At 53.9% G+C, this 130,829-nt stretch overlaps 21 protein-coding genes across 21 annotated transcripts in view; 9 read left to right on the top strand and 12 right to left on the bottom strand.

Annotated features, from left to right (window-relative positions):
• Positions 1-768: 768 nt before the first annotated feature.
• On the top strand, positions 769-6,563 carry LOC34621811 (probable myosin light chain kinase DDB_G0275057). The gene is made up of 15 exons (XM_026334761.1): positions 769-927; positions 1,302-1,528; positions 1,823-1,881; positions 2,043-2,116; positions 2,295-2,487; positions 2,752-2,808; positions 3,088-3,184; positions 3,303-3,365; positions 4,041-4,126; positions 4,516-4,628; positions 4,981-5,038; positions 5,335-5,424; positions 5,633-5,737; positions 5,914-5,983; positions 6,272-6,563. The coding sequence occupies exons 1-15, from the start codon at positions 769-771 to the stop codon at positions 6,561-6,563; spliced, it is 1,743 nt and encodes a 580-aa protein (XP_026190546.1).
• A 2,997-nt stretch (positions 6,564-9,560) lies between these two features.
• Positions 9,561-15,707, bottom strand: LOC34621810. The gene is made up of 7 exons (XM_026334762.1): positions 15,621-15,707; positions 14,235-14,785; positions 13,457-13,533; positions 12,858-13,231; positions 11,302-12,719; positions 10,100-11,268; positions 9,561-9,628 (listed from the first exon to the last, which is right to left on the bottom strand). Exons 1-7 carry the CDS (start codon positions 15,705-15,707, stop codon positions 9,561-9,563), a joined length of 3,744 nt encoding a protein of 1,247 aa, XP_026190547.1.
• Positions 15,708-15,768: 61 nt separating this feature from the next.
• On the top strand, positions 15,769-20,747 carry LOC34622656. The gene is made up of 4 exons (XM_026334763.1): positions 15,769-15,861; positions 17,130-17,447; positions 17,652-20,384; positions 20,598-20,747. The coding sequence occupies exons 1-4, from the start codon at positions 15,769-15,771 to the stop codon at positions 20,745-20,747; spliced, it is 3,294 nt and encodes a 1,097-aa protein (XP_026190548.1).
• A 2,641-nt stretch (positions 20,748-23,388) lies between these two features.
• Positions 23,389-31,118, top strand: LOC34622657 (the record flags this gene model as incomplete). The annotated part of the gene is made up of 10 exons (XM_026334765.1): positions 23,389-23,667; positions 24,625-24,927; positions 25,312-25,665; positions 25,810-26,011; positions 26,162-26,745; positions 27,806-27,905; positions 28,625-28,742; positions 29,044-29,131; positions 29,519-29,684; positions 30,121-31,118. Coding segments are annotated over 10 exons (3,192 nt in total), but the record flags the coding sequence as incomplete, so codon positions are not given.
• Positions 31,119-32,154: 1,036 nt separating this feature from the next.
• LOC34622658 (serine/threonine-protein kinase Nek1) lies at positions 32,155-34,683 on the bottom strand. The gene is made up of 8 exons (XM_026334766.1): positions 34,595-34,683; positions 34,328-34,400; positions 33,994-34,090; positions 33,610-33,744; positions 33,284-33,429; positions 32,878-32,958; positions 32,528-32,641; positions 32,155-32,334 (listed from the first exon to the last, which is right to left on the bottom strand). Exons 1-8 carry the CDS (start codon positions 34,681-34,683, stop codon positions 32,155-32,157), a joined length of 915 nt encoding a protein of 304 aa, XP_026190551.1.
• A 1,689-nt stretch (positions 34,684-36,372) lies between these two features.
• Positions 36,373-39,916, bottom strand: LOC34622659 (proline dehydrogenase 1, mitochondrial). The gene is made up of 7 exons (XM_026334767.1): positions 39,683-39,916; positions 39,292-39,592; positions 38,685-38,927; positions 37,953-38,209; positions 37,493-37,722; positions 37,068-37,294; positions 36,373-36,689 (listed from the first exon to the last, which is right to left on the bottom strand). Exons 1-7 carry the CDS (start codon positions 39,914-39,916, stop codon positions 36,373-36,375), a joined length of 1,809 nt encoding a protein of 602 aa, XP_026190552.1.
• Positions 39,917-46,638: 6,722 nt separating this feature from the next.
• LOC113146678 lies at positions 46,639-49,019 on the top strand. Its single transcript, XM_026334768.1, has 4 exons — positions 46,639-46,774; positions 46,970-47,080; positions 48,234-48,349; positions 48,921-49,019. The coding sequence occupies exons 1-4, from the start codon at positions 46,639-46,641 to the stop codon at positions 49,017-49,019; spliced, it is 462 nt and encodes a 153-aa protein (XP_026190553.1).
• Positions 49,020-52,165: 3,146 nt separating this feature from the next.
• Positions 52,166-55,421, top strand: LOC34624638. Its single transcript, XM_026334769.1, has 7 exons — positions 52,166-52,444; positions 52,640-53,670; positions 53,776-53,967; positions 54,061-54,371; positions 54,540-54,898; positions 55,031-55,219; positions 55,356-55,421. The coding sequence occupies exons 1-7, from the start codon at positions 52,166-52,168 to the stop codon at positions 55,419-55,421; spliced, it is 2,427 nt and encodes an 808-aa protein (XP_026190554.1).
• A 5,948-nt stretch (positions 55,422-61,369) lies between these two features.
• Positions 61,370-62,713, bottom strand: LOC113146679. Its single transcript, XM_026334770.1, has one exon. It carries the CDS (start codon positions 62,711-62,713, stop codon positions 61,370-61,372), a length of 1,344 nt encoding a protein of 447 aa, XP_026190555.1.
• Positions 62,714-64,663: 1,950 nt separating this feature from the next.
• Positions 64,664-69,780, bottom strand: LOC113146680 (serine-rich adhesin for platelets-like). Its single transcript, XM_026334771.1, has 5 exons — positions 69,576-69,780; positions 69,029-69,169; positions 68,576-68,713; positions 66,715-68,442; positions 64,664-66,261 (listed from the first exon to the last, which is right to left on the bottom strand). The coding sequence occupies exons 1-5, from the start codon at positions 69,778-69,780 to the stop codon at positions 64,664-64,666; spliced, it is 3,810 nt and encodes a 1,269-aa protein (XP_026190556.1).
• Positions 69,781-71,563: 1,783 nt separating this feature from the next.
• LOC113146681 lies at positions 71,564-72,736 on the bottom strand. Its single transcript, XM_026334772.1, has 2 exons — positions 72,649-72,736; positions 71,564-72,327 (listed from the first exon to the last, which is right to left on the bottom strand). Exons 1-2 carry the CDS (start codon positions 72,734-72,736, stop codon positions 71,564-71,566), a joined length of 852 nt encoding a protein of 283 aa, XP_026190557.1.
• Positions 72,737-74,180: 1,444 nt separating this feature from the next.
• LOC34619830 (60S acidic ribosomal protein P2) lies at positions 74,181-74,805 on the bottom strand. Its single transcript, XM_026334804.1, has 2 exons — positions 74,641-74,805; positions 74,181-74,354 (listed from the first exon to the last, which is right to left on the bottom strand). The coding sequence occupies exons 1-2, from the start codon at positions 74,803-74,805 to the stop codon at positions 74,181-74,183; spliced, it is 339 nt and encodes a 112-aa protein (XP_026190589.1).
• Positions 74,806-80,899: 6,094 nt separating this feature from the next.
• On the bottom strand, positions 80,900-87,424 carry LOC34619829. Its single transcript, XM_026334773.1, has 11 exons — positions 87,329-87,424; positions 87,091-87,135; positions 84,230-84,342; positions 83,848-84,045; positions 83,568-83,673; positions 83,106-83,257; positions 82,563-82,631; positions 82,064-82,146; positions 81,642-81,698; positions 81,262-81,343; positions 80,900-81,002 (listed from the first exon to the last, which is right to left on the bottom strand). The coding sequence occupies exons 1-11, from the start codon at positions 87,422-87,424 to the stop codon at positions 80,900-80,902; spliced, it is 1,104 nt and encodes a 367-aa protein (XP_026190558.1).
• A 15,442-nt stretch (positions 87,425-102,866) lies between these two features.
• On the bottom strand, positions 102,867-104,428 carry LOC34619827 (peptidyl-tRNA hydrolase 2, mitochondrial). Its single transcript, XM_026334740.1, has 5 exons — positions 104,407-104,428; positions 103,852-104,075; positions 103,478-103,552; positions 103,091-103,142; positions 102,867-102,916 (listed from the first exon to the last, which is right to left on the bottom strand). The coding sequence occupies exons 1-5, from the start codon at positions 104,426-104,428 to the stop codon at positions 102,867-102,869; spliced, it is 423 nt and encodes a 140-aa protein (XP_026190525.1).
• Positions 104,429-106,340: 1,912 nt separating this feature from the next.
• On the top strand, positions 106,341-108,271 carry LOC34619826. Its single transcript, XM_026334774.1, has 4 exons — positions 106,341-106,801; positions 106,913-106,958; positions 107,413-107,582; positions 107,962-108,271. The coding sequence occupies exons 1-4, from the start codon at positions 106,341-106,343 to the stop codon at positions 108,269-108,271; spliced, it is 987 nt and encodes a 328-aa protein (XP_026190559.1).
• A 695-nt stretch (positions 108,272-108,966) lies between these two features.
• LOC34619825 (dynein light chain roadblock-type 2) lies at positions 108,967-110,170 on the bottom strand. Its single transcript, XM_026334776.1, has 4 exons — positions 110,006-110,170; positions 109,633-109,704; positions 109,234-109,419; positions 108,967-109,092 (listed from the first exon to the last, which is right to left on the bottom strand). The coding sequence occupies exons 1-4, from the start codon at positions 110,168-110,170 to the stop codon at positions 108,967-108,969; spliced, it is 549 nt and encodes a 182-aa protein (XP_026190561.1).
• A 2,733-nt stretch (positions 110,171-112,903) lies between these two features.
• Positions 112,904-113,458, bottom strand: LOC34619823. The gene has a single exon (XM_022733098.1). The coding sequence runs from the start codon at positions 113,456-113,458 to the stop codon at positions 112,904-112,906; it is 555 nt and encodes a 184-aa protein (XP_022591495.1).
• Positions 113,459-113,982: 524 nt separating this feature from the next.
• On the top strand, positions 113,983-114,706 carry LOC34619822 (mitochondrial import inner membrane translocase subunit TIM14). Its single transcript, XM_022733097.1, has 3 exons — positions 113,983-114,251; positions 114,480-114,553; positions 114,648-114,706. Exons 1-3 carry the CDS (start codon positions 113,983-113,985, stop codon positions 114,704-114,706), a joined length of 402 nt encoding a protein of 133 aa, XP_022591494.1.
• Positions 114,707-118,963: 4,257 nt separating this feature from the next.
• Positions 118,964-122,372, top strand: LOC113146682 (mediator of RNA polymerase II transcription subunit 15-like). Its single transcript, XM_026334777.1, has 5 exons — positions 118,964-119,881; positions 120,709-120,756; positions 121,270-121,529; positions 121,872-122,179; positions 122,233-122,372. The coding sequence occupies exons 1-5, from the start codon at positions 118,964-118,966 to the stop codon at positions 122,370-122,372; spliced, it is 1,674 nt and encodes a 557-aa protein (XP_026190562.1).
• Positions 122,373-124,491: 2,119 nt separating this feature from the next.
• On the bottom strand, positions 124,492-126,933 carry LOC34620170. The gene is made up of 4 exons (XM_022733432.2): positions 125,482-126,933; positions 125,068-125,242; positions 124,781-124,947; positions 124,492-124,662 (listed from the first exon to the last, which is right to left on the bottom strand). The coding sequence occupies exons 1-4, from the start codon at positions 126,931-126,933 to the stop codon at positions 124,492-124,494; spliced, it is 1,965 nt and encodes a 654-aa protein (XP_022593444.2).
• Positions 126,934-127,788: 855 nt separating this feature from the next.
• LOC34620169 overlaps positions 127,789-130,829 on the top strand; it is a 7,654-nt gene continuing 4,613 nt past the window's right edge. The window contains exons 1-6 of the mRNA XM_026334778.1: positions 127,789-127,913; positions 128,159-128,237; positions 128,719-128,991; positions 129,261-129,578; positions 130,340-130,479; positions 130,809-130,829. The exon at positions 130,809-130,829 is cut by the window's right edge and continues 111 nt beyond it. Coding sequence (XP_026190563.1) covers positions 127,789-127,913; positions 128,159-128,237; positions 128,719-128,991; positions 129,261-129,578; positions 130,340-130,479; positions 130,809-130,829 — 956 coding nt within the window. The remainder of the gene's footprint in view (positions 127,914-128,158; positions 128,238-128,718; positions 128,992-129,260; positions 129,579-130,339; positions 130,480-130,808) is intronic.

Raw genomic sequence — 130,829 nt, forward strand, 5'->3', positions numbered from 1 at the left:
TAGTTGTTATGGCGAACCCAGACAGGCAAAGCGAAATGACCTGTTTCGCTTCGAGACACACTGCGACTTAAAATTTGCGGTCTTTATGCCTTCCGTGCAGATATGACCTTGTTAAAATATTTACCTCGTGTATTGTGAGAAACCAATTCGTATTCTTTTTGAATGGCCTGACTATTCACAGCCGTATCCAAGCACTACACTCATTGCATGCAGCGAGGAACACAGCGGCTAGCCATCTGGACGCCGTCTTTTCCGTGTTGTGTATTTGTACAGATATGATATTCGAAGCAATGTCTATCATTGCTATGAAGGAGCTCTAGTCCTCTGTAATCCACCCGTTTTTGAGGGAAACCAGCTCAGGAGGGTGACTCAGTGGCGGAGCGTGTCTCCCCTCGGTCCTTTTGCCTTCCTTCCTTCACTCTAAATTTTCTTTGGATAGCTGCACTCTTTGATAAGATCTGTTCCTGATGAAGACTAGGGAGGTTTGCAAAAGGCCCGGCAGTTCCCGAATGTCGGCTGCCCGCGGTACGGCTTGTGCAGTTTTTCCTTCTGTGCTAGACTACCTATAGCATCTCCTCTATTTTGTTTCCCTGGATTCAGAACTCCGGATCCCTACTTCTGCTACTTCCTTCGGCGGTTGTGCGGTCCCATGGTGGCTGTACACCAGACATCGTCCCTTGTCCGCACAATGCACTAGCACCTTCAGTTTGCACTTTGCGGAAGGCGCTGTAATAGGCCACACCCATTTGTTTCCAAAACAAAGGATAAATGGGGGCTAACCAATCGCTGCAGCACTTGAGGGGCCGAGAGGTGCCTTCTGCCAGTCTCTCGCGGATCAAGGGAACCCAAACAGAAACGAAGGCTTCTCAGACCCACACAACACTCATTAGTTACGTGACTCAACAGGTTCAAGAAAGCGTCATTAAGGTGAGGCAATTGCTGATGTTTGCAGCGGTGAGCCCTTAACTCAGTTACTGGGCAGCCGTAATCGATTCGCGATGGATCGCGTATTATGTTTGTCTGTATCTGTGTAGAACAGTATTTACAATCCTGAGAGCATGCATATACTCTTCCCTATATAAATGCAACTGCTCAGGATTATATATCTGGATAGGTTGGCTCTCTGGTACAGCGGACGATAGTTCGGCTTGCTTCTGTTGAGCTGTGATCGAGCCTTTTGGCGAGAAGCACAGTTCTTGCACACGACTGAAGGCAAGCAATCCAGTGCATGCGAACATGCTCGCTGTATTGCTTTCTTGACGATATGATTAACAGCGTGTGTCCCGTTATTGTGTATGCAGTATACAAGCCGGCTGATGAATGATAACATCGGGAATGCATACAACTTTGATTTCGTGTTCCTTCGGAGAGAAAATGCAGGAAGAGTGTGCAGAGTGACGTGCAGGCGCAGCGGACGCAAAGCGGAGGTTCTTTTGAAGCGGAAGCACCTTGAGGATCCTTCTCAGTTGGAATCTATAAAGAAGGAAGTAGAGATTTGGCTCTCCCTAGACCATCCTCACATTGCCAGGCACGTCATTTCAGTTTTAAATTGTGCTGAAGAAGGCTCCTACACACGCACTGTGTTGCCGCCCTTGGTCTTCCACAGAGCTTGAAATTGAGTAAATACTCTGCGAATCGCATGCTTCTGAGCTGCCTGCACACATGTGAAGAAAGCAGGCTTGCAACCGAATCTCTCCAGATACGACCATTCGGCACTTCGAGCGGCTGCTGTGGGGATCGCGGTACTAAATCGCCTTCCTTGGCCGTTAGTGGCGTGTGTTTATCGAGGACGGCAGTTGTGCTTGTGCCTGTGGCTGTGCAGGTTGTTGGATGTTTTCGAAGATGAAAGCGGGGTCTACCTGGTATCAGAGTTCTGCCCAGGTGAGAAGGCCTGTTCAGATGGCGAAGAATGGCGAGGCACTCGGTTGCACTTTGCGCGCTGTGCAGCTTCGGGAGAAACTGGGGGGCACGAAATCCTCACCTTGTTTAGTGTGAAGCCACCGATTCGATTTGGGGGGTGACGGAGCTCGCATGCGCCACAGGGGGCTCGCTGTATGATTACTTGGCTTCGCTGCAAAAGTGTCCGGAGGAGGTGTCTAGACAGCTGGTTCTACAGGTAGGTGACTGGTTTCTCAGTGCAGTAGCGGGTTCTTGACGAGGTACTCAGGAGTTGGCATGCAGATTCTACTTAAGAGCATGCAGATTCTACTCAAGAGCATGCAGATTCTACTTAAGAGCATGCAGAGCTGCTGCATTACTCTACGTCTTCGCCGGGGTGTTGCCGCCTGCTGCAGATGGTAAAGGCGATTGGCTTTCTCCAAGGACGCGGGATAGTCCACCGTGATCTCCGCCTCGAGAGTTGGCAGCTGACGAATTCCGGCGATCTCTCCTGCCTGAAGCTTTACGGCCTGAGTCACTGCACGCGCTGGCGCAATAAGGAGGGCCGTCTAAACGCAGCCTGTGGCATTCTAATATACACCAGTCCCGGTAAGCTGCTCGGCAAGTCGCCGCCATGCGCATGCACAGCGAGAAGGCTCAGCTGCGGGGCCCTAGGCGCATTCGTGCGGACCGCTGCGCTACCAGGGGGCGGTGGTGTGTGTGCGTAAGAGGCACATCTCCTCGCGACGGAGACAGGCTTCGATGTCTGCCCGCTGCGTATGCACCTGGGAGCGCTAATGAAGGGCTGCCTTCACCGTCATCGTCATCTTCGAGTGTCTCCACTGGGGAGCCTGTCTGCTCGGCACTCTGCAGATGTCCTTTTGGGACGCTACACCGAGGCTTGCGACATGTGGTCTTTGGGTGTTATTGGTGCGTTGGTGTAAACACCACTGCCGCTGAAATCGCCAGCTGAGCTGGTCACTGCAGAGTGCACTGCTCTTCGGGTCGTACGTGTGCAGCGTCTACCAGCATGCAGCAGCCATTCTCTAGGCAGGCAAAGCAGGCTTTCGAGAAGCTGATGAACAGTGTATACCGGCGAGAGTCCTCGCATCGACTTTCACGGCTTCGAACGATGCATGACTGTGGCTCATGAGCGACGTTGGGTGGAAAGCGCCTTCGTGCACTTGCACTGTTATGCCTGCCCCGCAGCCTACCAGCTCCTTTGTGGGCGACCTCCTTTCCAAGGTTCGCGGCAGGACATAATCCGCCAGATCCTCTCTGGTGCAGTCAACATGCAGCACCTTGAGTAAGCTCTGAGTGCGGAGAACACACAGGATCCTCTACCCTAGTCATCACATCGTTTGCTCCGGCAGGCCCTCTTTGCAGGCCTTGCCCATCGTCTGTGCTGCTTCTGGATTTCGTAGAAAAGCGGGAGTATCCGAGGAGGCGAGTTCCTTCGTGATGCAGCTGCTAACCATTAGTCCACAGTAAGGCTTCTTGGAGGGAGGGGAGGGCGTCTTCTTCTTCAGTTAGCGTTCATATAAAATACATATAGTGTATGTTACATATAACGCATGTACGCACACCTTACCTCCTTGCGTTTGCTGTGCATACGTTTCTCTCCGCAGCACTCGCCTCACCCCCCAACAGGCCTTGGAACACGTAAAATGTTGCTCTTCACCAACTAGGCACAGTCTCAGACTTTTAGAGCGATTTCTTTGGCACTTTGGGGGGACTCTAATGAATCAAAAACGCCTCCTTCAGGAGTTGCACAGTATTACAGGGGATAGCGCCTAGCAGGCGATTTGGGGCGATTTCTGTGTGTCTGTTGTAAATATTTGCAGCCTTGGCTCTTCGGGCAGATGCACGCCTACCAGTGCTTGCCCCCTGCATGCGTTGCAGGGTGAGCTCACAGGCCTTACAGGGCTGACACGAACGGGAAACTCATGCACGTGGGAGGCTAGCAATCCATGGACGCTGTTGAGTTTGCAGTGTGCGCGTCGGTTGGCAAAATCCGAACGTAACGAGGCGTGGCAATTGAAGGACGTGTTGCTGCTGCCTAGAGCCAATGTGCACTTCAGCAGGTCAAATCCGTGCATATATATATACATATGAACACACGTCTTCCTGGACCGGTGCGGTTGCTGCTGCGGTATCCTTAGGCTTCGGTGGTTTGCAAACAGTGGCGCCTTGCGTCGCGCATCGCTCTTGATGTGCGCGTATTGTCTGAACTCTGATCAATGCGAATGTAAGGCATCGCCAAAGTTGACACCTCCATTTTCCCTGCCGCGTCTGATCTTTTGTAAGACAAGGTCTCTTTTCTCTCTCTCTCTCGCTCGCTCTTTATCGCTCTCCCTCTTTATCTCTCTCACATGCTAAGTGTGTAAGAAGCCCCCGTTCGAGTGGCTATCAAGGAATCTCGGGAAAAGCAGTCAATCAGGTTGCTTGATTAGACTCTCTGTGATGGCAATTTACTCGGAGCACACGCCTAAGTCAACATCATGAGCGCTCACTCTCTCCCCTTGCCTCAAGGCAGCGCAGTGGAGGAGGCGCCATGTGTAGGCGTGTAGGCCTGCATTCGGGAGCAGTGCATTTACACAACTTGTATCCCTTTTATTCTGTCCCTTTCTTGCTCAGCTGTGGGGAAGCTGTTTGCGGCAGCATCCCACTCCAGCTCCGGATGCCTCACACTAGAAGACCTGAGGAGGACGCTCCAGAGAGCGCAGCTGGAGCCGCTTGTAGACGAAGAGGTATTGGATTTCCGATGTGTCTGAACATCTTCTGATTTTTTAGTTCGCGGTGAAGTTCAGCCTCGATATCTGCCATGTTGCATCACACTAGCAGTGGGAGTATGTAGCACGCACATGCGCCTTGATGCCGTGAATACCAAGAGCACGTAGATGTTTAGGACTGGGTAATCGGTTCATTGCTTGCGTATGTGCTGATGCTAATGTGCGGCATTTGGGATCGGGCAGGAGGGCCTCTCCTGACATCAACAAGGAGGGAGTGCAGTGTGTTTCTTGCCACCGACTCGCGCTTCTTCTGCAGTGGCAGATGGCATCGGCTGGAATGCTTCCGTTGTCGAGTTTCGTGCGTGACCAGGTAGAAGAAATATTTGAGGCCCTGGATATCAGCAAAGACTCAGAGATTACGTTTTCAGGTGAGTGGGCATGAGGCGGTTTGGATAGCGAAAAGGGTGTTGTGTTCTTCAGAAATCAACTTTAGCCTGCGAGATGTGGCAGTCAATGGACGGCGTCTCCACGCACGTTCAGATGCTCTTTTCCGCTTCGTCTGTATCGTAACAACAGAACTGCATGGCAGCGGTGTGCTTGCAAGTCCACTGACCTCCGACGGCCTCGTTCACGAAGACTGAATAACGCATGTGCTGCGAAGTCTGTGAGCTATGTGCTATGCCTGTTGGTGCTGCGATGACCCTTGCATGCATGGGCGACTCAGTATTCGCCGCTGCACAGATCGGTTCCTTAATCGAGCCGGAGGAATCTCTGTTAAAAGCGGCGTTCGCCAAGTTGGATGCTGACCGCGATGGTAGGGGAAATACACGTCGAGGTGGCTCTCGTCGAGGAATTACAATGAAATTTGAGGGGCCCCTGGGGCCGTCACCGCTCATTTTACGATTCAGCAGGAAGGGACGATATTGCAGTAGTAGACAAATCCCATTCGATTTGCGTAGCGAGTCGGCACGCGTGCAACGGCGTGATGTATGTTGCGTTTCGCTCCTCCCCTTTGGCCGCAGGGCGACTCTCCCTTGATGACTGCCGCAGGGCACTCGGAGACCCCCTATTTAGCCAGAGCATCGCGTCTGCTTTATCTCAGGAAGAGGACGAAGATGGACACCTTTGTGCGCTCTGGCTCCTGCCTACGGAAGCAGCTAATCCGCTTCGCGTGTCTAGCCACATATTTTATTGACCCTTCGAGGGAGCAGCCACACGATCATGCGGTTATATTTCGAATCCTCTATGAGTAGCACAGGCGAGCTCTTATTTGTGCTTCGTCTTGCCTTCCGGATGCTCACAGCCTACTCGAGTTTTGCCGCACTGATCCGCGAGAAGGACAAGCCTCCTCCGCACCGCGACTTCCGGTCTCGGTGCGTCGTTGCTTCCCTCGTCAAAGTCTGAATCGCTGCGTTCAAAAATCAGCGAAACAGCGTCGAACTGCTGTCGTTTCGGTGTATTCTAATGAGTCTGTGTAGACAGTAAGGAAGGCTCGCTTTCTGGAAAGCTCATGCATGCATGCATGCATGCTGCATGATGAACGAGCTAGGGCGGCAACAAGCCCTGCGGAGATCGAGGTCAATGCGTTTGCACTGAATTACGGGTACGCTCCCGTGGTGTTTCTGGATTTGCTTGCGGTACTGCAGCCTGAATTTCGAAAGCGGTCGCGACGTTCGATCCCCTGTCAGTGGCCGTTCTCCACAGGATCTCCCAATAAGCAAACGCGCGAGTGTCCATACAAGTGCCGACCTACAGTCTGCTGGAGCATTCTGCTCCAAACTGCACCACAATTCTTTTCCGCAACCAACCTCAGTGGGTGCGTCGTTTCTACATACACAGATCGCCGCGCAGAGCGATGAGGGAAACCAGCGGCACAGCGGGTTGCTCCGCACTGAAGGACCAAGGCTAACGACTGCACCAGCACGAGTCGCTTCTGGTCCCCCTGCTGTCTAACGCGAGCCTTCTGGCTCTTAGTGAAAGCAGGCTGCGGTGTCGCAAGGCTCAAAATTGCCCGCGTAAGGCTGGAGTGCATTGATGCCAGCCCCCGTTGCTTGTACTTCTTGGCTATGCTCCCTGGTCATGTGGCCAGTTGCCAGATCTTCGACGCAGACGAACGAAAACGAGTTCACGGGGATGCTCTTTGCTGCTCTTTCTTGCCACTGCACAGCGCGCCAGTCCTGTATTTGCCATATGATGCGTTATTACGGATCAGACAATGGTTGCTCACACACCAAATCTACTGCAGGAAAAACCCGCTTCAGCTTTTACTGGCTCACATAGTTTAAAATCTGTCAAAAATATTGGTCCAAGCAACTGAGCCTTACCTTGCATTGGGAGTTCAAAGTTTTTGCTCCGCTTCGCTTATTCTTATCTACCTTTCTAACTGCAGAGTACAGTGCTGAATGGTCCTTGGCACCCGTCCAGGTGCACAGCAAACTAGCGCAAGCCTCAGCAGGGCACACCTGGGCCCATGTGAGGCCAACTTTGTCCTCACACAGATAGCTGCCACTAGAATAATTAGCACTCCACTGGAAACTGTGTGAGGCTTGAGTGAAAGACTTGCTTTTCGAATGTCATTTGCTCTGAAGCAGGGATTTCTCCACGATTTGCTGACATATCCTGCATGCTTGTAATTGGGCATTTAGTGGCTGTATGCGACTGTGTGGTACTGTTTGGCCTGCCGAAAGGGTGTAGTACTTGCACCCTGGCTGTCGAATAGCAGGAAACCTGTTCGCTGAGGGTAACTGAAACGCCTCATCAGAGGTGCCCGTAGGGGAACATTTTCCTTCAGACTCTGCACACGCTTGATAGAAACCTCCCGAGTGGTTTCCAAAAGGGCATGCTTTTCACTGCTTGTGCCCTTCACAGTTTCCAACAAAGGGGGAGAAGAAAAGCTACGGATCGCGTAATGCACAAACTCCGAGCACTCGGAGTATTCACAGCTAGCTGCACACCGCCTGTAGAATTTATGCACAAAAGATTGTGTCTTCGTGTATTGAGCTAGTAGCACACTGCAATGAACAACATATATGAACCGAGGACCCCGAAGTCAATTAGTGGCACTCAGCCCTTTACAGCTAGACACTGCAGCTAAAGGTTTCGGAATAGTACACATTTCTTTGAAAAAGTCCAACCGCTTAAGCGTTTGGTGGTAATCTTTCGATGGAGATCCTGAAGGGAGGGTACCGCCGTGGAGGCGTCTCTGTTGCATTTGGAGGCACACTTGTACAGACAGTTTACGGCAAAGGGGGCATACTGGTAGTACACCTAGACAAAAAACTGAGATAGCCCAAGAACCCTGTATGTATACACCGATATGGCATTCTTGCACTGGTGGATTATCTGCGTTTCCTACTTAAATCAGTTTCGTAAGTGGGCAGAGCAAATATTATCACGAGCACATTACGAGATCTGACGAGAAAAATAGCAAAATGTAGGCCACCCCAGACATAAGAGCTTTTGAGCCAAATAAAACCTGGTTTCGTTGATGTGGGTGCATCACCAAATGTCGATAATTTGCAATTTGTGGGGTGGTGAATACGATGATGCAACACTTCGATGGAACCGAGCTAACGATGAGACAGTTGGGGAAATATGCAATGAAATCAAGCCGATGGGCACTGTGAAAGCATTGTATCATACTTGATGCCCCAAATCCTGACTATTAGCACAAATCAATAGACAGTTGCCGGTAGTTGGCAATACCTTCCGGTTCGCCAGACCCCTGGTCTTTATCGTCCTAGGTCTATTGCTACACGACATTACAAGAGCATCAACGTGAAGGCGATGCATACTCATTTTGTAGAAGCTTGAATACCTACGTTTCCTAGAGCACAGATTGAAAGGAAGTGCGCGGGTTTCGCATGAGATCCCCCAGCAATTTTCTTGCCGAGGCTACGCAAAAATTCAAGTATTTCTTAATATATTCCAAATTCTAATCTGCGTTGGACACTGCTAAGACAGTATTTCTTTTTAATGTGCCTTTTTGATGCTAACTGGATGCATGCACAGTGGCCAAATACGAAAGGCAGGGCAGATTGCATTCCGCTTTGTGCGGGGCGTATCGAATCCTCTGTGCATCTGCAGCGGCACATTAATATTGCACACCTTAGGATTGCGCCTTGGAATATCGGTCCTTACCTGTTGGTTGCACGGGAATACTACCTGTACAGAATGTCTTGGAAACTTGGTTTGCTTTACGAAACTTCAAATCCGCCATCGTTTTCAGCATCGAAGCTGATCTATCAGCAAATCATAACTGTGTTACACAAAAGGAAGACTTCTGCATCAACGCTAAAGGATCTTTATCGGTCGTCTCCTGTTCTGCCGAACACAAAGCTGTAGAGTTCTTTTCTCGTTTAAGATGCTAGACCATACCACCTACGCAGCTGCAGTGATTGAATTGCGGAGGGATTATCTGCTGCAGCGTTTGCAGTGTAGTGTCCCCACCGATGCGGAATTTCGCAATAGTTGCCAGAGAGTCTATGTAGATGAAAGACGGGAAGGGCTGACTCTACGCTGCAGGAAAATTGAATATTGCATTTGCTGTGTTCGAGAGGACCAATTTCTTGGAGGTTTGCGGGGAGTTCCTAGTACGAGGTTCTGGTTTGAGCGCTGCTGCACCATAGCCTGCTTTGCGCATTGTGGCTTTGCACTCTATGTATTTGACAGGGCATGGCGATAGAGACTCGGAGACGTCTCATTATGAGACTCCCACTCATGTTTTGCAAATGGAGGGATGCGGTGGTGTGTGCTTCTGGCACTGGGTGCAGCTGGCCGACAAGGACAGACGGGGAAGGTGTAACGCTCCAGCAAGCCTATGTGCCTGTTTGTAAAGCAGACGCGCATGGTTGAGGAACGTACAGCTGAATGTTCAGCTTGTTACTAGCCCAGGCAGCAGCATTCTATGATAAATCTATGATGGTGGCTCGCACATTGGGGCCCTGCTGCTCATGCACCACTGCATGTGGAAACTGGGAGCTGCCGCAACTCAATTTGCCAACCAGGTAGGCGGGGACCTCCGGGGGGCAAATGGAAAATCTGAGAATACAAAGGAGGGTTTATGGCAAGGTGGTTTCAAAAGAGCTCGCAACAGCAACAGCGCAAAGCTCGGACGAGAAGTCTGAGCTAGTCGCGTGGGGGACCGATACTGGGTGGCTGGTGCACAGACAGCTCGTGAAGAGCGCCTGTGGAAGCGGAAATTCCTTGAGGCCCTTCTGCTGTAGAAGAACCTCGCAGCATTTCGTTCTCATCAGCCCTTCGCCGCTTGCAGCGCACAGGGCACTGCTGCCACTGAGGCGGATCGGTGCTGAACTCGGCAACTGCCTCACTCGTGTAGCCGCAGCCACGCTTCTTGCCTGTTGGATTCGCTGCGTTCTGCTGCGGGTGTGTCTCTTGCAGCTGAGCCTCGTGCAGCGCAGACAGCAGCCCAGTAAACCTCTTTCGGATAGCCTCGTTCCGTCTCAGGTGCTCTGCAGTCATTTGCTCACCTTTCGACCTCGCTACTGCCTCGGCTGCCGCTTGTTGCAGTGTGAGAGCCACAGAGGTGAGGGAAGCCACCAGCATATCTCTCTGTCGCTTGCGCTGGAAGCTGCCCCTCCGCAAGCCCAGAGCCTGTTCATCTGCGTTCCACACCTTTCGAGCAGTTTCCGCGTGTGCTGCCGCCGCATGCAGCATCAGTTCTGCTGCTGTAGATGGGATTTTCGCTGTGGCGGTTCCCCCCCCCAATGTGTGCTCCTCCCATGCAGAGCCGCTGAAATTGCTGAACCTGAGTGCCTCCTTCGTGGGAGAGGCGTCTGGATGTAGGATCGCGGAAGACGAGGCAGGGCTGTCAGCTTCTGAGACTTGCTGCTGAAATCGCGGTGTCTCGGTGATCGTGCTCGTAGACTTCTGGCTGGCGCTTGTTAAGCGAGTCAGATCCTGGTGGTGCTGCTGCTGCAACAGCGCCGACCCCACATGGCAGCAGCACACTGCCTTCAAGTAAGACATCTCCGCTACCATCCGAGGCTCCCATCGCTCCACCAGATGGTGCTGCTGCAACAGCCGCTGCAGCAGCGGCAGCATCTGTATGGCCCTAGCAAACCGCCGCAGCAGCAATTCCACCATTGCAACTCGCAGCTGGAGCTGCATGTACAGTGTAGAGTTATGATGCAGCAAAGCCGCCGTCGCTTCTCTCTGCAGCTGCGCAAGCAGCTCGACACCCATGCTGCTGCCAATGCTGCTGGCACCCATGCTCGTTAGAGCATCAAGCTGCAGATCCAGTTGGAGCAGCAGCAGCACTTCTCTTTGGAAGGCTCCCTGGAAGCCGCACATGCATCCAGGAGCATCGGCGTCTACCGAGGCAACGACAAGCGCGGAAGGTTGCCGTTCTGGCCCCTTCGTGCAGCAGCAGCAGCGAAGCAGCCGCTGCAAGTGGAGCAGCGGCAGCTGCAGCTGCTGTGCTGCAGCAAGCAGCACGCTCTCCTTCAGCAGCAGCGCTCTAGAAGCGCATGGCGATGCAGCAGCAGCGGCAGCAGCAAACATTGGAGTCTCCATCCAGCCTCCGGATAGGATGGACCCTGGATACTCCCCGACAGCAGCAGCTGCAGCTGCTTGTGTCAGTGCGAACTCTCCGTCTGCGGCGGCTTTGTGCAGCCACAAAATCTGCATGTACACTTCTCTTTGGAAGGCAGACAAAAAATCCATGGTTTGCTGGGAAGGCGCCACAGCTGCTCCTGACGACGATGTCGGCGGCACGTGGGGTCCTATGGCATACAGCGGTGCATGGCTGCTGCTCCCGCAGCGGACTGCAGCAGCTTGTGCTGCAGAGAAAAGACTCCAGAGTCTGCTGGCGTGGTGTCTAGGGGCGAAGAGAGGCAGAGCCGAGCTCAAGACTTCCGACGGCAGCAGCTGCGGGCAGCTGCTGCTTGCCTGAAGCAGCAGCAGCAAAGCGGCTGCAGCCATGGCAGCGTCTAAGCCTGCGAGTGGCGCTGCACTCCCCAGCAAGTCCACCTCCGTTGAGACAGTCGGAAGGCCGCTCATTCCGTCACGGCAGCTGGTGCAGCAGAAGCCGCTTTCGTCGGCGATGGGGGTAGAGCTGCTGCTGCAGGTGTTACTCGCGCATTCTGTGCAGACTTCGCTGCCGACACTCCCCCCCCACGGCCAGACGAGCGAAGTCACTGTGTGTCGCAGCAACTGCAGCAGAAGAGGTCGCAGTTGCTGCACGGCGGCTGCAGGGGGGCGCTGCTGCGGGCGGCACCATCTTCCTACCAGCACGTAGCAGCGCAAGAGCAGAACCTTGGTGCGCAGCTTGGCAGCAAGATGCTGCTGTTGGTGACGGCCGAAGAGCGCGTCTTTCAGCGGATCCCCCGGAATCGCTTCTCCCTCAGGAGCACTTCTCGTCGCACTGCGGGGGGTGCTGCCGCTTCCGCTGCTGCGTCTGCGCAAGACAGCGCCAGCTGAGCACACAAGCGCCATGAGACGCGCGCATGCATCCGAGATTTCCAGGAAGCAAGTGACTCTTTCGGAGGCGGCAGCCACAGCCGCGCCTGCTGCCGTCGCAGCTGCGCGCGGAGTGCAGCGCTGCAAAAGCGGCCGCCGCTGCACGCGCAAGGGGTCTGCGAGGAGTGGTGCCTCGAGCCGAAAGTCGGATGCCTCGGGAGCCTCTGCTCGGTGGGGTTCTTGGGGAGAGCCTGATGAGGCTCTCGCGCCGAGCGGTTTGCGCAGCTGGTAGCCAGGTGCAAGGAGTCGCGCGTTGGAGACTGCTTTCGCGTCGGGCGAGGCGTCCAGACGCTTCGTGCAGCCTGCAAGCCGGAAGGGGTCTGCTGCATCTGCAGTCGCCAGGAGCAGTCCTGCTGCTGCCGCAGCAGCAGCGGCGTCTGCAGCTGCTGCTCCGGCAGCTGCAGCGGCAGCCGCTTGGTGCCTCGAGAGCTCCCTGAAAGGCAAGGAAGAGCCCTCGTTCCTGCGGAGACTGCCGAAAGGTAGACCACGCATGGAGGCGCATGCATGCGCCTCGCCGTTTCCGCCGGGGGTCGATGTCGCTGCTGGGGCTGCAGAAGGCACTTCTGGCAGCTGCGAAGCGGCTGCCAGGGGGATCCAGCTCGCAGCCTGCTGCTCTCGGGGCTGGGGGGGCTGCAGATTTCGCGCGAGGCGATGTCGCAGTTCCTCCAGATGCCGCATGCAACCCTGCAACTGCTGCACCAGCGGCGTGGACGGCCTTGTCTGTTGCCGTTGCTGCTGCGGCGAAATGGGGTCCTCTTCTTCCTCTCGCTGCTCTTCTTCCTCTGGCTGCTCTTCTTCCTCTCGCTGCTCTTTGTGCCCTCGTTGCTGCTGTCGCTGCTCTGCTCCGTAGGCGGCGAGGTCGAGCTGGACGCCGTGGACGGCTTCTTTCAGCGACTGCAGGAGCCGCGTGGGGTCTGTCGCAAGCTGCCTTACCAGGTGAGGCTGACTGTTCAACAGCAGCGCAAGATGGAGGGAAACCGTTGCAACAGCATTCAGAGAAAGAAGCAAAGGCCACTGCAGCTTGCCCCTTTGCAGAGACAAAAATATTCCTGTGGAAGTCTCTGCCGCTGCCGCTGGTGTACACCGCGACTGCCCGCAGCCAGCAGCAGCAGCAGCTGCTGCTGCTGCTCTTGCTGCCGTAGCTGCTGCTCTTTGGCTGGCTGCAGTGTTCGCGGCTGCGCACAATCCAAATGCCCCCCCCCCGCAGCTCGACGCGGCTGCGCCTGCTGCAACTCTCGGAGTCGCTACACTGAAACCTTGGGGCAGAGCTGCTGCCGCCTCTGGAAAGCCTCCTGTAAGCTCCAGCAACACGACTGCATGTCGCAAAGCGAGAAGCAGCAGCTGCAAAGCAGCGTAGTGATTGCGACTCCCAAGTTGCAGCAAGGCAGCAGCCAGAGCCAGCGAGCAAGCAGCACCGCTGCCGTCACTTCCTTGCACCATTTTGCTGCAAACAAAAAAGGTCATACGCACTAAATTACACTTAACCAAACACACACACACACATACACATGACTCGCACTAGACACGTGTTGCAGCAAGCTCCTACAGCCGCCCCTTCAAGTCTTTGCTGATGGGCAATCCTTGGCGTTATCCTTCCTCTCTCTCTCTCCATTCCTCTACCTCTCTCTCTTTCTCTAGTCCTCTTTCTCTCCCTCTCTATCCGTCTCTCTTCATTCCTCTTTCTCTCTCTCTCTCTATCCGTCTCTCTCTAGTCCTCTTTCTCTCTATCCGTCTCTCTCTAGTCCTCTTTCTCTCTCTCTCTATCCGTCTCTCTCTAGTCCTCTTTCTCTCTCTCTCTATCCGTCTCTCTCTAGTCCTCTTTCTCTCTCTCTCTATCCGTCTCTCTCTAGTCCTCTTTCTCTCTCTCTATCCGTCTCTCTCTATTCCTCTTTCTCTCTCTCTCTCTATCCGTCTCTCTCTATTCCTCTTTCTCTCTCTCTCTATCCGTCTCTCTCTAGTCCTCTTTCTCTCTCTCTCTCTATCCGTCTCTCTCTATTCCTCTTTCTCTATCCCTATCCCTCTCTCTCTCCCTCTCTCTATCCTTCTTCTCCCTCTTTCTCTCTTCAACGACCAGAAAGAGCGTGGCGAACGCTGCAGCCACACACGGGCAGCACCTCCCGATAGCAGCAGCGACTTTCTGCTTACCCTGCGGCAAGCGCAGCCTCCTCCAAACGCCCCATACGCAGCAAGACGGCGAACGCATTCATATGGATTTGCTGCTGCAAGGAAACAGCCATCTGCTTCTCACGGCTGCTGTTGGTGCCGCCGTCGTTGCCGCTAGGAGAGCTGCTGCTGTCGGCTGCATGCGGAAGACTGTGCAGTGCTACCGGCAGCAAGCCTGCAGCAGGCGCAGTTGCAGCACTCTGAAGGCCAAGCGATAGCCATGCAGGTTCTGCAGCTTTTATCGCTGCCTCCACGAGATCAGAAGACCATTGGGTTCCTCCAGCGACGGCTGCAGCCGCTGCAGCCGTGGCTGCTGCTGTCAGTTCGAGCTCGTTGGCGAGCTCTAGCGCCTCTTCGCCTCCCCCATGCTCGAGCAACAGGCGTTGATGCATCAAAGCAGACGGACAGCAACGGCCAGATTCCTCTTCACGACGCTCCATTTGCCGTCGCTGCAGCTCTTTCAGCAGCTCGAGGCTGTCGTGAAATGGTAATCCGTGAGACAGCCAAATCGATAGCACATCTCCGCCTCCCGGCTGCAGCGGTCATCAAACAGTACAAATGCGCTTTGAAAGTATGTATGTGTATAGGTATGTATAAAATATACGGATATATATTATACTTCATTTAGGAATCATAAATGTTGACAGGAGGCGATGGTTGTCTATCCTCACTCTGTGCGTATGTGAATGTGTATGTGTATTTAAATGTGAATGTGAATGTGTATGTGAATGTGTATTTAAATGTGAATGTGCATGTGTATGTGTATTTAAATGTGAATGTGCATGTGTATTTAAATGTGAATGTGCATGTGCATGTGTATTTAAATGTGTATGTGTATGTGTATTTAAATGTGAATGTGAATGTGCATGTGTATTTAAAAGTGAATGTGAATGTGTATGTGAATGTGCATTTAAAAGTGAATGTGTATTTAAATGTGAATGTGCATGTGTATTTAAAAGTGAATGTGAATGTGTATGTGAATGTGTATTTAAATGTGAATGTGTATGTGAATGTGTATTTAAAAGTGAATGTGCATGTGTATGTGTATTTAAATGTGAATGTGAATGTGTATTTAAATGTGAATGTGTATTTAAATGTGAATGTGCATGTGCATGTGTATTTAAATGTGTATGTGTATGTGTATTTAAATGTGAATGTGAATGTGCATGTGTATTTAAAAGTGAATGTGAATGTGTCTTTAAATGTGAATGTGTATTTAAATGTGAATGTGTATTTAAATGTGAATGTGCATGTGTATGTGTATTTAAATGTGCATGTGTATGTGTACGTGTATGTGTTGTGAATGTGAATTGGGGAGGAGGGGTCAGTGGACATCCGAGGCGCAAATGGATGTCGAGACAGCCGCACGGCAGGACCATAAGAAGTTGGGGAGGATTCTGACCTCTTTCGCCACTTTGCTGCACTGCGTTGCGATAGTTTGGTAGCTCGAAGCATCGAAGCTGCAGCAGCAGCAGCTGCAGTGGCGGCATCTCACGTTAGCAGGGTCCATAACCTGATGGACGAGGCGCAAGCGGCACTTCTGCTGATCATGGCTGCTCCACGAGGCAGCGTTGATGCAGCGAACGCAAGGGGAGATGACGGTTGCCATGTCGAGCAGCTGCTGCATCCCATCAGCAGTCTCTGCAAGCTGCTCTGTTGTAGCGTGTTGCTGTTGCATCGTTGATCCTGCAGCTTGAGCGGCAGCTGCTGCCATCCGCCTGCTGCCGTGGCTAAAAAGATTTGCAGTGGTGCGCATGGGGAGGCTGGTTATGCAGTTGCAATCCTCTAGACCGAGTGCTGCCCTTAGACAGCAGCTGCTGGCGCTGATGGTAATACCACAACATTGGCGTTTAAATTCCGGCTGCAAGTGCAAGTGCTGCAAGTGCAAGTGCTGCAAGTGCTGCTGTTGCAGCTGTTGCAGGGTGTGCTGCCACGGAAATGTGGTCTGAAGAGGCGCTTTGAGAAAGCCTCATGTCCACTCCATGATGGTGTGAGGGTTTCGCCGTTCGCGTTGCCGCTGTCTTGAGTGTTGCCGTAGACCTCCTGCCGACAGTCCTGCTGCACGGAAAGAAGAAAACTCCGTAGTGGAACGCTCGGAGTGTTGACTTTAAGGTTCCTTGTTGCTCCTGCAGAGGGAAATGGGGTGTTGCTACGAAAAACGCGGGGATCTGGCGGCAGCGGGAAGCTGCAGCGGCAGCTGTAACGACAGCTGCAGCAGTTTGTGCAGAGCGGGTGTTGCAGTGCAGTGAGTGGCGGCAAGGACGCGCGCTGTGTCTTCTACTTGCACTCACACACGAGCAGCACACCTAATAGCGCGAAGGAGGCGGTTCTGACGCTTATCTGAGAGGGCTGAGTTTGTTGCGACCGCTGCAGGAGCATCGCTTGCTGCAAGGGAGGTTGTGCTGCGTCTCTCGCAGCTGCCTCCGCAGTCAGACTGGTCGCTTGAATGACAGTTTAAAGCGGTAACGACTTTTGCGGTTGGCGCGGCTCCGCTCAAAAGAACTTGTTACGTCGTTTTCTGTAGGGGCTGTGTGTGGCAAGCATCAGCGGCACATGCGTTGCGGCGCTCAAACGGCCTGGATAATACTCCGTCCTTAGACGCAGTCGAGGCGATAGCAGTGAGAACATTTTTGTGCCTTCTAGGAGGCCGTTCGTTCGAAAGAAGCTCGCGCAACCACGGCAGCCGCAGTATCACAGACCACCGACCCCACCACCATCACCACCATCACCTCGGGCAGCAGCCCTGCGGCTCCGACGCTCTTTCGCTTCGCTGCTGCTGCTGCGCTGCTCGCGCAGAGATATTCCGGCGTTGGCTGATTGTTCCTACGCTTTTTCTTCGGAAACACAAGTTTTTCTGCTGTATCTGAATACGCAAAGGGCTACTTGCCCGAGAGCTTCTCTCCGCAGTCGCCTCTAAACACCCCGCCGCATGCCCGCCCGCCGTCCATACACACCGACACAGAGAGCGAGAGCAGAACGTCTGCAACGGCGAAACAAGGCGCACATGCGATGCCTCCAACACCCTTGGGGTCCTTAGCGGCCACTGAAGGCGCAGCTTTTGAGGCTGCAATGCCAGAAAGTGGACGCATGTCAGACGCTGCCGACGGAGGGGTCCCCCCTCTAACTTTATCGACAGCGATTCTTTGGCCTGAGGAGGGCGCTGTGGATACGAGCCTCTGTCTTCTGGACTTGCAAGTCTGTAAATGCACGAAGCTGGAGGGTCGTGCTGCCGTTTTTGCAGCCTCTGACAGGCGCATCAGCAAGTTTTCTCTGGCCTTCTGTCTGTTGCTGCGCCTCGTGAGGTGTATGTGCTGTGCGCGCCTCCTCTGCACGGCATGTCGATGCCGGACGCAGTCGCAGTTAGTGCGTGTCTGTCTGTGTGTGCGTGCGTTTCTGCAGGGTGAAGCTCTCCTGGCCGTTCAAGAATCTCCTGCAGCCGCTGCAAAGCTCTTGTCCCTTCAATATTCCCCCGAAACAGCAGCTAAGCAGCAGCAGCAGCAGCAGCAGCAGCAGCAGCAGCAGCAGGATTCGAGATGCGAACTTTGGGGCCTCGTGCTGTGGCCGTCTGCTGCTGCTGCTGCCGATGGCAGCAGCGGCTCTTGCGTTCTGCAGGTAGGAGGAGACTGCATACAGGGGAAAGCTGCTCCCTTTAGATCCGCGACTGGATCTGGAGCTCTCGCGGTGCTAAGGAGGGTTCGTCGGCGCCTGCAGCTGGACTTGGCAGGCTGCGAATACACCGCATCCGATGCTGCCGACGGGGGTGCAGAAGAGACAGCCGCGTGGGAGCTTCACGGGGCAGTCGAGACAACTGTCTCCTTCTGCGATCCCCCCACCCTCAATCCCTATAGGGAAGCCTTTGCCGCACAGGCTGCTGGCTTGCCCTCGCAGCAGCAGCCGCACGGCTCGTCAGCAGCTGCGGCTGCCGCTACGGCAGCCGATGGGGCGCAGAGTGACGCCGTGTGGCTTGTCGCCCCCTCTCCCCAGCTGCCGCACATGCAGGGAGCCTGGCAGCTGCTTCAGCTCGACAACTTGCTGCGGGAGGAGCTGCAGCGACACGCGAAACGGCCTGGAAAGCAGCGGCTGCTGCTGCTGAAGGGTCGACCTGCTGCCTTGCCGCCTCCGGCTACATCTGCACAGATGTGGGTAGAAGGCGAGGCGTTGCTCTGCAGCAGCACCAGCAGTTTCCTCGTCTCTCGCAACACAGTCGACGGGGAGATCCTTATTGGCTGCAGAGCCTCAGACAGAGCAGGAGCTTCGGAGGGAGCTGCAGGCATGAGCGTTGATCATGAGGGGTGTTTCGACAACGACACTATCACCCCCGACAGCAGCAGCAGCAGCAAGCGCCGGAACGGCGTGACAGTTGTGGGAGTTTGCCGCTCAGTACTGCAGTTAGAGCGCGTGCGAGGACGCGTATACCAGGTGCACCAGTTGCTGCAGCTGCCACTGCAGCACCTGCTGTCCGTACACCCGGAGGCAGTGCCAAGAGCAGCAGCTGCCGTAGCAAGCCGCACAGTCCTCCCGTCTGCAGTGCTGCTGCAGCAGGTTCAAGCCTCGCCAGCGGAGACAGCAGCAGTGCTGCTAGGCGATCCTCGGCTGTCTTGCGTGCAGCCTTTTGCGCGAGCAGCAGCAGCAGCAGCAAGCCCACCAAGTGTATCGCCACTTCAGAGCGACCAGCAGAAGCAGACGGAGCAGCAGCGTGTCGGGGGATTGCTGCAGCATCTGCCACCCTTGTGGGGATCTCTGCCTCCGTCTTCTTCTTGCGCACTTCTTTACGATCCGCGTGTTAGGGGGTATTTCTCAGCATCTGGCAGCGAACTGCGCAGCTGGATTCTCCGCATCATGGACTGCCTTGCCTTGAGCAGCGGCAGCCTCGGCAGCAGCAGCGGAGGTTTCACAGTTGGTTCGGCTGTTGATGCCCTTGCTGCCTGCTTACGCAAGCACGACTTGAGCATTCCGGGCCTGTGGATTGACACCGGAGCGTCTTCAGAAGTTTCGGAAGATGCTGATGCAAGCTCTCTCGAGAGTGGCGACATCCCCCTCACGCCAGGCTTGTTGCTGCAGCTGCTCCGCTACTTCTGTGACTTGCAGTTTCCCCACCTCTCGAGCAGTGCCTTTCCCACGTGCTTCGGAGACTCTTGCCCGCTGCTGGTGCTGCAGAATGCAGGAGAAAGTGCAGGAGCGTCACATGCGGGAGAGGATCTCGTGGAGATGCTGAGGCGCCTCGAAGAGGTCCTCGACGATCCGCAAGCTGCGCGACAGGCGACTGCAGCAGTCAATCTTCTCAAGCTGCATGCGCTGCTGGCGGAGGAGGTAGCCGAGACTTTGGGCGTGCAGGTGCCGCTGCAGTACGGCGTCTTCTTCGCCGCGTCTGCACCTGTCAGTGTCGTAGACGCGAAGGCATTCTGCGTGGAGCTTGGAAAGCGCTGGCAGCAGCAAGTACCCCTCCGGATCATGCAGTGGGGAACTTCCCATCTAGCCAGCCACGTTGCAGCGTTGCAGTCTGTAGCTCGCGCTATTGTTGCCGCTGAGGGCGAAGAGCAGCAGCAGCAGCAGCAGCAGCAAGCGGTAGATGCTCTTCTGCTTGCAGTTGCTAGCCACGTTCCCCTGGTGGCCCTTTGGCTTCACCTGCAGCAGCTGCAGCAGACACCGGCTGCTGCCCTCTCGGCAGATGCTCTGCTGCACTGCTGCACCTATGGATATCCAGATATGCGCACTGACTTCGCACAGAGTGCGCTGCTGCAGCAAGCGCGGCCTAAGTGTCTTCTGTACCCCAACCGATCCTTGGAGGAAGAAGCTGCTGGGGAAGAGGCAGCCGCAGCCTTTGCTCGCATTATGGGCGCCGCCGCAGTAGCAGCCACAGTCCCCACACGCGACAGTCGGAACCCCACTGCGCTCGAGTCTCTCCTTCCGAATGCGGAAGAAAGGAAGGCTTTTATGCGAGGCATGCTGCTGTCTCCCCTTCGCGGATCCTTTGTCGCCGTGGAGGGCCAGCTTCTGCGACTGCCAACCGCATCGCTGCCACTGACCCTCCGGGAACGTCTCGTTGCGCTGTTTTCTACAAAAACAGTTTGGCGTGAAGAGGAGCTGCAGCCGCTGCTAACAGCCTGCCGGTTCAGCTATGTTCAGAAACAGGTATGTGGTGGAAGGGGCGCAAGACGGCGCGAAGCCGCCTTTTTCTGGCTGTTGGCAACGCTCACCCCAAGCATCCTGCTACGTCCAGCGCTGCCACTGTTTTCTGAAGGGGTGACTCGGGAGCACGCAGGGGCTTCTCCAGGCACGGCATATTAGCGCGCTGAGTGCAGAATTCAATTGCTAGTCGGTGTGCTGCGGCGGATGCTGCTGCAGGATTTGGCTGTGGAATTGGGGGGACCCCCTGCTGGCTACTGTTTCGTGTATCAGACGGAACTGTCTCCCAAATCGAAGGAGCAAGTTACTGCCTATAGGGCGCGAAACGTTCCATTGCCCTACTGGGATCTTGACGAAGATCCGAACTAGCTTCCACCCTGCTTGCCAACGAGCTGCGCAGCGGGGAGCAAGAACGCAATACACCCGAACGCAATACACCCGACACTGTTGCCTTGAGTCTTGCAGTCCACTGCTTCTCCCGCTACACGCACTGCGCTGGGCTTCTCTAAGATGCACCCGGCTCTTGCAGTTTTTATCGTCCACAGCTCTATGCCAAGTCTGTGCTCGATGCGGAAATTTCATACGCAGTCATCAGGCAGTGTCGGCCTTCATCATGATACGAGACAGCCGAGCGGCATTGCGCTCTGGCAGACGCGCTCGGGTGGGGTTGTGCGGCGTAAAGTTTACGTGGGCCTCAACCCCTGGCTAGCAGTCCTCAAACGCATTTGATTTTTAGGTTTAGTGTATCGCAGTTGCGGTGCGTTGCTGCCTTTTTCTGGCGCTGCCATGCTGTTTTGGTACGTGAGAAGGGAGTCCTGAGATCTACGACAGTCCTGAGCTGTAATCAACTGAAAGAATCTCTCTTGTGCTCGCTCTAGGCGGCTAAACCCCTAGGGGTGGGAGCAGCGCGCGGTGTGTGTCTTCCTGTCGAGAAGGAAGCGGCACTCGCGCCAGCTTCACGCGTTGCAAGGGACGGTAGCACTCGGCGGGGGATCAGCGGCTACGAGGAACTTGCAACGGCACAGCCTACGCGTCTGCGCAAGCACTTTCGTCTGCGCTGCCAGGCCTGTACGTGTGGAGGGCGTGTGTCTCTCTGTGTGGGGGTTCGCAGTCTACGCTTTAGGTGAAGGGTGCGCCGTGGAGGGAGTGCCTCCGTGTGTAGAGTGTCTTTAAAAGCGCCAGGAGTCGGGGTGCATGCATAGATATCCTTCTGCGCCTTACGCATGTGAGTGGTGCGCGGGGGGGCGGGGGACGGGGGTTGCTGCCAAGAGGCGCAGAAGGAGCGCCCAATACAAGGCTGTTCAGTGAAAAAGAGACTCCTTGGGGAAACGTTTTCCACTGGCAGATAGTACAGCTCACTGGCAATCCTTACGCAGCAGCTTTCATCCATAGGCCGGCAGATGACCAGTCTCGTGAGGAGGGTCAAGGCGCCGGTTGCTGAAAGTAGCACTTCTCCCGCAGACTTCTGCTGGAAGAAAGCCTTCGAGGCTGCATCCAAACGCTGATTGTCAGTCTTCTTACACGAAGGCATCAAGACTTACCTCCGCTGCAGCGAAAAAGGCCGCGTGTCACCCCACGTGTGCGCTCGAACCAGCGGTGATCGCTAAGAACCGGCTGCGCAAGAAAGCTCTTTTACAGCTTTGCCGGAATCTCCTGGAGCCGTTTTCTTTCTTGCGAGCATATGGACACACTAAGTTGGTTCTTCGTCTTTGACTCTATGGATTTCTTAGAAAAGAACGGCCTTCAGATAAGGGCTGCTGCAGGTTCTTCAGCAGCAGCAGCGCAGCAGCAGCAGCCGCTGCTGCTGCGCTCGAGAAAGAGAGAGTGACCGTTTGTCTGCTTCGTGAAGCCTCTCGCCCCCAAAGGCGGTCTCTTTCGTTGCCTATTATTCTTTATTTTCCACAGACTCGCGGTGCTATCTGAGGCAGCACAATCCATGAAGCCCCCCTGCGCCTGCCCATGAAAATCCGGCCGGTAGCTGCAGCAGCCTGGGCACAGGCAAATGGCATTGCCCCTTCTTCTAACGACCGCTGCTAGACAACGAGCTCCTCCGCACGACGATTCCCCACTGCAACACCAATAGAAAATCGGCTGAACTGGGAGAAGAAAGAAGAGTCTGTTGAGAGACGTCGAAAAAGACTTCTCACGATAGAATCCAGCACGCACGGTCCGCAGCTGCCCTTCGGTTTTTCGCCGCGCGGGGGGGGAGCAGCGGACAAAAGGCACGCGCAGCAGTCAAAGCCTATTACGACACCACTCTATATATGTCTACAGTCGGCAGCAGCGCACATCGCGCAGGCTAGAGAGGAGCTCGAGACACGCTTCAGCAAGGCTCGTGGCTGCAGCAGCAGCAGCCACGTATGGCGAGATCCTAGAGGGCCTCCTTCCTTCGAGACTGCTCCGTGGATGCAGCAGAAACAGCATCCGTAGCCGCTCTGGAGCTTGGTACGGGTGATATATATATACACAGCTCCAAATACTCATGCCCGCACCCGGCAGCAGCAGTCTCGGCTCCAGCCGCAGCGCAGCAAGTACAGTTGCAACGGCCTTCGTAGCCAAGAACGCACTCGGCGCTTTGATCCAGGCGAGCACACGAACGTACAAGAGCACCAAAAGCAGTCATCTAAGAAGGGGGTCCGAAAATTTGCTGCCCCCTCTGCACTTTAGAAGCGCAACTGGAGACCTCTAGGTTGCACTCAGAGGATCCACACCCACCCGGCAGAAGCAGCTGAAGCAGCAGCTGAAGCAGCTGAAGCAGCAGCTGAAGCAGCAGAAGCAGCAGCTGAAGCAGCAGGAGCAGCAGCAGAAGCAGCAGGAGCAGCAGAAGCAGCAGAAGCAGCAGGAGCAGCAGCAGCTAGAAAGGAGCCGGAAGGGGAAAATGAGCATTCCAAGCTCTTCTTCCTTCAGCGTCTCTAGAGGGGCGAGCACAGCTACCGAGCCTGGGAAGCAGCAGCAGCAGCAGCAAGAAGAGCAGCAGCAGAAGCAGCAAGGAAAGCAGCAGCAGCAGCAGCAAGAAAAGCATGAGCAGCAGCAGCAGAAGCGTGCCTCTGCAGGCAGCCCCTCTCCTGTTCCCCCGCTGCTGAGTAATGCTGCCTCCAGGAGCACCGCTTTCGACAGTTTGCCGCCTTACACCGATGTGGTTATTGTGGGAGCAGGACCAACAGGCCTTACGTTAGCGCTGTCTCTTGCACTTCAAGGTGTCTCCTTTGTGCTTCTGGATGCGGCTCCTCATCCGCCTTCCGAAAGCAGAGCGTTGACAGTTCATGCACGGACCCTGGAAATTCTCGAGGTGCCCTATCGCTTAGTTCCTTGCTGCGCCAGAGTTTCCTCCCGTGCCTCGTGGGGTGGCAGCTGCTAAATATCCGCACGCTTCAGCGCACATTTGTTTCCACTCTCCAAGGATCCCTTTATTTCCCTGCTCGTACTTTGCGTTTACGTACATAAACACATTATCAGTATATTCATGTACATAGGGGTGTCTCTGGCTACACTTCTCTGTGTGATTTTGTGTCTCTCTTGCGACTGGAGGTTTATTAGGTCTCTAATCAGCCTTCGCAGAAGCCCGTGTGGTTGATGTACTTCCTGCGGTTGTCTGTGCATGTATGTGTGTGTATGTCTATGTATGCGTGTGTGTATGCATGTGTGTGTGTGTATATATATATATATATATGTGTGTGTGTATGTGTATATGTATGTGTGTGTGTATGTGTGTGTGTGTGTGTGTGTGGATGTGTGTGTATGTGTATTTATGTGTGTGTGTAGATGTGTGTGTATGTGCATGATTGTGCATTGTGTATGCACATTGTACATTGTGTTTATGCATGAATGTGCATTGTACATTGTGTATGTACATTGTGTGTGTGCATGAATGTACACTGCGTATGTGCAATGTGCATGCACGTTGTGCATTGTACATTGTGTATGTACACTGCGTATGTGCAATGTGCATGCACATTGTGCATTGTACATTGTGTATGTACACTGCGTATGTGCAATGTGCATGCGCATTGTGCTTTGTACATTGTACATTGTGTATGTGCAATGTGCATGAATGTGCAATGTGCATGCACATTGTGCATTGCACATTGTGTATGTACACTGCGTATGTGCAATGTGCATGCACATTGTGCATTGTGCATTGTACACTGTGTATGTGCAATGTGCATGAATGTGGATCGTGCATGCACGTTGTGCATTGTACAAGGTGTATGTACACTGTGTATGTGCATGCATGCTCTGTGTGCAGGACCTGGGAGTGGCTTCCAGCTTTTTGACCCTGGGGCTTCGCTGCAGGGCTATCGAGCTGTGGGTTAGCGGCAGGAAGGCGCTTTCTGTCCCTTTGAGTTTGATGGAGTCTGCAGCAGTTCCCGTGCGCGTGCCCCCTTTGAAAGCCTTTGCCTCTCTGGCAGGAGCTCGGGGAGGCGCAGGCGACAGCTCGGAGACTGCTGCAGCTTGCAGCAGCGGCACACCCTTCCCCTTTGTTCTCATCCTGCCGCAAGCGACAACTTGTCAGATACTGGAGCAGCGCCTCAATCAGCTGGGGCACAAGGTGAGGCGCCTGACTGCATGCGTTTTCCGTTTTTATGTGAAAACCGGGTGTATGTACAGCGGTCTGCACGGAAACGGATGCCAATACAGTTGGCAGACGACGCAACAGGGGGGTGCTGCATCTGCACGCCCCCCCATCGCTGCAAGTCATTGCTGCGAGATCCATCCCTACCCCATACCCCTGTCCTACCACCCCTGTCAATTACACACTCCTCCACGCCCAGCGCTCTAACTGCCAGAATTTCAGTCGGCTCTGCTCCTCCTGCGGCTGCTCTGCTGGGCAGGCTCTGGCCCGTGCGACAAAGACTTCGCGCTTTCCAAGCGATTTTTTGCACAGAACCACCTGCTGCTCGTTTTTTGTGTATTTTTTTCATGCGGCTATCAGGTTCATCGGGCCGTTGCCGTGTGGCAGGTCCAAGGCTTCTCCACGGACGAACCTGCCTCCTTCCCCGTCGAGCAGAAGAAGCAGCAGCAAGAGCAGCAGCAACAGAAAAGCGTGCAGCAGGAGGCAACAGCAAGAACCCCCTCGCGCGAGGACTCGAGCGGCAGCTCTTTTCGCTCGCCTCACGAAGGTTTGGAGCAAGCGGATGCTGAAACGCTGGAGGGGCAGCAAACTCCGCAGCAGGATGAGACTCCTCCTCTGCCTCCTCAGCACCAGCAAGAGCAGCAGCAGCAAGAGCAGCAGCAGCCATCGTTTCCCTTATTTGCGGCCGACGGCGAAACGCCTCGGCAGGAGAGCCCCCCCAATTTGCTGGGCTTCCCAGTGTCAGTACACTTCGGCCGGTACAACCCCCGAGGCGCAGCAGCAGCGCCAGGCGAAGAGCTGCCTGTTCGATTTGGCGTAATTTGCTGTAAGTACGTCGTGGGGTGTGACGGCTCGCGATCCGCAGTGCGGAAGGCAGGAGGTATTTCTTTCGAGGGCAAGATGGATCCACGTTCCTTCTTCGTGGCAGACGTACAAATCACCCCCACTCTGCCCTCCAGCGGCAGTTCAACTGTCTCCTCTTCCCCCTCCCCCTTGATTGCCGCTGCCGCATCTCCTGCCATGACGACCTCAGCTTCTCCGTCTCCAGAGCCCAACGGAGGCATTTCCCGCAGACTCTCGTCTGACCTATCTTGCCAGCAAGAGCAGCAGCAACAGCAGCACCAGCAGCGCCCCCCCCCCCTCTTGCCTTTGTCCTCGCTGCAGCAGCAACCGTCGCTGCCAGAGCAGCAGCAGCAGCAGCAGCAGCATCACTCCCTCGAAGCGGAGAGCTGCCAATGGCTCCCGTGCAGCGGCCTGGCAATGCCTGGAGGCGGCTTGTGGGGAGACGGGCTGCTTTCTGGTTTGCGTAGACGCTTGCATGCAGCGGCAGAAGCGGCCCTTGAGCCTGGGGAAGCCGAGAGAGCGCGTCTCATGGCTTTAGGAAGGCGATCTGCGGCGGGTGACACTGCAGAACTGCACTTCACACCCAAGGGGTTCGCTGTGTGTATCCCCATGTTGATTTCCTCGTCAGCAGCGGACGTTGGCATTGCAGCGGAAACACGCGGCAGCAACGGCAGCGCCAGCCGACGGCAGCAACTGCTGCTGCAGCAGCGCAGCATTCGGCCGGTAGAAAATGCGCAGTTTCGCTGGAGGGTTGTCATGGAGAAGCCTTCCTCGGCAGCCAATTCTGTAAGGCCCTCAACCTCGCCGTATACAGACGCTGCGACAGCCGCTGCTGCCGCGACAGCCGCTGCTGTTGCTGCCGAGGGGGAGAGCGAACGAACGTGCAGTCCAGCAAGGCGGCAAGGAAGTCAGGCGCAGTGTCAGGCAGAGCTGCTGGAGCAGTTTGAGCGCGTAAGCAGCAATCGGCGGGGTGGGCAAAGACACCTCTTAAGGGATGCAAGACACCCCAAGGTGCAAGGCGCCTCTGCTTCACACGGCGTCGCCGAGTATTTGTAGCGATAGACGTACAGACATGCATAGATACAGATGTGTAGAAGCCACCAGAGCAGCATCCGCAGGCTCAGGCTTCTCAAGTGCGAGCTACGGTAGCTGTGGTCTCTGCGAAACTGGGGCAGACGAATCCGCATTGTCGCCTGCTGCTTTCCCTCCCAGGTGTTTGTCGGCTGTCGAGTCAGCGAAGTGCATTGGTTCTCAGTCTTCAGAACAGGAGTGCGCATCGCCTCTGCTCTGCGCTGCAAGCGACTGCTCCTTGCGGGAGATGCTGCTCACTTGCATCCTCCAGCTCTGGGTCAGGGGATGAATCTTGGCATGCAGGTCAGTGCGCGAAAGCTTCGCTTCGAACGGCTCGTGCTCGAGCAGTTGGGGGGTGCATGCATGCCTGGCCCTTGGATATAAAATATGTATATCTATATGTACATATGGATATACACATGGATATACACATGGATGATATGCACATGGATATGCACGGCTTCAGCGCACCGCTTCGTGAGCAAGCAGCTGAGTGGTACCGCCTCGGCTACTCTCTTCACGCGTTTTCCATCGAGGACATGTGTCCACATGTACAGCTGGAGAACATGTGTGTGGGAGAGAGGGAATGAAGAAGAAGACAGGGAGGCTCGAGTTGTCTCTGTTGCCTTCCTTTTCTTCCTTCACGGCCGGGCATTCTCTTTTTCTTCTTGGCATGACGTGCGAAGGTCGTCTCCGCACTGGATGTCAAGGCGCTTGGTTTCCTCTTGTTTGATGCGCACTGCATGCGGGCACGTGCATGCATGCATCAGATATAGGCGTGTGTGATTATGTCTCCCTCTGCTGGGGTTCAGCTGGTACTGCGGTGCCTGGCTGGAATGTGTGCACGGCTGGCACAGCTTCTTCTCCCTCTCTGATAGCTGCGCATCGCAGTCTGCGTGTAGGGGTGTGCGTTGCGCATGCACCTGTGTTGACTGTACAGAGCGCCTACAACTTGGGGTGGAAGCTGGCCCGCGTACTTCGCCTAGGTGCAGCAACACAGCTTCTGGACTCGTATGCGGAGGAGACGAGACATGCGGCGCGTAAGCTAGAAAAAGAGAACTTGGTTGGTGGTGGTGGTTGGTGGTGGTTGGTGGTGGTGGTTGGTGGTGGTGGAGGTTGCTGGTTGGTGGTGGAGGTGGAGGTGGAGGGCGATGGATGGATGGCAGGGGAGACGAGGCGAGAGGGAGAGAGGGAGGAGAATGCAAAAGAGAATCGGGCTGAAAGGCATGCATGCAATAAAAGGGGCCTCTTTTGGACGACGCAAACAAACGGCATTACTGATGTGTGGCACGCGAGTTTGCAGTGGCTCTTCTTAGACGAGCCGAAGAGAATTCAGGAAACAGTTCGGGATGGGAGGACCGCGATTTTTTAAAAATGCGCGGACAAAGCTATAGGCACAGATGTTACTAAAAGCTTTTGTGTGTCGTTTTGGCAGTGCCACCGAAGCTGCTATGTTCAGAACATACGGGGTTGCGCTGTTTCTCTCTCTCTTCTCGTGTTCCCGCAGAACAAGTTGTGTGTCTCACGGATCGGGTATTCCAACTCGTCCTGTCGGCAGGCAATTCGAAGAGTAAGGACGCGGCACGCGTCTGTTGATCATCTGAATTGGTGCAACTTTTTGTGCACTAGATCGCCACAGAAGTGCGCGGAGGGATCTTGGCATTCTCCTCCCCTGTCAGTGCTGCTTCCTTAGCCAGCAGCCTTCCTTTGTGGTGCAGCCTCTCCTAGGGAATGATGCCTCTGCTGCTCGTGTTTTTAGGCGTCCTCTCCCGGCTCCTTCTTCGCATGGCTGCCCCGCTAGCGCTGCATTTGCCTGGCACGGCGAGGAGCTTGCGACAGACAATTCTGATGACACACATTTCTTACCCGCATCCAAGGCAAGGAGGACGCCCCCCTTAGTGGCCGCGAGTGCTGCCACCGTGCGGCTGTGTGGCTGCTCTTCTACGCACCCGACAATAAGTGATGTATATGTGTATGTGCGTGTGTTTCTCTAACATGTATTTCTGAGAATTTCTATGGGTACGGGTAGCTCGTTCACTGGCGAACACCCCGTCTGGAGTCCCAGTCGCCAGCTGTCTGGACACCCGCCACCGAGCCAATCGCGCAAGGGCACCATTAGCAGGCGCAATTCCCGTGACTTGCAACAAACTGAGGGATTGCTGCTGTGTTCTGCTACAGCGTGGCACTGGGGTGTGCTGACATGTCCTTCATGTCGGGATTGAAGCCGGGATGCAGGATTCCAGACTGTCTCGTCAAAGTAGCGAGAGTCAGAAACACGAAACTAGCAACGGTTTTTCCCTGTTCTCCCTCTCGCGATCTCTGCATCGATCGATGAATGCTGTTGCGTGGCCCTTCATGGTCCTTTGCCTTTGCTTCCCTGCGATCCTGCTGCTGAATGCTGCTGCCGCTTTCCTCTCCATTTGTTGCTCCTACTACTCTCCGCGTGCCCTTTGTGTGCCAGTGCGTATTAGTGTCGAATCTTTGCTCAGCTCCTACTGAGCACCTGCACCACCCACCATCTGCAGCTGCATGAAAACATGCGTATTGCTTCTCTTGGCGGCCTTAGCAAGCAAGAAATGTATGTGTGAATGTATGCATAACTGTATGTGTATGTGTGTGGGTGGGTGTGTGCTTGTTGTTTTCGTCTGTTTAGATCCCACGGGTGAACGCAGCAGATCTGCCGGATCCGGTAGCTGGCTACCTCTTTGAGCTGCTGGGAAAGGGTCGTCATCTGCTGTTGCTGCACGTCATGCTTCTCCCCCTGGGGGCAAGGAAGCAGAACATCTTTGGATGCGAAATCGCGGGAGCACCGCTTGTTTGTGAGACTCCGAACGACCCCTAGGCACTTGCTGCGCATGTTGTTGTTGTATTTGCCAGGGGTGCTCACGTTGCTGCTGCACACTGCGAGCCGCTGTTGTAGGATCCTGCTGCCTCCGCTGCATGCAAGGGGGTCGCTGAGTGGGGAGCAGTGGGCTGTGTGTGGCGCTTCCTTGCGCCCTCAAACGCTCGTGTGCATGTGATGCGGCTAGAACTAGCCTACACTGGAAGCCTGTATGAGCAAGAGTGGCAGGTAGTTGGGCACGTTATGTGTACTTGACGTGGCGTGGCGTGGCGTGTGTCTAGACTGCCCCGCATGTTGTCACTGACGCCGTAGGCTCTCTCTTTCTTAGCCCAGCAATTTTACGGCCCAAGCATTAAAGCGCATGTTCATAATGCGGCGTGTTGAAGATTTTTGCGGTTGCTCTTGTGTCGCAGCCCGCTACAACAACGAGGCAGTGAGCACTTTATCCCGCCTCTGCCAACTTGCTGTGTTGGCCTCTGCCAAGTCTGCAGGGGGGCATCATGCCTCCTTCACGGATGGCACGGTTCACCGCGTCTCACCGTCAGCGCCTTCCCTGTTTGCTTCCCAGAGCCTTGCTGCTCCCTTTTCTGCGGCGTATTTTGCTGATTACCCCGAGGGTGCAGTCAGGGAGGGGGGAAAGATGGGCAGCAAAGACTTAAGGGGCTCCAGTTTCTCGGATCCAGAGGACGAGCCAAGCGAGGCAGACCAAGGCAGTGACTTCGACGATGAGAGTTCCTTTTCTAGAGAGGGGACAAGCCGCTTGAGCTCTCTAGGTGGTCCTCGCATCCATGCTGCTGCTGCAGGAGAGAGGCTTTTACGTCGTCACACGGCATATCCTCGTGCTCGCGCATTGGCGGCAGCAACGGGGAAGCAGCTGTGGGCTTCCAATCTCCGCGTAGTCTGGTGTTTCCACGGCGAAACAGCGGCTCTGCACACCACTGCGACATCCACCAGCATAACCTCGGAAATTATTCGTGGCAACTCGCGCGGCTCGCTCCCCGCCAAAAGCCATTCAGTGCTATTGCCTCATCAGCCCCATTTCCAGTCAGGCCCTGCGCATGCAGCCTCCGCTCCTTGTGGAGTCGTGTCACATGCTCTTTCCAAGGGGAAGGCAGAAGAATACCACCTCGTGCAGCGCCCGCTGATGCAGCTGCTGCCCCCAGCTCTCGTGCAGCAGATGCAGCAGGCTAGCGGCGGCGGCAGGGAAACCTCAGGATTTGTGCTTATCGACTTTCTGGGAGACTTACAGAGCAAATTCGGGTTGTGTCTCTCAGACCCTCACGCGTCTGATGGAGCGGAGGGCAGCTGCGGCTTTTCCCTCATACGCCCTGATGGATATCTGGCTCACTGTGGAAAGGCTGGCGATACAAAAGCTGCCAGGGGCCTTCTGGACTACCTCATTAGATTCTAGATAGCGGTGCACCACGTGCTGTAGACGCTGCTTGCAGCGGCTGCTCTTAGCTTTATTCTACGGAGAGGTCTTGTACAGAAACTGCTCAGTTTAGCTGCCTTTGTGTCTTCTTGAGGGGGCGGTCGCTTACGCGGGGCGTGTTTAAAATGGTGGCTGTCACTGACGTGGATGTACTAAAATACCATAGGCAGCAGCACATTCAAAGGCAGCTGCCATCCTTACTCATCTTTTACCCTAGGGATACGGTGCCAAATGCCACATTTGACTCGCAAGAGCACTTTACACTCCATGTTAGAGTGCGGCTTTTGCGGAAGCCCTAGATACGCCCCCCTGCATTCTTTTTCGCTGGGTGCGGCGCCGCTGCAGCCGCCTCTGTTGCTCTTTAGCAAATGCAGCAGCACGTGCACTTCCTAACCTTTTATCGCTTCTGCAGTCTCCTTAAATACTGTTGGTTTATGCCGGTCGGCAGAAGCCACAGTTGTCACTCACGGCTGATACGCACACAGTGCAGCTGGTGTCTAAGTTGTCGCAACGCTGGAGTTTCACGCTTGTGAATCAGCCTCTAAAAGCTGGAGAGGCTTCAGGCAGCATTTTCATCTCACAGGAGGCCCTCGAAGGTATGCTGTAGATGTGAAAATGATGGAGGGAAGGCAGGAGCTGGCGTACGTACGGCCTACGAGTTCTTGAGCAGCTGGGGTGGCCGGAGTGCCCCGTGTTTATTTCTACTTCTGCTGGTATATAGCGCACATACATGCAGATGACATGTAACCCTCGTAGGTCTTACCATGACTGGTAAGTACTCTACCTCGCGAGGATGTAGGCTTGCAAGCGTTCCTCCCAGTCTTAGGGCTTCGAAGAGAGCCGGCAGTTTCCCTTTGGCAAACTCAGTGAGGTTTCCAGATTCTTGAGTGGCGTTGGAAACTCAGAATCACGGCGGGGTGTACAGGCAGTCCTGGATGTAATGTCTCGGATTGCTGTCTGGTTCAAAGAGGTTGACGGCACGCAGCAGCAGAGGGAACAGAACAACTGAAAACGCTCAGTGAGACGCCCAGAACGCACCGAATACATGCTCATCGCCGCTGCTGTATAAACGCACCTGGATAAAAGGCAAAGAGACCATTTGGTGCACGGTAGGGCGCTTGCTTGGATCTTTTTGCATCATATCTGTCACGAGCTGCCTCAACTCCGCGGAGTACACAGAAGGGACCGCCGGGACCTAGTGAAAGAGGTGACACCAGAATTTTGTACATACCTTGGCGCTGCAGCAGGAGCACCACTAAGAGTCGAGGCAGCCATGGTAATGCATGATAGATGAGGAGCTTCTGCCACCACTACTTTTGATGGTCAAGCATGTTGTCTGCCGCATTTGTCTACACTGGTTGTCTCTGAAGTGAATCCTAGAACTCTACGCACAGAGGCTCCATTGCACTTTTAAGAGGAGGATGCGCGCCTACAGGTGTATTCGCAATCGTTTTTACGAGACACTTAAGACTCTGAGCTCTGAAGGGAACGGCCAGGGCGCACTGAGCGCACATCACTCATATACATACATATATATATACGATGAAGTGGAAGATATGCCTCAATTGGGCAATGAACCTAGCTAGATCAGCATTCTTTTTCTGATGTCGGCAATGGACTTCTTCTTGATCTTATGGGGTTCTCTCTCATGAGGCTATTAGCTCTGCGGTAAAGAACCGTCGCCGTTCATGCTTTTTGTGTATATGTGGCTATGACGAATCAACTGGCTAAAAAGCACGTGAGGGAGGGCATTCGATACCATTTCGTAGATAATGCAACCTAGTGACCATACGTCCGATGGGAAGGAGTAGCGATGTTGCTGCAAAAAAGAAAGAAACAAACCCGTATCAAGGAAGAATATGCATACAAAACACCAGAAGAACAGCGCGCGCGCGGAGCACACGAGGGCATTTAGGAGTACTGCAGCTTAGCCAAAGGATGAAGGAATGTTTACGGCGCGGGAGATTGTGCTAAAAGAGGAGGTCCTTTAGTGTCATAGATTCAAAAAAGATAATGCTAACGACACCGCGCTGCGAGGGCCACAAGGGACAAAGAACGGACTGCCAGCAGGAATAGCATGTGATACCACGGCAAAGGGGTCAAATGCAGCGCCAGGAACAAGAAGGCTCTGCTCTAAAAAGCACCTGGCAGAGCTCCGGGCTGAAATAGTAGGGAGTGCCGATGGTGGTCCTAGCACAAGAATGAGTGGAATCCAGCACTTTTGCAATTCCGAAATCTCCGATCAACAGGTCGTCACGTTCATTAAGAAACAAATTTTGTGGCTTCAGGTCTGCGAGATAGCAGTCTACCAGAGCGCAGAGTCAATACAAAAGGCCGACGGAGCACAGCAACACGACGCAGCGTGAGATCGATTGAATGAGCAGGCCTAAATGCATGTATGCTTCTCTTTTTTCTGGATAAGTGGAAGAGAAAAGCGTGAAAAGAGACAAGTTTATCAACAGCACCGTGCCTCTGTGCAGTATATGTCTCTCATGGAGGTGCTTTAAACCCAAAAGAGCCTGGGCGAGCCACAGGGTGATTTGCGCCTCCTGGAACCTTTCGTTTTTTTTCTTCTGGCGCTGAATCCTGCTATGCATATCTCCCCCTGCGCAGAAGAGATAGTGCAGCAACAAGTCGCTCGAAATTGGCAACAAGCGGTCGTGTCGGCGTCAACGAAGGAGCCCAAGGGCCATCAAGAAGCAGCAGAAGAGCAGGGATTGTGGTCTTGAGTGGGAATTAGGAAAACTTCAAGCAGTGGGTACAATTTTATCAAACAATGGTGAATGCAGAGGAATGACCAGGGTACGGAGGAGCAGAATGGTGAGGCAGGCTCGAGCATGACCAAAGTACGCGCCTGCGCAGTGCTCCATGACAATGCAGAGCTGGTCTTCCAGAATGTAGCTCCGTCGATATCGTACGATGAAAGGATGCGGCGGGATGCATGCAAAGACCTGCGAAACGAAAAGGATAAAGAGCGGGGGCTGGCAGCAAACCCGAAAAATTCATTGGTGGAAGCCCAGAAAGGGACAAGCGCAGGTGTTCAGCGCAATTGCCACGGCACACGAAGCTGGGGTAGATGGTGGTGGACGGGAACGGGATTTACTGAATACTGGAAGCGACAGCTGGACAGGATGGAAGAACGAATCCGAGTGCATGGATCGATTTAGGAGGCAGCTTGGTTAATGTACTTTGGCTTCGTTGAGTGTCTCCTCTCTGGCCACTGCGTCCATCCCCGACATGTCGATCGACTTCAGCACAAACCTGCACACCAACAAGGGAGTGCAGCCCCCCGTTTCTCCTCTTCTTTGTGCCTCTGCTGTCCACGTAGGTGCCATTTCAGTATACATTCAATGCATAACCCGCTTCTGAAGCGCTGAAGGGGGAGCTGCAGCAGTAAGTCGACCAACACCATCTGCTTCTACATCTCCAGCGTGAAATATCCCACAGTTTCTTACTTCGTGCCATCACCTCCTTTTTCCATTACGAGAAAAGCCTTGCCGAAGGAGCCCGAACCAAGAAGAGTAACTTTCTTGTAGACTGGCATCTTTCCTTTGGCTGTGCAGTCTACCACAACGGGCTCTCTGGGATCGTCTGCTAGACCTACACGATCCCAGAGAGGCCTCTAGCGTTTGTCGCGCTAGACTTCCGCGGTATTAACTCAACGGTGACCTGAGCAGCCAGTGTAACATGCTGCCGCCCTCGAAGCACTTTTGTCACGTGCATACATAACCTACAAAAATTTGTTGAAATGAGCGGTGGAGCGTCTTAAAGTTAATAGAAAAGCAATATATGCCCTGGCTACGGTAATCTGGCGCCAGACTCTAGGGGGCTGGGTCCCCTTCAACTCGATGTACAGGGGTCAAATGGACGGGCTATTGTAAAACACTCTTGAAATTATCCTTAAGATAGTCGGTTTTATTGTTTTCCTTGGCAAGAGTTGGCCGAAATGTTCTACGCGCTTCTTCCCAGCGCAACATTCTCTTCGACGTATACGCTGCCCAGTGGACAGTCAAGCAGCACGAATATCCCTTCTGCTGTTTTTCCTCTCCAACCTCCGCATCAGCAAAGGTGTTTCTCGTAAGACGTGTTTTTTTCAAGTTTTAAATGGTGCTTCCCCCTTGGAATGCTGCAGCGTCCGCAGTTAGCAGGGTCACTTATGGGGAAGCAGGGTTTTCATTTTGCCGACTAGAGCCCCTCCCACGACAAACTGCTCATTGGAGCCTTTTTTCCCGCCAATGATAAGCTTTCAATTATTTCTGTATTGTTTAGCATGCTCACCGCAAGAAAAATACCCGCAATGCTGGCGGCGCAATGCTGTAGGCGAGAGTCTTGGAAGACAGTTCCTTTGGGCCAGTGCACCCGGAACCCGGAAATGCCTCCGCTGCTTTTGCTCTGCGTTCGATCTGCTGTTTAAGTCATTTTATCGTCAAACAATAACGGGCGTGCCCACTCCCTAGACAGAGCAATGCCTCGAGACTACGGCTCCTTTCCCGGGTAAAACAAAACTAACCACATTGTCTAGGGCAAACACCCCTCAGAAAATGTCTTGCTACACCAGCATTTGTTTCGAAGTCACAGGGTTATCGACAGGAGATGAGAAGCGCTGCACCCCCATTTGAGAGTGCTGCCAAAACGAACTCGAAACAGAAACCTCTGCCTAAAATAGCAGCTCCACGGCTGCTATTAAAAACCAGAAAATTCCTTAGAAAATGCCAACGATAAGTGCCTTTCTCCTGTTGGCTGGTGGCAGAAGAAGCCACTACGTAAATATGCATGCTGCACAAGCTCTTTACCGCCCAACAATACCGGCGCTGCCATTTTACGGCCGCGTACGCGAGTGAAATGCATGCACTGGGTATCCGAAGCACAACGATAGCATTTTCCAGTCGAATTTTTAGCAAGGCAGTACCCGTGGTTTCATGAATGTGTGAGAGTGCATGGACCTGCACACAATTGTAGCTACATACTTGCATGCATGCCTTTAGAGCCTGCATGAAAGCTCCTCTTGTGGAAAGAGCAAGCATGCTTAAAGGCCTGCACACAATCATGGGGAATGTACCACTATGCATGCACCTGCTTGTAAACGAACACATACACGTGTTTGAGTTTGCGCGCACGCACAACTGCATACATATTCACGTTTTTTTTGACTAGCATACACACGAAGGTTCTCATGCTTCTAACCCTTCGCTGGACTCGCTTTGGGCACAGCACCGATCCTCCCTTGAGGCAGTTAGTGCACTGGCTTGCCGCCCATGAGTCTCCTCTTTGCTTCCTGCCACAGATAGCGAACTTCGCTCCTAGCACCACCCAGCATCCCCCCGTTCTCCTGAGCTCGTCTCACGAGATAAGGGATCGTCTCCTCCACGGGCCCGAACGGGAGATACTTGAACACCGAGAAACCAGCAGCCGCCAAACCGTGAGACAAGGCGTCTCCCATGCCGTACAGTTGGCCAAATGTGACTTTCTGCGCCACTTCAGGCCCCATCTCGCTCTCAGCACGACGCAGCAGTTGTGCGGCCTTCTCCAGCGAGTGCGCATTGTGGGATGCTGAAGCAACACAGACAAAAGCGGCGGCCAAAACAGCGGCAGCCGGTGCAACTGAGAAGACGCGGAGATACGAAGAAGGGAGCGCAGCAAACAAACACAATAGCGCTGCGATTCCGAGCAGAGCAATCAGTCCACGGAGGCATGAGGCAGCGAGAATCCGTTAGTTCTGCCCAGGGCTTAAGGTTTAGGCAGCCGAATCAAGAGCGCACTGTGCGACGCAACCAGCTGAGATCCAGCTCCCTAGTTTTGGCACGCACAGATGTGTGTGCCAAAACAGGGAAACGAGGAGGCAGTCAGGGGCCACGTGGATGCAGCGACAACATCGCTATGCAGACAGAAAATATATGCAAACACATACTTTCCTTCACCGCCACGTACCAAGGAATATTTCACAATGCTTGAGGTTCTCAAAAAGGAAGCGAACGCATGCATCGTAGCTCGCATGCGTCTCCTCGATGGAGTCGTGAACCTGCAGAGGATTGCCCGTCTCTCGGGTGATCTTGTTCTCCATCGAAACGTATGCCCCACGCACCAACTTGAGAGACAGCACAAATCCGAAGCGTTGCGAGAGCTCCAAATCGCGAACCAGCCGGGCACGCGTATCTCTGAAGGCAGCGGCCACAAGCGTATGTACACTGATATTCACAACGGTGCAACAACTCGTTGGCACACAGCTTTTCCACAGTAGGAGCTGTGGCAGGGGGGCCTCTTCTGCTGCAAACTCCTGACGAAGGCCACGCAGTCTTCCGCAGCATCGGCGACTGCCAAGCAGCGGTGTGCTCGCGACAACGCTGACGGCTCACTTCAGGTAAGCCTGGTACGTGTTTGAGATCAAGACACGCCCTTTGTTGTACTTCTTCTGTGCCTCAATGGTCAGAAGATGAATGAAGGCCTGGAGGGTGCTTTGCTCTGCATCGACCAACAGGACTGGCGGCTGCCGCTCCTGCTGTGCGGCGTACTCGCAGACGGAGAAGAACCGAGATCGTATTCCCTCGTACGCAGATCGCTCCTCCGCGCTTAAGACTGGCAACACCTGTACGGCACAAAACATAGCAGGGAGTGCTTCGCAAGCAGTGTGCTTGGCAAGCAACGTGCCTACTGATCTAGTGCGGACAGGTCTCTTCTGACAGCGTTGAAACAAGAAGGCAGCCTCGCACACAGCGGGCCTAGTCTAAGCCTCCTCAGGCACCCTTGTGACGCAACGCTGACAGCGACAAGGGGCACTCTGCGCTACGAAAAGGGGCACGATGGGAGCCTCCTCACCTTGGAGAGGCAACGCAGGGAGCCTTCATGACCTGCTGTGCCTGGCGTAATCCTGTGACTCCACTGGAAGTAAGTCACACCCCCCTTCCCGCCCTCGTCAGCACCCGGCTGCTCTTTCAAGTCACGGAAGAGGGCAACTGCTTCGGCCTCTTGAACACCTCGTTTACACAGCGTGGAAACGAACTGCTGTTCAGACACCACAGCCTCACCCAAGCGCCTCGGGCATGGACGACCATTCGCTCCAACGCCTTCAATTCCTGAGACAGCGACAACAAAACAGAAGAAAGCAGTGGCGGAATTGCCTAGCTGCCTTCAAGCTCGAGGGATGCTCAGGCCAAAGCCTCCCTCCTTCCCTCATCTCACACTTTTCTTCCATCACCCTCCCTTAATGCCCCCCTTTCTTCCACACTCCCTTAATGCCCCCCTTTCTTCCACACTCCCTTAATGCCCCCCTTTCTTCCACCCTCCCTTAATGCCCCCCTTTCTTCCACACTCCCTTAATGCCCCCCTTTCTTCCACTCTTCCCCCGCTTCACACTTTTCTTCCACCCTCCCCCACTTCAACTTTTCTTCCACCCTCCCCCACTTCGCCCCTTCCCCGCCGCAAGCAGAGCGGCAGCAGTGATCGCAAAGGCGCAACAGGAAGAAAAAGGCAAGACGGCCGGCGTAGCGGCAGCGAATGCGAGAGTTTACCAGGGAAAGACACGCGCTGCAGGAGCAGTAGAAAGCTTACCCGCAAGCTCCGCAAAAAGCTCGTCGATTTGAAGGATCAAAGTGTTGAAGCGGATTATGGGCTCAGTAAGGCCAAAAGCAGTGACCTTTATCGCCACAAAGCGCTCCCCCGTGGAAGCTGCAAAGTCGATCGTCTGCTTGGTGATGGCAATAGCCTCATCAAAGTTCTGAGTATCGCAAGCAGGCACCCCCGGAAGCGTCTCCAGCTTCTGCTCGGCAGCGTAATCCAAGATCGCGCCAAGATCTGCACAGGCCAAGCGAAACACACGTCCAAATATGATTCCAAGACGCTTAGGGGCAGAAGCTCAAGACAGTGTGCATTGACTCTCCAGCGTTTTCCCAGAAAACTGCCGCGTGAAGTCAGCCAGGTGCTCCGGCAGCAGCAGCGAGGCGGCACAAACGGGTGCTTAGAACAAGTCGCCGCAGTTCTGTTACACTGCCGTGGCAAAGTAGCAGAATGGAGCCACTCCTGCAGGAAGCAACAAACCCCTCTAATAAGGGCGGCTGCACCAAGTAGACACATAGGCTCTATGTGCGCAGCAGAGCGAGCAAGCGACCAAAGGCGTCTCTCAGAAAAGGGGCACTCTCCAGGTCCTCGAAATGCCTACTTCTCTGCTTCAGCTTGTCGAGAGTGTGCACGATCTGCTCAAGGTTCTCGCCCCCGCAGAAAACCTTGAAAAAGCTGTTTTTGATCGTCCAAAAGGTCAGTCTTGGTCCCAGGATCCGGCAGGAGACGGCCAAAAGCTTTTCGCAGTTGTTCACGAGGAAGGAGGACGTGCAGAGGGAATATACACAAAGGGATCGCATGAGCTCCATGCTCGAGTAGCTCCCCACGGCTGCTGCACCCGCGACATCTCCCGAGAGGCACAACTGACCATTCCCACACTGCGGCGGCTCCTGCTGCTGCTGCTGAAGCTGTGCGTCAGCCGAAGCAGCGAAACGCCCACTGGCAGCAGCCGTCGAGCCATCGCGGCGCGGGACGAGGCAACACGTCCTCGCGAGCTCTGCGTGCGCTGCTGCCTTATTCGAGGTCAAATGAGGCGCCCAGATAGCGGCCCTACTTTGTCTCGGAAGTTTCCTGCACACCCGGGAAGAGGTGAATGCGGGGAACGTTGGCGGCTTCCCATAAAAATTGCGTGTACACAAATTTGTACCTCTGCGCCCTGCCAGCGCAGCTGACTCTGCAGCAACAGCAGGGCAGTTGTTGGCAATGCACTTGTAGACAATCGCCATCTCCCCTTTGCTCAGAAACGGCCCGCAAGGCCTGAAGCCTCGAACTTGACGTGCGACCTGCCTCAAAGGGCAGCAGCAGGAGACGAACGGAGGAGGGAAAGGAGGAAGATGGAAAACAAAAGAAAACGAATCCCAGAAGACATTAAATTCCGGCAAAGAGCGTAGAGGACCCCAACTCGCAGGAGCAGTCTGTGTCTCCCCTATCTCCCTCCAGCTTGGGCGGCTACGCAGGCAGCACCATGGCGGCTGGTGCATACAACATGTACAGACAGCCCAGGTAAACACATCCCCTCCTTGGTGGAATTTCAGCATTAATATACATGTAGGCCATTTTCTGTTTTAAATATACTTTGCAAACGTCACAGACCCCCAGTTACACACCCGCTGAAGGCCGCAACCCATATATGGCACCTGTCGGCTCTCTGCCATTGAACGGGTTCGGTGCTGCAGTTCCAGCAACAGACCCTGTCGCAGATCCTAGTAGAACAATTTCATGGTAATTCCACGCGAATACTCGGAGTGATGTACCGTGGTTTGTATTATGTGGATCATTGAAGGTGCGGAGGGGTCTTTTTAAGACACAAGCCCGAATGTATCATCTTTGGCAGGCACTGCTGAATGGGGAGCTCACACTAGTACACGGCGAGGCTCTTTTGCAATATCCGGTTCTCGGTACAGTTCGGGATCCGAGCCTTTTTGCTATTTTGAGGGCCACGCATTATGAGTGCATATCTCCTCAATTCTTGTTGGGCAACAACCCCGGGGCGGGTGGCAGGCACCTCAGCATTCGAAGAGTTCTCATCAGTAGACGAGTTCAAGTATAAGAAAAAAACTAAGATCACGACGCATGCTTTTTCCGCTTCTGTAGCCTAGTTCTTGCTGACCAGTTTTCCTTCTCGCTCCCCGAGTACTGTGCAAGGTGGTAGAGCTCTAGCTAACTGCGTGCCAAACGCTCCATCCAGGACCTCCAAACGGGCGGCCAGCCGTCGAAATGATGTCAAAACTTTTGCTGAATCATTCTCTGCCCTTTTCGAATGTATTCTCCCGACATCTCACCCACTCCCCCCTAGGATCCCACCTTAGTGGAAGGGGACTGACCCGGATTTAACCAACTCATGTGGTAGATTAGTTAACATTCAGCCATTTTCTACGACACCAATTATCTTTGATTCACTGCCAGAAAGAAATTGAACATTCACTTTGGCTGTCCATACACTTCGTTTACTGCGGAGCTTTTTCTCTAGCTCCATACGCCACGAACCGATGCTGCGTGTCTGTATGCAAGGTACTACGAGCAGCTAGCTGTGAATGCTAGAAGTGCTTTAAAGCGCAGCTATGCACGCCCTAGACGTCCCATTACCCCCCATGTCAAGGAAGCTCGAGGGGCGCGGACAGGGGAAGGAGACGATTCTTCTAGAGAAACATCCGTATACCTCTGGATGAACTTCCTGACGAGTCTGCTGTTAAGTGCCTCCCTATAGAGACCCCAGGGGCAGCATTACACCTTCAGCGTCTCAGGCGTCTGAGGGAAGGCACACAGCTTTGTGGTGGACAGTCACACAGCACAAACAAGTTCTGCGGTAAAGAGGGCACAGCGATACAAGGAGCGCTTTCTAATGTACATAGGAGTAAGCCGTAACTGCATAGTTTGTTTAATTAATTAAACCCTTGGACGGTTGACGGCTCTTCCCCATATTTCTAGCTGTACGACTTATTTTACACTGAGCTCCACATAAGAATACCCTTTGTGCACGACTGTAACATTACACTGCTAGAAGCTTCTGCCGTCGCCGTAAATAAGTCCACTGCCAAACGCATCAAAGCTTGTAACGAAAGCACGTGTGTCGCTCCGTGTAAAGGTTAGCTTATCCTCTGCCCTGAACCCACACGATGTAGGGCTAAAACAAAGAAGCATAACTGAGATGCAGGCAGCTGCTCACCCTAAGTAGTATGGGCACTAGCGTACCTCATCCCAAAGAGATTTCATGCGGCACTCGCAAGGCACATTATCTTGCAGCATAGGTCATGCAAAAACTAGATCATAAATACAGCAAAACCATGCAAGCAATACTCAACTCGACCTTCATTGGAGGTGAACTATTCTGGTGGAGGTCGCAGCGTTGGTACTTGAGCCACTACAGCTAGGCTTGGTGTTTCCTAGAAGGCATAACATTATTCTGTAAAGATCTGACGCCCGTTTTGACTCCTAGAACTGAGCTGATGTGCATTTAATTGAATTGCCTTTGAGAATTTGCTGAGCGACTTAGCTGCTCGAGTATCATATTTCTTGTTAAGAATACTACATCGGCACTGCAGGAGTATACACCCTGCATCTGTTTTCAAAACACTATGTCCGGCACGAATGGATGCCGGGAATGCCTTGAAAATGCATATAGAGGAGGTCCAGAAGGTTAGTAGACATAGTTCTTTCTAGAACTGGGAGAGCTTTGGGGGCTAGGGATCTCGGCAGGGAAATCCTAGCAGGAGGGTTACACAGTGCATGCTGCATTCGCATTTTTCCTAGGGCATCCTTTCCCAGAGCTTGTCTAGGATACCAGCTGAACGAAGCATTCGTGCGATTTAGGCAACACATTACCCGAGCGCATACACATCCTAAGGAAGTGAGGAAGTTGGCACATATAGAGAGGGAAGACAGCTGGTTCACGCCGTAAACACGTGTCAGGGGATTGGATCTACCAAGCCTGCAAAGTTCCAGTAAGGCCTTCTTATGCCTCTATCATAGGAAAACTTCTTAACGTGCAAGAAAGCCAGTAGGCGCAGTGGATTGTTTTTGCAGACAGCTGCTGGGGCCCCCTACGAATCACAAGAGGGGCCCCCAAGTTGGGTTTCCGTAATCACTGTGTCGTGCTGAATGTTTCTCGCCATTTTGTTCGATATATATATGCACATATATTCAGAAAATGCAGGTTGGAAATCTGTAGCCGAGGACCTTCTGTGCTGCATTCCCTCCAGGGTGCTCGCTTGTCGGCTTCCCGCTGCATCCCATACTACTGCACACACTGCAGAGCAGCCAGCTCCCCAGGAATTCCCCCCCAAAACAGCTGCGGGATGAATTTTCTCGCTCAGAGACGCAGCCGAAAGGCCAGTGCACCAGAAGAAGGTGCAGCAACAACAGCTGCCGCTTGCGCACCAGAGCCGCTAGTGCTTCGGCAGCGTGTGGGCTTTATGGAGGCGACCTATGCATATATTCCGGGATCTGAAGTTTGTAAAGGCATTGCCTTTAGCCCCGGAACTTGGCTTTGTTTCATAGTATCGGTGATGCTGCTGCTAGGGTTCCTGCGTCTCTTTTCGCACACTACAAACTGATCGTCTCAGCGGCAGCTTCCGAAAACAACAGCTACGCATGCTGATGGCGCCGTTATTGGACAGTGAGGCGCAGAAAACGCCAGTGGCTTTCTGACGTGGCGACGGCTAAGACAGCGGCCCACGGGCTGTCGCCGATGCTGCTGCACCCCAGGTCGTGGCTATCCCCGAAAGATGGCTAGCCAAGCAGCAGAAAACTTGCCACTTCTTTCATTTGAAAAAGTATATTCGCACTGCAGCGTTTTGCTACGACTGACTCAAAATGCTAGTGTGCGGCTGCAGAAGCAGCTGCCCAGCAGCAGCGCTTCTTTAACAGCACCTCCAGTACCTATACGTAGTTCTTGTAGGATAGCGAGGTTGCTAGTAAAACTTGTAGGCCCATGAACTCGGCTTATCTCCTCAGACTTATTTCTGACCCCTAAATAGCGAATACACCCCGAAATGTGCGCAGTCATGGTGCACTGACTGCCGCTCCTCACGCCTCCCTCCACTCACGAGAAGACGCCGGCAGGAACTTGCCACACAACGTCTGCATCAGCCTTTTTACGCACAGCTATTGTGCCCAGTGTAGCAGAGCCCGAGTAATCGAAGCTTACTGCTTCGTCACGCGCATGTCACTGAGGCTCCGATGCAGCGAGCCGCTTTGGCGCACGCGTTGTTGCGTTGCTGCTGCACAGCGCTGCAGCAGCCCGGTGCAAGCTTCCCTCTACCACTGCACTCGGCGCCACAGTTGCAGCACGCGAAGAGCGCATATATGCTATTGAGGGGACCCCAGACATTGCCGGACTGTCAAGAGTTACGCGTGGTGGCTGTCCAATGCGAGGGTCGATTGCTTGCGTCCCCTTCAAGTCATTTGATGCCGGTGCAGCTGAGCGGGATGTTGCCAACGCGCCTCTTCCTGCTCCTCTACCTGCATCGGCTCCTTTAAAAACAGCCGCTCTCGTGCTCATAGCTCCTTCACTCTGCGTCTCGTTTCGTGCCGCAGCGGGTGCTATTATTGCTTCCCCTGTAGCAGGCCTCCCTATCGGTACCCCCTGTGCGTACGCCGTTGCTCCAGCAAGAGCAGCTACTGCAACAGTGCCGCCAGCAGCGGGATAGTGGCAAGAAGGAGGAGGGTGCTTCCTCGTAGAAGGCACATACTGGGGTACTGCTAGTCGCTGCGGCTGCTGCAGAAGCAGCGGACGTGGTAGAGATGCAGCAGCAGCAGCGCATGCAGACAGCTTCTGCTGCTGCAGCAGCACTCCCCAGAGATGCAGCAGCAGACGCTCTAGGGCAACAGCTCCCGAGCAGAAGGGTGCAGCCCCCGTCGCAGCTGCAGAAACAGCATCAGGATCCATGCGACACTCAGCCAAACGCGCGCGAGTGGCACTTATTTGCATCAACTCCCTCCTCCCCACAACCCAGCAGCAGCGGCAGCACGAAGAGAAAGCGCAGCAGCACGAAGACAAAGCGCAGCAGCACATCGGGCAGGGACGAGCAACAGCGTCAACACCAAAAATAATCACAGACCTGAGTGCCAGCCAGAGAGAGGCGCCGCCGTTGCAAGCAGACGGCCTAACTCTGCCTTGACGCTGGTGCTGCCGCTGTTGCTGCTTGCCGCTGCTGCTGCTGAACGTATGGCAGAAAGCGTTCTCAACTCGACCCGGAGCAGTGCCACAGCAAGGGCTGTCTGCGCATGCAGCTGTGCACGGCACGCACACATACACATACACGCACATACACATACACACACATACACACATACACACGCATACACACGCATACACACGCATACACACGCATACACACACAAACACAATCGCACGCCAGCGCTGTTTCTTCGTGGGTCAAAGGTTTTGCAGCGAATAGGCTATTTTGGGGTATGCTGTACAGCTCTTCCCGATGCTTACGGAGTTGCACGACGTACCTCAGCACCGCAGCTAGCGAGACGCGCTGAACCTGACCAAGTATCCTCCAAGCATATCTTGCTGCAACACCTGGTCTTAGCCTGTTGCACGTGCTGTTGTTGCGATGTCTCGCAGCAGCTGCAGCTGTAGCCGCGGCAGCGCGCAGCTGACCCCTCGGCAGTGTATAGCTGCCTGAAGTCTTGGAGGAGCAGCTGACATCCTCTATGCCTCCGACGGCAGCTGCAGAGGCTTGTGGTAGGCGCCTCTTCGCCTCGCAGCGACTGCTCAGAGGACGCTGTGCTGCAGCGGCTGTGGCATTTGCCGTGAGAGCTCAGCTGCAACATCAGAGAACCTTCGATCAGGGGACTGCGCAAAGCCGTAACGGGCAGATGCAGCTCTGGCTGCCAGTAGAGCAAGTGCCGCCTTTCGCTGGACTGCTGCTGCTGCAACTGCGCCTGCTGCTGCTGCAACTGCGCCTGCTGCTGCTGCAACTGCTGCTTAGCCAAGGTGTTTGAGTCCTTTGCAGGAGGCGGCTCAACTGCCTCGCACGAAGGGGAGGCTGCACTCCTCGCAGCTTGCCTTGAAGTGGACAGCCTCTCCGCCGAGCTCTCTCGCGAAGGCGGGAGCACACGCTGCGGCTCTACAGTCTTCTCTACTCCAGCAGACACCCCCTCAGCGCTTCCCGTCATGGCTGCCATTCCAGGCAGCCTCGACTGCTGCCGTCCAACAGCCTGAGAACGTGCATCTTCGCTGTAGCTTGCTGCCCTTTGCGCCGGACGGCTGTCGTGCTCCTTCCACCACGACACTTGACGGCCAGCAGCAGCTGCTGCAGACGCTGCTGCAGCTTCGGCTTGAACAAACGCAGCCGCAAGCGCTCTAACTCGCGGAGAATGGTACCCCGCCGCTGCAGCAACTGCTTCACGTGAAAGAAGCTCCCCAGTAGAGCTGCTGAGAGGTACGGTGAGCTGCAGGCTGCACTGCAGCAGGTGACCAGCAGCGAAGGCGGCAGCAGCAGCAGCCCGTTGCTGCAGCACGCGCTGCTGCTTGTGGTATTCCGTCGAAGTCTTCGACTCCAAAAAGACGTTCTGTGTGGCTACCTCGGGTGTACTACTGCCCTCGCAGTGCCCTCGAGACGGTGCTGCTGCTGCTGCTGCTGCTCCTGCTGCTGCTCCTGCTGCTGCAAGGGCGAGACACCGCGGAAGCTCGCTCTGGCCCTGCTTGACACTCCCCACGGATAGCAGCTGCAGCAGCAAAGGCATTTGATTCCCGTAGAGCAGCAGCAGCAGCTGGTCCCAGCCAAATGGGAAGAAACTGCAGTTGTGGTGTCCAGACACCCCAGCAAGAGCCGGAGCCGCCAGCGCGGCGCGAGCTGCTCCTGCCCTTGCTTTTGCGGCATGCAAATGAGAAATCGGCTGCTGCTGGAGACAGGCCAGGTGCTCTGGAGAGGCTGGCGTTAGAGCCGCAAGCGCAGCGAAATTGGGAATGCCAGGGGTTCCTCTGAGCAGCCGCAAAATGTCGGTTGCGAACTGCTCCGTCACTTCTTGCTGCTGCTCCTGGTTCTGCTGCAAGACACGCCAGAAGGAGGCGCCTCTGTCATTCGGAGAGGCCTCTAGCGCTGCTGCAGCGAAGAGACACTGCAGCAGCCACCGTGCCGTCGGCTGCATGCTCGGCAGTGGACAGGCGAATAGAGGGAAGGCTAGAGTGTCAGGAAACTTCGCCCTGTCTTTGTTGCTGCTGCGACTGCGGAGATCAGCAGCAGGGGTTGCCGCAGCAGACAGAGGCACCGCCTCCACATGCAGCACCGCGCCGCATGTATCCCCATTCCCCGAAAACTCCCCCGTAGTTACACTGTTACTGCTGCTACTACTGCCGCTGCTACTGCTGCTACTGCTGCTGCTACTGCTGCTACTGCTGCTGCTACTGTTCGACACAGCGTTCGCAGCGGGGGGCAGCCGTACAAGGGAAAATCGAATGCCGCACACAGACAAACTGTGCAGATAATACGTTACAGTGCCACTGCTTTGCTGCTGGATATCCTGCATCTGGTCCTGGTGAGCGTCTTTGCGAACGAATACAGCATCAACACCCAAGCCCGGCTGCAGAGCTGCGTACAGCCTCTTAATGAATCCAATGACTTGCGGCAGCACGACATCGGCATGCGACTGTTGCCGCTGGTTCGAGGGCTGTTGTTGCTGCTGTTGTTGCTGCTGTTGCTGCTGCTGTTGCTGTTGCTGCTGCTGCACTAGCCGTTTCATCTCGGCTGCAAGCCCGCGTTGCATTGCCGTTTCCAGCAGCAGCGAGAGAAAGTCTGAGTAGCGGTGTCTGAGAAGACGCAAAAGGCCTTCAGCAGATCCGAAGAGTGGCAGTGCAGCGGCAGCAGCAGCCGCAGCGTCTGCTGCTGCATGTGTTACCTCAATGGCGAGCCGCTGCCGCTCCATAGCTGCTGCGCAAGGAAGGCTATATAATGCGTTTATGGATGCGGAAAGGGGAAGAGACTTGTGCCCCTGCATAATCCGCAGCAGATGCCGTTTTGAGTGCTGCTGCTGCTGCCCCAGCAGCTGTACGAACGGCTGACGCGGCTGCAGCCGCTGGGTTCTCGCTTCGCTGCTGATTCTTGCCGCCTTATCGAAAGTCAGGTGTCTCGCTGCCTCAGTGTCGTGGTGCAGCGAGTTTGGCGCCTTTGAAGCCGCTCGTTTGCCCGCACTCTCCGTCTCAGAGTCTGTGTCTTCTGTTGCGGATGCAGATTCCTCCAGCGCCTCTCCCTCGCGGCTGCTGCCTGACGGCGCTGCTTCTCCCTGGCTCGTGTTGCCACTCTCAGTCTCTGCAGGAAGACGCCTAGGCGAACTGTCGAGTTCACAAAGGAGCTGCTGCACTACGGAGGAGAGACAAGGCGTGACACGCAACAAAGGCATTGCTGCGTTCGACACGTGCATCTGCTGCAGTAGGCCACGCTGCAGCGTTTGCTGCTGCTGAGTGTACAAGCTGGAGAGCTCATGAGGCACGAATATTCGCAAAGCAGCGCCCAAGAGCAGCAGCTTCAGCCGAGTAGCATCGACGACCGCTGCTGCTGCGGGTGTACCAAATCTACCGGCAAACTGCTGCAACAGAGGCAGCAGCCTCTGGAGATGCGGTTTGCGACTCTGCAAACTCCTCGCTACGGCACTGTTTGCCTGCTGTTGCTGCAGTTGCTGTTGCTGCAGTTGCTGTTGCTGCACTTGCTGCTGCAAGGAGGGGTACTGCATGTTGACGGCCTCTACCCAGGCAGCGGAAAACGCTTCAGAAGCAAACAACAAAGAGGAAGGCGTGGTCAGTGCTGCACTGCGCAGTGCGTGGACTATGGAGCTGGAAGCTCCCATGCATGCATGCGCCTCTGCTGCTACTGAAGGCGGCCTTCCCAATGCCTCTTGAAGCAGCTGGAGACGTTCAGAATAGGGAAGCATCCGAAGAGCTGTGACATACCATTTCCCCGGAGCAGCTGCAGCGTCGGCAGAGCATGCGTCTGCACACGGAGGCAGCAGCAGCGCCTGCAAATCGGCACCGATCTGCAGCAAAAATCCAGAGTGTGCTTTTCTGAGAAATGCAGAGAGTGGAATCAGCACATCTTTACCCCAGTCGAAGGAGGAGTGCGTGGCTTCGCTGGGAAAAGACGCCAGACAAAAGTAAGGAGCATCTTCCGAGGCTTCAAGGGAGCCGCAGCGGGGATGCAGGCTGCCTTGGCTTGTACCTCCGCAGCTGCTCATGGTGCAGCTGGTGTCGCTGTCACTGTCGCTGCCTTGGCTGCTGCCGCTGCTGCTCCTCCTCCCTTGTATGCTGCTGCTGCTGCTGCTTCTGCTGCTGCTGCCGCTGCTGCCGCTGTCGGCTCTGCGGTGAAGAGGGGACTCCATGAAGGCTGAGAAGCTGCTTCTCAGCACACGCATGCCTTTGCTTCTCTGCAGCCGCTGCAACTGCTGCTGCAGCTGGCGGTGCATGTTTCGGGTGTCTCGCCAGTCGAATAACTCGTCCTGCCTGCCGTGAATGAAGAGGCAGCTGCAGCAAAAGTCAGGTCGCACCAAGTCACTCGCGACAGGCCAGACGGAGCGAGAGATCACGAGAGACGCAGCAGCCGCGGGAACAAAACTCTTAGCGGCCGCGCGAATCGAAGTGTATGGACACTGCAGCACAATGCCGCCAAGATTGTAGAGATTCACTGATCCGCACACGCCCCTGCACGTGCTGCCACTGTTGCTGCAGCAGCCGCTGCTGCCGCAAGCGCCTTCGCATCTCCGGAGACACTTGGTGGGGAGAGTAGCGGCTGCCGCTGCTGCCTGAGCAGCGACGACTGCTTCAGGGACGGCTGTGCTGGGAGGCACCAGTGCAGACGCAGTTCCTGCGGCTGCTGCCGCTGCAGAGGCACGTAGATTGCTGCATAGGACGGGGAAAAAAGTCGACGGCGGCAGCTGCACGAAGCCACTGCTGCTGCTACTGCTGCTAGTAGTGCTACTGCTGCTAGTAATGCTACTGCTAGGAGTGCTACTGCTGCTGCTGCTAGTAGTGCTACTGCTGCTAGTAGTGCTACTGCTGCAATCACGCTCCTTCTGGCAGTCGAGTTGCTGCTGATGGAGGCAGGCCATAAGACGCCTCTGCAAGCGCACCCCCCTCCCGTGCTGCTGGCGTTGCTGCTGCCGAAATCCAGCGGAGAAAGCAGCAGCAGCACGCGTGACAGGTCCAGTGCCGATGCTGCACCCCCAAAGAACAACGCGGCAGGCTGGCCAGCGCAGCTGCAGCAGCGCAAAGACGAGCACTGACTGCATGCAGAGATCTACAGTCTCCTCTGTGGCTTGCCCTGCAGCACGCCCACTCACAGCAGCGAGACACACAGCAGTGAGACAGACAGACACCCATTCACACATGTAAAAAACGCAGTGCCTGCCCTATAGCTGCCGTTGGTGCTCTATGTCTACTACTATCCACTCCCTCTTGTACTGTAAAATTCCGCTATGTGCTGGCTCCCCCGCGACTACCCAAACGAAACACGCATGCACAACCAGCGCTAGCTGCTCGCGAACCCTGAGAGAGGCCATATCCGGGGTAATCGAACGCGAGGATAGCCACCCCCGTCTTCTTCTGCGTTTCCTGCAGCAAGGGAAGAACGTCGCGCAAGTCGCTGCCGTTCCCATGAGCGTAAATCAGCAGGAAAGGACAAGAGGCTGCCGTCGCTGCAGACCGCAAAGATGAGACTGCAGCGTGAGCTGCCTCCAAAATTTCCGGTGCAGAAGTGGCTGCAGAGCTTGTTGTTGCTGCGGAGCTGAAGCTCGCAGTGTTGCTGTCTTCAGTTCTGCTGCAGCTGCATTGAGTGCTCCCTGCGGCTCTTGTTGCTGCAGCGCTGCTGGTCCCTGATACAGAGTGAGGAGCACGGGGTGTATAGACACAGCAGCAGCTGCAACTGCTGTCGCAGCAATAGCCTCCTAATTCGGAGTCCAGACTTAGCTGTCTCCGTATTCGCTCTGCTGCTTCACTCTGTACCGCATACAGCTGCTGCAGCGCCGATTCCACCAGAGCTTTGACCAAAAGCTGTTGCTGCTGCTGAAGCTCTTGCTGCTGCTGAAGCTCTTGCTGCTTCTGCTGAAGCTCTTGTTGCTGCTGCTGAAGCTCTTGTTGCTGCTGCTGAAGCTCTTGCTGCTGCTTCTCGTGATGCGGCTCCCTCAATTGGCTGTTCAATATCTTGAGGAGGGAACGCTGCGTGGCGAGGAGCTGAAGGAGTTGGTGCTGCTCGTTAGCTGGCAGCAAGAATGCCGAGATTCCCTTCGCCTTGCCTGAGTCATTATTGCTGTCGCTGCTGTTGCTCTGCAGCAGCGGGATGATGATCTGTTGGGGGAAGGACAGAAAGTCGTACGAGCTGCTTTCCCCAGACCGAGGGAACATACCCCGATTGACGAGGCTCTTGAAAAAAGCCATGAATCGGAGCCACCACAATTTGTGATTCTGCCACCCCTTGCGTCATTTCAGCAGCCAGGGCTGCTAGACACGTTCGACACGTCTCTGTAGCGAAGCGCTAGACACGGACAAGGAGGAATCGGCGAGCCGCTGTCTGCTGCCGGCCCGCAGAGGATAGTTGTTGCGAGCGCTTCCTTGAAGCGTGGGATCTGTGTGAAGGCGCTAGTGAGAGCTTCTGCGGCGTATCCGGCTGTCAGGAGGTCGCTCTACGCAGTGCTCATGTAGAGGGGTACTTTTCAACACAAGTTCATGAACTGCTCTGGCATGCGCAGCGCAGGCTCCCAAAACAGCGCGCGACTCACGCAACATGAGGGAATTCCACCAGTTTCATGAGTACCTGTGCAACTGCAGCTGCTAGCGAGTCCTCTCCGACGGCGGGGCTGGTGGGAGCTCTCATGACGGATCTGTTAGTGCTTGCCGATGCCTTCATGTTGGTGGTGCTCCTACAATGCATTTAAGTGCGTTGTAAACGTGACAGGTGAAATATTCTGAAGAGAGCAGCGATGGCGGTCGCAGGACTGCGCATGGCTGCGTTCTGAGTGCAGCTCTTCCGTTGTGATGTGGCGGTAGCAGCTGCAGGTGCAGAACGGCGCTCTAGGCAGGAGAAAATCTGCACGTTTTTACAGAGTTCATATTTTTGCTGCTGCTGCTGTTGCGTCGGGGCAGCAGCTGGCGGTATGGCTGCGCTTTTTCATGCATGTACAAGTCCGCTGTCTTTGGCGTCTCTGTTGCGCCCTCGCTTCCAAGGAAGAGCAATAATGCAGGCGCACAAATTCCTCGGCACCCTCTTAGCGGCAGCCTAAGCAGCGGAAACCTCCAACCGCACGTAATTGCAGGAGCAGCATCGCATGAAACCTCTTCACCCGATTTTGCAACGCCCAGGCGCTGCAGTATCAGAAACGTTCGTGTGCGGTTGCGCGGCTGCCCCGCCACTAGAGGCGTCCATATTTTACTCCTCCTCGATCGTGTTTGAACACTGCAACGTCCCCCAGACTTCATACTGCACGAGCCACTCATCAGCAGTGACACCTCCAGTCTCGAGCTTCGCGACTTTCGCGCCATCGCGATGCAGCAGCCCCTAGGAGATGGTGGCTGGTGCTCGCCAAGCGACTTGTGGGATGCGCCTGAGGGGTGCAGCAGCAGCGAGCCCGAAGTCACCAGCAGGACTGCAGTGCAACGCGGTCGCACGGAGGCGGGGAACTGCCACTCTGTGTTGGTTATCCACGGCACCAGCAGCAGACGTGGAGGCGCGCATCTGAATGAGGATCGCCTCTCAATCGCTCAGTGGCCTGTCTCAGGGGCTTTCCCGGAAGGCAGCAGTAGCATCAGCAGTAGCAGCATCAGCAGCAGCAGTAGCAGCAGCAGTAGCAGCGGGAAGCTTCAGCACCAAGATGCGTTGAACGACAACGAGCCTACCTACAGCTTCACCGATGTGTCTCTTTCTACGTCTCCCAGCAGCAGCATCACTACGGCGCTTGGAGCCTTGGAACTGCCGCTGCTGCAGCAACACACAAAAGTACTGCCAGGCTTCCAGCAGCAGCTACGTCAAGATTCGCTGGAGTGGTGGGGTGGCAGCGGAAGCAGCTCGCCGTCCTCCCTTCCGTCCAGCTCTGTCTCCTGCGTCACTTCCCCCCAGTGGTCTGGCTCGATCGATGCGCCTCAAGTGCAAGTCGGGGCTTTTGTGCTCCCCCCCACATCCCCGCCTGTCGGCTCAGCGGCAGAGAAGTTTTCTCCCGCTGCAGCAGCGGCTGCAGCTAAGTTTCCCGAGGCGGAAACAATGGGAGCTCTGGATACCCCCGCCCCCTCTGCTGACGGTTTTTCCGGCCCTGCACGCGTTTGTTTACGTCGTCCTGGTGTCTTTCCCGTGCTTTTTTCTTTGGAATCTTCGGAGGAACAGCCCCTTGAGCAGCAGCCAGCGTCTGCCTTCCCGCCGGGGAGCGCCGCGGGAGGCTTCGCAGGATGCTGCCGTGGAGTCTCTGCCTGTTGCAGGCTCACGGAGGAGGCTGCTGTAGCGTCAGAAGCAGCAGCGGAGGAGCAGACGGGGGTGAGCGAGGGGGGCCCCCCCGGGCCGGCGGGGGCCCCCCCCGCCTTGGAGCCTCCGGTGATGTCCGTCGACGCTGCCCTTGCAGCTCTCGTAGAAGGGCGGCTGAGTCTTCCGAGCCGTCAGCAGCAGCAGCGGAGACTCTCCCATGCGGCTGCACCGTGCGAAGGGTGGGGAGTCTCCGTGTCTGCTGCATGCAGCAGACACGGAGACTCCCCTGCGGCGGCGGCAAGTGAAGAGGACGCCGATGCCACCAGCGAGATCCTCGAAGCACAAGGCAGTCTGGAAGGAACCGCTGTAAGGGCCTGCGGAGAAGCTCGCGAACTGCAGAAGCAAAGCGCCGCCCGCCCCTCCAGCTTTTTGATGAGTGTCTTTGATGGGCACGACTCGGATGTTGCCTCCGAGTTTGCTTCTCTAGCGTTGCCACTGCTCGCTGCCAAGCGCCTCCCCCCCCACATCACTAGTGGCCAGGAGCAAGAAGTTGCTGCAGCCGCTGCTGCCGTCTTCGCCGCTCTAGACGAAGCCTTCAGGTAGGCATTTCGTGCGCTCCGCTGGCAGCAACACTTTGGCCTTCCACCCCTGCAAGAACTAGCCGTGCCATGGCACAGATGACTCCTGCCGATGCTTTTTCTCAGGAAGAGGTGTACCGCCATCGAGAACGTCTCAGGAACCGCTTGTACCAGCGGATGCTGCGCTATCAGCGCCTTCATTCAAGGACCTCACTTGTTTGTGTTCAACTTGGGAGACTGCCGGTGCGCCTTTTTAGCCCTTGGAGACATCAACGAGCCGGACGCCCTTCCAGCTTCTGCGGATGCAGCAGAGGAACAGCAACAACAGCAGCAACAGCAGCAACAACAGATGGAGAGTAAAGACTCCTGTACACAACCCGCAGGAAAGGATGGCTTAAACAAACTGCGCAGGAAAGGTTTTTCTGACCTCCCCAAGCACAGCACACCCGGCAGCAGCAGCAGGAATACAGGTCACAGAGAAATAATGCTGACAGTTTGTCGTTCGTCGCCGTCTCTTCGTGCTGCTCTAAGGCGTGCGGGTGCAGGTGTCTCTGCGGCTTCCCCCCAAGACGAAGGAGAAACGCAGACGCCAGTGGTTGTCACGTGGGAGCAGAAGCCTTATTCGCAGGTGCTGCCGCCTCCGCAAGCAGACCCCTTTGCTGCCCCTCCCCAGTCCCCTTCTCTGGCTCTGGAATCCTCTAGGCTGTTGCAGCTTGCCAGCAGCAGCAGCAGCATGGACTGCAGCACCTGCAGCAGTTCCTTCGCTGGCTGCGGGAGAGCGACTAGCAGTTGCTCCGACGTCCAGTTGGTCCCGCCTGCTGCGGGGGGCACGGCTTGCGAAGATTCTTTTCTTCCCGACAATGACATCCATAGCAGCAAGCTTCGCATAGAATCCGCTGCCGGAGAACTAGGGGGGAAGAAGCCAGGGATCACTTTCCACTGGCTAAGCCGTGATCTCAGGGCAAGTGCGCCCTACGAACTGCAGCGCCTCCGTTCCCTGAATGCCACAGTGGAGGGTGGCAGACTGGGGGGTATCCTTGAGCCTTCCCGCACTGTGGGAGACTTCGACATCAAAGACAGTCAGCCTAAGGGGGCACTTTCCGCGCAGCCAGAGGTTGCATATTTGCATCTGACTACTCCAGGCTTGCTGCTGCTTGCGTCGGATGGCTTCTGGGATTTTGTGGGGCCTGGAGAAATTCTTAAATGCTTGCAACAAGTGCAGGGTGTCTGGAGGCCTATTGTCAAGATAGCGCAGCAGCAGATGCAGCAAGCACAACAGCTGCTGCTGCAGGAGCCTGAAGGTTGCAGTGGTCTTGCTTTTGCTGCTCCAGGCTGCACTGGCATCCAACAATGTAATAGCTCCACGCCAAAGACAGGTCAGGAGATGGCTGGCGCCACATCGTGCACAGAGGCCTTTCCCTATGTTCCCACGGCTGCTGCGCTCTCCCGTTTGGGCGACAAGTTACTGAGAAGAGCTAAACGCCTCGGAAGCGATGATGATACTACGTGTGTCGTGGTTTTTCTGAAGCCCCTCTCGCATGAGGAATGCCCTCTGTTTTCCCCTGCAGCAGCAGCTGCTGAGGGGCTTTAAAGAGAGGCAGCATATTGCGCAGCTGCAGCGGTATAACCGCTGTAGCGAATGCGCTCGTACAGCCGCAGATTCTCCGGTTCCATGTGTCCTGGTAGTGCATACACAATATTGCTAGGAACAGTTTGAACTGCAGAAGCTGCCAAACGAGCCCGAAGACATGGGGTGTGTGTACACTGTGTGATCATTGGCAAGGGCCTCCCCCTGCTAAAATGCACTTGGGTGACTCTTGTATTTTTCTGTGCGTTTAAGCTTTATCGCTGTCTGCTGGTAGACAAGCAGTGCGCACACCCAATGAGGGGCTAACATGCACATCTGTATCCTGAGGCAGGCGGTAAGGGTAGTTCGTCGGTGTTTCTTCTTTCGAGCGTGCTACCCTGAAAATGTCTCGATTATCATCTGGCAAGTGCAGCCAGGCCCGTGAACGCTTCCGGGAAAACAGACGATATCACCATATCTGTACGTATTTTCTTACGTCGCATTATTGCTTGTGCTTCCTGGGGCCTCTCGCCCTGTGGTTCTTGCTGGCTTAGCGCACATGGCATCTGCGTAGAGGTTGGGTGTTTCTTCGAGCCACTGGAGACGCTGCCCCTCATAGCATGCTTCAGAGCAGTGCCTGACTTGATGGCGAGATGCAGAGCAATAGTTTTGGAGCGGCGGACACATTCGACAGTAGAGCTGTGGATGATATTAGGCGTCTACTTGCGCACGACGCACTTTTCAAATTATGGGTGCTGCTGGCAAAGGAGATGACTTTCATTTTGACGAAGGAGTCATGCACGAGATTTTCAAAAAGGCACATGTATTCAGTCGCATGCATATCTCTCAAGCAGGGGACTGCTTGCAAAAGCTTAAAGTAACACTAGCAGTCACTGGCCATTCCCTTTGCAACAAGCCGACACAATAAGATCTTTCGACATCGCTTCCACGTCAATCGAACTGTGTTTCACTTCGACTCCAGGACCTGCCGTTTGCCCGGGAGCAGCTTTGTGGAGGAAGCTGCGGCAGCGAGCGCCAATGGGGTTGGCAGTTGCTAAAAACGGGGGGCTAGCGCGGGTGGCAGTAGCTTGAGTTGCTTACGTAGCAGATAGAGTCGCCTTCGGATGCCAGTGTGCACCTTGGCAATGTGTAGTTCACATTACTTGTTGTTAAGTTATAGAGAGCTTGGCCGGGGAAGCATGTGGTCGTCTAAAAGAGGGCCGGCGAACCATGCATGATCGCATCAGAGCTTCTTTGCTACCTATCTTTACGGGTTGCGCTCCTTTGAGCATTTCGAAGGGACATAAATCTCTGACTTCGTTCCGCAATACGCATCGCCCTGAATACCTGTTTCACGAAATGCTCCTGTTTTGCTAGCGTGCACCTGCTTCCTTTCTGTGCAGAACATAGAACTTGAACTCTTCACTCCTTGTTCTGCACATGTCTTGAAACATTTCAATAGGCAACGTATAAACTTTATGCTTCGCTGCTCTTGTTTGTCTAGAGCATGTATGGTGGCGGCAATACAACTTGATTACCCTGTTTGGGGGTTGGTATACAGTATACAGCTGATTTAATACTTCTGCGCATGCAAAATACTGCTTCGTTTTCAAGCCTTCTTGCAGAACGTACCGGCGTCAGGTGGTACAAAGTGTATTTCATGCCCTTGCCCTGACAGCTGTATACTGTTTGTTGAGCATGCAGGTATCATTAACCGGACTTTAGTTAATTGAAAACTCCTCATAATGGCAGCTTGCAAAGGCAGTTGCCGTTCATTTATATTGCCTTCCTTGTAGCCCCTGAGCTCTGCGGTCGGCATGGCCTCAAAGAACAATGAGAACTATTTTGGAAAAATGATAGAATTTTCTTTGAATTGGGTTGAACGTTTTGTCTCCTGGTTTCTTTAGTGAAACTGTGACAGACACGTTCGCTGACAGCGGCCTACATCCTGAAGTATGCTTCACAGAGAGGTCTACAGATTCATGAATGGGAAGCACATATATTGGCTTATTCTCCCTACAATTCTTAAATGCAATGAACTCCAGACCGCCAAAGCTCTTCTAGCCTTGCAGAGGCATCCAACCGTTGCTCTGCACAGCTGCTAACATAGCCTTTGATAACCTTCTTTGTGCTGGCTGCGAAAAGCTCACGGCCGACAAGCCACTTTAAATATTCGCATTTCGCAGACCTTGCTGCGCAGGCGAAAGGACCGTGTGGAGGTGGAGGAAACATAGTGCCGTAAAAGTGCTGAGTTTCAGGATATTGAGCGTCGAAGACACACAAAACAGGAGGTTCTGATTAACCCGCGTGGGCTTCATAGTCATTTAGCGGCTGGCGGGAGAGCATTTATGGGCTTGTTGCTTCCAGTAAGATGTGTGTTTCCGTTTGGTTCACAGCACTATTTGTCATGGATGATATTCTCTACGTTTTGGTGATTTTCTTTCCTCCGTTCAGCCTTGCCTGAAACATCTAAATATACCGAGGGATATTGCTTGAACAGATTTTGGCTATTAGTAGTGAGGCGTTCTCAGGCATGATATCCATACATTCTTCCTTATTCCTCTGTTGGGCTTCAAAGTCACTTAGGCCGCATTCTTCGGCTGTATGTGCATGCGGAGACCACTATGAAAGCCGCAGGAGCACTGCTGAGCACGTGTGCATTTTCTTTCGTTTGTGCGTTTTAGTTTTATATGGTTCCTAATAGCAGAAGGTTTCACGTATTTCGGCTCTCTTATGATAGCAAGCCATCCCACCGCCACACTACCGTTGGTTTGGTGCCTCGTTTGTTGGTGGCTAGTGTGTGCGTTATTCTTGCCGTTGTATACCATTGACGGTTGACGCACAGATTTGCTTTCTCAGTCGTACTGTGTTCACGCTTCTGCGTTCCTGGGACGCGGCGACACTGTGGGGACTCTTCTGCCTCCCGGCACACAGGTGGCCTTGACGAAAAGGTACGGAACACGTAGGTGTTTGTTCTTGATATTGGGGAGAGGGAAGAAATAACGGGCAAAGCTACAAATAAGTACTTTCTGCTGCATGTATTCAGCTACAAACTAGGAAGGAATCAACTAATTGCTTGTCTGTACGTTTATCTTAATCAATTTAGAACACTGCTAGATTGATACAATGAGACGCAATGTTGTGTGCCCATGCACGTGACGCCATGCCAAACTAACTGTGCATCTATGAAAGCCAGTGCCGCAACGCACTGGCTATGTGTTCTTTTTCCTTCATGGCGGGAGCTGTGTGGGCTACGAGCAGGGGAAAAAGGTAACGCATTTAAAGGACATTCAGCAGCCTTCTGAGAAGTTTTAAATAGGCCTTCCCTACGGAAACAGATGGGGCATTGTAGTTACCTTCCTAATTATCTGAACGTGTGTGGAGTAATGATTGTACTATTCGCGCGTTTTTCTATGATCTTGAACAAATGCAGTAATGTGGTAAATGCCTTGATATAGTCTGACTTGTGGCACTGAATTTTCCAGAAAGCTGAGCTCTCGATGCCTGCATGACAGCCAGATGAACTAGGATGAAAGAGCCTTCACGCAGTAAGGCATGGGCGATTTCTCTCAAGTTATCGATGCGTGTTTTGGGTGGCAGATTGCCTTACGGGGAGATGACAATGCGTGTTACAATGTAAAATTACAGATGAGCAAGGTGTTCCCGATTCCCCCTGAGGTGCGCTTCTTGCTCCAGCGGTGATGAGGCTACAATTTATAACGCGAGTATTTCATATACAACAAACACGAAGAAGCGCGCAACCATTTTCACGGAAAAGGAACGAAAACGCTGGGGCCTGCTGCACACCTCTGCACCCTGCATAGCCATCGGAAGCCCCCGGCTTCTCCCCCACAAACGCTGCATTGTGATGCGAGCTGTTGCGTCCTCTGCGCTTGCACTTCTTGCCTTCTGCCACTTTGTGGCAGAAGCATGGTTTTTTGTAAAATACTTTTGGGAGGAATGGCTTCATATGGTCTGAAGAGAGTATTGTCCTCTGCGTGAGTGTCCAGGGACGAGGCTTAGTTGGGCGTGTGGGGAACAGCGCTGGCGGTCTCGTTCTTCGGGAGCGGTAGTTTGGATCAAGAAGATTGAATGCGCGGGAAGAAGGTGCAAAATTGCCGAGGGCGTGTGCAGGGAATGCTAGACTGAGGTGAGCTTAAACACACGTCCACCACGCATTTGCTGCACATCCTCATGCACTCCCAAGGTGTTGCGCGTGGTGTGAATGAGTTGTTGCTTACTTCTTGGCGTGTTTTCTTTTTTCTGTGACGTGCCAACCGCGGCTAATAGCTCCGCATTTTTGCACCGCGGTGGAGGTGCATAAACTATTTTTATTTGGTGTACGCTTGGGTGTTTGCGGATGATAACGATGGATGTGACTGCCAGTCGCGTTTCGGAGTACTGAAGAACGATCCATCAATGCTGCCTTCCTTCTGAGACTCACGCCCGCTAATTTCGCGTTCCGCGATGATGCATTCTTAGAAATCCAACCCCGACGCTTCGGCTCTGGGGAGCAGTTTACAACCGAGCTTTTTAACCCTGAGCAGCTATGCATGTTTGCTGTGTCATCCGTTTCTATGTTCTAGCGACTGATGATAGCTTACTGCAGGTCCGTAGCTCACGCTGTGACGATGCTACGTCATATCCTCTAAGAAGTGCTGATCGCCACAATCGCACCAGCGTGTTTCCAGTTTCTTCTCGTTTCCCGTTTCGGTGTATCGGCTTTGAGGATGAGTCGTTAGCTATCTGTCAATCATCTGCCCACTGATGAGACACATCCCATTGTACTCTGACCCGAGTTGCCGGTCCATTTGTTCTTCATGCCTTCCGAGTCTAGATGTTACCGCCAGCCTCGGCGCGTCGAAGGCTCTTCTCAGTTTCCTGTTCGAGTCGAGTTCAAAGAGCGCCACAGACGATTCGGCGGCCACGGGTGGCGAGGCGCTTTCTTTGCTCGTGGCTGTCCTTGTCAATATGTGTCCGCGACAGTCGACTTGCCACATTGGAAAAGTCTCGTTTCTTGCGGGGGAAAGCCAGCCCGTAGGGCCGGCCGTTCAAGTTCTTGGAGCTCGTTTTTCCCGCGTCTTGTGCGTGGTGTATGCGCAGCTTCTGGCTCCCGTTTCTCTGCTGCGATTCGGCTGGGGCAGCCGGCGAGACACGTCATAGCGTCCGTACGGAGCGCGCATGCGCGCTTTTCTTGCTATGGGGAAAGTCCCCGGGCCAGTCGGCCGTAAGGGTCAGGAGGCGATCTCCGCCGGCTCATGAATGCGCTGCGGGAGAGGAGCATCTTCTCTCCCCCCTGTGACCTCTGGGAGAAGGGGCAGCAGCGCTCCTGGGTTTCTAGCCGTTGGAGAGCATTCCGAGCTCTCCGCCTATCAGGAGTGAGCTTATGTGTTTGGTCTCGTCAGGGAGACTAACTGAATGGGGCTTACGTCCGAGCTGCCCCTCGCATCAGCTGCACTTCGCAGCAGCAGCAGTGCGTTCCGGTTTTTGAACGCCCTTGTTGTGCGTCGAACACCGTTCGTCGTGCTCTTCTTCCGATGCAAGAATACAGAAAGAATGGAACCAGGTGACGAACGCGTACTGGGGGCCTCGGTGCGTGGCGGAGCCTGGGTTTCTCTGCAGCCGTACTAGGCGCTGCCACGAAAGGGTTTTCGTGGCAAAGCCGCATGCAGAGGGGAGGGTCTGAGATGCCGTCGAGCCGCTAGCGCGGCAACGCCGCAAGGCGTTGGTCCTTCACCAGAAAGTCGCCGCTGGTCTCTCGCGAACGCGAGAGACGGCCGCTTGAAAGGGGGGACTGGCAAGGTAGCAGCACTTGTTCCCTCCTTTGCTTGCCAAAGGGGGGAGGCAGGGGGTTGCACGTGAGTTCAATACCCGGGACGCTTTTGTCTCCTCAAGGGAGAAAAAATGCGACCTTTCGATTCAGACTACTCCCGCTGCGCGCCAACAGCTCATCCATTTCGTGTTTGTATCCATTCTCTTGTTTTTTTCCATCGTTTTTGCTCCCTCGAGAGGGAAGGACTCTCGCGAGTAGGCGAATATGGCTCTGGGCCAATCGATGCCGTTTTCGTCATTAAAAAGTGCCCTTTGGTAGTCGAAAGCTGTCGAGACCATGGATGCACTTGCTGGTAGAGATAGCTGAGAAACGGCTGGCATCTAGTGCTGCGAACTCCTGCATGCGTTCTGCCCCGTTTGGGGCTCCTCTAGCCATAAGCCGCGCTTGAAGAGGCTCAGCACGAGCTGTTCGACAGATTTCCGATGTTGCATCTCAGCTGTAAGGAGTAGGCGACCAGGTTGATCAGCAGTCCCGTGGGAACGACTGCTTACAGAGGTCGATCGTACGGGTTGTTGCTGCTGACGGCGCCTACGTGCCTGAACGGCTCGCGGGTTCGACTGCCCCTGGGAGTCTTTTTGCTGTCGCAAAGATCCAGCGCGCTGTTCATCTTTTACCAGGGTCCCTATAGGTTTACCGCGCTTCCCTTGTGCTGATGAGGCACACGACCGAAGGGCTGAAGCAGCGCTAGGCTGGTCCGAGGTGGTGGTGTCGCTTGCGTTTCTAGACGCTGGTGTCTCACGTAGTGCGGCGGATACTGATGTTTTCTCCCGTATCGCCGCGAGCTGTCGTTGTAGCCACGCAGGGCGCATGCGCTTTAAGGCCTGTTTGTCTGCCTCTGAAGCAGCAATAGTTGCCTGGCGGTCGTGCTCCTCTAACAGGGTAAGCAGAGCGAGGGGAAGCGCCTCGTGAGCCTCCTCCGCTTCGAAACCCCCACAGGGACTAGTCTGGAGGGCTGTTCCACCTGCTACTGCAGATAACGGCTGCTCCCTGACGATATCAGCTCCATCCGAGCCGTCCCCAAGAGCTGTTTCGCCGCTACTTTCCCGTCCAGAAGGCTGCTGCTGCGGCAGGGCCCAGGAGAGCTGCTGTAGCAGCAGCTCAAGGTCGGCTGCTTCGTGCTGCTTTCCCTTGCTACCTACGCCATGAGTTGCATGCTGGGGAGTTTCCAAAGGAGTGCTAGTTGGAAGGGGATCTGGGGGAAGGGCCTGTATCACGACAAAAGAGCCAGCAGGTGAACTGTTTTGTTGATCGTGATCGTACTGAAGGGCACATGACGGCGGAGACGTCCCTTTCCAGCCTGCTGCTGGTGTGTCATCATCCGCTGCTGTTCGTTCTACTGCTGATGTTTTTGTAGCTGCTGGCTTGCGAGCAGCGGCAGCAGCAGCAGCAGCAGCCCTCGCCCGCTGTTTTTTGAGGCTAATAAAGAATAACTCTCGAGGCTGCTTCGCGGTGCCTCCAGTACTTCTGAGCCCTGATCTATGCGTGGACAGGGCTGTTCCTTCTGTGTTGGTTGTGTCTCCTCTACTAGAAGCTGTTGTTATTTCATCTACACGTGGGATGCGGCGTTCTGCCAACCTCAGCCGCTGCTTTCGCGCCTTGTTGTTAGCTAATTGCAGTGCTCGAAAACGCCTTATTACTTCTACGGGCGTAAAAAGGGTCTCCATTGTGCCCGTTGCTCCTCCCCATCCGTACGGTTCCGCCTTTGTAGAATTTCAAACACCGTGTTCAGGCACTAAAATAAGGTTCCGAGATGCGTGGGTGTCTCTGAGCCTCTGCTTTCGTCTTATTCTTGATCGCTGGGAGCTCTTCGTTCTGATTCTTCTCTATTTTCGATTTGCTCCTAGTGTAAGGCCGTGTTTTATTGCAAAATTCCAACGGGTGAATGCCGTGCGGTGCTAACAAGAAAGCTCTTGCAAGCAGGAACCGCTCTTGTCTGTCCCCATATGCCCCCGCAGCTACCCGATTTTACTGCTCCAGCTTCTTAGGCTTCATTGGCTTCCTGACGAAACGGGAAACAGCTAAAGCCTGTCTGCCTATGCAGCTGCTCATGAGTCCCCCATGGCCTAGGGATGATATATACGGACTTCAGGGGTCCCAGTAGGGGCCAAGAGCCTTATTTAGTCTAATTGTGCTTTAGGAAAGCGCATAAACCCCTTAAAGGTCTAAAGAAAAGAGTATTCATGGCAGACACTGGGAGGAGTTCCTTGTGCAGTTCTTTGTGCTGTATGCTTCGTGCACCCTGAATAAGCTGGTTTTTAGTTTTTCAGTTCTATCCTCTCGAATACTAACTGAAATGACTTTACCTAAATATTCAAATCCTCAGCTATGGGTCACGAACCTCATCTGCTAGGGGGCTCCAGCTAGCGAAGGCTCGCTGTCTGACTTAGGGTCACCTGACTGGCTGCAAAGCAGCACCTTTGGCCCCGTTCCCACGTGTAGACATAGGTAAAATCAAAAAAGTCTTTTCGTCCTTCGGGCTTTCTATCATTGCATGCCTCTGGTATATACCTAGTGTTCTCATACGCACGCATCGACGTGCTAGTGGATATCAATGCATGTGTACAAGCTGCTGTTTGGCAGTAGTTTTTTGTTGCCTAGTTCCCTACCTTTATCTGTTTTCTCCAACACATTTGCTTTTCTTGAAAACATTGAAAGATAATGGCGCATGGGCTGAAATCCGAGACCGTAGATTGGTTTTGGAAAAGACTCTCCAGTGAAGCTAGCACAAAACTCACGCTTGTCTTTGTGTTCGTTTACGTCGAGGGATTTTCTATGTACTCTGAGGTTCGCTTCCCTGGAAGTGGCTTCTTAGGGATTTTTTGACTCTACAGAAGGACGAAGATCGATGTTTTGAAGCAAGTGGTTCGCCGCCGTTTTTGTTGGATGAACCAAACTTTCCTAGATTGTGAGACGCTTACGGCAGACGCCTGCTGGCCGTGTACTGTACTGGTATGCGGCAGGAGCTAAAACCATATCCCGAAGGAACACGGCTATTCTTTGTGTTAGTGTAACGCGATGGCGTTTGCATAAATAATGCCATCACCTAGTACATCATAACTTCAGCCAGACGAACGTGATGTCGCTTTTTCTTCCAGCGTAGAGACAATCTACGCGCTTTCTTGGTGTGGCCGATGAAGTGTACCTACAGAGGACCTCCCAATCGTAGCTGGGGGCAGGTGGTTCCACTTAGCTGAATCCCCGTAAAACCTGGTGTAAGCCAGTCCCGTCAAGATGCCCTAATTTGATAACGAATCAGACCTCTAGAAACATAATCGGCAGTACTTCTTTGATGTTTTTCTTGCGCAACGCATTCAAGGAAGACACGACTCGCGTCGCCTCAGCCAAGGTTTTCCGCTGGTCCCCAACAGAGGCGTAGCCCTGTCGCTGATGCAGCGATCCTACTGTTACTGCAATAGCAACTCTGCAACAGTTTTTCGATAAAAGCTAACTGCTTACAAAGTGGCGAGCATGGTAAGACAGGAGGAAGTACAACGAAGACCCAGTGGCCACCCTAGTTTCCCCCAATCCCCGGAGGCACTCCTTCAACACTTCCGCACAACTCTATGGGAGAATGCCATTGGAGCAGCTTTTTCTGCCAGCACTGCTAGGGCAGATCAGGCTGAGAACAGGCACGCCCTCCGCAGCAGCCTCCCCCTCCAGTTCAAAAGATGTCTGAGGGACCCTAATGAGGGCTTTGCTACGGCGGTAGGCACAGCCTTTGCAGCTGCAACAGCCTCTCCCGATGCCCCCGCCATAGGACACGTCGGTTTGTTTGTACTCACTGGCTCTGGCTTCTCGTGCTGCCGCTCCTGTGTCTCTCCTAGAAGCAAGAGCCGCCAATTGCGGGTTGCTATGACATCGCTGCAAGAAGCGAGTAAACGTGCCCTTTCAGGCTCCAGATGATCCTGGTAGAGCTGCTGCTGCAACTGGTCCTGCGGGCGATAGTGGTGACTGGGGGACTGCGAGCCAGTGGAGGAAGTGGCAGCCTCCCCAGCCTTGCCTTGGACCGTGAGAAGGCGCACGCTCCTTGCCAACTGCAGCGCCTCGTTTGAGTCTTCTGCAGCCGCGCTTGCTGCCGCAGCCGCCGCAGAAGCGAAGCTGCCAGCCACAGCAGCGGGCGAGTTTGGCCCCAAGGGGACAGGACGCCTTCTTCCCGAGACGGAACCCGAGGTGCTGCAGCCGTTGCTGCCTCGCGGAGAAGACAGGGTTGACGCCTGCTGCTGCTGCTGGATGTGCGAAAGCTGCTGCTGTTGCTGCAACACAGACCACAGTTCAGCCCCTGCAGCAGAGCCCCCACAAAGAGGAGTCCCCTCAGAAGCGCTGAGGGAGCCGCGTGCTGCAAGCATCAGCCCATCGGTGGCTTGCTGCTGCAGGTGTTGCTGCTGCAGAAACAGCTCACGCTGCCGCTGCAGCACAAGTCCGTCTGCCGCCGCATACGCATGCGCGTGGGAGCCACCCAAGGAGCCGCTGGGGTCGTGGTGAGCTAAGGCGGCAGCAAGAGCAGCAGCAGCCGCAGCAGCTCCTGCGTCCGAGGCTCCGACGCCTAGCGAGACACTGGAGAGCAGAGGCACGGAGGAGCGAGCGCTGTTTTCCTTGCTGGTGCCTTCTCCTGCGGATGCCGCGCTGCAGCGCGAGCCGAAGGCTTCCCTCCTGCTGCTACGCCTCTCGACGGGGCAGTCTTGGGGAGTAGTGCTCCAGTCTGTTCCTCCTGCTGCGCCACTGGAGGCGACTCCGCGGGGAGACGCTCGGGTGCGTCGCTGCGGCAAAGGCGCTGGCGGTCCTGAAGACGTGGTATCTGTCGACTCCTCTCCATCTGTAGTGGCAGTCGCGTCTGCTGCTGCAGTCGCTGCATGACTTGCCCCAGCAGCAGCAGCAGCAGCCGCAGCAGCCGCAGCCGCAGCAGCGGCAGACCGCGTTGTTCGCGGAGCCTCACTACGCAGCTCCCGCGACTGCTCCCGCGACTGCTGTTGCTGCTGCTGTTCAGAGGGGTGCGTGGCGAACCGAGAGGTCGGGGAGCCTCCCGGCCCGTCTGTGCAACTCCTGTGGCGAGACGCCTCCTCAAGACTCCTAGAAGCAGCTGTCTCCGGAGGCCCCTTCGAAGTCGTCGTAGAGTGGAAACCCGCAGCCGCCGAATCTAGCGGTTCCGCCCTTTGGAGAGCTGAGAAGCCTCGGCGTTCCGCCCGCCTGCTGCCCTTGTTGCTGCTGCTGTCGGCTGCAGGCTCTCTGGCAGGAGACTTGGGGAGAGTCGCAGGGGTCACCCCGCCTCCCCCCCCTCCCGCATTGCTGCTGCTGGTGGCAGCACTGGCAGCCCCCCCTTCGGAGGCGCCACAGAGCCTGTCGCGATTCGAGGGGCCCTGCGCAGTCGTCGAATGGTGACTGCCGCTACTCCTCGCGACGAGGCTGGCGTTGCGACCGTCGCTGGGAGTGTCGACGCATGCGTCGCTCCTGCCGCTTGCAGCAGCTCTTGCAGCTGCTGCACCTCCTCCGTCGAACCCCGATCCGCGCGGCGCCTTGCCTGTCTGGAGCTGCTCTTTTTCTTCTGCAGCCGCACCAGGAGAGACGTCGGAGAGGCCTTGCTGCGGCTGCATCCGCGCGCTCCTGCTTTGCTGAGGCATCGCCTTGCCGGCATGGCCATGAGCACCAGATTTCGTAGAAGCCTTCTTGCTGCTGCTGCCACTACTGCTGCTGGTGCTGCTCGCTTCGCTGCTGGTGCTGCTTCTGTCAGTGCCTCTCTGGCCAGTGGCTTCCTTCCGCACAGACCTCGCGCTTCGCTTGAGTGCCTCGGCTGCAGCTGAAGACGCCGCTCCTCCTCGAAGAGGCCCCCCACTCGTCTCCGTCCCTCCTCCCCCTCCCGCGGCAGCAGCAGCGGAATCTCCGCTGCTGCCCTTGAGCGCCGCGCTGCTGCTGTTGCGAGAGCCTGAAGCTCCTCCGCCTTTGGGATTGCTAGTGCTCGTGGCGCCTGACTCTTCATCGCCAGAGAAGCAGCCGTGATGCATGTGGCTGCTGCTGGCGCCTGAAGCGGCCGCTGCCGCAGTAGCAGGAGCAGCAGCGGGCCCGCTGCTGTGCGAGCTGCTCTTCCCCTTGCTAGCATGGCTGCTGCTCGAGCTACTGGAATTCGTACTGCTTTTCCGCTTCGGGCTTAGTGACGCATGCCGCTCGCTGCTCAGGGCACTGCGACACCCGCTGTTGCTGTTGCTGCTGCCGCTGCCGCTGGCAGGGTGCGCTGCTGATGCAAGTGAGACCGCAGAGCTGCTCCCCCCGTCTCCGAAAGCGCCTTCTTCTGCGTCACGCCCGTCCTTCGCTGCCTTCCGCTTGTTGCTGCTGCTGCTGCTATCGCCGCTGCTGCTGCTGCCTGGCGGCTCGGCTTTGGTGCCCCCTGCAGCCGCTGTCGAAGTGGGGGTGGAGCGCTTCACCGCTCCCCCCCGACGATCCTCGTCGCTGGAATCGGCGATGCGGGAGTGCTTTCGCTTGGTGTGCGGTGCCTCCGCGCTGCTGCTGCTGCTGCTGCTCGACGTCTTGTGATCGCTAGCAGCAGTGCTCCTCTCCGTCTTTGCTCTGCCTCCCCCGCCGTCTGCATGCCCCGCGGCAGCGGCTCCCTGCGCAGTCGAAGAGGCCGCTGTTGCCGAGCTGCTGCCGCTGCATGCCGCAGCAGTAGCGGATGTGGACGCCGCGGAAGCACCCGAGGGAGCCCGCCGCTGCTGCTCCTCTGCCGCCATCTTCGCAAACATGGCCTCATAGTAACGAATCTTGCGGAGTTCTCTTTCACTCAGCTGCGGCACAAACACCTTGTCGGCCTCCCCCGCGTCTCCTGACTCCGAAGGGGTGCTGCCCTTGCCGTCAGCCATCCTGGCGCTGCTCCCACGGCAGCACCTGCTGCCGGAACCGCTGAACAGTTGCTGGTGCCGAGAAAGCCGCTGCTCTGTGGATGGACTGACGTCTGCGCGAAGCTTTTGTGGCTGTAATGTGGATGCAGCGGCTAGTTCTGCCTCTCCTGAGCAAGCGGCCGGTTCTTCGATCCAACAGGGCACTCGAAGACATGGACCGTCGCTGCAGGCGAGTCGCCGCGGCAACGGACAGCTCGCACGGGCTGAACAAGAGCTAAAGGCCAAAGCGACTGCGGCTGACAATGCGCAGATAGACCCTTTGAGTTGCCGCGTAGAGCGCTGATGCTGCTGACCTGCATGCAGCAAGCGGGAACCCCGGCACGTGAAGGACTGACTAATGGCGACGAGGATCCAGTGACAGCCCCTTAACTGCAACGCCTTTGCACTGAATTCCTTATTTGAAGAGGCAACGCGGCTTGCCGCAAGCTCCTGCTTCCGCTTCTCGCGCAGAGTGGTAGCTGCAGCGTGACCAGCCCCAGGAACCCTTAGGACAGTCCCGAGTTGCTGAACTGGCGCCGGATGGAGGAGTCAAAAAGAGGCTGTGCGACCGTCTCTGAAGCCTCGAGGAGCATATGACGCGATATTTTGACTGCTCTTTGCCTCCTCCTCCGGTCCTAGCTCTTCCTGTGGAACATGCTTTACCCCTATGAGCAGCGCCTCCGCAACCTCCAGCAGCAGCGGCACCACCAGCGCAGCGTCCAACAGTTTTTCCTCCTGCACACAAGACCCCGTTTTCCAGCCTCCTATCGCGGCTGTACACCTGTTCGCGCTTCGCGCTGCCTGCCCAACAAATCAGCGGAGTCCTCTTGTCCTCTTCCCTCCATCGGAAATGCAAGACACCTGAGGAACGCCAACACCCTATAAAGCAGCCGTTTCAATCGCAACGACTACGTCACTAGCTGCAGTCGCAGCTCCCCCTCTCTGCCCTGTGTGTGCGTATGTATATGTGTATATATATGCGCGCGCTACCACGTGCACACCAAGGCCGCTTCTAGCCGTCTCCCCTCCTCCCTCCCCGTCTCCCCCACAGCCTTTCTCAAGACTCGGTGTGTAGGGAGAACCAGGAGATCTCCTTGACCAACCCCACCCCCCCACTATCGGGTTGTGCCAAATTGAAAAGCGTTGCTCTTCGTGCTGCTTCTGGTAGCTTGGAAGCTCGGAAGCGCGTTCCCTCGTCAAATGAGAACCTCGCCGTTTGCCTTCCTGGCACTCTCGACTCTGGCTGTGTGCGTAGGCCTATGCAGGGGAAAGGTTATAGGGGCCCCTCACAGGGGCCCCCCTGGGAGCAGCTCCCCTGATTTGCATCAGCAGGCAGGAAGGTTCTCTAATGCTCTCCATGCCAATCGAGCAGGAGCAGGAGCAGCATCAAAACGGGGTACTGCTGCTGCCGCTTGGACAGGGCAAAAGCCTGCAGCGTGCTTCCTGTGGGGGGGCAGCCAGAAGCGTCAGCAGCAGACACAGACACAGACACAGCAGCAGCAGACACAGAAGCAGTGCCGAAGGTCCCTGTGGGATTCATGCGGTGGAACCAGCACGGGGAAAGATGGAGCAGTGACTCCCGAGAAGTCTGGCATCCTATCTACCAGGAAAGTTTCCAGGGGTTTTCGTTTACTGCCTGAGAGGTCGAATGCTTATGCCGTACTGTCGATACCTGTGGAGGTCGCACTGCATCCAGCAGCCCATGGTGCCATAATGCATGCGACAAAGCTGGTACAAAGGATGGAGTTGCTGCTTCTGCTCATGGGGTCTGCTGCAGCAACCGCCTTGGCGATGGCTGTAGCAGTGCCTCGCCTAATCCTCTTCCGGGGAGGCGTAGACCTAATACTGGTTCCAGCTGGCGGACTCATCTTGCTTCCCTTCCTATTGTTGCTTTTCGCTTACCGCCTCTAGCCAGAGGCAGTTTAGCAGCAGAGACAGCGATACCATGAGAAAGCGTGGCAGCGAGCGCAAGGGCCGAACGCTGACATTGGGGGTCTCCTTGCAGTGCAAGGCGAGCGCCTCTTGTTGAATGCCCACCAGGCAACTTGCATCTTTTGCTGTACGCACAGCTCATGGGGGATCCTCGCTGGCGGTAGCCAAGCTGGCTAGGTTGCCAGCGTGGCTAGAGCGAGGCAGCAAAATGGTGCTGGTCATGCGTTGAGATGGCTGCCTTATCGAAGCCTGATGGGCTCTTCATGTACTTCCATGGTATCTCTCTTACAACTTTTTCTGAGGCGTACTCCATTTGTTATGTGACGTAGCGAGGTGACTGTGTATCCTTAATTACCTGCACAAACAGAAGCAGCAGCAAGCACAGCAACTGCTCCCCTGTCTTCACATGACAGGTGCCACTTTTTGTCCTAATTTGCTGTGCTGTCCCTTGCTGCATCCTGTGATGCTGCGGGGGGCTCCTCAGAAAGCTGCGAGTAACGCTGCCGGTGCCGTTTTTTAGCTGTACTTCTTGCTGGTCGTTTAGCCTCAGCCGCTGTTGCTGCTGCTGCTCAGTCAGCGGAAGAGGAGAAATGCGGCTCACTTCGATGGAGAGGTGGCCAACGTAGGAGGATACAAGCAGACACTTACCTGTGAAAACAAATGGGCAAAATACTGGTCCGAACGGCGCAGAGAAAAGCTGCTTTTTTCATTGCATTCAACCCTAGGGTAGCTGTATTCTCCATGTCGGACATTCCGGATAAATCAAGCCTTAAAAGGTTGAAAGGAACACAGGCTACGGAAGAATGCTCTGTGTCTGCCCGCTGGTGCCTTTCTACCATGCCCCCCAATCGCTGGACTCAAAGGCGTGTAGATGCCTTCTTCATCTGTTGTCAATGGACATGCTACCGTTGTTGTCTTCGCTCTTAGCGGTGTATCCTCTCCCCCACCCCTAGCAGAAGTTCACAGGGTGTCTGGAGCCAAGAGAGAGACCAGATGCCTTTGAGTGGAGCACACAGCAACGGCAGCACCACGCACTCGCGGCGACAGAGCTACACCCCTGTAAGCAGGAGAAGACGTAGAATATCAACAAGACGGGGCAGGACAAGACGTTCAAGCAAAAAGAGTTAACCCGAGAATTCAAATAGCAAAGCTCTTTTTTGTGATTTACGCAAGAATAAGCGCTATGTGCCCCCGCGTTGCCGCTGCTCCGGATACGCAGATGAGGCGATGCAAGTAGTGCAGTCTGTACGACGGGGCCGATTCGTTTAATGATTATTAGCGGTAATACCCTAACCAGGCTCGCAAAGCGGTTGGGGTTTCTTCAATATTGCCTAGCCTCTTAGGGCTTTAGATCCACGTGGGTAGCAGCTGTGTATTCGCAGCATTACTAAGAGCTGCACTGGACGCTACAGGGAATTTGCATTGAAGATCGAGAAAGGAATGGCGTGCCTCTGTAGAGGTGCACCTTTGTGCTGACAGTACCCTGTGGCCAAAGTCGTCACAGCGAGTCCTTCCCCATGATACCAAAGAGCGTTTTTCTAGGAAAAACTAAAAAAAATAGAGGCATCCCAGCATCAAAAGGCAAGTTTCATGAATGCAGTAAATTAGTCCTTTCCCCAACGTATGAGGGAAGGAAGTCTCTTGTCACTACACGACATTTACCTCCCCACGAGCACCTTAAGCGCTAAACCCTAAGCCTAATTTTCTGCTTTGCCGGGGTCATTTAAGAGGTTGCCGGCCCGAGCGCTTGCGATGCCTGTGCATGCAGAACTCATAATTAGCCGCCAGTTGCTGTCTCCGCACCGCTACCGCTGCCTGATATGCCGTATCAAAGCCTAGGTCCACTGCAGAGAAAGCCCTAAAGCGGCGCACGCCTGCTTCCTTCCATACAGCCACCCACAGCCGTTCCTCTGGCTCAAAGTACACGCCTCTAACGCCGCTTCTGTTGATCTCCGGCTTGCACGCCTTGCTGCTCGCCAGCTCTGCTGTCAACTTCCCCTGGCGCTGCAGCTGCCTCAAGAGCACCAGAGACTTAGCCCGTGCTCCTTCGAAGCCCCCAGCACAGCTATGCCCAAACGCGGCTCCAGCCTGCAGCACCCCCCTACCTCCGTCTCTCCCGCTGCCCCTGCTGCGGCAGTTAAACGGCCTAAACACGTGCTGCCCGTTCGACGTCCAGCAACACAGAAAGCGCCGAAAGCGCAAGTCGTAGATCAAAGAAGGGCGCGAATTCTGCTGCAAAGGCACCCGCAGCAGCCGTTGTTTGCGAGGCCAAAAGAACTCCATGCGATGCCCCCGTCCAGACTGCTGCAGCACACCGGGGTCCGCCTTCCTCTTGCGTCGCTTTAACCCCCCCGCACGCCCTCCAAAGGCGCGTATAGACACCCAGTGCTGAGGGGATGGCACAGGGGACCACAGACTGCTTCTGCTGCTGTCGCTCAGAAGCAAGCCACCGGCAACAACGCACCGCGGAAGGGGGGAGCTTCCTGGATACAAAAACAGGAGAGGGGCAAGCGGCCAACCGACCAGTGGAGAAGCGAGTGAGGCCCCCCCGCATGACGGGCTTCCCCCCAGATGCCTGCCTTTATCCCTGCGTTCACATGCAGACGCGTAGAGCTTCGAGGAACGACCCCCCGAGACGCAGGGAGCGTCCTGCGGAAAGTAAGAGGGGCCAGCAGCCGGCAGAAAACACCGTACGGCACCAGACGGCTTTTCCGCCGCTGCTGCAGCCGCTGGAGCCGCTGCTGGTGCAGGAGGAGGCAGCTGCGTGCGGCGCGCTGCTGCCGCCAACAACCTGCGCGTCGCACTCCAGGCCTGCGTCTGCAAGGCTGCTTTCTGCATAGCAGGGAGGAGCCTGCAGGCGCACCCCGTCAAGCAGCAACGGAAGGAGGCCATAGGCTTGGGCTGCAACGGGAGAGGAAACGTCCCCGTAGATCCCAATTGTGGGAGGGGGACGAAAAACAAACATGCATTGCCCTGACCGCATGCAGCGGGCATGCGTTGCAGGGGCCCCAGGGCCCCCCGTCCTGTATCCGCGCGTGGGTAGGGTACGGAACACGAGCAACGAGCTCTTGGAAGTTTTTTCAAGGGCAAGTTTATCGCTCTGGCCTCCAAATGACTTGGTTAGAACACAAAATTGTCGGAGCAAAGTGGCCAAAACTATGCTTTGCCTGTCACCCGCATCTAAACCCCGAGATCAAGGCCTCACGCGCGGGCCAAGAAGAACACACAGGAATATATACGCCGGAAAAGCAAGAAATAAAGCTGCCGATTGCGTCTCCGGCGCTGATCCCTGTGTATTCAAGTGCGGGTGCCAGACATTAGTGCAGTCGTGCGACGGCTTTCCTAGCTTGAGTAGGTTTACACAGACACACAGAACCCTGGTGTACAGCCGAATGCAGCATGAAGTACGCGGCATGAGCAGCACTGCCACCACCATGTACGATGCTCTGTTGCTGGCAGTCCTTTGGCAGACACGGACCTTCATGGGCGAACGGCGTGGTAAAAGCTCCTCCCCCTCTACAAGGGCCCCTCCTTGGTAAGACCACCCCAGGGCGTTGGCACACCAAATAATGCACTCAGGTGCAGCGCATTGTATGAAAGCCACATTCAACAGAATCAACTTGCTCCCTGCTCACGAAGGGCGAGCGCACTGTACTCGAGAGCTCCCCAATACGTTCACAGCAGAAAAACCTCACTAATAACTTTGGCCTAGCGCCGACGCGACGGCAAGTAGCGATCTATGCACCTACAATGGGCGTGGCGAGTCTCCCTGTGTCTCCGTTTCGGAACCGGGGGGCGGGGTAAAGGGGCCGAGTACCACCACCTCTAATTGCCAGCCCCTACTTTTGGTAGGTGAGAGCTGGCATGTGCTGGATACTGCTTGGACTGTGCAGTAAATTTATCCCAGTGCCGTAATCTTGCACAGAATCAGAGCCTCTCCAGCCACGAGGCCGATTCCATGGGACCGCAAAACGACGTGGATACACTTAGATAGGCAAGCGCTGCCAACATGATACAAACAAAGCTAAGAAGCGCCTTGCTGCAACTAGGGGTCTATGGACTACAACTCATCCAAATAGGGACAATCTACGACCTTCGTATCCTAAAGCCTTTATCCGTTGCAGAGATCCTTCGACTCGACAAGCACACTAGGGCTTATATGCAGGTGAACAGGCCGACCGGTAAGACTTAAAGGCGTAACCACTGTTGGCAGCGAAAGCTGCCAGAACTGCAGAGATAAAGGAGGGGGAGCTGCTGCCTTGAAAGCGCAACAACACACAGCCTTGACTGTTCGTTAGCTTTCACCACCCGTCGTTCTAACTCGCAAGTAATTTGCTTAGTCGAAGAGGGAGAAACCCATATCCGCATCTTCCTCCTCCTCAGGTTCCTCCTTCTTCTCTTCCTTAGGCTCGCTGGAGCCTCCAGCAGCAGCGCCAGCAGCCGCCGCCGGAGCAGCGGCAGCGCCTCCGGTGGGGACCTTCTGCAGCTTCTCCATTCCCGCGGCAATCACCTGCAAGTAATATGTATCAGAAGCACGCGTATCCCATAGGATTAAGGAGACATCCGCGCGTCAGAGCCCTCGTCGAAGGCAGCGGACCTATAGAGGCCACTGTAAAGACCGGGACAGTCTAAGAGGCACCCATATGACATACTTACGGGCATCAGTCAAATACAGCTGATACAGTTATTGCTTGGCGCTGCTAGATGTGCCCTGCCCTGGAAATCTCGCTAGAAAGTGTGGGGCAAGCACCGCTCTAGACGGATGCGAGCGGGCCTATTCCTTTTCTTCTGCTCACCTCATGAACGGTCTTTCCCTGCATAGCCTTGATAAGGGTATCGAGGACTTCTGCATCCACATCGGCACCCACTGCCTGCAGGGTCCGCTTCACGTCTGCGGCGGAGGGAGAGTCCTTTCCGCCCAGTACATTCATGAGGTAAGCGGCCACGTATTTCATCGCCATTTTCAAGGAGAATTGTGAAGAACGAATTGCAAAATAAAGGGTTTCGTGTGGAGAAAGCCAGAGCAAAGCCTGACAATCACTTTAACCACAACTGTTACCCCTACCCACACGGGCGGAGACCCCTCATCATCCCCTCCGTTTGGGGCTGGCTTTGCTGCTGGCGCTACTCAAGCCCCCACATGCATGTACTTTTCCAGCGTGGACAAGTTCCATATTAAGGGCCTTCGTCATGTGGAGTCACTCTGCTGAGCTGCTCTTTGATTCAGCGTCAGACTTGGTATCCGAGTGTGCGCGTGAGCCGCTGTAATTCATGCTACACTCTGTCGCCCTCAACTCAAATGGCTGCTCGAGCATCTTGCGGTTTAAGAAGCCCTTGACATTTCGTCATTTTCTCCACTCATGCATCAAGTCACCGACATATCTTTAGGCACTTGTTTCCGCTGATTTGAACCTGTATGGTGCGTGAGCCGGGTTGGAACACCCGCACCAGCATTCTTGGACAGTTTGGGTAACGTGTATACGGCTAAGCTACACTCAAACACATTTCACTAAATTAACTATATTGAACACTTAATAAATATTCATCTATTGTATTGCAAAGTATACGGTCACTTTGATGCTAGAAAACACAATGTGCGCGCGCCCACAAAGCGCATTTTGCGAGTAGCTGTGAGTGGCTGGGATTGCCTAGAGGGTGCATCTACGCACACCCTAGCTGGCTTTACTTCCTCATGAAGGGAAGTGTGAAGGGTGTGGGCAGGATCAGCGAGAGGTTCTTTAGGGAAGACAGTAACCGTGAAGATTGAATTGCGTCTTCAGTCTCACTGGGGAGATGGTAGATGAAGCGTTACACTTGTGAATACTACATGCTTCAATGCTGCTTTTATCACTCAACCACTGGTTATGAATGCTGTGGGATGTCAGGTTTCCCTACAACAGTGGGCTGTTTTGGATGTTATTTAGTAATTCAAGAATCGGAGTTGCTTTGGCAATAGGCCGGAAGAGCGTCTGACGGTACGACGGGTGGCGCAACGCCTACTGAGACAGCGGTAGTTGGCCTCCAGATTAGCGTGGACGTAGTAGCATTACAGCTGGTGAATAGGCATTATTTTTCAGCCGGCAAAATGTCTGTGGATGCATCAATGAGGTTATGCGGTCAGAAAATAAGGTTGTGTGGGTGGGCACATAAATGGTTGTATCAATCTAAGATTTACTTCGCTTTGCATCCACAGAAGAAGGGAAACGCGTGCTCCTCAAGCCACGTTTATCAGAGGTAGAAGCACCTTTTTGGTGGCTCTGTTGCTGCAGGATATCTGCCTGCAGGCAATATTACAATTCAATTCTTCGTGAACGCTCTTTCCCGTATATTTATGCCAATATCAGCTTAATAGCAAGATTGCGAGGACTAAGAACGCTGATGAAAGTGAATTTATCGATCAGCTTAAATATCTTGCAGTAGGAAATCCTGGTTCGGAGAATCCACGATGTAGACTTGCCCATGCTTTACCAGCGGCTTTACTCAGGTCTAGCCAGGGTGTCAGTTCAGGTGTTCGCAGGATGGGCAGAGACTCAGCTACTGAACAGCCAAGTTGCAGGGCTTCCATGAATGGTGGTATGTAGAAGCTATGGATTTAGGGTCTATGCCAATCGGCTTAAGCCTACAGTCGAAGGGGGTCGAGGAAAGGAATCCAGAGGGAAGCGGCAATCCTAAGCTGCCTCAGAGAGCCCGACAAAACCCACTTGCTCCTATTATGGCAAATTGGGCCATACTGCGAAATAGAAAGCGCACACAAAATGTCAACTTACTTAACCAAAGGGGTTGGGCTCCGGAGAGCCAGGCTGTTTTGATAGGGAAGGCGCATGAAGGAAACGGAAAGCCCCCACGCAGGCCGCGGAGAGACGAAGGGGGCCAAAGAAGATTGAGTCGCAGCTTATGTCCCCCACGAGTCAATAATGTGCTGCTGTGGATTCGCAGTAGCAACGCTAGCGTCATTCGCGACTATTTCTGTAGTCGAGCTGCAGTCCGAGGACAGGAAACAGGAGTATGATCTGCTTGTAAAATTGTTAGCGCAGCTCGAGAGAAATCAGATTTGCTCAGGGGCGGCAGAACGCAAAGAATATCCAGACTGCTGCAGCTAAATGCTAATTTTAATCAAAACGGGTTTTACCTACATAGTCCGTTACTTGATGTTGGACCTGCCTTCTAGCTTCCTATGTACACGAAGAGTTTCTCGACGGAAGGCCCGTATTGTTGGAGGTTAGTTTTCTAGGAAAAAAACAGAAAGACGTTACGTACAGTATTCTCACCAATGCCAGTTTCATTTTTGATAAATGGGTTAGAGTCAGTGCTTTAACAGTTAGAGTCAGTGCCTTAACAAGATAAGGCAGAGTCTGTCGTTGGGCAGCTCAGCAGTGCTGTGAGGAAAGTCGGTTCTTCGCACGCAATTCGTCTTACTGGCTCTGCAGCTGGTTCTTTATCAGGCTGCATACTTAGCCAAGGAACACCGAAAATACGCAAAATAAAAGGTAAGGCACGGGTATGCGAACTTATTACGAGCTGTCAGCAGGCTAGCCGCCTGCGGGTTGTCCAGCGTATCGTGCTGAGCGAATCTCTGGAAAAGCCTCAAGCTATATTTCGCGGTAAGAAAAGCCCATACCGAAAGGAGAGGAGATTTGGCAGCAGTCCGATGGTTTCTGAAAGAGAAGAGTGCATAAATTGACTGGCGGTTTTGGACAGAAGCTAGTGTTGGTGCTAAAGGACGACGGCAAAAGACATATGTGCGTCGACTATAATCCGCTAAACAAGATCAGTATAAAACAGACACTCCCGATGCCTCGTATCGGCGAATACATTAACAAAATACACGGATTACCAGTATGCTCTATCTCTGACTTCACAAGCGCTTTCTCACACATCTTATTTGTCTTGATGCCGGGCACTTCACAGAGTGTCACACTGGCACTTGCCAATTCGATTATGTCCCTATGTTTTTCGGATGCTTCAATGCCCCAGCTATGCTGCAACGGGAAGGCACTCCAGATTTTGTCGAGCCAATTAAGGATCGCTGGATGGCCGTCGATATGGGCGAAGTCATATTGCTCTGCCGAGGCGTTAAAGAGTGACCACAGCACATAAAGCCAACGCTTTTGCTGCTATGAACAAGTAGATTTCTGTAAGTGTTTGTTTTGAAGACAGCGACTGCGTCTCTGGGATCGCCTTCTTCGGTTACAGGGCAGGAGCCCAACCCGGCACAAGTTGAGAAAATTAAGGCGTGGCCCTTTCCTTCCCTTAATGGCAAGGACGCTGCAAACTTCTATGGCTTTCTAGTTTATTACCGGGAACTCATTATTTGAATTTTCTTTTGAAACCTGTTCATTTGACTGATCTGCTTAAGAAGCGCAGTCCATAAGCTGTTCAGAGAAGGCTGATGCCGTAGTAAGGACGCGTATCGGAGGCTTTACAATTCCTTCTCTACTCCAGCTGCCCAAGAAAGAGAGTCAATTTTTCCTAATAACCTATGCTAGTGACGTCTTAGTTAAGAGCTATCCCAAGACACTGACCGCTCTCCAAAACACTAAATGCTTTTTTGTTATTTTCATTACTGAACCAACACGAGGCAGCCATATCCAGCGGGAAAAAAGGACTCTACGGTGAGATGAGGCGCAAAAATGTGCCAGCACCGTGCGAGCGCCATTTTGATGCCCTGACTAAACGTCTTTCCCTAATGCACCTGACGAAAACTTCCAGACTTCGGCAGTCCTAGAGTTGTTTGCTGACTTGATCACCTCCACTTTACAGTGAAGGATACTAACGGCATCTCCAGCATGGTCGCCAACGTGCTCTCGCGGCGCCCCAACAATTCGCTATTGTGCAGCGCAACCTGCACTTGTCTGTGACAATTCACATTGTTTATCGAAATTGCGCAAGTCTCATACTTTTGGCTTTCAAGGTTTGGCAGCTATCGCCAAAATGAAATGGTAAAGGCTTGTAGCACTAATACGTTGAGCGTGGTCTGCTGTGATTTAAAACAAAGAGGAGAATCCGGTGTACATTCTAACTGCACTCTGCAGTGCCAGTTTGCGCATAGCACATAATCATGTCATTTGGGAATGGTGAAAATTACATTAGGGCGGAAAGTCTCTCATCGTTCTTTCTGCTGCCTGGCACGCGCTTCGTGCCACCGGCAAACGCGATGTCATGACTGGATTATCAGCAGCTTATGCTCCACAATTTTCCTGGAGCCGGACGTTTGCAATGCCGTTTGGTTCTTGTAAGACTTTGGACTAATCTGACAAGGAACTGGTGCTGGACCTTTGTGAACAAGGCTCAGGATATTATCTACTGTAATATGTTATCCCGACAGCGAGCCACTGCATCGCCGCGGTGGTGCTGCTTTCGTCCCTTGTTTGTTGTTGGCACTATGTGCTTCTTTCTTCCCTTCGATTTATCTTACCGCCCGATGCACCCTTCGCCTTCTCTTTAGAAGCTCTTCGCGTTTCTGACGACCTGAGCAGCGGTGGTAGGGCGGGGAGCCTTCCGTGGTGCTGCATGCCGATGATCTTGACGTACTGCTACGGTGCATGAGGCTGTGTTCAAAATATTTGTTATACTCCATCCAATCTTGAGAGGCATGGACCTTCAGATAAAATCCAAACTTGACAGAAACTTATTTTGATTCATTTCAAAAGAGATCCCCCCTTCAATGCCCTCTCCCCCCATGCTTCTAGAAAAAAGGGGACACGGGCAGTTGCGATGCGCGTCGCTGCACTCTCGAAGCCCTCCGAACATTCATAGCTAGTTGCACACAGCATAGGGCGCACGCCCACACACCACGTCTTTTTTGCTTCCTATGCGACGAATACAATGTATGAACCCCAAAGCCAAATGCCCAATTCCTCATTAATTTGAAGTTTAACTCGTGTAGTACAAGTTGCCCAAGTTTAGCGTAGAGCATAGCATCCGAACAGACTTACGTGTCAGCAGATTGTATTGTACACAATAACATGTGGCTGAATATTCATATACTGCTCCGGCCACTGGTATATTCTATTTGTTGCAGACTACGTCAGGCTAACTCTATGCTGTCAATGAATGCTGGGCACATCTCAGCAATATCGCTATGTGCAACTCAAGGTGTAAATCTTCGGTGTGATCCACAGGTGCAGCGGCGCTGAACCCAGCGGCCTCTCTACCCTCATGCCGGAAACGTTTGTGATGAGGCGAAAAGGAGGCGAGGACGAATGTTACGACCACGTAGCGAGCCTGGTATATACTGCCTTGGAAGCAAACTGTAGTGCTCCTCATGCGGCGTCCATGGGAAGCCCCTAGGATCTTACATCCATTTCATAGCTAAAGGATATACAAACATCTTCTGGGGCCCTCGAACAGTTAATGGGAGCTTGCAGTGACTCCACTGAAAATAAAAACGTGCGAGGTCCAAAAAATATATGTAGACGCCTTGAAAAACAGGTTGAAAAAGTTAGGGAAAACTCATCCCCCATTAACTAGTGAAGGAAATGCAGACGCATTTGGCCATGGTCAGAGTCGACAGCAAGCCTCGCCGGGTGTTTTTCCCATATAACACATTAAGGGCTACCCTTCTCCCGCCGTCAACTCCGGACCAGATATTTTGACGCCCCTAACGCCATCCACACAGCAATTAACCATACACGTGAACGCGTTGTTTAGATCCTGTAAGCACTGCCACATTTTAGGAGGCAAGCAACCGATATCTGATCCATTCTTACATCACACGCGGCATGCCTTCTCCGCGCGGGCCAATTAGTGCGCTGCATCAAACGGTGCATTCCTAGCACCTACAGAGGGCACTTTGCCTGCATCTAGGTAGCAAGATCCCCTCAAATGTCGGAATCTTGCAAATTCCATAGACGAGGCTGAGCTGGGATATCCAGTCCCTGTTCCCTTAGAATATTCAAGTTGCAATAGGTGTGTTCGGGTGCAGCCTCGTGAAACGCTCCTTCAAAAGCCAATCTATTTGTTTGTGCGCCTCCCCCCAATCCTGCTTCGGCACACTTCTTTGCCTCCACCCCATTTTTCTGTAAAACTATGGTTGGCAAGCCACTGATTCTGCCCCTAAAATACCACCTTCTCGTTAGGGTCTATCCAGCTAATGACCTTCAGATTAGCGGAATTCTGCACGATCAGATCCACGTCTACTCTTTTCGGTACCGGGTCTCTGTAGACGCACAACGCCTCATGGGCTCTGGCATAGGCAACGAAAGGGCTCCGACGGGGACCCCATCTTGCTACAGCTGGCGTTCGGCACTAAAGTACACATCTGAGTGTCTAATATTCCTTTGCCTTCCCGAAAAGAGCCAAGGTATGTCAAACCAGCCACTCCCCCCACCTTGCTAATGAGTTCAACTTCAACACCGAGAAAAGGAACTACCACCTGCCTCATGTCAAAGCGGCATCTATGCGGTCAAAAAGCTTACCTCTTAGCTGGTAAAGGAAAAGCAGACATAGACTCCACTTCAATGTGCTGCCGCATCACCCAGTCAAATGTACTCTTCCATCCTACAAAGTGGCAACACCGAGTCCTCCCACAAGAGCAATCTTTTGAATTGGCTAATACCTAACAAGTCAGCGGCATGAGCTTCCATTCATGCTGCACAAAGGTTCTTGCTGCATGCTACAACCGAATGGCTCATCGTCCCCTGGTAAGCTCTCCTGCATCTGCCTACTCACTAACCTAACACGCCACCTGTACACCAATGCACCAGCTAACTGTGGACTGTCCTCCAATGCAGCTGTGTGGTAAGTACGAAGCTAGCTGCCAAGTTGGTGAACGGGGTTGCAAGTCAAGGGGCCGCACCTTCGAACTTGTTTTCTTCTTGAGAGTCAATTTCTTCAGTGCCCATTTGTTCATAGCCTGTACACCACAAAGGCCAAAGCATGTTCGAGTGAACACTTAAAAGCACTTATTGTAGTGAGTATGACAAACAGCACCAGATGCACCGTAATATTAAAGGGGGAGGCTGGAGAGGGATGATGCGGCTCCAGGGGGTTCCGCTCATACACGCAACATGAATTGAAAGAGGGATTCTCAGAAGAAGAGGATAAACAGCGGTTAAAAGTGAACAACTGAAAGAAATGGTGCAGCCGAAAAACCTATGCCTAGCCATCTATAAGGCCTCTATGCTGTAAACCTTTGCTCTACTCAAGTGTTCTAGGTGCACACGCCCCGCATGAACCTTGGTCCTATTTCGGTCCGTTCTCTGATGGCTCCATACATACCCAGCTTCTGCTTAAAAACGATCTCCTTCATTGTTAGCACTGCTTCGGCCCTACTCACACGCCGCGTGGACGGCGTCGCCAGGCTGCAAGAAAGTGCAACACATCAAAGGCACCGCCATGTAAGACGCTGCAATAGAAGTTCCTGCATGCTGATATCTAGACACCTCTAAGATCTGTGCTGTTTCGAGAAAAATGGCACTGCAGGTTCAATGCTTAATAATACTTGCAAGATAACTGAGCCCAGGACATTTCGTGAACCAAAGGGGCGAATGAGGCCCTAGTAAGGGACAGGCATGCCGAATACGAAGCCACTATAGTCTTGCAGCAATTTACGAGGGCCTAGTGAAGGCTACTTGAGCTACAACTCAACGCTCCTGGCGCTCTGCGGTGCGCTAAAAGCCACCTTCTGGCCTGCAACACCACCTAGGAAGCTTCCAGGGCCATACAAAGCATATAAAAAATCCCACTTAAGGGTCCAAAGGCACTGGGAGAGCCCTACCTGTTCTTTCTGAGAAATTCAGCTAAGCTGAATTCACGAATGATCTTCTCGACCGTTGCCTCCCGCAGGCTGCAAAGCAACCAACAGAAACTCCCCATCAAACCCCTTTTTAGTCAAAAGGGAGTCCTAGATCCCCAGTGTCGGGTAGACGAAATGCTCAGTACCAGGTGATAGAAAGTCTTTTCCGATTTATGAACATATCTGCAGTATTAATGATCCCAAGGTCCCAACTGTCCACATGTCTTCTAGTAGAGCCTGTGGGGTCTATTTGGGCATTCGCAAGTAGGCGGGGCAGCTTAAAGGAATGGATGAAAGAAAAGGCTGCCTTCTTCGGTGTCCTTCTGCTTCTGTACGACTCTGTCTACTACTGTCTGTCTGTCTGTCTGCCTGTCTGTCTGTCTGTCACTTCTCCACAGCTCCGCAGCCACTAATCTCCGTCGTAAACTAGCGTCTAATCTGCACGTGTTCGACAAGTTTCTGGCCTTTTGTATGCAGGGGGCCCGCTCGTCATGCAGTAGGGGACTGGTAAGGAAGCTGACTGACCCATATCGGATGGCGAGGGCTTTAACATTGAACCTCTTAGGGTCCATTTGTGAGAGCGAGAAAATGAATTCTCTAAGTAGAGGATCGATACGGCGGTGAGCTGGAAGGCGGAGGGGGAAGACTCGTGGCAGTAGCCTGTCCAGGCCCACGTCCTGTTGGGGTAACGGAAGGAGGGATAAGTGGTAAAGGGAGATATGATCTGCGAGAATTTTTCCGCGACGTGGATGGAGGAGCGACTACGCGCTAGGGGAGGGGTCGGGTGTTGGTGCTTGGAAGCAATACTGAAAATAGACACTCCAATGGGCTAAGGGATTGCCACAATGTATGCATGTACAAGGAGGGCGCCAGAAGGGAGGGCCGCAGGACGAAAAGGAACGTAGCGAGGACGGGCATCACGCAAAATGGCGACTGCTAAAAGTAATGAGAACAGGAACAGTATGACGACTCGGGCAGATGGCCTACCCGCCAGTATCTCCGGTTCTCAGAAGTATCCAAAATGGGCAGTCGATTTCCAGAGAAGTCTGTGTAGTTCAAGAAGGAGCTTGAGGGGCGATTGAGGGGATGCAGCCTGAGAGGAGAAAACAAACCGCGCGTTCTAGGCCTCAAATCTAAGGACCATACACTCCACGCGGCGAATCCTCTAGCCCCTAATAAGGCCTAGACACTCCCCCAATATCTGAAGGAATCCACAGTTGAGAAAAGATCCCAGCTAAGCCGTGTACACTCTAAAGTGAGACCGCACCTCTGCGCCCGTTTCTCCTCAGCAATGCAGTTGTCTTCCACACGAAATTTGTAGGGCACAGAGTATCCCACAGAAGGGGCAGCCACTGAGGGGTCACCCCCTGGATTCTCTGCTGACGGCTTGCTGGGAGGTCTAAAGGGAGTCCACGCAGGCACCCATCCGCCTGTTACATCAGATGAACGCACCATCCGTTCCTTCCTGGAGAGCGAACACACACATACACACACGGAGCAGCGGCAAATCGCAAGCACACTGGTGTCGATGACCATCAAAAAATAGCCGGAGGGAGAACAGGGCCAGCAGGAGTAACAGCAGGACTGTGGCACGAGTAAATGCACAGCCAAGATTGTTAGCTCATGTAATCAGAGCACTGCCATCGTACCGCTCTTCTGCAGCAAACTCCGCGGAGAGGGGAGGGTCGTAAGAGCTGCGTCGCGCCCTTCTCCCCAGTGGGGGCTGCCTGCTGCTGCTACTGCTGCTGCTGCTACTGCTGCTCTGATGTCGAACACATCCTGTCAAATGGGGAAGTATCCATATGCCTGCAGCTCGGGCACCACCTCGCGGTACAGCCAATGCAGAAAGCTGCAAAAATCGCATCGCTGCTGCCGTTCCTATAGCTGCTCCTGTTGCTCCCCGCAGGGCAGTGTTGGGTGCAGACGCAGCAGCTGAGCCAAGCGCTGAGTGTTTCTGCTGAGCCGCCTCCCCATGCACTCTCAGGCAGCTAAGGGACCCCCTTTAGGCAAGCCGCTGATCAGACAGACCCTTTGCAGCGGCGCATTCCTCTATGGGTTTTGTGTATTAAAACTTTGTCCGCCCCTCCGAGCAGCACGTGTGCCTATATTCTCAGGTGTCTTTCACAAGGAGCCGTCGGATGCGACAGAAGTTACACCCAAGCTGTCACCATGTCGTGCCTTGAGAGGGGCCCTTCAGTCTTCGGTGGCGTGACAGAGGACTCCTTCGGGATCTCACAGCTGCCCTCGATGCCAGAAGCTCTAAGCCTCCGCTAAGGCGTTTTGAGGAGCAGAAGTACACTTGCTCGCAGCCAACGTGGCAGTTGTTGTTCCTGCAGTCAAGGCTGGTCGTTGGTGCAGTAGCTGGAGCCGGTGGTCGTGGGAAAGGCCCCAATCGACGGGAGGTGTTGGCGTATCCCGGGAGCAGTGGAAGCGGAGTGCAATATTCACAGAATGAAGAAGAGAATAAGGTTTGTAGGAGTTAAAATGGATGTGAGAGGGGGCCCCAGATGACCCCCACGACACCCAGGCAGGGACGCTCTAGACCCTTCAAGTCCAGATGACACTGCGGCTACTGCAAGGAGAGCGAGGTGGCAGCAGAGCAAAAAAGCCTGTCCAAAAGGAGACGCAAATCAGCTTTTGTTGCTGGCGCTGTGGTTTGTCGCGGTATATGTGCAAATAGCTGCGGCGCTCCTCAGGGGTCTCCCCGAACCAGGCGAGTCCGATGCGCCTCAGAAGAGTCTTCAGCAGAGGCTGCTGGCATAGCTTGCTGCACCGTTCCTACAGCAGCGGCAGCGTCGAGCTGCAGGGTTATGCCCATGGGCAGCCTACAACAAGGGGCCTAAGGGGCCCCTCTGGGGGCCCCTCCAAAATCGAGGGCCCCAGGAGTTTCCAGTGTGTGGGAAGACAGCCAGAAGCGCGAATGGTCAACAGGCGCTCCGAGTGCGTCCGACACGCAGCTATAGAATCCGCGGTAATTACCAGGACCGCTTCTGCTTCTCCATCGCACCGAAGCAACTGGCATTCCGCATCAGCAAAACAGGCACAAGGCTTACCTTTGGGCCCCCTCTGCTCTGCGTGCCGCCAACTGCACGGCAGCCTTGGCAGCGGCTCTACAGAGTCCAGCCGCAGCTTTGCTGCAGCTGGCAGTCCCCCGCACAGTAAGGCCTTTGCTCCTGCACCGCGCGCAGGCCTCTTCTTCGAGCTTGCTGCAGCCCAGAGGCAGCTGCTGCTGCCACTGCTCTCTGCGCTGCAGCAGCCGCATCCTCCAAGTCGGCTGAAGCAGCTGCTGCTGCAGCTGCGGGCCTTCGGTCCCTCAGCCTGGTGGCATTTTGCGTCTTCACCGGCTTCGCAAAGTTGCCTGCTCCTCCTTCCTCGCGAGAAAAGGGAGTCAAAACCACAGCAGGAGCAGCAGAGACGGGCTCTCGAGAGACGTTTCTCTGCTGGAGCCTTGTGTAGCTCTGAAGACTCTCTGAGTCTCTTCCCTCCAGCAGCAGCTGCAGCAGGCCCGCAGCAGCCCTACCAGCGGTTCTTATGCCAGTTTGGCATACAGGCGGCGGACGTCGATACACTAGAAACCGCAGCGGGAAACGAAGACGACCTCCTGATGCTCTTGCAGCTGCTGCTGCAACTCCCTAGTGCGGCAGCGGGCCGTCCACTCAATACTGCAGAGGCTTTCCAGCACAGCGCACGCTACGATGCTTACAATACCGAGGCATCAAGGGCTTCAACACAAGCCGAAGCCACCGCATCGGTCTCTGAACTTTCGGAGCAGGTGTCTTTCCAGCTTTCCAGCAGCCTTCTATTGCTGCTAGCTGCTTTTCACCCCCAGAGGCCTCTGCTGTCGTTGGGAACCCTCCCGCCCCTCCAGCAACGCCTTGCAAGTGCTCCAGCTGTGCTGGACGCAATACGGACGGCGGTAGAAGCTCTTGAAAAGGGGCCTCTCACGCAGCCCATAGGATTTGCCATCCTGCAGTGGACACTAGACCTTATCGCAGTAGGCCTCCCGCTGCTGTATGCCCGGTGCTGCGTCCTCTCGCTGCTGCATTGTTGCTGCCTTGCTGCTGCACCACTAGCTGAGTTAAGGAGGGTCTCTACCACTTCCTAGGCATTGATTCCTTAAAAGGCCTTAATAGGGCCTTCTTTGGTTCTTATCGTGCAGACCACCTTGTTCACCCTGACTAGGTGCCTGTGCTACAGCGTGCTTTTGCTCGTGCGTCCTCATACTTTGCCTCCAGACAGTCACTCCCCAGGTGTCTGCATCCTCCCCGCTATTGGAGCTCCACGCACATGAGGTGCTGCAGGCTTGCCTGCAGCAACAGAAGCGGGCTCAGCAGCAAGGGCAGCAACAGCTTGCGAAACAACAAGGAGTAGGCGAAGCAACAGCAGCCGCATTGGGAAGGACCGTGGAGGCCCTGTCATCGAGAAGCTGCCACTTGATACTCCCTTATATTGGAATGGTTTCTGCACTTCACCTTTCTGGAAGCCTCAAAGATGTTCTCTGGTAGGCCACGATCGCTGTACTGTTGCTGCTGCTGCTGCTGCTGCGTGCGGCAGCCTCGCTGTACTAAGGGTACGCGCGCAAATTCTATGGATTGGGCTGGTGCATCCTAAGGGGCAACGATACTTCTGCTGGTGTCGGCGTTTCTTATGGAAAGCTGCTGCACGTGCTCCTTCTGCTGCGACAGCCTCTACAGTTGCCATATGTGTGGACTCCATGTGGGTGCTTAGGGGAGCTCAGTTCCCTCAACTTGAGTTGGAAGCCCTTTGCCGCCTTTTTGCGGACGCATTCGACCCTGCCCATCCTGTAGGGCTGTATTCAAGCTACTTGCTCTCTGGCTACCCATATAGATGCAGCTAGCTACCGAAGGTTCCCTAGTAACCAACATTCCAGCTCAAGCAAATATATCCCACTCCATGTGTTCCCCACTAATACGCGCTAGCCAGCCCCACTAACACTCTCTAGGAAGGTACCGGTCACGCACCTGAATACGCTAGCAGCATGGATGTGTGTTTCTTTTTCTCAGGGCCTTACTGTATTGCTGATGCAGAAGGCTCTTGACGCAATACGCTTTCGGGCAGAGGCTGTAGGAGCTCCGGAGGCACTTCTGCTGCTGCGGGGCATCCGAAAACTTCAGGTAGGTCTCATGCACCTGTTCTGGTGTGGTTCTACGGAAGCATCGCAATCGTCTGTTTAGTGAGGCCTCTATGAGCGCAAGGAAAAGGCACCAGTCGCGCACTTCACGAAGAAAAAGCTTGCCATCTTTGGAGCGACAGCTTGATAGAAACTTTGTACATACCACATATAGGGCAGCCAATGGCCGCAAAACGAGTCCTTGCGTTTCTACCTCTACTGTTTGTTTCTGCTTGTACCTCCATGGCTATTGCGACCCAGAAGATAAAAACTGTGGCTCTGCCTGGGCCGCTCTCTCCATATCCAGCAGGAAGATATCCTGGGTGTTGCTGCCTTCCCCAGTTTTGGCGGCTTGTGGTGTCTCTGTCTCTATTGCTGCTTCTGCTCATATCGATACATCTATTTTACGGGTCCTTACGCCTGCCTTTGCTGATTTGGCGCACAGGTCACCCTGCCCTCGAAACTGCATGCGCCTCTAACAATAGATTTGCCACTGCTGCAGCTCCAGCTGTGGCCTTCATTGCGTTCTCATTTCCTGACTCTTCCGACGGACTCCTTGCTAGAGGTGCTGTCTCGCAGTGTTTGTTGCTCTTCCCTTTAGTATACTGAATGTAAGGTGATAGGGGGAAGGGGAGTTTACATACTCCTATTATCTGGCCTCAAGGGTTTTGCCCGAGTTGCACAGCCCTGTGAGTATCCGCCTTTGTGGTGTGGCTGCAGGTGGCTGCCGTGTACCTTCATTCAGCCTTTGTTGCAGAAGTCCTGTACAGCGGCGCCTCTAAGATGCAGACGCTGCCTTACGGCTCTTTCCAGTACCAGTGCGCCCGGCTGGAGCCTTGTGAGCCATACGATACACGCATGTGGCTGTCTCTTTTGCTAGAGCTTCCGGATGACGTTTATCGTGCTGCCTCTCTCTTTTGCCCCTTAAGCTCTTTTTATGGTGTGCTGCTGTGGCCGTTACTGCCATACGCCGTATGCTGCTCGCCCCGGCGTCTAGCGTATTCGTCATCTTTGTGATAGCTGGCGTATGCTGCTGCTTTCTTCTGCCATCTCTGTTTGTAGACGCGGCCTCTCTTGTCCTGGGATCGCCTCTCCAGCATGAGTTGCTTAGGTCTATCGACAGCCGCCTCAGCACCATGGAGCTTCACCATGCAGCTGCACTTTGCAGAACTGTGAGAGCACCACAGCTACTTGAGTCCTTCTATCTCAAGCTGGCAGTCCTTTCCTGAGGTCCTACTGCTCCCTCTAGGAAATCCAGTTATCACAGCTTGGAGCTTGACTGTTGGTTAGTTCGCTAGCAGCAAGGCAGCAAAACACTGTGCTGGGAGCCGTGCTGTAAGGCCAAAAGGAATGGGACTAATTCTTCTGGTGCTGCTGCAGATGGTCCCTTTCATGGAGCTATGGAAACGCCTGCATTCGCCGAGTTCTCCCTGGGCGGCTCGTTCTTTGACACGACCTCTCACTGATGGATTCTTTTCCATGCCTCCAAATCCCACAGCGGCGCCAGCAGCAGCACGGAGAAACAGCAGCGGGTGTCTTCCACCTCTGCAGGTCCTTGGCCTCTCGCCAGCTGCGCAACTACCGACTAACACCCTGCCTGAGATTGATGGTGGCAGCATGACGGTGCTTTGGGAGTTTGGCTCTGCTTTTTTGCAAAAATATTTTGGAACCCCGACACGGGCTTCCGAAGCTGGGGCGGGTTTCACAGAAGGTCTCCTTGAAGGTTCCTCCAGCCGTACGGCCGTAGGGGTGGCAGAACACCCCCACGGAGCATTGCAACCTGAACATCTGCTCGCAGGAAGGCAAATGCTGCGTTGCCTCTCAACTGATGACTTTGTAGATATTATCAGGGTTATGAATGGCTGTACGTACATCCATGATGCTGGATGTTGCACACCAGGGTTCCCATGGCTGCCGATACTTTTGCATTTTGCTGGTCGCCGTGTATTTGCCCGTGGTGGGGATGGGCCATTACGAAAGGGGAATTGCTCTCTAAAGAGGACAGGGCAGCCCTTTTCCTTAGTCCTATTAAATTTTTATTGCCTTACAAACGGGGCATTCCGTCCATGATCCTCGTGTATTAACAATCTACTGTTGCGGCCTGATGATGCTATTTTCTTGCAGACGGATACAGAAATGAGAGCGTTGAACGGCTGCTCCTTCAGGAGGCAGCTGAGCGCCTTGAAACCCCCTTGTCCCCTTCCTCTGTATCTGCACTTTTGCAGCTCCCGACGGTGAGGAACCCACAATATGCACATGTGAAGAACCCCCCCGGAGATGTAAGGGAAGAATTCATCCTTCATGTCGTCTACCTGTCTCAAGCCTCGAACTGATATTCTGTGTGCTGCGCTGCTAAACTGTAGCCCAGGGTACCTCCGCCTGCGTTAGTTCGCGCCTTCGAGCTCCAACTCCAAAGGTTCTGCGATAACTGCACTGGTGAGTGCGTACCTCCTTGCTTGACAAGCTGGCCGTTAATCTAGCTAGCTGCATTCCCACCTACACGGCCCTTAAGGGAGATCGCCAACCACATATCCATGTGGACAGCAAGGTTAGGTGACCAGTACTTTTGCTACCGCTTGTTGTGAACAATTCGGTAACTGCATTGGTTACACACAAAAGCACAATAATCAGGTTACCGAGCATCCGAAGGCAGCCAGGTAGCCAATCTGTTGCACTCTCGCCGTATAGATACTTGTGCTATTTTCTCACGGAATACAACTTCCTGCGTCCTCAGCGAGGTTGCTTCCATACGGCTTATAGGCAGGATCCTCGGTTTTGGTGTGGTTGTTGGCGTGACCCCACCTTAAACATGGATATTTATCCTTTTGTTTCTACGCATGTGCAGCTTTGGAGCCGCTGCTACAGCTCTCTGCCTCCCTGCACGACGGATGGCGAGGGTCCCTACTTAGTCGTTTCCGCCTTCAGCATGTAAGCCGAAGTCTCAGCCTGGGAAACATGCATGCTGTGTGGAAGCTCATTTTTGATAGTCTCTGCTCCTAAGAAGTGTCACCTCTGGACGTTGCTTAGCTCTTGTAGAGTGCTGCGGCTTCTGCTGCTGCTGATAGTGCGTTTGTTACAGTATCCTTGCCCCAAAGACTGTTGTACATAGGATTCCTTGTGGCGATGCCTTCAACAGCTCTCTCCAGGGCATCGCTGCTGCTAAGCCAGCTATATTCAGGTGCCATTGAGAGCTTTGGGGCCTTTTAATGCCAATTCCTTTCCTCTCCTGTGCTGCTCCAAAGGGGTACGCTTCTCGGTTACCGTTTGCTGTTTTCTGCTGTAGCATGTGGAACGACTAGCTGCTGCTTCCCTACCCGAGTCAAGTGCACCCACCGAGGCGACACAGGGTGATGTAGGCCCTTGGCTGTTACTGCAGCACGTGCCGAGCCTCCTCGCTTTTGTTTCAAAGTCAGAGGACGGTGCCAGAGGCTCTTTCGCGGACCCGTGCCTACTAGCTGCTGGGGAGACGAGTCTTGCCCAAAGGGGAGGATCTCAAGGATCAAGCGTTCCAACAGTTTCCCCTGCGAAGCTTTCACCATCTGACTGCAAAGCTGCAGAACAGCCTCCCCCCGCGGCGCTGTCCCTTGCCCTCCGTGTATTGCTCCCTGCCTTATACACGCGCCATCTGCAGCCTGAGGATTTAGGGGCCCTGCTGTGCCCACTGGCACAGTGTCCCCTGCTTGGGGAATATGTGGCTGCAGCGCGGGAGACAGCTCCTCAGTCGCGTCTCGCGCTCCTCCCAGATGCCATTGGGAACCTTATTTTGCAGATCTCCGAGACTACAATGGACGGCATCCAGTGCGTACACTCCGCTCAGGCCCTTCCTCATGCTGTAGCCCCTTCAGTGTATCTCTTTTCTTTTGGTTCGTTCTGCTCCCATCTGATCCGCCTGCCGCTCCCTCTATCGCACGTACCGTCTTTTTTGTTTGTTTGCCACCATCTGTGGTCGTTTGTGGCCATATGCACCGGCGTTTCTGAGGCCAATTTCACCGCTCTGCTTGCTTAGGCCTCTGTCCCGGCCTCCATTGCGAGGCCCCAAGGCTCTGACATATGCCGTTTTCGTTCTTCTCGTGGCTCTGCCTTGATTGCGCTGAACTCCAGTGCCAACGGCTGCCTGTTCTAGCAATGCCATCCCTGTTTATCGCGCCTATTTATTTTTGCCCTGTCATTTTCCTACCGCAGGCACATCAGCCCTCTACTGCGGCTAATCAAAATCCTCGGGATGGACTCTGGGGTGTACGTACACCCGCTGCTTTCCGCTTTGCAGAGGTCATCCCTGCAGTCTCTTCATTTCGAGGTCCGCTCCCCTGTCCTTCTCCCGCCTCTTTTGCTAGCCCCTGCCTTTCACAAGCCGTTCTCCGGATCCCCACAAATAGTCAAGTGGTGCTGAAGTGCTGAAGTAGAGGCCTTGCTCTGGTGAGGACTCAACGTGCAGGATGCAACAGACCTCCTCAGTGCCCTGCTACAGTCCAGAGTCCGACATGAGCCCTTACTCCAGCGGCTTATCTCATGGTAAGTGTCGGTTGGGTGTCAGCAAACCCTGGTCTGCAACTAGTGTGCCCACTACATTTGGATTGCTGAAAACAGGGGTCTAGTGCAGGGTTACTGTGGATCCTGCCCGCACTCTCCTACCTCTTACCCTCAAGCCACATAATGACTTTTCTTCTCGTTGTTCATCATGCACATCCAAAGTCCGAGGGTTCACACTAGGCACTAGACCTTTGATTCTAGCGGCGTCTTCTTAGTGCTGTTTCTGCAGGCTTAGCAGCACCTTGGTCGCAGCCCCAGTGTTGCCCGCCTCCGCCTCTGTTGCTCTACTAGCATGCCTTCGCTGTTGCAGCGGTCTGGGATACGAGTCTGAGCAGCTGGTTGCTGTGGCATGCAGTCTGCTACAGCAGTGGCAGCAGCAGAAATACGGTAATCATTCTGGGATTGCACCAGACAGGCAGCAGCAACAGCTCCTTGAGGGGGGCTTGACCGACGAAACCGAAGTTTCTCTCCTGCATTGTCTGCTGACAGGCGAACATTTTTCTGATACGTGAGCCCACTACGCCCTCAGATACCACTGCCTAAACCCGCCGCCAAATTTTGACCATGTTAAATGCTTACTTTTCTTGCTTGGCCAAAAAATGTCCGAATAGTAGACAGTTTGCGGCGCCTTCGAATGCAGCAGTGGCGTTCTCGCAAAGAGTAACAGGGTGCGCGTATCATTATAGCTGTTGGATTCTCTGATCTCCTCATTGCTTTCCATTATGGTGTGCATTCTTGCTGCAGCGCCACGGCGTGCTTTCGCCTGTGCGTCGAAAATATAAGAGACGGTACGCCAGCTATCAAACTCTCCTTGATCTTATGAGCCTCCTTCGATTGTACATGTGTTGTCAGGTTGTCTGTGGATGTATTAACCTTAGCGATTGTCTGCTGTCATTTGTCGGTGATCCTGTATGCTGCATGCGCTGCCTGTGCCTATCATGATTGCGGTTCCAAGGAGTACAAGCAGCACGGGTCCGGGGGGGGCCCCCGCCGCACTCTCCAGCCCTCTACTATGAAGTGTACGAAGCGACTTTGGCCCTGCAAGAGCTAGCGAGCCGCCTGCTGGCCTTGAACTCCAAAGACGATGAGGCACTCCTTGCCTTTTGCCAACACGACCTCCCGAAGGCTTTTTGGTGAGTTGTGCCCGGCGGTACTGCTACAATTTATCTCTTTAAGAATCTCGAAACAGGGGCCGGGAAGTAACCAAGTCACCCTTACCAAAATTGTGGGCTTGAGACTTTGACTTTGGGCGGTGCACATGCTCATCGCAACGGCAGCGGATGTGTATACGATAAAGCTGCGTGTATAGTTGACTCTGTGTATTTCTTTACCATATACGCCACTGTAGATGCCTGTGCCTACCGAGTACTTTGTTTATATGTAATCTTACTAGAGATCTGCATCTGCATGTACACAGATGCTGATATATGTGTGCCAAGCAGTATACATCGAGATATGTACGGTTCCAAACATATTTTTATGTATGCATATATGCGTATTCATTTGCATGCCAGGCACCGCCGTGAGCGCTTGTTACTTGAGAGCTTCCTTTCTTCTCCGGCCTTCGTGGAGATCCGCGCGGCCCTCACCAGTGCAAACCTTCAAGGCCTACAGCCTCTGATCACCAGCTGCGGCTTCTGTCACTTCGCCGCTACAGCAAAACCAGGTATCCCACTTTGGGATTACGGAATGTGCTGAAACAATTTGAGGGTGCTGAGCTTGCGGATTGTGTTTTTAGGGTGTTGCGTTGGGTCGTAGGGTTCGTGCCTTTGAATTTGTGGTTTAGAGTATGGGGAACAGGGGTCTTGATACAAGCACTTGGTCGCACACAGGCCAGCACTGAAGGGAAAAGGTCGCAGCGGCATACTCACATGCACCCACGCATACAGATGGCAAGGGCTTTGTGTCTTTGTAGAGGAGCATTGAGTCAGAAGATACCAAAATGCCTGCTTGTTCCACGTGGATTACTCGCTAAGAGATTAGAGGTTGTTGGTTTGCATGCTCTTTCTGATAGGGATGAGTGAAGTTGTGGCTGCCGATGTTTCTGGTACAGCAAAAAAGCAGGCTGATTCTCCTGTTGCTGGGCTGGCGTTGGTCTGCGTGCCTGAGGAAGAGACACTGCTGTTGCCGCAGCAGTGCGGCACCTTGTTGTTGCTGCACCAACAGCATTTGCAGCGGAGCTGCGGTCGGAGTCGTTTGTTGCTGAGGCTGCTGCATCAAACAGGTTGGGCTTCAGTTCCCATCTGGATGGATCAGGTAGGGCCCAGCGTCTCTCACCCTGTCTGTTGCTCTCCTGCCGCTCGGACACCCCTCTCTGCCCTTGCATCCCGTGTATTTTTCCTCCGTATTTCTCACTCTCCCTGCTGGCTCCTCAAGAATTCTTTGTGCGCATGGATATTGGTACGTTACGTGCGTGTGGGTGCTACATGTTCTGAAATTGGCGCTCAACGTTAAGCATCGCTGTGTGCTGTACACCATCTGCTCACGTCTTCTGGTGTGCGATTCAGTGGCGGCAGTTGCCAGATGCAGCGGCACGAGTCTCCTATCTTCGAGCCCTGACAAATGAAGAGGACGCCTAAATCCATCTGAGGGCTTCTTAGTGGACTTCACTCCTCGTCTACCATCCGGGCAGCCTCCAAGCTGCTATGTGCGCACCTCTATCTGCTGCTGCAATGGTGACAGCATCTGATGCTGTATCCGGAGCTTTGTTCTGAACTGTACAGCCCCTGGGGGAGGAGACACGGGACCCTTTTTGCAACTATCTGAGACAAGGTCATGAGGGCTTCCTTTTTTGTCTCTTCGTTATTTTCATCATTCCGACATATGACCGGATACGTTAAATCTTATTTGCCTTTAGTTATGCGTTTTGCTTTTGGTAAGTAGGGCTTTTGGTAGATCTGTTGGAAGGCCCTCGCTCTTCGGCCACTGGTGGTACCTCTGGCCGTTACTGCCCACTTTGGCCTATTTCGAGGTTCTATGTTGGCAGAAATCGAGAGAGCCTGAACTGTAGAGGGATTCAGATGCTGCTGTGGTATCACTGGGTAGGTGACATCCTCACAGATGGGAAGATAGACTTAGTAACGAACGCCCTGAAGCTATCGATAAAATATTGATCTTGTTCGGACCCCTGCAAAAAACGAATGAAAGAGGCGGTTAGCATATTTATTTCTGTCCTTTGGCTGAGCCCTGAAAGCAGTGATGTGGGGCGCTGTAAAACTGAAGAGAGCAGCAGGTAGGTGGTGAAAGAGCGAGTAGGCCAGTCAGAACCCCGAAATAGGCCCTCCAGTAAAAAAATCATACTTAAAAAGGGGTCGAGGTATCTAGTGGAGTGGATTCACTGAATCACGCTGTTGGGGTCTGGAAGAATCTTCTGGCACGAGAGGTATTCCGGATTTCGCCCAGCTACAATACACGAAGTTCCACCTATTGAGGAAACACGATATTGCCAAGGTTTAACAGCGGTCTTGAAGGGTTTAGGCTAATCGACAATAAAGGCTGTTTTTGTAGCTCTTGTGGCGCTGACTGAAGCGGGAATATATCACAAGAGAACTCACATCAAATTTTATTTTGATCTCTGTCTAGGTCTTTCCCCTGGCCAAAGCATGCACATCTTCAAATCACATACATGTTTTCCCTCTGATGAAGAGTTCTCTACAACGCGTTGCTCATTTCCTATCCAATTCATACAATTTGGCGTTTATAATTTCTTGCTTTCAGGGTAAGCATGCAGGTGTCGCAGGCAGCGAAGTCAGGCCTCGGAATTGCTAAGGCGCCAGCGCGTCGAGGCTCACACCACCTAACCAGATTGCAACGTGGGAGTTGCCCGAGAAAAGCAAGGAAACTTTTGGATGCCCCGTGAGAAAGCTCTCCGGAAGGCCTCCTAGCGGGCTTATCTATACAAAGACGTCTTGACGTACACTACAGATATTTTGCTAAGCATTAGTTACGAGCTAACTGATTGGTTTGGCTGTTCATCTGGGCTCTTTCTTTGGATGGGGGAAAGCTCAATACAATAATAGTGCACCCTGTACCTGAGGGCTACGTATGCACGTTTAGATAGGTGTGAATGCGCGGAGTGCTCAGAGCACGCTAACAGCATACACTAGCTTCCACACTTCCCTGGTTCCGGAACTCCGTGCAGTGAGGGCAAGGATGGGGGAGATTTGTGCAAGGGACTCCTACGACCGCTTTTCATGGACACTGAATGGAGCTTTATAATTCTCAAAAGAGGTGCTCCATAAGTTAACTACTCTCTTTATGAGGCCTCTCGAATTGCGGTGACAGGCTACGCTGCCCTTAAACAGTTTCTACAAAACGTTGTTAGAATCAATAATTAGTACAGAATTGTCTGACCAGTTTGCCTATTGATGCACAAGATTCGTTTCAGAGTCCTGTTTGTTTGAAACACTGTGATGTAATGCAGTGCACGTGTGCCTTAGATACTATATCGAACCAGGTGCGCATCCTCGGAGTGCTTTGAGGTCCCAACTAGGCGCACCATGCCAGTCATATGCTCCCCTCATCTCGGTAACTCTGAAGTAAGTGGTAATCACCATGCTTTTGCAACACTGCTGCGGCTTTGGGCATTCATATCGAGGCCTCTGATCCCCAAGTCTGCAAGATGCGTTGCGGTGTCGTTGCCAAGGACCACTGCCTCACGGGTAAACGCAATCAGGATCACATCAGTCCATGAATGCGCAGCATATCATGAATAATGGCTTAAGATAATATTTGCTCCCCCCTTGGCAGCGGGAAGGTAAATCTACGTAAAGACGTGCATTTGAATGGCTGACCCGTCAAATGAGACCCGCGAAGAATTGGTATTCATAGGCACACTAGTTTTCCGTATCCTGGGCAAAAAGTACTAAATAAAAAAGATAATAATTTTCGCGACTCTGGTAAGATCAAGTAATTAGTGAATCGACAACTTGCTGCGCTTCATGGAGAAGCCAATCTTTGTCGAGCCTTGGCTCACTGGTAATAGGGTCACTTTCGCAGAGACTCTGGTTCCGCCAACCAGGAAAACACGGGACAAGAATATTGCTGCAAACTTCTCTGGGCAACGAGCCTACAAGAACTCTATTGTTCAGCATTACCGGGCTGCTGCACGAGGAATTTGGCGCTGTTTGCCTCACTGTCGCAGGCATCTTGGTAGTGAGTGCTCCATTGGGATATTGCGCAGCCAACCGAGAGGGCTTCAGGCTTGACCAGTCAGTTTTTGCAGAAGTTGTGATAGTGAAAGCCGTTTTGTTGTCTCTAAAGACGTGGTGGTTCAGCGGTTAGAATCGGGATGTCCTGATTCCTTGACGACATCAGACCGATAGTCTCAATCAGTACATAGAAACCTGTACGTACTCGAACCCAGAATTGTGAGGCTGCTAGCCTGCTGGCTGTAGCGATGAATGAAAAGGGTCAAGCAGACCTGAATCTGGGGAAATTGGGGAGATGACCCTACATGTGTTTAGGGAGCACCTCAATTTGTCCCGCAGAAGAGTAATCGAATACATTAGTCCCACGTACAGTCCCTTCAACGCTGTGTGTAAGTAGATGATCGTGTCCATGTGCTCACCTTGTTTGCTTATCGCCCACGACTGGTGGAATGCTCTTCTTGACCGGTTTTAATGTGTGTGTTGAATACTGGGCTACGCGACAATAGTTCAACAGTAAGTAGCCTACAGTATTCGTTTCATGCCGCTGTTAGAGCGTCAGCTTTACTTACTACAACCGAAGGAAAATCCATTTACATGCAGCCCATGGGTGAAACAATCTAGGAGCTGCGAATGCAAGTGAATGAGCTCCGCACTCCATTGTTCAGCCTTAGTAGAAGCACTTATGGGGCTGGAAGAAAGCCTTGAAGAACTTGTTGGCCCTGTTCTCTTTTATTCTGGGGCAGGAATTTCTCCTTATACTCCGTACCCACAAAATTGAGAGTTGAGTAGAGGTTTTCCATTTGTTTTAGTGTACTCTTCTTAATCAATATTTGCTGCATATTCCATGCACAATGAAGCAAGGCCTCAGGCAGTTGATTCAAGGCAAACCACGTGAGGGCAACGTAACACGTCACCACCTTCTGCTGCGTGAGTCAGCCAGATCCCTACTTGGAGGAATAGGGGAAACTTTTCCCCTGCCAGGTCCAATAATATCTGTTTGCTTCAGGTGTAATGTGCACCAACAAAGAAAAACCAAAAACTGATCGCAAAGCCTGCTGTCTACGCAGCATAGGGGTGACCTCGGATTGAGCACTAGCTTTGAACCACCATTAATTGGTTGTTAAAAGCCTGATAGGATCGAAACCGGAGCCTAATTCTTCCCTGCCTAGGGCTATTGTGTAGCAAACGTCCTGTTTGGGTGTTCTGTGCTCTGTAGCCCTTGCAGCTTCCACCGTAATGCACAGACTGTGGCGAGTAGCTGCTGGTTGACATCATAGGTGTGACCACATATGGCTCGTTTCACTCCTTCCTCTACAGACAAAATGTTACATAGCTTCACAATACAAAGCAAGGACGACACTCATTGTATGCGATTTACCAGCCGTGCACGCAGGAGATTTATTTCACCACCTCACGCATAGTGTGTAGCAGATGACATTTACACGGGCCGGTTAGGGTCTTTCAGGCTTCTCAGAAGAGGCCAAGAAAAATTTCGGAGGACTCAAAGGTGGGAGATGAGGCTCTCAGGGGGGCGTGGGAGCACCGCCATGAGCGTCTACGACCAACAGATGTTGTTGGCTTAGCCTTCGTGGAGATCGTGGGCAGGCTCAAGGCTGGAGTCATGGAGAAGCAGATATCCAAGAAGAAGGATAACGGCAGAGGCAAGGTCCTAATAATGGAGAATGGGGGAAGCCTTTGTACAACGAGGCAGGTGTAGTGGCCAAAATGCTACTGTTGGCGCTGAAAAGATGGATAGTCGTGCTTCTATTAGGGCCACGAAAGTTGCCATTGCAGTTTGGAACTTTTTCAAGATGCTCTAAATAGGAAGAAACAAGGTTGCTGCTCGTTTCTACATTGCCCTTGCTCTGTTTTTCACTCATGCCTTCGTCAGTTCGTACGAAGCCGGGGTGCGCAATCACGGCCAACTCCACATGGAGCTTTTCTACACTACCGACCAGCCTTGTTTCACTTTGCCTTCGCGAAGAACCTGATTGTTCACACCTTGCTATTTGTATTTAAGTAGGTTGCTGTGATTCTCAGGTAGTATGGACGTATTTTCAAGTACACTCTCAGCCCCTCATGTGTGTTCCTCTTTAGTCGTTTGTTTAATCTGCCTCTGTAGGGGCCTGTATGGAAGTTTCTCGCCCGAATTTTTCTTAGCCCGCCATGTTTGACAGCTTGCTGAGAAGATATGAGGCGCAAGTAGCGGAGGCCGCAGGTCTACGCTTTTCTTTTCGCGTGTCTTCTTTCGGTTGTGCTGTGGATATCAGCTAAGACGTGTGCTTCAACCTACACTAGGCGTTGAGTGATGCGGCCCCCCATGGAGAGCCTGTGAATCTCTGGATGGATCTTTGCTTGGTACTTTCACCCTACACCCTACACACCCAATAAGACCTTTTCAAAACGCAGTTAACCGGGTTATTAGTCTTTAGCGCTGCCATTATCCGACTTGCTAAGTAGTGTAATTGATGCTGGCGCCTTTGGCATGCATACACATGAACATGCTCATTTCCTTGCACATCCGAGAGTCGAAAGGACGCGGAGACATGTGCGATGCCCTAAAGACCACCACGTCCTGCATCCATTACATCATGTGATGCATCCAAACCTTCACAGGCCAATCTCAGTCAGCAGCAGGATGTATCCTCTACCCCAGGAACTCCTGCATGCGCCCCAGGAGAAAACGAACCGCATTCCGCAAATTCATCCACACCTTCTAAGCCCCTGCCTATTCCCGCTGGAAGCCCCATCCCTTCATCTATCCGTCATAAGCTGTAGCTTCTTCATCTAAAGCGGAACGGTCAAGAGCAAACAGGCTCCTAGAAAGGGGCATCCCCTGTGGACACTTGGAAAGGGTTTTCTAAGGGCCCTATAATAATGATACGGTAAAGAAAGGCAGCGTGCTGCGGGTTCGTTGGGACGAAGGCATATTCCACAGCCCTAAAGCTACGTCGACCAGGTGTTGTTAATCTTGCTGGGCCGTGTGTCACCCAATACCTCTTAATGCCGCTCCTAATTCCCCTTTATAGCAGCTGGCGTGCTTTTCGCTCTATTTCACAATGTGATTGGTCCATTTATATACGCATTACCGTTTCCCTATTTTTCTCTGCCTCTCTTTCTTACGCCTCTTACGCTATACTTGCCTTCGGGTTCCCTGCTCATTTGTGGGCATATCTTGCCGTCGATTTGCATCTTGCAGTGCATGCACTTCTGTTTGCCACTTGTCGATTGTATTGAGTGTACTTTTCCCTTACACTTGCGCTACGAGACTCCCAGGCAATGTTCACGGTGTCGGGAAATCTTGAGCTACAGAACACGGTCCCTATGCGCCCTTTTCTCCCTCTTAGAACGTAATTTGATTCAAATTCTGCCTGAAACGGAGGGTGACGAAGGAAGGGTGGAAGGAGAGCTAAGCGATCGGCAAATATGAATTCGAAGACTCTGCAAAGCGATACGAAGAGATGATCCCATTGATATGTTAGATTGAGAAGAACGAATAAGGAAGGGACAGCGAATGTGAAGGACTGGCATCGGCAGAGACGGGGGACACAGGTGCCCACAGGACTCAAGCACTGCTCAAATGATCCACGTAAAAGTACAATAGAACACTTGCTGGAGAGCAATGCGACGGGTTGTTAATGCCCTAAAAGATAGCTTTTTGTCGGAAGCCTAGGGCTCCATCCTATGCATGACGGCAGCAGAAGCGACATCATGACGACCCACACAACACCTCTACGTGTAGTGAAAACATATGACAATGGAAGCAGAGAGAACAAAAGAGGACCACAATAAATCTCATATGCGTGATATGTTCATGGCCTGCATGTCGCGCCGCTCCTGTAGGGCCCCATACAGAATTGATGTCATGGTGCAGCATTTGCTCCCTGCGCCTCGCTAGCGCCAGGTACACTCACACGAGCAATGTCCCACCAAAACTTCAGCCCCCACTTATGGAGGGCACTCAGAGGGAGGGCGTCAAAAGGAACTCTAAAGATCAGGCTGAGGAAAAGCCATATACTCCACTGGCCTGTCTTACGTTGGACCAGTCTCCTTGAGATACCTGGGGCCGAAGATTTAGGGGACACGCGAATGCCAAGCAGTTTATGGACAAGAAGGTTTTCATCAAATACACTCAATTGAGTTTCTTGTGTCCATCAGCCGAGATGTCCTCACCGCAGCTTTTTTTTTACTGTTTATACGAATCCATGGATGTATCTATAAACAAGATTGTTCATGCATGAGTTTGTCTTTACCTTCTTACTTGGTAAAAGAAACCGACCTTTTCAGTCTTTAATAGGTATCAAAACAGGCAAACAAATGACGTTGCTTCACCCATACTGCTTTTCTGTGCATCAGCGTGCGTAAATGTAGAGCCACATGATATGTGTCTGGTCTACAAGCACATACCTAGATGCACGGACGCATCCTGTATGCATAGTACACATGGTTTAATGGGCGCATGTACACTTGCATCAATATTTGCTTGCGGAGTTGCTTATAGAGGCGAAAAGATTCTAGTGCGCTAGTCTGTGTATGGATAGCCAGTAGAAGTATGGGGGAAACGTGTGTGCGTTGCATGTGCATAGATATGTAAGTCTCACAGCGAAGAATCGAGCGACTCATGGCTTTCGCTTCCTACCAAAAAGCCGTAGTTTTTGAATAATATTCGCTGCTTACAGGAGAGAGGAACATAGATGAATTGTTTTTCACAGCATGTGTGCACATACAAGCATGCGCATATGCTTGTGACGAGAACTGTTAGTTTTGGTCAAAAAAATGGGTCCTGAGCTGCTGACGACTTCCAGGAGATTCGTGGATGCAGGGATTTTCGCTCTCCCAAATTCTCCTCGAGCACGGACACGCTGAGCTACTTGTACTTATTTGGGCCTACTTGTGTCTAGATACACCAGCGCTTTCTTAAATGCCATTTTTCGGTGAAAGTACATCTGTAGACGAATGCACGCAGCTCTGATTTGCTCTGTGTGGCTATGCCAGGGCAATCTCCATATGGTCAAGCTCGTGCTGCGTAAAAATGAATGTAAGCTACACATGCTTCTACGCATGTGCATCCATATTTGTATCTGTTTCTAGTTTCTTTAGAAAATTACTCGAAACCTGTAAAGTCTGAGCGAAATGCGTTTCTCGGCATACACAACGCGCAGAAACATTTAGCCCCTGGACCCTTAGAGCTGGCTCATCACGCACAGGCACGGTGGCCGAGGCTGCAACAATCGTCCTCCTTCTACGCTAAAATTTCGGCGTGGCCACAGTGCAGCAGCAGTTGCAAGGGGGAGTACGCATCGAGAAACGCGGAGGTACCTAGAACAGCACAAGGATCTGCTGGTCCGGTACCAGCAACACGAGGAAGACTTGCTGCCGGCGTGTTGCGCGTCCCTTTGCGATTCCATCAGTGACGAGTATCTGTGCCACTGCTGCTGCAGCATGAGTGGTGCTCCTTTATCGCGTGCGTGCAACTCAGAGGAGTTTCAGGTGTCCGGTGACTTTGTTGATACGACTTATGGGCGCTGCGCAACACAAGAAGACACGAATGCAAAAATCACCACTGGAAACGCTTACCGGCAATGCCGTTCTGCTCCCTTCCAGACCCCCGCCTCATATCCTGCCCTTGCTCGCCCCCCTGCAACTGCCTAGCCAGCTGCATCTGTTGCTGCAATGATTGCTGCTGCTGCTTCTCTCACCAGGGCCTACAGCAATGGCCGTCATTGTCCCGCGCGGCACTTGAGTTCTTCCCTGACAAGCATCACGCCAAGAAAATACCGGGGTGCCTGAATTTCTAGGAGTCTGTGTTGCCACTGGTGCTGCACAGGCTTGAAACTGCGCAGAGGGCCCCACTAGAAAAGGGCACGATAGTACTCCTTGTGAGGTGCAGCCACCCATCGCCGCAGCAAAGACGGCTTAAAAAAGAAACTTCGCTGGGGCCTTCAAATGGTGCCGCTTCTGCACAGGCAATACGTTCTGAAAGGGAGTGTATCTACTACACGCCCAAAACCCCAACAACTGCAAAATTGACGGTCTATGCAGATCTGGCGTTTGCTCGAACCTCAAATCCTAGACCCTATACTCACTGCGTCTCGAACACAAAACACGTTAATCCCTTCCAGCATGGCGGCCTTGATGACTGCCAAGCCAGCCTCTGCATCCTGTAGCGGCAATCCAACAGAAACTTGTGGAGACCAGCGAGCATCAACGATCAGCAGCAGTGCCACCACTTCCCAAATCCATCAACCGTTGCAGCCCAAGACACTATGGTTGCTAGTGTGGCTAATAGGGTCTAGGGTCCCTGGAGGCCACTGTCAAGCTCTCCTGATTCTCCCCCCCTAGGAGCGTCTTAAGACTCCACCGTCGCTGACTTGTCTTTTGACTACCCTAATGGGCTACTACCAAGGTCCTATCTAGGGCCTCTGTTGAACGGCGCGCTTTGGGGGGGTGTTCTGCGTACGGGCAACTTAACGGCAATCTTGGCCTCGCCTGCTTCCTCCCAGATGTCCAGCCACATTGAGAGCTTCTCGTAAAACTCGAGTTTCTCTGGAGGAAGCGTCGAGGAACCGGTGCCTCTTCGCGCTGCAGCTTTAACCGCCTCTTGTGCATCTCGGGCCCTTCGGTAGGCCCCCAGCGCCGCATGGCTACACTGAGCCGCCATCTTCCCCTTCCCCATACCAACATCTAAGCAGCATCAGCACAGGCAAAAGCAGCAAGTGCAGCAGGAGACGCACTAACGAATCCCCCAAGACAAGGCGCCACTCCAGCTCTAGAGCAACGAAGAACCCAACAGGTCCCATCAAGAAATGCCTTCGCCAGCCACGCAGTACTCTGAGCAGCTTGAAAGCGGAGGAACTTCCAATGAGCCCAGCAAGCATGCGGTGTAAAGACCCTCCATTTCATCTTCCCTCCGATCCCCTATTGCCCGCGAGCCACCACCTCCCCCTTCTTTTGCACAACAAGGCTGCAATGATAGCTAGCACAAGCACCTCAGTGCGCGGAAGAGTTGGCTCACCATTCCTTACACATAACACCATTTTGCACTCTTCTTGTGCGTCCCCCATGTGCTTCTCGCGCATCCTTTTCAGAGCCTCTACCAGCTGGGAGGAGCCTTCCTGAGGCGAGGCTTGATCCCCGTCCAAGAGGGCATCGACATCGGTGCCCCCGAAAACATCGCAGTCAGGCCCAGGCCGCGCCCTCTTGAGAGCTCTCCAGAGAGCAAAGCGAGGTGACCAGCAAGGAACGCAGCACAGCAGCAGCAAGAGTAACTCAAAGATGGCCACCACCAAGAGGAGCAAACAGCCGCCAGAAGTTGGAAACCTCGCCCCTACAGATGTCACAGTTGCACAACAGAATGTACCGACAGATCAGGTTCTAGGAAGGTCAAGAGAGGCCAGCAATTACCGTCAAAGACTGAGAATCGTCGCCCAGTTGGGGGCCCTCAGAGCACACACACATCCACTGGTATTCTTAAACATGTTCGTGCCCCCATTTGAAAGTACCACTCTAAAAGGGGCGGCCACAAAAGCCTACAAAAATAATGCTGGCGGCACTTATCGCAGCAGCAACTCACAGTTCTGGAAGCAGAAGATGGTCGTGCATTCGTCTTCTTCTTTCGAGACGGGCTTGACCAAGAACCAATTCAGAGCCTGCGTCACAGAAACACCCTTTTGCGCGAGAAATCCTAGGAAAGCTGTCCTTGAAGTGGCACTAGATGGCCTTCTAAGGGTCCAACTGGAGGGACCCCTGTAGGGAAGCCCAGAGGTTCTGTAGGGCCCCCTTGGAGACCCTCTTTGAGAGGCCCTTTAAAGGCACCTTCAAGGGCCCCCTGGGCCCTTTTGGCAGGGTGACTGTTTTCAAATCAACGCACAGCAGGGTGCAGCAGCAGTGCGAGGAGCGCTGCGAGACCGAACGCCAGCCCGAGGCTGTAGCGCTGTGAGGGCATCCCTGAAGGCAGCGAGAGGCACACGGTAAAGCGAAATTACTCTTTCGACACCAGCGATTGTATCACGAGGAGCCTAACAGCGGCACCGAGAAGTCTGAAAAAGCAGCAGATTAGGAGGTCTGAGGGGTCCCTTTAGAACGCAATCAGGGGCCCATTGCCGCCATACGGGGGTTCCCCAAAAAGGTACGAAAACGCTGCTGGCAGAGAATGAGACAGGAAGCCACAAGTGAGTCGGCAGACAGGGAGAGGCAAAGGCGTGAACGCTAGTGATAGCTTCTGTAGAATGCGTCGTAGCGGTCTTGGGGCACACCAGCAAATACACGAGCCCCTAGTTGCAAAGGGAGTGGAGCAGTCTTAAAAAGTGCAAGCCGATATGCGAGAATTTTGTTTGAAAGCTCATTGTGCGTTCTGTAGTGCCTTTAGGGCCTAGGTCTAGAGTTCAGGGGTATTTTGAGAGTGTGGCTGCTTACTGACACACACCCCAGAAAGCCCGTTCCCCCTTCAAAAATTTGAGTACGAGTTTAAAATTTGACTCTTTGGGGTACGGGTGGCCCAAATTACCCAATGGGACACGCGCCGGCGGGGGGCCCCTGAGGGGCCCACCTACTCCTAGGGGTTCCGAGCGTTTGCATGGAGGAAGAGGCTACCATTAAGTGCTAATTAGTGCTTACGGTTTAGGGGTATTTTTGCATGTTTATTACCTGCTTGACTGTCTCTTCGGAGGCCCCGCTTTCTGCAGATCTCCCCTGGATGCTAAGCCGCGGGAGTTACTGTACCACGCCTTTGCCTTTTTGCCGTTATTCCCTGGGAACTTTGTATCCTCCACTATCTCTTGCTTCTTTACGGCTTCAGCCGGGCCTGCGTGATCCTTCTGCATCTTTTTGCGTGCCTTCGAGGCCTCTCTTCTCTCCGTCACCTTTGCTATCGCTCCCCATTGCAGCAGCAGTCTCAGCAACACCAGCAGTTGTCGCAGCAACAGTTGCAGCGGCAGCAACGAAAGCACGATGTGGGCCCCTGCCATAAGGCAAGGCTTCCCTCTCGTGCTTGCTCTCAAGAGAGCGTCCGTCGTCCCCCCCTCCGCGAGGCCAGTACTCTGTCATTCCTACGCGTGGAAGGCTAACCCACATCTCGGCAAGCCTCCTCCGGGAGAGGTCCTGATGAAGACTGCGAAAGCAGCAGGGATACTCTCAGGAGGCTTTTCGCCAGATGCTAGGACATGTAGAGCTCTAAGAATTTCGATTTTGCGAAATGGCCTCTCAAAAGGCAATAGTGACACCCGGAACCCTGTGTGTGCTTCTCCCGACGCACCAGCTGCTGCAGCACATGTTTCTCCCCCATCACATAGAGTCTTTGAGGCAGTAGGAGTCAGCCGGCGAAACTTCAGCACCCGCAACATCCGGGGTCGCCTTTTCTACAAGCGAAGGCCGCTGCAGGTTCCGAGGCTTAAACCCCCCAACATACGGAGGTACTGAGTTAATTCCAGTTTCCCTCGTTCCTAAGCTTTCTTTACAGGGGATTCAATAAGGTGTTACCATGGAGTGTGAGTGTGTGTATATATGTATGACGCCGCTCGCAGCAAATGGCTGGAAGGGGCCCCCCACAAGAAGGGCATCTGTGTGAAGGTAATCAAAGCTCTACACCCTCCGCCTCTGGCTGCAGTTCCTTCTGTGATATCACGCTCTTGTTGAATGGCGCTTTCACTTTTTGCGCATTCATCACTCACTTCACTGGCCTCATCCTTTCCAGTATCATCTCCGTTCCTTCTGCGTCCCCTTGTTCTCTCCTCTCGCTTGTGGCTCCTGAGGCTGTGTTCGTGTGTGTAAGTGTGTGTGGGTGAGTAAAACCTTCTTCTTACTCTGCCCTGCTCCTCGCTGCCTCACTCCCACTACTGTCGCCTTCCTCCCTCCCCGTGTGTCTCCCTAGGCTCGAACGCCGAGCACTTCGCGTGTCCTCGCTTTCGCGCCTCGTGACCGTACAAATTTGGGAGCCTTGCGTGCCTTGTTGGGTGCTTCTTCGCTGTGGGGTCGCATCTCCACCTTTTCCGCGATGCCGTGTCGCCGCTTCCTGTGTGTTCAGGTCAGAGTCCAGACTCCCCGTAAGCCAAACAGCGGTTTGCGCAAGGTTGCGAGGGTGCGTCTCTCCACCGGCCGTGTGGTGCTGGCGTACATACCAGGGGCAGGGCATTCGTTGTCAGTACACTCCAGCGTTCTCTTGAGAGGAGGAAGATGTCCAGACGTCCCTGGATGGTGAGCCACCGCTCGCCTGTATCCTCTCGCTGCAAAGGCCTGCACCTGCATGCTGCTGAGGGGGGCCCCCTACACTGGGGACCTCATTTAAGGGGGCACTCCCATCCAATGGTGTTGCGCTTTTTTATGTGAATCGAATCTGATGAGAAGAGCGGCCGGCTGCTGCTTGTTCGTGTGGGCAGTAGCGCTATTGGTTCTACGGTGGCGTATGTGCACGTTTGCATCAGTAGCTGTACATAGCTATCGAAATATATGTGTCTATAAACCGCCCTCTCTAATATTAGGCGCCTGTTGCGGGCTCTGGTCCGGACGCGTTAGAACGGGATGGACATTTACATGCCTGGCGTCTGTGCATCCACTTTTGGCTGTTCTGCTGCAGCAACTACAAAGCCGTTAGGGGAGTGTATGATTTGTTGCCAGTGAAGAATAGAGGACGCAAGAGGAGTAAATACGGGGTCAAGCTGGCCCCCGAAAGGAAAGAATGGATGCGGCAGAGGCAGAACCAGAGGCACCTTACTACAGACGCGGATAGAGAGCACTTTAACGCCTTCAAGTGGGCCACGTGGACGAACTCGCAGGGGGAACCTCTCCTCCGGAAGCTTGCGCAGGAAGAGGAGGTTCCCAGAGACGTCAAACATTTTAACAAGTGGTTTAGGCTCAGGACACAACGCAGGGGAGAACAAGCTTGAGTCTGCCACAAACAATAAACCCTAGACCTCATGGTGGGAGTTCGTGAAAGGTTTCCTTCCTTCAAAACGCACCAGCGCCACCCACTTGGCGGGCTTTGATGGGTCTCCTCGCATGTAGCACGGTAGTTCGCATACGTCTTCTAATCTCATACGTGAAGATTTTCCCTTGCAAATCAGTTGTGGCGACGTCGGTCTCACACAGTGCGAAGTCAGCAGACTGGGAGCAGAATATGTCAATACGCATGTATGCTGCCCCTGTTCCTCCTCGCATTGATGCTCACACGAGGTGCAAAACAGCTAAAGGATAGAATAGGATTCAGTTTACAAACGGTTAAGGATACACAGTTCCCTACTCCGCCCCTTGGCCCCCTGTTCTGCTCGCTGGTCAGCTTGCCATTTAGGTAGCTACATGAATAGCGATTGAAAAGGCTGCATGCGTGCCCAGGTGACCGTGCAGCTTCCAAACAGCCGAATTTTCCAGCTGGCCACGTGCCTAGTTGCTCTCCTCATTAATCAAGGCTTCGTGCCCAATTGAGTACGATTCTGCCTAGCCACGCGCCAAGCAAGCACCGGTGTCCCTTGCATAGTTGGCTGACCAGCTAATTAGGAAATTTTGAAGTTCGCCCTCTAGGTAGTCATTCATGCAGCAAGTAATAAATCTGGGTGGCTAAATGGTTCGGAGGTTGGGCTGCTGGCTAGCTAGTTGCTGCGCCCTGAGTATCTGCATTTGGATCTTGGATTACCAGGAGAAGATATTCTCCGTCTGGCGCTAAAAGAATCTCATGCTTCTTCGAGCGAACGCGCAGAAAAGTGACGTCATTCTGCACACAAACCAGAAGGCGTAAAATTCTGCATTCTGGGAAAACCTTGGGCCAGCTCTAACTATTTTTTCAGGCCCAAAGACAAAAGATTGCGTCTCGGAGCAATATTGTCTGACCCAGTTTTGACGCCAAGGTCCTTACCTGAGGGTCTAGGTCTCTCACAAGGGACCTTGCTCTCTCTGACAGCTGGGACGCAGCGCCTGCATAGGCGGCGGTTTGTTGCGCGTCGAGCGTTGAGCGCAGCACTGCACCATCGGCTCCAAGAACAATCACCCCACGCACGCCCTTGTGCGTTTTGATACGGTTAAGAGTTTCTTCTACTTCGGCCTAATCACATGCCATACGAAGCAAAACTGTGGAAAGTGACTAGACGGGGGAGGGAGAGCCATGATGGGGTGCAAGGAAAGCAGGGGCACTTCAAGCGCACGAGGGTTAAAAGATTGTCGCTTTATGCATTGACTCACCATTGCTCCAAGCGCGCTGCAGAAAGAAAAGGGTCGATCGCGGCCCAAAGAAATTAAATCGCTTCCTAATACTCGCCTTGGGCAGCCAAAAAGCCGCAGAGCTGAGGGTGGACGTTTCCAATTTGAGTGAGCGAACACTAGCTGGTGTCTAAACAGTCCATTTAAACGCCTCTAAGGCAAAAATAGGTGCCGCCAAGCGTCAGAATGGAAGATGCGTGCCTTCTACGCCCAGCAGCTTCGTCGGTGGCAGTCGGCTGCCCGGGTGTGTACCTACCCCGCGGCACTTGCTTGCTCCTTCAAATCCTCCAGCTCTAAAAGATTATTGTGGTGTCAACACGTTATTAAGCATGCCTAGGTGATTGTATCAAAAGCAGAACCGATTGCACCTGAAGGGGCCCCCGGGGGAGCCCCAGGTGGTAGATGGGGGCCCCCGGGAAATCCCAGCAGGCCGTTGGGGGCCCTGGTGCCTCAACTGGAAGGTTGAACTGCGACCTACTGGGGCCCTTCGTATCTTTGAAATCTTTTGCTTGGCAGTATAGCACACTGTTTGTGCTGTCAACTAGACTTTTTGGACAGAAGTCACCGGTGAGGCGGTGTGGTCGCCAGGCTCGCATCGCTAACTGGGATCCATAAGCGCTTCTTTGTCTGCCCCAGGCCCTGAGCCTTTAGCACTCCCACCTCGATACTTTTTGACTTTTCGCTACGCCTCTCCTTTTAAGGGCCTCAAAAGAGGCGCCTGTAGCGCATGGGGTCCTTAGGGCCCCTGAGGCCCTGAGAGACATACAGCCGAGAGCCTTTCGCCATCAGCAGCTTGAGGGAGGCCTTTCAGCTTGAGCCACGTGACATGTGCCACTTGGCGCGAAAACTGGAGTGTAGGATCACCTCAAATCTTCTGCTGCCTAACCATTACCTAGGGTTCACTGGCGACCGTGTATCGGGAAAATCCCCTTGGGCTGTGCTACGAACGACCCCGAAGGAGATTCTGTATGGCTAAAATGGGAGCAGCACTCTCTCGAGTGGTCTTCCAGCCCCCACAATATCCTGGGGGCCCCGGGACGCCTCCTGAAACCAGCGATCTCGTCACCCTCACCACAAAGAAGGGAGATACAATTCACGCCTTTCACATCAAAGGGTACGCAGCGCGTGTAGGGCTTAAGGTGTCTTAGCGAAAGCACATAGACCACCTATTCGAGCCCTGACATGGCCCTAAAGAAAGCTGAAGGAGGGCGCCTCAAAGGGCCCCTTTGGAGCACCTACCCAGGCTAGCGGATAGAGATTTTGCGGAATTAAACCATGCACCGATCCACCGCATAACGATTTTTTGCTTCTGATGGTGCTTATGCTTTCGCTGCTGCTACAAAGGGGAGGAGGAACTCTAACTCTTCTGTACTCCCATGGCAATGCGGAAGACATCACTCTTTCAAGAGGATATTTCCAGCAACTCGCCGCGTTCTGCGCCGTGGATGTGTTCCTTTACGAGTATGTTGGTACGCATGAAGTATGCAGCGGCTTCTCTGCGGCCCTGTAGCTAAGAGGCCCCAGCGTGGAGCTTTTACGCAGTAGACAAGCAAGAGCAAAACGATCCGAGGTTGAGGGTGTCCAAACAAGGAACCGCGGAGGAGACCACCCTCGAAAGAAGATTCTTAGGGTCCCATGCCCTTACTTTCAATATCCAGTTATGCCTGCTGCCCCTGTTGCCGCTGCAGGGTATGGATGGAGCACTGGAAAGCCCTCCGAGCAAGGCGTGTATGAGTCCGCGGAGGCAGCGTTGGAGTATCTGACACAAGAGCTGCGTATACATCCCGGCAAAATCGTTGCTTATGGGAGATCTCTTGGTCTGCTGCTGACGCTGCTGCGCTTGTTGCTGCTGCACACCCTGAAGAGAGGGCCCGTGGTTCGCCTGTTGCCTTTTTTTGCCACTACTGTAGCTCCTACTGAGGGCTGCCACCGGATAAGCTGCCGTTAATCGCTAGCCTGTGCGCCTTCTTCGTGCAGGATCGGGGCCCAGCGTGCATCTATGCGCACTACATCCGTTGGGGGGCCTCATCCTGCAATCGGCCCTGCTGTCGGTCCACCGCGTCGCCTTGCGGCTGCGGCTGTCTCTCCCAGGAGACCTTTTCAAAAACATTGAGAAAATTCACAAAGTGGAGTGCCCCGTCTTCTCTATTCACGGCACCAACGACGAAATTGTCCCTGTAGCACACGGAATTGTAAGGCGCGACCCCTCACAAAGTGCCTAATGGAAACTTTCGTGTGCTGCACTTGGCAATTGCATGCTCGCTGTTTCGCTCGACCCACCCGCATTTTGCCCACCACCCAAGGTCCTTCCTGGAGGCCAGCGCGTGTCTTCTCCTTGCCATGGTGCGAGGCATGTGCACTTAGGGGGCCCATGTTTCGGAATGTGTGCGCCGCAGGAGCTGTACAAAAAGGCTCGTCTGCGGGTCAGTCCATTCTGGGTTGAGGGAGGAGGGCATAATAATTTGGAGCTGCTTTCGAGAAGGGAGTTCTTCTTCGCTATGTCCCGATTTCTTAGGCTCATTCACCAGCGCAACCAGTTGCAGGGGCACCAACAGGAGCAAGGCCATCAGCAGCTGGCTGCGCCAGCCGCTATGGCTAACGAGGCATGAAGCGTGGATATGTGCGCGTTTCCATCAGCCCTAAGAAAGGCTGAAAACTACGTGCAGCCAGTTCATTGTACAGACACCTCACAATCGCCGGTCTCAGTGGCCAACATATGCCTAAATGCATATAGTATATATATAGAACCGCGTAGCCAGGCAGTAGGCAGAAGTAAAGACACGTGGCTCAGCGAGGAATGCAAACGCTCCATGAGGTCCCAAAACAATAGCGGCAGACAGATATAATAATGCTGCGCTAGTAGCAAACTGTCAGAGGTCCCCTTTGAGACGGGTCGGGAACCAGTGCTCCCCTTTTCCAGCACAGCTTGGGGCCTCTGTGTCTGGCGAGCTCTTTCCCGTAAGAAGTCGTCGAATGCCCCTTATTTATAGGGCGTCATTGAACGCTTGGGGGCATTGGGCTGGCCGATGCACGGACTACTGCGGAGATCTAGATATAAACGCTGGGCCACAGTCGGGGAATTCGTGCAGTTTAGAGTGTCATAGACCCTCAGGAGTTTGGTGCGCCCCGCACGGCGACCCGTGTTCCCAGATTCTCTAGATAAAGGGCCCTGTTTGCTGCTTCTGGAGGCCCCTATGGCAGTACCGCGGTCGAAAGGGTCCAGCAAACAGGCGGGTTGTGGTCAACGCCCCTTGAGGAAGCCCTTTTTTCTGTGGGATCTTTTGGAGGGCCACTAGGGGCCCGCGATAGGGCCTCTCCTGAGTATCATGTTAGCGCCACCTGAGGTGTTTGGTGGCTCTTTCTTCTCCAGGCTTGAGGACCCGCCATACTTGGGGTCGTAAGAAATGGTTCGTATCTCTGTAGGTCTGCTTGCGCCTTAAGGACGCCCGCTTGGGGACAGTCAAGGCTCCTGTAGCCCCAGCTGGGGGTCCCATAAGCTTCAAGGCCTGTGCTGCCCTAAGGAGACCCCCAACTCGGGAGAGAGAGAGTGCCAGGGGAGCCACTTGCGAGAGACCGAGGAGTATGTCTTCCCGTTTCCACCGGTTGGACGCAATAGGTGAAGGTTGGAGGGGGTCAGTGAGGCCCCTAGTGTTCAGCGGGTAGAGCAGGGGCAGCGCCACACGAGCCTTCAACAAGTGGGCCAAGACCTCTGTCTTAGCCACAAGGAGCGACAGATTAGGGCCCTCCCCACCTGGGGAGGCAGGAGGGTCCGTACTGTGGGGGCTGCTCCCTTCGGGGGCCTTAGAGGCCCCGGTGGTATCAGCAGAGGCTCGTGAGGCAGGGGAGCCTGAAGAGGTCCCTGCCTGGCCTTTGGGTAACCGCATTGGGCGCCACTGCGTCTGCTGTTTTCGTGGGGGCCCCTCCAGGCCCCCAGAAACAATTGGGCGCAAGGAGATGCTGGAAGGAAAAGCGCCAGTGGAAGAAATCTGAATGGAGATCTAGACGTAAAACCAGGAAACACAGCACAAACAGAGTGCCAGGGCCGGATTCTAGAGGCCGTTGTTAAGCATGGGGGGCCCTGCGGGGCCTTGGGGCCCTTTAGCGGATAAAAGGGGCCCTTGGGCGTCGCCGTTCATTTAGTCTGGCGCGGTGGAAGAAGTCTCTTATCTCTCGGTATACCTTGCAATTCTTGAACTTGCTTCCTCTGCAGGGGCCCCCAGCGATTGGCAAAGCCTTTCAGCTTGTTGGCTGTGAGGATTGCGTTGGGGTGGCCGCACTTTGCCTCCTTCTTCTGCCTTTAGCTCTTCGCTGATATTCTTTTTAATTGTGGTTCTTTTTGGATGCCTTAATCTCTAAAATACTGCGTTTGGCATCTATCCGGCCTCTGCTTCTTATTTCAGAGTCTGTGATGGTGTGGCCGCTGGTGTTTCTGGCTGCGGGTGGTGCGGCCTATGCCGTCCGTGGAGCCTTTCGACTAGCGAGCCGCACGCGTTTGGGAGCGTCGGGCAGCTCACATGGGGCATCTCAGGGGGTACCTCTCGGAACTCCTGCGTGGCTGGAAGGCGTGCTAAAGAAGGCGGGAGATCTGCGACATCAAGTGGAGCACCTTACACGCGACATGAAGGGTTTTGAAACTCCTATGACAAGATCAGAAGCTTATCAAATCCTCAAACTTGGGTAGGTGTGGACAGGCCAGGGGCGAGGAAGTGGCAGCAATTGGCAGCGAGGTGCCTCTGGCTTGACGAAGTAAAAGGAGAGCCTCGCACAGGCAGTATTCAAAGGCCAACGCGAAGACTCTTCTGTCTAAAGATAAAGGGCAGGAGAGTCAAGAGATCGGGCAATTGAAAGATGAAGTGGCTGTATATCAGGTGTTTCCCTTGGTCTTGCGGTGTTTGCGTGTTTCAGTCCCGCGGCATCAAAGGAAAAGATTCTGCAGACGCATAAGCAGCTGATGCTAAGGAATCACCCAGACAATGGAGGTGAGCACGCATGTATGAATTCGCGGTGACGAGACGAAGCATGGCTCTGGTTGGAGTCAGCTATTCCGTGACCCGTTGTGCATTCTTTGTGTAGGCTCCACCTATGTGGCCGCAAAAGTGAACGAGGCGAAAGACAAGCTACTACGAGGCTAAGCGTTATCTTCATTCATAGGCATTCTCCTGGAGGCAGCGCCTGAAGCTATGCATTTATATTCAGATATTATCTGAAAGTGGAGCAGGTTCTTCTGTATCTGTGTATGCATCTCAGTGCCTCTAAGTGCATTGATGAGCTGGAAGTACACGGAGGAACGCAGCAGCAGTACAGTTGGCTACGGTAGTTGCGTTCCAACAGAAGGCGTAAAGGCATAGCAAAAAGAAGCAATGGCGGTACTGGCGAGAATAAAGGGCTGTAGTAGACGCTACCGATGCCGAAGCTCTACTCTACTACAGTTTGGCGGCTTTGAAAATATGACAAGGAAAAAGCCGAGCCTATTGGTGTACACACCTCTCCGGGGGTACAGGCGATCGGCTTGTGCACCCTCTAGTACAAAATTTCGGGACAGACAACAAGGAGTACTCTTAGAAGTATGCACAGGTGAATCGGTCTACATTTTTGTCTAGTAATTCATTTTATTGCTTCCCCTAGGTTCCTATAGGGTTATTTGCCCCCCAAACTAGCATAACATCAGGGCAAACTCTTAAATTACAACGCTCATTATGTGATCTCTGTATCGAGACACTTTGCTCTTGACCCACCACAAACTTGAAATTTATTTCGTCTCATCAGAATTGCCACATTCCCTTGCCCGCTACCCTCGAGCAGTACTCGAATGTGTTTTAGTGTAGCGTAGCTCGTTACAAGGCTTGCATATTTGATTACAAATTGATAATTAAGTGACTAGCGACGTTGTCTTTTCGTACCGCTTCCTTGCTGCACAGTACACCTGAGGAGATACAAGACGCAGTGCCCTGTGCATGCGAGCTACGTGCTATGAGCAAATAGCTTTGGGTGCTCGAAGTGCTCTGAAGGTGCTGCAAAGCGAACCGTAGCTGGCCACCCCCCTCCAAGCTGGGTAATTTAGGAGCACTGTTAGGACAAGACGGGATTTCTTCTGAAAGTTGCTCAATTACTTGTCACGTAGTTGGCAGCAGAGTGTCTGTACAGAGACCTTTGGCCGGCCATCGTAGCTGTGAGCACAGTATCGTTCCCCGCTTACCGACTGGCTCTAGATGCAATGGAATGCTACGTATCCTTGAAACGATTGTCGGGCTTATGATCAAGCTCTGTAGCTGTCAAACGATTTGATTTTTGTTGGCATCCAGCTGGGAAAACACACACGGGCGATGGAAATATGGCAGAACGGCTCTTCGGGTGCTACACGCCGGGTTGCAAGATAATTTGTACGCATCAGCTTCACAGCCGGTAGCGAGACACCATTTGTCGGCTTGTCAAATGTGCACCAATGTGCTGATGAGGCCATGCGGACCAGAAATATATGACACCCATGAGGATGGGCAAGCGATTGATTTCATCAGTCGGTTAGAGAAGTATCTCACTTGCTAGCCCCCAGATGAAGAGAACGAGTGATCCTTGCGGCATTTCTATCGAATGGAGAAGCATTTCAATGGTTGCGTTCTTCTGGTGGAGGCAATCGTCTGTGTACCCCAATTTTTACAGTTCAAGCCTTCATGCAAGCCGTGACTCCACGGCCATGGCCAATACCAGCTCAACAGCACGCTGTGGAAGAATTGGCACAGCTTTGCAGGGGAACTTTAGATTCGACCGGTATATTGAATGTGTGAAACTTGCTCGTTTGTACGCTGTCCATTTCCCAAAAGTCCGAGGTACCACACAGCTGTCAGTATTGGATTCGTTGAAAGTTTTAGGAGTTTTCGAATTATCTAGGAGTTTTGGGGCCCAGGCGAGTGACGCGTGTAGAGGCGGAGGATACAGAGGGTGTCGTGGAAGTGCTAGGTCTTACGGCTAGTGAGCACCGAGAACACACTAGACGGTGGATGGTACCTTATAGTGAAATAGAATGGCAAGCACGAACTTCATTGGTTCAACGAAGAGCTGCTGCAGGCTTCGATGTGTACAGGAGAGTGTGCTGCGTTGTTTTATTTACAACGGATGTCGCTTTGGACCATAGGGATCGCGGCTCTTGATAATCATCCTTCCCTACAGCACGCTCCGCCTGGAATAGCTACTTCTACGTATAAATCCTGCTTAGAGGTGGAGGGTTCAATCGTAGAGGCGTTTGTTAGATACAAATTTATGCGTAGGCACTCTCAGGTATGTAGTCCCTGATTGCCTCTTCAAGCTCTTCTCGATCTTGAAACTCGACCATGCCGAATCGGTGGGCTGTGTTTGGAATGGGGGCATTGCTCTGGGAGGCGCAACTCCATTGTTAAGCTGGTGTGTTTCTTGATTTCTTTTCAATATTGCTGATTTCTGTTTGTGAGGCAGGGAACTCACAAGAATCAGTGATTTTACGAAAGCCAGCCATCCCACCGCTACTGCGGCATTGACTTGGTCTCTTGATCAATATTTGCGAGTGTCTGTACTTGTGCTCTCGTTGATTTCACTAAAGCGGTAGGTGCACACTTGAGCTCTTCTCATTCGCACTGCTTTCCGCGCTTCTACATGCCTAGTGAATAAAGATGAGGCGAGAAATCTTTTGCTTCCCTGCACGGAGTTGGTCTTATCGCACAGCTCCAGGACATGAGTGTGTGTGCTTTGAGTTGGGTGTGTGGAAAGGGAAAGATGTAGAGCGCAAAGCTACACTAACACACTTTTAACTACAGAAGCTATATTCAACTATTAGTAGAGAATTGACTAATTCACTAGTCTATCATTACATTATATTGACTGCAAATTGCTGTAAATTTGACACAAGAAGGCTCAACATTGCATGCTTGTGCAGGAGATATTATGTGCAAAGAGCTGTAGATTGTCGGAGCAGTTTGAGGGTGCATTCACTCGCAGCGTGGCTATTCCTCTCTCCTGTTGGAGCTTCTGAGGGTTGCTGTCAGGTGAAGGTGGGATTTCTCTGGGCGAACATTGAATTACTTGGTTTTCAATTTGTATTGTGATAGGAATAAAATGTCTGCTTACGGCTGCATATTATGGAGCGATACATCTGTATTTCGCAGCAAGAGAGAGAATAGGTCGAAAGTCTGTCACTTCTTATCTATGGTCGCCTTACGAAGGCACTCCGGTACTGACTCATCGGAAACTGAAAAGAGCTATTTGGGGTTTTACAAAGGACACCCTTCGTCCCTTGCCCTCGCCCCTCAAGGTTCCCAATATTAGGAGCAAGAGGCACATATGGTGCGCTTCGCTGAACCCTCAAAGCACTCTGGGTATTCGCCACTATTTGCACACAAATGGCCCACATGCAAACAACATTGTCTTCTGCTGAAGACCCTACGGTACTGTGCACTGAATGAAATGTACAAATAGCTAATCCAGCTAGTCAGCCCTTCAGTCATTTCATGTATAACACAACTAGCAATTTAGAAACTGTTTTAGCGTAGCTCAGCCGCCTGCAAGTTACTTTGGAAATGTGTAAGGGTCGCCATCCTTACCCGGCAGGCACCACTAGGATCAGTGACTCACCTGAAACATTCTAAAATTATTTTTTCTTAAGGCTTATGGAGGCCTTATTAGCGTATGAAGGGAAGGAGTGCGAGAAAGAGAGAGACGGTCTGGCATATAGGCTTTGGGGGCCCCCTGGGTTTCGGGGTCTGGGGGTTTGGAGGGGAGGTACAAATACAACGGCTCTCCGCCCTATAAAGAGTTAGAACTCACACATTTATTTTAAAGACATTTATACCCCAAATGGCTCCCTGATTAGTACTCAGGCGCCGGTATAGAAGGGATTCTTCAGGGGCCCCCACTCTCAGCAACCCCACCATCGGTCAAATCCCCACCGTGGTACAGGAGCCCCAGTGCGCTAACAGGGGGCTCTTTGCTGCAGCTAAACATCAGAAACAAGTGCATCCCTCTGTTTTGTGTGTTTCTGTGTATTACGCGTCTGCTGGGACCGCTGTTCACTGCTGCTGTTGTAGTGCTGCAGCAACGGTCCACTGCAGCGGCTGCTGCGGCTGCGCAATGTCTTCCTGCCCGTTTTTTTTGCGTGGTTTGCATTCCATCAAATATTCCTTTCGCACTCAGCAAAAAGACTTGCTGCAGCAGCAGCGACAGCACGGAATTTGTTGGGGGTCCAGCTGCGTCTAGGACTGCAGTGACAGAATCAGAAGTAGCGTGTCTTTGGCGTGGCAAGAGCAGCAGCATTCAATACACGCATGCTGCAGCAGCATCGGTTAAAACTCATTGTGAAGCAGCGCATTCCTCGCGATCTGCCTTGGCTTTGGGTGTTAGGTTTCAGGGTGTAGGACTTCTGCAGAATGGCATCTTCCATGCGTTCTCCTGCGCATCCACGTGCGCCGCTTTCGTACTTTCAGCAGCAGCAGCAACAACAGCTGTTGCCTCTTTCTTCCACCAAGGGGCAGACAGGCTCCTTGGGCGGGCCCGAGGCTTTTGAGGCCTGGAAGAGAGACCGGCTAGCAGAACGTTTGCAAATGTCTGCCTTGGGAGACCCTCGGGGGCCTAACGAGGGGCCTCTCGCGTCTCTGAACGGAGGAATCTCTGGAATCAGCACTGGGATAGCTGCAGCAATGGCTGCACCGAGCAGCAATGGCAGCAACAACAGAAGCGGAAGTGCGAACTCCCGCATGCTGTCTCTAGCCACTGGGGGCACCCTCTCGTCTCAGCCGGGGTCTGAGCACTTCTTTTCGCCACTGGGAGGCACTGCAGCTGCCACAAACGCTGCAGGCACTGCAGCAGCTTCTTCTGTGGCACGGAACCCCTGGTCTCACACGAGTTCCCTCCTCGGCACCACACAGCAGCACCAGCAGCAGCTGGACCGGCAGCAACAGCGACTTCTGGCGGATTTCGATGACTCCTTTTCTACCCATTCGCAGCAGCAGCAGCTGGGGGCAGTCGCTGCATCAGCAGCAACAACGGATCCACTGGAGCAAAACAACCAAAATTCACGCCGACGAAGGCACCGCCGCAGCAGCAGGATCTCTCTTAACGCTCCTCTCGAGACAGGCCCTCAGCAGCCGCTGACACAGCCGCCTCACCAGGAACAGCAACACCACTACTTTCAGAATACGGGCTTTCAAGGCAATGCTATGGGCGTGCGCCTTCTGCATCGAGACATAAACCTGCAGCAAACGAGTGTTTCGGGAGGAATCCCATCCTCAGGAGGAGTAAACGGAGGCTCCCTTACCTCGGCAGAAGCGTCTCCTCCCCTGGACACAGCGAGTGGCTCTTTGCTTCGAATGAGCCGGCAAGGCACTTCAGCGGATAGATCTCTCTCCCTGCAACGGTCTCGGGGTACCCGAGTGACCCTGGGGGCAGAACGGCATCGTAGCAACAGCGCGCTGGGTGTTGGAGGCAAATCCAGCACTGAGCTCGGTGGACGTCTCGCGCAGCAGCCGCTTCAGCTGCGGGAAGACACGGCGTCAGACTCCGCTGCAGCAGACGATATCGCCAGGCCTTTGCAGCAGCAGCAGCAAAGCGGCTCCAGCAGCAGCGCGCTCAGACAGCCCAGCTCTGGACTGCGCGAAAACAGCGTCTGTGTCTGCAGTGTACGTACAGTCGAGCCCCTTTACGCGTGTGCTTTGTGCATTCTCTGGGCTGCAGTCTAGTCTCCTCTCTCCCCACGTCTTCTCGGTGCATGCGACGACCTACTCTTCGATGCCAAGGAACCCAACGCAGAGAGCGTAATGCAAATCTGTCAGCATCCGACACAGTTGCAAAGTACAGCAACGATCGCATCTGCTGCGTATTCCCTCCTTGTGCAGGCTGCCTCCTTCATGGCTCGTCAAAAAACACACTACGAGCAGCTGATGCGGCGGCTGGAAATGGAACGGCAGCAACAATTGCAACAGCGTCAAAAGTTGCATGAGAAGGACATGCAGTTGCACCAGGAGAAGCTGCAGCAGCAGCAGCAGCAGCAGATGCTGCAGCAGCAGCAGCACGAGCTGCAGCAGAAGCAGCATGAGCTGATGCTGGTCGAGCAGAAGTTTAATGAGCAACGTAGCCGCATAGAACAGCAACTGTCCGAGGAGCAGCAGGTGCTGCAGCAGCAGCAGCACGAGCTGCAGCAACAGCAACAGGTGCTGCAGCAGCAGCAGCAAGCTTTTAGGGAAAAGAAGGAAAGTTGGCGCTCTGTAGCCGAGCAGAAGCGGCAGGAGGCCCACAGAGCCCAAGAGGCCCTAAGGGCGGACCAGAGACAGCTGGAGGGGAGGCAGGCTCAGCTCCTTGAGAAGGAAGAAACGATCGATGTCAGGAGACGCATACACGATGCTGCTATCGTTATTGCTGCCGTTGTGGCTCGGATCTGTAGAGCTCCACATGCCGCTGTTTACAGCTTCGGGTGAAGATTTTTCGCTGAGCTGTACTGTGCTTGGTGCTGCTGTGGCGCTGTCGCACGGTTATTTTTGTTGTAATGTGTTTGTGTGAGCGACAGGCAGAGCGCTATCAACTTAACGAAGACAGGCTTCAGCTACAGGAGCAACAGTTCTCGCTTGATGCAACAGCCCAGCAGCTGAGGGAAGAGAGGCAGGAGCTATTACAGCAACGGGAGCGGCAGCAGCAGCGGGAAGAGCAACTGTTACAGCGCGAGCTAGAGCTGCAGCAGCAGGAAGCAGCAAATAACGGCTCAAGGGCCCAGCTGCAGCAGCAGGAGACGAGGCTGCAGGCGAAGGAGGACAGCCTGCGCAGGCAGCACCAGAAGCTACAGGAACAAGAGCAGCGACAGCAGCAGCAAGCGGCAGAGCTCCAGCAGCAGCAGCAGGAACTTCAGCAACAGTATGCCAATGTAGAGCACCAGCAGAAGGTACAGCAGGACGAGCTCCAGCTGTTACAGCAGCAGCAGCAGCAAATCCAGCAGCAGCAGCAACTGCTCCAGCAACAGGAAATGCAGCTGGATGCAGACCATAAGAGGACTCAAGAAGCGCAGCAGCAGATCAACAGCAAGCAGCAGGAGCTCGCACGGCGCTTAGAGGAAACAACTGCAAGAGAGGTAAGGGTGAAGCCTTGCGCTGTTGCTGCTGCTGCTGCTCATGGTTTGGTTGTCGGTGTTGCTGCTCCGTCTGGGGGCGTTTGTTGCTGATAAGGACTGTCTGTGCAAAAAGGATGCGCGCTGGAGGGTGTGGCATTCCTATTGGCTTCCTTCATTCGTGTCCTTGCTGTGGTCTAATAGAAGGAGGTCGAGTCAGCAAGGGCCGAATGCAATTCTGTGAGACAGCAGCTTCAGGAGCAACGGGAGGAGCTGCAGCAGCAGCAGCGCGCTGCCGAGGCAAAGGAGCAGCAGCTGCAGGAGCTGGAGCAAGAGCTGGAGCGGCAGCAGCGAGAGCAGCAGCAGCAGCACTTGCATCAGCAGCAGGTGCTGCAGCAAGAGCTGGAGGAGAGGAGGGACGCCTTGGAGAAGGAATACGTTGAGCGGAAGCAGCTGCTGCAGGAGGAGCAGCAACAACAGTTGTTGCAGCAGCAGCAGCAGCTCTTTGCCGAGCTTCAAGAAGAGCGGCAGAATCTGCAGCAGCAATTGGATAGTCAGTTGCTGCGCTTGCAAGAGCAGCAACATGCAGCAGCACGAGAAAGGCAGGACTTGCAGCAGCAGCGTCGTCAGCTGTCTATGGACCAGTGCGACCTGCAGCAGCAGCAACGGGAGTTATCTTTGGCCACGGAGCGCTTGCAACAGGAGGAAGCGCAGCTAGAAGCTACGAAGGGTGCTTTGATTGTTGAGAGGCAGGCAGTGGAGCAGCGCGAGCAGCAAGCCACTCAGGAGATGCAGCATGCAGCACAGCAGCAGCGCGAGGCCGAGGAGGCGGTGCAGAGGCTACAGCAAGCAGAAGAAGAATTGATGAGCCAGCGCCTGCAGCTCCGCATGGGGCAAGAATCTTTGAGGGCAGATAGAGAATCCTTCACGCATGAGTCCCTCCGCGCGTCAGAAGCGCTCAAGGCAAAGGAGAGGCAGCTGCAGCAGCGAGAAGAACTGCTGCAGCGCCAGCAAGAACAGCTCAAGACAGACAAGCAGGCTGTAGGCACTCTCCAGAAGATCACCATTCTTCGGGCTGGGGAAACGGCGGGCAAGATGAAGCGTCCTCCGTTTTCTGCAGATATTCAGATTGCTCCTAAGCTTTCTAGTGCTTCATCTGATGCTCCTTCGGCTGCAGCTGGGGGGGCCCCCCATAGGACACCGAGGGCCCCGGGCGAGGTCAGAGGTGCTAAGCCTCTGAGCAGCAACGCCCCGAAGGGCAGCAGCAGCAGCAGCAGCAGCAGCACACGCAGCGGCTCTGCCGGGAGGGGTAGCAACAGAAGAGGCAGCAGTGCTGAGCCCCGTGCATCTCGTCTAGCGAGTGCTGCGTTGTCAAGTGCAGGGGCAGCCGCTGGTTCTTCCACGGCGGCTCTCACGGCGAAGGCAGGTGAGCATCGGCAAATGGTAGCTTTTAAATCTACCCAGAGCATCAAAATCCTTCCCTGAGAGGTACACGCTGCCTGCCGCACCGTTGCGTTGCTCCTACGCATTCCGTAGCTGCTGCGTGCCTGTGACTGGTTTCACTTTCTGCGCCGCAGCCTCGACCATCACCATGCAGCACAGAGCAGGGGACCCTCCGTCAGAGGCAGTCGCAGACGACACCGCTCGCAAGACACGCGCTGCAATAATAGCGCCTGCTGCACGGGTTCCTGCTCTTATCCCTCCTGCTGCTGGGGCAGCAGCAACAGGCAGCAACAGTAGGCCACCGTTTGTTCACCATTCTCCGTTTCTAGATGAAGGGCCCCTGGAAGAGCTCGACGCCGCAACAGGCGCTCTGTTGGACTCAGCCCCTCGAGTAGGCGCAGCAGCTGCCGCACGTACTGCCGAGGCTGCCGCTGCCTCGCCAAGCTCAAGGGAAATGGGCATATACAACCGAACCCTCCCCAATTCGCGCTTCAGCACAGCTGCAAGTAGGCCCCCAACTTCGCTGCCTCTGCTTTTGTTGCTGCGTTTCAGCATCGCGGCGTAAAGGCCCTGTTGCTATAAGCCGTTTTCCGTGCGCAGCTGCTTCTGTCATTGCTGATGCAGCTGCTAGGTATCATGGAACTTCATGGATGTTTATGATGGTGCAGGCAATTCGGTAGAGAGGAACACTTCGGGAGCAGGTCTTAGTGGGGTTTCCTCCGAAAGTGCAGTGACTGCGCAGCGGCTCTCGAATCCAGGACTGCAACAGCAGGATCCGCGGCAGCAGAAACAGCAGCAGCCATCGACCAGACCTCAATCTGCTTCCGTGAGCACCCTTTCGCAGAGGCAGCAGCATCAGCAAGATTGCGGCGTCGGGGGACTGCCGGAGCGGCCCGTCTCTGCTGCTTTGGGGGGCCCCCAAAGCCTTCCCAGCAGCAGCAGAAGCTTCACGCGTCTTTCGGGTGTAGACAACCTGCTTACGCTCCCGCAGCAGGCCTCTGGAGTCGGAAGTAGTGGGCTTTCAACTGTCTCGTCAGGCCTCAAGCGCCTCGCGCTCCAGCAAGACGGTTCCAGCGGCAGACAGCAACAACCAGCGGCTGCAACATCCACTGCCCTTAGGCCCGCTGCCGCAGTTTCTCTGCAGCAGCGCCTGAGTGTAGGCAGCACCACTTTGGTGGGCTTCGGAGCAGCCGCTGGGGGCAGCAGCGGGGCAGGCCTGCAAGAAGGACGGAGGCAGCAGCGACAGCAGCTGCAGCATTCGATTTGTCGCGAACCCCCACAGCTGCGAAGCAGTCCATCGTCTCCCCAACACCAACACCAAACTCCTGGGTGCTCCCATGGTGCTGCACTTGGTGCGGCAGCCTGCTTGCGGCCGAACAGCAGCAGAGGCAGCACTGGCGAAGGTGCCGGGCGAGCCTCAGGTCACTCCGTAATTTCCCACATGTCGGCTTTCGAGTTTGGCGATCCAAAGGGTGGTCCTCTTGTAGGTGGGGCCCTGCTGCGAGATGGCATGCCAGACGAATTTGCCGCTGCGAACTTTGAGGGCCTGGGAACCTCCGGGAGGCCCTCGTGAAGGAGAGACATGACTGTTTCCTTGGGGGATTTGCAGGCCTTCTCCTGTCCCCTCTATGGTGTCACGAATGCACTGGCAGGGCCCTGGCGCCGGTGCTGTACATTGAAGTGCACGCGCTTCTCCTCTTTATCTTCGCACCTGCATCCCTGGAGCCCTTTTTGTCAAGCAGTTCGCCTGTGCACTCCTCTCTATGTAGACACCGCCGTCGGTCACTCGGTACTCTAGTGTCTTTTTCCTCTCTCTCCGTGGCTTCTCCCCATTCTGTTCCTTACCTTCCGTGGGCTCACAGCACCCGTCCGCTATGCCTTCTCAGCAGGGTACACGGCAAACGAGTGACCCTTTCCTTCTCCTTTTCCGCGGTGCTGTAAGCCCTTCGGGTCGGGCCTTCGCGCCGAGGAGAGGGGGCCCTCTGCGTAAGCCGCTGCTCTCGAGGGCGGGCGTTGAGCTCCCCCAAACCGTTTCCCACCCACTACCCCTGTTTGTATTTAAGCCGAGGGATTTGTCTACGTCTTTTTCCGCTGCTGCACTTTTAACTTGATTTTGTAAGACTATATTTGTAAGGGGCCCGTTAGGGGCCACAACAAAAGGAAAGGCTCCACGCTACCGACAACAAGCGGGAAACGCGGCTTCAAGGCAAACGCACGCTGTTCGGGGTTTTGCTCTTAGACTTAAAAATTTAAGGCTCAGGACTTAGGGCAGAGAGGCACTAATACAGCTAGACAGTTGGCACCTGGCCAGCTGGTGCCCCCTGCAGTGTCCCTCCAGCACAACAGTTCTCCCTAAACGGATGCTAGGGGTGGGTCCTGCTTCTCCACGAACAGCCGGACTCAAGGAGCCACGAGCTGCTGCAACAAGAGATTATCTGTAGCAAGATAGAGCTGCTGTAACCACGATACATTTTCCGCTGCGCTGCTGTTGTTGCTTTGGGGAGGTGCCGCAGCAACAGCCGAGGTGTCGTCGGAGGCTCCCTGCCTGGGCCACCCAGACAATTTTCCGCGGGCTGCTTGCTGCAGCAGCTGCAGCTCCCGCGCATCCCTGAAACGCTTGAGTACTAAACTGACAAGGCCATTTTGAGGGCCCTTGCTGTCGCTGCTGTGAAGACGTTGGAGCCGAGAAGCAGTGATAGCTGAAAAAGCCTCGTCTAGGAGCTGGAGCAACAGTCGGGGAGACAGCGCAGTCACAATCCCAGAGGCCTCCTCCCTGAGAATACTCCGGGCTTTCCGCAACAGCAGCGTGAGCTGTTGTTGCTGCTGCTGGGCCTCTGAAGGCTCCAGTGGCATTAGTTGCAAGACCTCTTCTGCTGATAAGAAGTGCTGCTGCTGGTGGATGGCCGCCTCAACTGCTCCACGCACTTCTGCTGATGAGGGAAGGGGTACTGCTGCCTGCACAGCGGCAAATGCCGGCAGCTGTTCCACAAAGTTGTGTTTTTGTAGCTCTTGCAGGCGCTTCCTGCTGTCCTCTAGAAGTGCCCTTGCTGAGTCTTCTACTGCTGCAGCGGAACCCTTGGTTGGCAATAGAAGCAGTGTTTGCCGAGAGAGACACGTCAGCCAAATTTGCTGCAGCAACAAATGGCTCTGCTCCTGCAGCTGCGGCTCCTCTTGCAGAACACGCCGCACAACAGCCCGCAGAAGCTGCTGTGTTTCTTGTGGCAGCTCTTGCAGCGGGCTGCCGTAGCTATTGCATTGCCGTCCTCCCGCGTGCCTGCTGCTGCGATTACGAGTGCTGTTGCTGCCCTGAGGTGCTCCGCCGTGACATGCGGCATCTTTCTGGTCAGGTGCCTTGAAACCGTCTTGACCATCTTGCTGCTGATGCATGTAAAGCTCACGCAGATAAAGACAAAGGCTGCGATGCCCAAAATGTAGCTCATGGGGCTGCAGCTGCAATAGCGCAGCAACAATGGGGTTAGCTAAGCAAAAGACCACAGAGCCAGAAGTGGCAGCTGCAGCAGGAGCACGACATTGAGACGCCTCCCGCGGTCTCTTGATGCATAGGGGTTCTGCCTTCTTCTCGGGTAGCCGGTCTAGCTCCCGTTCGTGGTCTGTTTGCTGGTGCTGGTTTTGTTGATTGCCCTCTCTCCCATCTGTTTGGGCCTTGTGGAGCACCTGGTGGAGGATGCAGAGCCTCAGGATCTGCAGTCTGTTACTGATTCGCTGTAGAACCTCTTTGTCAAGTGGCCCCTGCTTCTGACCCTGCTGTGTCTGCCGCTGCTCGGGGAAACTGTTTTCCGTGGCTTCAAGGGAGTGTTCCGTCCCCTCATATAGCACAGAGAGGGACTGTAGCAAGTGAGGCATTGTGCTGCTGCGGCTGCTGCTGTTGCCGTTGCTCGTGCTGCTGCTGGGGGTCCCCTATGTCGGTCCACTTGCAGCGCCCCACCAGACAACCCCCTTCTTGGGAGACAGACATTAAAAGAGAGGGCGCTGAGACTGTGTGTGTCTGCTTCTTCATAGCAAACAAGGGAGGAAGTGTTGGCGGAAAACTCCGTGGGGGTCCTGTGAGGGGGTAGGCATATATTGGGGCCCTCGAGGCACCGGGGGCCATAGCAGTGTCTTAAGACTAGCGAGCGATTAGGAGCCTCTCCTACGAACCTTTTGGTGCCTTCATAATTTAATAAGCTTGACACTTATTGAATTTTAGAAGGCTCTCTATTCTTATGGTGAGATCTCGTTGCTCGCCTTGCGGCTCCTGCGCGCAGTCGCTGCCCTCACTCGATGCTGCTTTGGCTACTGTCCAACCACGGCAATATACGGGGTTTCAGGAGGAATATAAGCAGCTTTTGATGGTGTGATACGGTGTGTAGCGTATATTTCATTGTTAGCAATCCGCTATGTGCCGGCACAAGCAGCAGCAACTGGGTCACACTAACCAGCCTTAATGAAAAGCACCCGTTGAAGCGAGGCTAAAACAACCGCATGAAGACCCTTTGAAAAACGGCATCAGAGCAGCAGCGGGGGTGGCTTTCTCTAATGCGCCAGTAGGAAGTGCATTGACAGGAATTACAGCAACCGCTGAAGGTCACTGCTGATGTGGAGGAAACTCGGTGGAAAAAGCCTCGACTGGTATGCAAGTGGGCATCCCCTACCACAAAACAAACAAGGGTTCTTCTGTGCTGCAGCCCTTTTCCTCCGGAGGTGCAACACAGCAACAGGATGGGGGAGGGTGGGGCATTGCCTGTTGGGTTGGTGCACAATACTGAGGCAGCACCATTCTCCGAGGTTTGCGGGATAATCCAGCGACTTTCAGATCCTCACGCCTCCAGTACTGAAAAGACCGAGTACGGCCGACTCTAAAACCAATGCAAACAATGGCTGCTTAGAGGGACACTCTTAGCTGCCTGCTTAGCTAGCCAGGTATACGAGGGATGTTGGGTGACTCCACATGCGAATAGTTAGAAGCATCGACTTGGCAAAAGAAACTTCAAGACATGTCTAGCTAGAGGGAGAGAGATAGCTAACTGGTGGTAGAGTTTCAGCCAGCAAAGGACGGACGTAAGGGAAACTTGTTTGTTTGATGATGCAGGTACTGCATTTCCTTTCTTGAGCGTCTTGCGCCAGATTGCGACCCTTTCCCGCTCTTGCGACTCCTTCTTCCTCACAGAGTCCGCATCACGATGATAGAGATATTGATGCCGAGCACGGGGCAGCGCCACGCCGCATAAGCACGCAGGGATTGAGCGAATACAGGCAGAGAATTAATAGTAGATGCATAGTTATTGAAAGTGGGCGGCAGATGGCAGCATAACGATAGCAGGGAAATGAAACATATGCGGGCTGCTTAGTGCACGGAATGTGAAAAGGAAACGCCAACATGGACCAGCACAAGAGAGCAAGCAGTAGCGATACCAGGCAGATAATCAACCTCAATAGAGGTAGTGAAAGGAAATAATTTTCATGGCTTTTAAGCGAACATGCCGCATGAGCTAGTTGGAATAGACAGAAAATGACGCGAAGGCGCTTGGATGCAATAGGCACTACTAGAATCGTAGCGGCGAAAATAGAGGTAGGGGGGTGGCAGGAACACCCATGCGCACTGCACGTCAACTTTTGATGCCTGTGCTCTGCCTACAAATGTGCTTGCAGGACAGGAGGCGTCCTCCTCTAAAGCTACGTCTGGCTACCCTGATCGGGGTATATGTGGAAGTATTTGCGTTGCCACCAGCTGTAGGTGCGTTGCTACAGTCGTACCGAGACCCAGAAGCAGCAGCAACAATTCGGGATGGAGCATACCTTGGGGCCTGCAGCTCTACAGGATCCTTTGCTGCTGCTGGATCAGCAAAGCCAGGAGACTTTCCCAGCTGCCTCTCAGCTGTGCTAAAGCAACGGATCGGGAACCGGGTCTCTTCAGTTACTGTGGTCAGCTCCAGGAACAACCACCAAATTTCTCTTGACGGTTGGTTTAAGGACATAAGGCCTTTCTTTGTACCTTTGATGTAACGGAGTGACGCTGTTCTAGTGCATAGGAGATGGCAACGGTGTCCCCACAACGTTTGCTGACGTTGGGACCGCAGGTGCTGCTCCTGCTTTCTCCGTATTCTGCTAAGTGTGGCTGCTCCTACAGCCACCTATGTGGGTAGCTGCTTTGCTGGATACTCGCAACGTTACTGCTGTTGCTTCGGTTTCAGGGGGAAGTAAACAAATACTTAGATCTACTGCATGGGGCGGTCTCCTTGCAGGAGAAGACCATGCACTTGGGATGTCTAGTCAGGCAGCTGGGACCTGAGGAGAATGCCTGTCTTATTGGAATTATCACCAAAAACCTGAAGCTGGGGGCGGCAGAAAATAGGCTTCTGCTTCCACTCGACAGGGACGCCAAACTGTTGCTAGCTAGGATATCAGACCTCAAGGTCAGCATCTGTGGGGTATACAGGAAGGGAGTTCGGTGCATTCCGCGACTACACAGAGCATTAGAACAAGCGATGGCTTTGACTCAAAAGGAGAAAGTGATCAGCAGCATAACAGGCAAAACGGAGCTTCATTTATTTGGGATTAAAGTCGCCTGCTGTTTCGTTTGGTTCTGGGACTGTGTAGGGTGTGCTGGATGAAATAGCACTAAGAAGACTCAGGAAGGCACCTGCATCGCTGCAGAAGCTCGCTGCTCAAGACACTCAGGTTAGCGGCTGGAGCGATGCAAACCAGGAGGAGGAGCTTCTATTTAAGCCTTTACGTCCGATGCTAGCCTCGATGTGCCGACAGGCCGACTTGCAAGGGCTGCTGCAGCTTGACTCAGCGCAGTAAGGCAGCTACTGGATGAACGGGGAGAGGCAGAGGCAGTGGGCGTAGTAGGAGAGCAGAGGGAGGGAGATTTAGACTTCAAGGCGGGCTGTGTAGGTCTGGGCCCTAAATTTGTGGGGATTGCAGCCACCATTTCCTTCCATTTGTCTTATTTTCTCCTCTTTTCACTGTGCGCTGTTCCATAACGTTCCTTTGCTGCTTCGTAAATCAGCGGCCTCCTTATCGTGGCCATGCTAGCGTGGCCTTCCTCTTCACTCTTCTCCAGCCTCCTACAAGGGCATCCTGTGTCTATTCCGTGTGCTGCAGGGGGCAACTGATAGTAGAGCAAAAGTGGGATGGAGAGCGGCTCCTCGCCCACGTCTACTGTGGCCCTGGTACGGAGGCCAAAGCTGTGCTCTTTTCACGCAATGGGCTTGACTGTTCCTCCAGATATGGATACACGTCTCGCTGCTGTCCCCAGCAGCAGCAGCATCAGGGAGAGACGGGGTGCCTTCCTGATCTCTGCAGCGTGCTGCTGCAGTCGCTGCTTGGCCACAGTTGCATTTTAGACGGAGAGATCTTCGCCTACGATGCAGAACACAAGCGACCACTTCCTCTCAAAGCGATACGGTGTGTCTGCGGCGTGTGCTCTGCTTGACCAACGTTGTTCGGATCGTTTGATCAATGTCTTGCCCACTTATCAGGTGCTCCGTAACTTCCTGAGACCTTCGTCTCTTTGTTCCCCTTTGCTTCTTCCCCAGCAGCGCTTCTGACATTGAGCTCTCTCCTTTAAAAGTGCATCGCTTCGAAATAAATGCTAAGGGATTAGTCTTGCAGTGATCTGTCAATAACCACAAATCGAAGAGGCGACACACACTTCCTGTAACGCCGCCTCAGGATTTCTTGTTGTTGGTGCCGCTTTTTTGACGTGCCTGTTATTATGAATATTGGTGTTGCAGGGGGGTGGCCGCGGCGGAGAC

The sequence above is a fragment of the Cyclospora cayetanensis genome, unplaced genomic scaffold, assembly GCF_002999335.1.
Source record: "Cyclospora cayetanensis isolate NF1_C8 unplaced genomic scaffold, CcayRef3 CcayRef3_contig_5, whole genome shotgun sequence".
Classification (NCBI taxonomy): Eukaryota; Apicomplexa; class Conoidasida; order Eucoccidiorida; family Eimeriidae; genus Cyclospora; species Cyclospora cayetanensis.

Excerpts from the sequence above, each read along its gene's own strand:
- LOC34619823 (XM_022733098.1), bottom strand. The coding sequence starts at position 113,458 with ATGCGGTTACCCAAAGGCCAGGCAGGGACCTCTTCAGGCTCCCCTGCC.
- LOC34619826 (XM_026334774.1), top strand. The coding sequence starts at position 106,341 with ATGTGGGCCCCTGCCATAAGGCAAGGCTTCCCTCTCGTGCTTGCTCTC. Across the intron at positions 106,802-106,912 it reads AAACCCCCCAACATACGGAG|CAAATGGCTGGAAGGGGCCC; the intron begins GTACTGAGTTAA and ends CGCCGCTCGCAG. Across the intron at positions 106,959-107,412 it reads AGAAGGGCATCTGTGTGAAG|GTCAGAGTCCAGACTCCCCG; the intron begins GTAATCAAAGCT and ends CTGTGTGTTCAG.
- LOC34622659 (XM_026334767.1), bottom strand. The coding sequence starts at position 39,916 with ATGGCGATTGTCTACAAGTGCATTGCCAACAACTGCCCTGCTGTTGCT. Across the intron at positions 37,723-37,952 it reads CCCTGCGTTGCCTCTCCAAG|GTGTTGCCAGTCTTAAGCGC; the intron begins GTGAGGAGGCTC and ends TGTGCCGTACAG. Across the intron at positions 36,690-37,067 it reads GCATTGTGAAATATTCCTTG|CATCCCACAATGCGCACTCG; the intron begins GTACGTGGCGGT and ends GTGTTGCTTCAG.
- LOC34619827 (XM_026334740.1), bottom strand. The coding sequence starts at position 104,428 with ATGGTGTTATGTGTAAGGAATG. Across the intron at positions 103,553-103,851 it reads AGATTGCCGTTAAGTTGCCC|GATGCAGAGGCTGGCTTGGC; the intron begins GTACGCAGAACA and ends TTGCCGCTACAG. Across the intron at positions 102,917-103,090 it reads GGCCATTGCTGTAGGCCCTG|CGCCCATAAGTCGTATCAAC; the intron begins GTGAGAGAAGCA and ends TGTGTTGCGCAG.
- LOC34622656 (XM_026334763.1), top strand. The coding sequence starts at position 15,769 with ATGGACGAGGCGCAAGCGGCACTTCTGCTGATCATGGCTGCTCCACGA. Across the intron at positions 15,862-17,129 it reads GGGGAGATGACGGTTGCCAT|GGCTACTTGCCCGAGAGCTT; the intron begins GTCGAGCAGCTG and ends GAATACGCAAAG. Across the intron at positions 20,385-20,597 it reads TCAGCTATGTTCAGAAACAG|GATTTGGCTGTGGAATTGGG; the intron begins GTATGTGGTGGA and ends ATGCTGCTGCAG.
- LOC34619830 (XM_026334804.1), bottom strand. The coding sequence starts at position 74,805 with ATGGCGATGAAATACGTGGCCGCTTACCTCATGAATGTACTGGGCGGA. Across the intron at positions 74,355-74,640 it reads AGGGAAAGACCGTTCATGAG|GTGATTGCCGCGGGAATGGA; the intron begins GTGAGCAGAAGA and ends TATTACTTGCAG.
- LOC34621811 (XM_026334761.1), top strand. The coding sequence starts at position 769 with ATGGGGGCTAACCAATCGCTGCAGCACTTGAGGGGCCGAGAGGTGCCT. Across the intron at positions 928-1,301 it reads TTCAAGAAAGCGTCATTAAG|TATACAAGCCGGCTGATGAA; the intron begins GTGAGGCAATTG and ends TTGTGTATGCAG. Across the intron at positions 1,882-2,042 it reads GGTATCAGAGTTCTGCCCAG|GGGGCTCGCTGTATGATTAC; the intron begins GTGAGAAGGCCT and ends CATGCGCCACAG.
- LOC113146680 (XM_026334771.1), bottom strand. The coding sequence starts at position 69,780 with ATGAGTCCGCCAGCTGGAACCAGTATTAGGTCTACGCCTCCCCGGAAG. Across the intron at positions 68,714-69,028 it reads CAATTTGGCACAACCCGATA|GCAGCGCGAAGCGCGAACAG; the intron begins GTGGGGGGGTGG and ends TTTGTTGGGCAG. Across the intron at positions 68,443-68,575 it reads CGGAGGCGCTGCTCATAGGG|TTCAGCAACTCGGGACTGTC; the intron begins GTAAAGCATGTT and ends ATCCGGCGCCAG.
- LOC34619822 (XM_022733097.1), top strand. The coding sequence starts at position 113,983 with ATGGTGTGGCCGCTGGTGTTTCTGGCTGCGGGTGGTGCGGCCTATGCC. Across the intron at positions 114,252-114,479 it reads TATCAAATCCTCAAACTTGG|TCCCGCGGCATCAAAGGAAA; the intron begins GTAGGTGTGGAC and ends TGCGTGTTTCAG. Across the intron at positions 114,554-114,647 it reads GAATCACCCAGACAATGGAG|GCTCCACCTATGTGGCCGCA; the intron begins GTGAGCACGCAT and ends TTCTTTGTGTAG.
- LOC113146682 (XM_026334777.1), top strand. The coding sequence starts at position 118,964 with ATGGCATCTTCCATGCGTTCTCCTGCGCATCCACGTGCGCCGCTTTCG. Across the intron at positions 120,757-121,269 it reads CAACAGGTGCTGCAGCAGCA|GAAGCAGCAAATAACGGCTC; the intron begins GCAGCAAGCTTT and ends CTGCAGCAGCAG. Across the intron at positions 121,530-121,871 it reads ATCCAGCAGCAGCAGCAACT|ACAGCAGCTTCAGGAGCAAC; the intron begins GCTCCAGCAACA and ends CAATTCTGTGAG.
- LOC113146681 (XM_026334772.1), bottom strand. The coding sequence starts at position 72,736 with ATGGCCTCCTTCCGTTGCTGCTTGACGGGGTGCGCCTGCAGGCTCCTC. Across the intron at positions 72,328-72,648 it reads CTTGCAGACGCAGGCCTGGA|GAAGCTCCCCCCTTCCGCGG; the intron begins GTGCGACGCGCA and ends TTTTGTATCCAG.
- LOC34619825 (XM_026334776.1), bottom strand. The coding sequence starts at position 110,170 with ATGCGAGCCTGGCGACCACACCGCCTCACCGGTGACTTCTGTCCAAAA. Across the intron at positions 109,705-110,005 it reads AGGCACCAGGGCCCCCAACG|ACACCAGCTAGTGTTCGCTC; the intron begins GCCTGCTGGGAT and ends TGGACTGTTTAG. Across the intron at positions 109,420-109,632 it reads CGGCTTTTTGGCTGCCCAAG|GCCGAAGTAGAAGAAACTCT; the intron begins GCGAGTATTAGG and ends GCATGTGATTAG.
- LOC34624638 (XM_026334769.1), top strand. The coding sequence starts at position 52,166 with ATGCAGCAGCCCCTAGGAGATGGTGGCTGGTGCTCGCCAAGCGACTTG. Across the intron at positions 52,445-52,639 it reads TCAGCAGTAGCAGCATCAGC|CTACGTCAAGATTCGCTGGA; the intron begins AGCAGCAGTAGC and ends TTCCAGCAGCAG. Across the intron at positions 55,220-55,355 it reads CTCTGTTTTCCCCTGCAGCA|GAACAGTTTGAACTGCAGAA; the intron begins GCAGCTGCTGAG and ends CAATATTGCTAG.
- LOC34622658 (XM_026334766.1), bottom strand. The coding sequence starts at position 34,683 with ATGCCAGTCTACAAGAAAGTTACTCTTCTTGGTTCGGGCTCCTTCGGC. Across the intron at positions 34,401-34,594 it reads AAAGGAGGTGATGGCACGAA|GTTTGTGCTGAAGTCGATCG; the intron begins GTAAGAAACTGT and ends GTTGGTGTGCAG. Across the intron at positions 32,335-32,527 it reads GTGCAATGGAGCCTCTGTGC|GTCCCGGCGGTCCCTTCTGT; the intron begins GTAGAGTTCTAG and ends CTCTTTCACTAG.
- LOC34620170 (XM_022733432.2), bottom strand. The coding sequence starts at position 126,933 with ATGCCTCACTTGCTACAGTCCCTCTCTGTGCTATATGAGGGGACGGAA. Across the intron at positions 125,243-125,481 it reads ATCTCTTGTTGCAGCAGCTC|CGTGGAGCCTTTCCTTTTGT; the intron begins GTGGCTCCTTGA and ends TGTTGTCGGTAG. Across the intron at positions 124,663-124,780 it reads AAAGGGCTCCAGGGATGCAG|GAAACAGTCATGTCTCTCCT; the intron begins GTGCGAAGATAA and ends AAATCCCCCAAG.
- LOC34621810 (XM_026334762.1), bottom strand. The coding sequence starts at position 15,707 with ATGCTTCGAGCTACCAAACTATCGCAACGCAGTGCAGCAAAGTGGCGA. Across the intron at positions 13,232-13,456 it reads TGCCTTGCTGCAACTTGGGA|CTACGGCAGCAAGAGCAGCA; the intron begins GTCGCAATCACT and ends AAAGAGCAGCAG. Across the intron at positions 12,720-12,857 it reads AGCCAGAGGAAGAAGAGCAG|CCCCCCCAGCCCCGAGAGCA; the intron begins CGAGAGGAAGAA and ends CGAAATCTGCAG.
- LOC113146679 (XM_026334770.1), bottom strand. The coding sequence starts at position 62,713 with ATGGAGACCCTTTTTACGCCCGTAGAAGTAATAAGGCGTTTTCGAGCA.
- LOC113146678 (XM_026334768.1), top strand. The coding sequence starts at position 46,639 with ATGTCGGTTGCGAACTGCTCCGTCACTTCTTGCTGCTGCTCCTGGTTC. Across the intron at positions 46,775-46,969 it reads GAGACACTGCAGCAGCCACC|TTACACTGTTACTGCTGCTA; the intron begins GTGCCGTCGGCT and ends ACTCCCCCGTAG. Across the intron at positions 48,350-48,920 it reads CTGTTGCTGCACTTGCTGCT|CCTCCTCCCTTGTATGCTGC; the intron begins GCAAGGAGGGGT and ends GCCGCTGCTGCT.
- LOC34619829 (XM_026334773.1), bottom strand. The coding sequence starts at position 87,424 with ATGGGTAGCCAGAGAGCAAGTAGCTTGAATACAGCCCTACAGGATGGG. Across the intron at positions 87,136-87,328 it reads GCAAAGGGCTTCCAACTCAA|GCTGCCGCACGCAGCAGCAG; the intron begins GTTGAGGGAACT and ends TAGTACAGCGAG. Across the intron at positions 81,003-81,261 it reads TTTCCTTTACCAGCTAAGAG|AGACCCGGTACCGAAAAGAG; the intron begins GTAAGCTTTTTG and ends GTGCGTCTACAG.